General features: G+C 38.4%; 1 protein-coding gene across 2 annotated transcripts; it reads right to left on the bottom strand.

The window, feature by feature from the left end:
• Positions 1–36,495: 36,495 nt before the first annotated feature.
• Positions 36,496–117,342, bottom strand: NEK7 (NIMA related kinase 7). Of its 2 annotated transcripts, none has more exons than XM_081946407.1 (10): positions 117,043–117,342; positions 111,034–111,119; positions 105,694–105,834; positions 87,905–87,967; positions 85,829–85,939; positions 72,331–72,439; positions 68,320–68,427; positions 65,202–65,296; positions 59,320–59,433; positions 36,496–41,501 (listed from the first exon to the last, which is right to left on the bottom strand). In XM_081946407.1, the coding sequence occupies exons 2-10, from the start codon at positions 111,088–111,090 to the stop codon at positions 41,391–41,393; spliced, it is 909 nt and encodes a 302-aa protein (XP_081802533.1). In that variant the 5' UTR covers positions 111,091–111,119; positions 117,043–117,342; the 3' UTR covers positions 36,496–41,390. The 2 variants fall into 2 exon arrangements, with proteins under 2 accessions (XP_081802533.1, XP_081802534.1); XM_081946408.1 differs by having other exon boundaries at positions 116,962–117,059.
• Positions 117,343–144,179: the final 26,837 nt, after the last annotated feature.

The following is a 144,179-nucleotide window of genomic DNA, read 5'->3' as shown; positions in this document are numbered from 1 at the left end:
AAGAAGCAATGGGTGGAAACTAATTAAGGAGAGAAGAAGCTAGAACTGAGGAGAAATTTCCTAATAATTGTTGGAACAATTAATCAGTGAAACAACTTGTTTCCAGAAGTTATGGGTACTCCATCAATGGAAGTTTTTAGAGATTAGACAATTATTTGTCTGAAATGGTAAGGTTTTCTGCTTGAGCAGGGGATTGAAGTAGAAAACCTCCAAGATCCCTTCCAACTCTATTACTCTGTTATTCTGTTACCAAAATAAGAAAGTGTCAAAACCAGAAGACTTCCAAAAGAGGAAGATTAAAATTTCCAACTGTTCATCCTATGTGTCTTAGCCTGTCTTTAGAAAAGCCCAAAGCCTACCCTCTCAGGACCCTGCTAAGGAAGAAACTGCATCAAGGTGACAAGGTTGTGGATGAAAAAAGCAAGAGTTAGCAAGACTGGCACATAAGAAACACAATGCTTTTAGGTTCCACTTTATTTGCATTTTTGCCTTTTTTTAATCATCCAAAAGATAGATGCTACATTCTGATCACAATTAGAGCTTTCAATCACAGCTCCTATATGGGCCTTTTGAGTGAATAACAATCACCTCTCAAGGACTCTGTAACATTCAGTCTTGCTTTTTGAGAACCCTTCTTAACACTACTCAGTTGTGTAACAAATGCCATATTTCTTTTAGCAATAGGATAAAGCTCAGTAGAAGCAGGACAAAGTGAACTACAGCTAAAGTCTGGATCAAAATGTACATGTTCCAATACATTACAGAATTATTTTTTTATCCTATTGACAAGCCATTTATTAATTCCTGGTTTAAAATTACATCTCAGAAAATTAGTCACATTAACTTCTCTCCACATCACCGACTTCAGTTTTTTTCTTCTTGTTGTTTTGTTGTTAAACAGGCTGGGATATACACTGGCAGAAGCTGATTAATAAAGCTAACTTATTCTGTTCTTCAATTCTTTTTTAAAAAAAATATTATTATGTGCCATCACATCATTTTCAGCTCATAGTGACTATACAGATTTTCTCCATGATAATCTAGCCTTAACCTGTTCTTTCAAGCCTCCCAGTGTTGTACTCATTGCCACAGTAACCGAGTTCATTCACCTTACTACTGGTCATCCTCTTCTTCTCTTTCCCTCCATGTTTCCCAATATTAGAGCATTTTCTTGAGATATGAATCGTCACATTCAGATATGAATGTTCCTGCCCAAAGCTGGATAATTTGAGCCTAGTGATTTGTGCCTCAAGTGAAAACTCTAGGTTGATTTGTTTGATGATCCATTAGTGTTTTTTTGGATGGCCATTGTTACACCTTCGGGAGTTTTTTTTTTTCCGAACAGGAAAAGTCTAAATTTCACTTCCAGGGTGTCACAGGGAATACTATTGCTTATGCAATTCTGATTTTAGTAGGAATAGACACATCACAGTATTTGAATATATTTTCCAATACCTTCATGGCTGCTCCGCTCACCTTAGTGTACACAAACCTTAGTGTGTTCCAACAATTGCCTGGAGATCTGGTTAACAAACAACATTTGCTTTAATTGAGTGTATAAGGAAGTGTTTTTCAGGTGCATGGGAGTTGACAAACAAAAACACCCCAGGATTTTAAAATCTGTTGATTCTTATTTACATGCTTATCCATGAAGCAGTGGTCCTGTAAAATTTCAACAGTAATTTCCCTTTTCCTATAGTTTTTTTCCAGTTAGTCACTACATCAGGGGTGTTAAACCCATGGCCCTTGGGACAGATGCATCATGTTCTGGCCATGCTCACCCCCAGTTTAGCCAAGGGGGGGGAGGAGTTGTGATACATCACATGATGATGTGACACCACGAGTTTGACACCCCTGCACTCCCAAATTTACAAGGCCTTAGAATATGAGGCAAGAATCTCCTGAAACTTACCAACCCTAACAATTTGCTCCCAGTTTCTAATTTTTCATTTACTCTACCTTCCAAGAAGAGACAACGGTTACAGCAAAAGCTGCTGGGATATAAAGACCAAGGTTTCAGACTCATTACATATCAAATGATTAACAGAAACCACAAGTTTTGTGATCCCTGCCACATTGCCACTGGTTAGATTTGCAGGTCATTTTTTGTTCACTGTAACCCAACATTCTTTGTTGTCACCAATTGTGTATTGCAAATGACTTTGGGAGCTTGTTACTACTACCTGAATAGCTATAAAAAGTGAGATGAGACATGATGAGTGGTCAGTCTCATCTCAAAGAAACAAAACATTGGGGAAATGTATTGAAATATGTGTCCCAAATACAATGTGAAAGTTTATGGGCAGGGGGGAGCTGGAATGTTTGCAATTGAAAGCAAAACACCCAGTAGCCGATGTTTTGGCTTGGGGAGAGGTTGTAAGAATCCTTGTGTGAATGTTTTGTCACCTAATTCTGCGGCACGCAACCTTGCCTTTCACCTGGACATGGTTCACCCAAGGTTAGCACTTCTCAGGTGTCAGATATGAAATAATCAGTCAGCCAACCCTCACAGGAATAAAATAAAACCAGAGGCCTAAGAATTGAAATCCCTTGATATGGTACCCGGAGAACTGAAATTTTTACAAGTAATTGACATCCCACATTTGGATACTCAATCTTGAATGGAACATTTTATCTTAAAATTCAAGGAGCTTCAGATCCATTGTCCTTGCTTTTAGAGTTTAGCACTTATCAAACATGAGATGTTGTTAACTGTCTGTGTCAATTACTAATAGGCTTATATTTTATATCACACATCAGTGACGTACTAATACTGTTAGGTGCCTAATATCGAGCACAAAATCCTGTTGTGATGATAGTTCAATAATGCATTTGTATTTTCCCCCAACTAACTGAAAGTTTAATAATTGGCAAGTAATATTCAATATTTGTGTTTAATACTTATCATTGTCTACAGAAAATATTATGTCGGGTAAGATAGAAGCATCACATATATGGAAGGTCTAGAGAATGATCAGCGCTAGACTGACACAGAACAAGTAACAAAGAATTCGGCGGCTTCTTAACAAGCAGAATTTTTTTATCATGTTACTACATTTAGCATCTTAAGTTTTTGCCCCAGCCACCCAGAATCACCTTGTAGGGGAGATTAGTTGCAATAAATAAATAAATAAATAAATAAATAAATAAATAATAGATAGATGATAGATAGATAGATAGATAGATAGATAGATAGATAGATAGATAGATAGATAGATAGATAAGATACATACATACATACATACATACATACATACATACATACATACATACATACATACATACAAACCAGGGTTGGGTTCTGGCTTCTGTTACTGCCTGTTCACTCAGGGATGTACTTCGGGGGGGGGGTGTTGTTTTCTAATGCGCGTATGCGCAGAAGTAAAAAAAATGATGGAAGAAGAAAAAAAGATGGCAGCGCCATAGAACCGGTTTAGGCACGTGCCTGGCTGAGTTACTACCTACTAGTCTGAACCAAAAGGAACCCACCTCTGATGCATACATACATACATACATACATACATACATACATACATACATACCATATTTTTCGGAGTATAAGACGCACCTTTTTTCCTCAAAAAAGAGTCTGAAAATCTGGGTGTGTCTTATACACCAAATACAACATTTTTTGCCTCCTGAAGCCCCGCCCCTTCACAAAAATGGCTGTGCATACTGTTATGGAGGCTTTCAGAGAGCTCCTGGGGGCTGGGGAGGGCAGGAATGAGCAAATAACGGGCCATTTTTGCCCCCCCAGCCCCCAGCAGCACTCTACAAGCCTCCATAAGGCTATGCATGCAATTTCTTTTGACAAAAAACGGGCCCGTTTTCACAAAAAATGGGCTGTTTTTTGCTCATTTTTTGCCCCCCAACCCCCAGGAGCACTGTGCAAGCCCCCCCACATTCATGCCTTTTTTTGGAGAAAAAGAAAGGTCCGTTTTTGTGGAAAACAGGCCGTTTTTGGGAGGTTTGCAGAGTGCAAAAACTTTTTTTTTTCATTTTGGGAAGCTCTTTAACTGATTGATGAGAATTACATTGATCAAGTGCTGTGCCAGCAGAAACACCTACCTATCTACTGTATTTCTCTCTATATCTATTTCTTTCTCTCTATCCCTCTACCTGCCTACCTACACACTCTCTCTCTCCCTACCTACCTACTGTATTTCTCTCTCTCTCGCTATTTCTCTCTCTCTATCCCTTTATCTATCTACCTACCTACCTAACTACTCCCTCTCTCCCTACCTATCTACTGTATTTCTCTATATATATATCCCTTTATCTACCTACCTACCTACCTAACCTCTCTCTCTCTCCCTCTCTATTGTATTTCACACTCTCTATTTCTCTCTCTCTATCCCTCTACCTACCAACCTACCTACTCTCTCTCCCTACCTATCTACTGTATTTCTCTCGCTCTATCTCTTTCTATTTCTCTCTCTCTATCCCTCTACCTACTTACCTACCTTCTCTCTCTCTCCCTCTCCCTTTATCTACCTTCCTACCTAACTGCTCTCTCTCTCCCTCCCTACCTACTGTATTTCTCTCTCTTTCTCTCCCTGTCTATCTCTCTACCTACCTACATACTTTTTTAAAAATTTGCCTCTTCAAAACCTTGGTGCGTCTTACATTCCAGTGCATCTTATACTCCAAAAAATATGGTACATACATACCCTATGGCAGTGATGGTAACGTTTTTGGATTCGGCATGTCAACAATTATATATAACTTGACTCTGCTTCTCTATTCAAAATTCAGAATGATGTAACTATTTCAGACCTGCACTACAACTAATAAATATATAACCCATGTCTCTTCAATTACAGCCATCTTTATTGTTTCAAAAAGGTTAGACAATAACATTGTTTTGTATAATTTACATGGGTAAATTAATTTGCATTGATGCTCAGTGCAATGTCCTAAAACCAGCATCAGCGCTAAGCCTTTCAGTAAACCAGGTTCCTTTGAAGAGCACATCCTGAATCATGCTTGTGACATCAATGCATAGCTGACTGCAAGCCCACTTTAATAGTTGCTTAATAAATCAGCATAGCCCACCAAGACTCAAGAACTAAGGGCAAATATTTCCAGCTGTTATTTATGAGGGTTTCTTTCTCCGTTTGTATTTGTTGGTTTAGAATAGTGTTTCTCAGTGTGCTGTCCCACTCATGCACACACAATAGGTGTAAGTAGTCTTTATTAAAGCTTCCAAGCCTGAATTGATATTCCCCAGCAATTCTCTATGGCAGCATCAGCTCAACCCCAATGAGTTCCACAGGCTACTTGAATGAAGCCTAGCACTAGTCCTCAAGGCAAAGGCAAGATAATCCACTAGTCAAAAGCAAATTCCCAAAGCAATGGCCAGGCAAGGCAAAGCAAAGCTGAAGAAACACAATCCGAAGTTGAGGCAAGAACACACAGCAAGGAAACAAACATGCTGTTCCTAGCATCATTTCCATCTGTCTCTGTGCTAAATTGCCAGCTTCTGGTGCAGTCCATTAAGAGGAGCAAGGCTGCTTCCTCACAAGTAATCAGGCTGACCTTAGCTGCTCCTGCCTTTTTTCTGCCCTACCTGTTCTTGGAGAAGGCAGTTCCTCTTCCTTATCACTGATCACCTGTAGCTGCATGCTTTCTTCACCTGAAGCCTCAGGGCTGTCCTGCTGCAGCTGTGTTTCATCCAATCCCTCTCTGATGGCTGCTTGGAGCCATTGACCAACTCCTCACCCATGCCTGGAATTGGTTCATCCTCCTCCAAGCTGACATCTGGAGAAGTATCTAGGGAATTGTCCCGAGTAGTCATCACACTCAGGTTTGGTACCTCAAAGTTTTGTGGACTACAACTCCTAAATTCCCCAGCCAACATGCAAGGAGAAGAGGTTATTCTGGAAGTTGAAGAGGTGTTCTTGACATATCTTTAAACTACCAAGTTTGAGAAACTGATTTTAGAGTCTGAGATTAGAGTCTGCAAACTATTAGTTTAAAGCAAAGACTGGGGACACTTTACAGTGTGTCTAAGAGCACACTGATGAGGAGAAGCAAAACAAGAAGGGTTGTAGTGCTTTGTTGTTAAAGATTGTCAGGGGAAAAACACCCTGTTAGAGATCGATGAACCGTGGCTGATTCCCTTCTGCATATCTTTTGAGATATTTAGAAAAGAAATACTCTTTAAGAAAATATTCTAATTAATAAACAAACTTTAATAATAAAATAATAAAAGTAAATGAAAACAGAAAATAACTAATTGGTTACATTTTGATAATGAAAGCTTCGTCAGCCAAAAGTTGGCTGCCGAACAAAGAAGAGAGGAATTTGGAATGTGTAACGCGTGCGCAATAAATCACTTTCAGATAAGAACCTTTTTTTGTTTTATGACCTGCGCAATAAAGCTTTCTTAGTTTAACTCTTGAATGTCAATTCAGGCAGTTCAGGCCTAGCAAACTTTTTAACATCGTGACACCCCTTCTTTTGCTAGTCTGGGCTGACGTCATCAAATCATCAATTAAGGCACATCTTCTTTCGCAGATACTCGTGTTGATTTGCGGCGAGTGGTTTGTTAAGCATGTCTGCGATCTGATCATGTGTAGAAACATATTGCAATTTAACAAAACCTTGCTTAACTAATTGCTTTGTGTTTTGATAACGAATGTCAATGTGTCTGGACCTAGAACCTGTAAAATGTGACTCAGAAATATAAACAACAGATACATTATCTTCCATCACGGTGATTGGTCGAATCGGACGTGTCCAGATATCTGTGATCAAAGCATCAAACCACGTTAGAGAATTACAAGCATCTGAAACACAAGCATATTCAGCTTCAGTAGATGAACATGAAACAAAACTCTGTTTTCTCACTTGCCAGTAAACAGGACAACCATTTAGGAACATCATGTAACCAGAAGTGCTTTTGCGTGACTTCTTGTCGCTCGCCCAGTCGGAATCGGCAAAACAAATCAGCTTTGGTTGATCAGTGTGTGTTGGTTCTAGCAATAACTTCATGTGCTTAGTGTGTTTTAGGTATTTCAACAACTTCTTAATGCATGACCAATGAAATTGTGTTGCCTTACCTACGTGTCGTGATAAAAGATTAACACTAAGTGCGATGTCAGGTCTGGTCCAACTACTAATGTATAATAGTGAACCAATGACTGAACGATAAAGTGTTTGATCCTCGAACTCAGGACTTGGTTCATGTGTTAAGTTGTGAAAATCTGTTTGCATGGGTGTCTTTGTTGTGCTAGCATCTTTCATGTTGCAATGATGTAGAATGTGGTCAATTTTCTCTTCTTGTGAAAGACTAAACCCCTTCTGTGTCTTTTCAATTTGAACACCTAAATAAGTGCTAATGTGTCCTAAAGATTTTAGTGTGAAGTATCTCTGCAAACTTTTAGCAAAAATCTCACTCATTTTCTTATTTGGACCAATATAAACAATATCATCAACATAAACAAGAATTATCTCATATGCATTGTTAGATCTTTTTGTGAACACGCATTCATCAGTTTCGGACTTAATAAAGCCCATTGAATTTAGTTTGTCAGTAAGACATAAATACCACATTAAACCTGACTGTTTCAGACCATAAAGACTTTTGTTCAGGAACCAGGTATCCCCTTCTTGCTTTCGGAATCCTGGAGGGCTTCTCACGTAGATCTCTTCATCTAGGTCTGCATGTAGATAAGCTGTGTCCACATCAAATTGGAAAACTTCTAAACCAAGAATAGTTGCAGTGGTTAAAGCAATTTTTACACTTTCAGTTCTGACTGTTGGTGAGTAAGTGTTTGTGTAGTCCTCAGGATAACGTTGAGCGAAACCCTGAGCTACAAGTCTGGCTTTGTATAAAGACTCACCATTTGGTTTCTTCTTGATTCTGTAGACCCATCGGGTGCCAATGACTTTCTTGTTTGCTGGAGGTTTTGCAGGTGTGAATACATTAAGTTTCTTTAAACTGTCCATTTCATCCTGCATTGCATCATACCATTTGTCTTGTTCTGAATCAGGAAGCTGTTTGATTTGTGTGAATGTCTCTGGAGGAAGAGTAACGTTGCAAATCAAAGGTACTGGTGTTTTTGTCAGTTGCCATGAATAACGTTGTGGAGGGATTCCTTTTGTGGCCCTCTTGGAGCGTCTAGGAACAACAGACCAGTCTTCTTCTTCTTCTTCATCATCATCCTCGTCCTCACGTTCGTCGCTAGCATCAGCATCCGCGGCTTGAGAAGACGGAACATCAGGTTGTGAAGAACTGGTAGAAGGAATATCTGCCTGCGAATTGTCATCAGGCTGCGTGGCATCTGGAACACCATCTCTAGGAAAATAAACTTCAGGATCATTGGAATGAATCCTGGACCAGTCAATGTCTTCCTCAAAATTAGCAGATTGTGAAATGACAATCACATGTTTAGTATCAATGAATTTGTACCATTTTGAATTATCATCAATACCCATAAATCTCAGTCTCTTTGCTACTGTACCTCCCTTTCTTCTTTGACTTAAGGGAGTGTTCACCATAGCATATGAACCAAAAATGTGGAGGTTCTTGAGATCAGGCTTGTAGCCATACAGCATGTAGAAAGGAGTTTGATTGATTACACTGCTCCAAGTACGGTTGACAATGTAATTTGCATATTTGATTGCTTCACCCCAGTATGCGTTACTGAGATTGGCATCTTCTAGAAGACAACGCATCATGGTTTGTAGAACCCCTTGTCTTCTTTCTACGACTCCGTTATGAGCCGGTGTATATGGAGCAGATGTCTGATGAAGAATTCCATTCTTACGCATCCAGTCCTGGAAACGCTGAGACATGAATTCTGCACCACGGTCACTCTGGATTCTGGCGATGCGAACTTGGTATTGTGTAGAAACAAACGCTGCAAAGTCTTTAAAGATCTGAAAGGTCTCAGATTTCTCTCTCATAGGATATACAAATCCATATCTAGAATGATTATCTACAATTGTTAAAAAATACTTTCTGCCACCAAGTGTTGGTGGGAAAGGACCCACTATGTCAGTGTGTACCAAATCAAAAATGCGTGTTGACCGGCGTGTAGCGTGTTTGGGAATTGCAGCCGCCTTGGATTTAGCCTTTTTGCAAACCGCACAATCCAAAAACACCTTACACCCCTTTAGATCCAAACCTTTTGCGAACTCCGGCATCTTTCTAAGAACACGGAAACTGGCATGCCCCAATCTTCTGTGCCACTTGTGAATACACCTGGAATGCAAAGGTTTACCAGTTAGTGAATTCTCAACATTAACAGTTTCATGAGGACCCTCAGGCTTGCTTTGAGCAATCTGTTTCTGTTTTCTTTGTTTGTTGGCTTTAGGAGCCTTTGGCACAGTAACGCTTTCTCTCTCTGGGACAACTCTCTCTGGGTTTGCGTTGTGCCTTTTTGGAGTTTGCATACTTGCCTGTGCTTGCCCTTTAGGCTTTGGCTTTAAGTAATAAACACCACCAATCAGCATGGTTTCAGCAACAATATCACCATCTTTAACTAAGTAACTTGCTTTTTCGAGGTGGTGAACCTGGAACTTTAACTCTCTAGACAAGTGACTTTGACTAAGCAAATTACTGGTTGCTGAAGGTATGTAATAAACATCAGGGATGTGTGTATCGAGCTCTTCAATGTAAACAGTTCCTTTTCCCATAACCTTGCAAGTGTGGTTGGTGAAGGAATACAGTTCTCGATACTCGGGCTCTGGTTCGCCCATCTCTGTGAAAAGTTCCCTTCTGTGGGTAACGTGCACAGCTGCTCCACTATCTAAAGTCCACAAAAGACGTCTGTCGAACTTTGGATCAGGTTGTGGAACGTTGGTTATGGCCAGTGTTGCAAGCGGAGCTTGTGGATCACGCCTTGGACCACGACGACCTTGTCTTCCGCCTCTACCTCTGCCTCTGGAATCTGTTCCTCTGGGCTGGTACGTGGCGGGAGCTGGAACTCGTTGGGGACAATCCCGGGTGTCATGTCCCACACGGTTGCAGGTGTAGCATTTTGGCATCCTTGGAGCGTAGCCTCTTCCTCGGAAGGGACGTCTGGCTGGAGCCTTTGGTGCTGGAGGCCGTTGCAGATGTGGGGTAGCTAACCTGATAGCTTCGTCTTCCACTAAAAGTCTGCAAACGTGGTTAACTGTGCGTTGAGCAATAGGCACGTAGTTAATCTTTGCAACAGCATCTTTCCATTCATAATTCAATGAGTTAATGATGATGCTAATCATTTGGATATCATCGATTACATGGCCATTTTGTCTCAATTCACTTCTCATTCTTTTCAGTTTGGTCAAATGTCCACCAATTCGTTCACCAGGTTTCAACTTCGAACCATGGAACTCAGACATGAGCAAACATGAGGATTCAATTGAAACGGGCCTGTAGCAATCTTCCAAAATAGCCCATATTTCTTGGGCAGTTGCATCAGGTGGAAAGATACCTTGGATCTCAATTTCCATTGACATGAGTAAAGTCGTGATAGCTCTGTTTTCGAGGTTTCTTATTGCAGGTGTCCAGGGTTGACGGGGAGGATCAAAAACCATGGAATATGTGCCTTCTCTTCGAAGCAAGAGCGCAATTTCACTGACCCAGGCTTTATAATTCTCTCCTGACTCCTTTAATTTGGACTCACCAGTCAAGGGGGTGACTGTGAATACCTGCTGAGGAACAATTTGTTGCTCTGGTTGCAAATCTGGTTGTTGAACCAGGGGATGCTGGGGTTGCATCATTGGCCTTTGCGTGGCAACATCAAATTGGCTTCCTCGAATTCGCCTTTGGCTTTGCCTTTTTCCATCTAGGGAGAATTCCACACCGCCAGGGGGTGTTGAAGACTTAACCTTTGGAGACAAAGTTTTGGCTTCTAAAGGACTCATAGACATATCTCTGAAAATCTGGTCCAATTGCTTAATCTTTTGCTGTAATAATTTTTCTCCGCCAGCAGATGGCAGTGCAGTTTCACTTCTTGACTGCAGCCCTCTATACATGGCCTGAAGTTCAATTGACTCAAAGGGACCACGTGACCTCGGTGACGTGTACATGTCTCTTTGTTCTAATTGACCAGTGAACTCTGTGGGGTGTGTCTTAGGCTGTTGTTTTGAAGAAGACAAGATGGCGTCCTCAGACATTTTGGGAGTGGGGGAGCTTCTTCTACTTTGCCTTATCTCCTCAAAACACACTCTCGCCTCCCTAGCATATTTTTCTAAATGTTCTATTTGATATAGATAGCTTTGCATTTCTTGCTCATCATCTGGGGAGATGTTATAAAATCTGCTTTCTGCGTGGGAGGATATTTTCTGTGCCGGCAGTTGCCATTCATCAATCGTTTGATAATCTGCGAGGGTCTGGGAATGGAGTGGCTCTGGCAGAGTGGGAAGTTTTGGCTTGGCCCCCAAAAATTCATAATCTCCTGGAGATATTTTAGAAGGAGGAACCACTGACCTCGTTTCGTGGATGTCGCGTCCTGTAGCTCCTTCTCCCATATTTGGCTCGGCACCTGAAGGAATTTGTTGTTCCTGAAGCACGTTTTGATCTTGCTTCTCTGTGTCCGAGGGAGCCTCCTTGTCAGAGGAAGCTGATCCATCTGTGCTCGCCCCATCTTTCTTTTTCTTTTTTTTCTTTTTCTCCGACATTGCTAATTAGGCTTAGTCGGTTATCTTTAGATAGCATGAAGGGAAAATACAGCCATAAATTGTAGTCATCTCAGCTTGTATCATCAAAAGCCAAACTCTGCTACCAAGTTGTCAGGGGAAAAACACCCTGTTAGAGATCGATGAACCGTGGCTGATTCCCTTCTGCATATCTTTTGAGATATTTAGAAAAGAAATACTCTTTAAGAAAATATTCTAATTAATAAACAAACTTTAATAATAAAATAATAAAAGTAAATGAAAACAGAAAATAACTAATTGGTTACATTTTGATAATGAAAGCTTCGTCAGCCAAAAGTTGGCTGCCGAACAAAGAAGAGAGGAATTTGGAATGTGTAACGCGTGCGCAATAAATCACTTTCAGATAAGAACCTTTTTTTGTTTTATGACCTGCGCAATAAAGCTTTCTTAGTTTAACTCTTGAATGTCAATTCAGGCAGTTCAGGCCTAGCAAACTTTTTAACATCGTGACAAAGATAACTTTAAAAACAACTTGTTATCTTGAGGTTATATAGAGGAAATATCCAACCTGAACCTACATAGGGAGAAGTGATAGAACAAAACGAAGCAGAGAAAGAGGAGAGAAACACCATCATTATATCCTTTCTACAAAGTATTCTCCAGATCCATTTCCAACAGCTACAGCAGCTCTTAAGGGATATTATGATCAGCAAGAGCAAGCAAGGACATCGGTGTATTACTTGGAACCTTGACAATTGGTACCTTTTCTTCATCATATTGCAAAAATAATTCCTACACATCACACAACACTTAACAAATTGTCCTGTTTTTGTGAGATCTCTATTTTTAAGGCCAATTGCAGGACGAATAACAAAAGGACTTGAAACTTTCTTCCAATTGTGGCAAAGGTAACAAGAAATAAGATGTATATCTTGCAAGAATCTAATCCAATTTTCTGAATAGCCGTGAGGAAAGTTGGTCAAAACCTGATATACTGGTGGTCAATCATTTTTTTTTTCTTCTGGAGTAGTCAGAAGGCTCCACCTAATCATATAATTTAATTGTACCACTTATCACTCCAAGAAGGGTTCTTGAGAAGTATGCAGAGAAACAATGTATTTACTGCAACTTGAGACAATTACGTGAGCTGGCTTCATTTAGCGTTGCCAGGTAAGTTGCTAGACTTCATGGACATATCTAAGAAACTGCAATAAGTTACTGAAAGGGGGCATTATCAGTTGGGAACGTTTATTTCCCTCTTGGCCTTCCAAAATACCCAGCTAATCATATTTCCATTCATTCAGTTAATGAATGGAATTTTCATTCAATATTGTTGGAAGAAATATCCATCTGCTTATGTTCCAAGCCAGGAGAAAGACACTGGAAACATGGAGGCTGATTGGAAAGATGGTTTAATGATGAAGCAGAACCACCTGGGTTCTGGGCAGCTGACCACATGGAGTTGAGAGTGGGGGGTATTTATACCTTTTCTTGGGTTTTGCACTTGAACCTCCTGTTCCTGTGCAAGAACATGTATTCTATTGACTGTTGTCAGACTCCCATGGGGCCATGTACAAATGTCAGCGTTCCAAATATCATGCAGAATTAAATCAGAATCAAAGACAAAACTTTCCTTAAAGTTCCAATTTAATAAGACAGACATGTTGGCATTGTGCTATGAAATCCCAAATCTGATTTGCTTCCTGGGATTCCACCTAGTTGAAAGTTCATGATCTTATCCCCACACTCACAATCCATCACATGGTCCAATCTTCATCTTCCACGCTGGCATCTACACCCCTCTGCTTCCGGTCAGGTGTCGAGGTGCGGAGACAAAAGATGACCTTGGCTTCTATAAAAGAATGATAACAATACATTCCACAATCCTATTCCTTTCTATTCCCCCCTCCCAACTACTACACTAATGAAACAGCATAGGAAATTAATAAAAAGTGTGGCAGGCCAAAGATCCTAATAAGAACATAACTACATGCCTGACAAAGAGTTTGTCTGAGCTACATTTGGTTAAAGTTTGCTGGGGGTGATGCAATGTTCTTAGGACAAGAGTCTCCAAACTCAGCAATTTTAAGTCTTGTGCACTTCAACTCCCAGAATTCCCAAGCAAGCCATGATGGCCAAGGAATTATAGGAGTTGAACTCCACAAGTCTTAAAGTTACCAAGTTAGGAGACCTCTGCCTTAGGAGATTGTGTAATGTAGTGTTGAAAGAAATGTCCTTCTGGGTTCGGCTCCAAGTGGAGAAAAAGACACTGGAAACATGGTGGCTGCTTGGAAAGATGGTTTAATAGTGGACAGGACTACATGGCTTGTGTCCTGAACAGAAAAGGTGATCACATGCTTCAATGTTGGGGAGAAAAAAAGAAGGAAGGACTGAGATGCTGAGTCCCTGGTATTATGCCCTCTTTGGCCTTTGATCTTGAGCTTGTATTCTGATTGGTTGTCAGACTCCCATGGGGCCATGCAGGGGCAACTCTCTAGGCTGCGTTTTGAATCCAGGTTTGGTTGAGTTCTCAGATGCCATGTGGTGAATTGGGTAAAGGTCCAATATTATCATGCCTTAATCCCATCCCCCTGGAGCTGAAGGGGAGAACTCTTTATTATGTAAAGGGACTGGCTTGGCCTTCTTAATGGCCCATTGACAAGGTGGAGGCAGGAAGCTACAGGGAGCTATTCTCAATTTAAAACATGTTTCTTCCTTTTCAGATCCACAGAAATATAATATTCTGCCTTTTCAATATTTCCTAGGATATTTCATTTTCCTGGGAGAAGGCTGGGTGATAACTTTCCACAATAGTGAGCTCTGTGTCTTAGTGGGTTAATCCTATTATGTCCTGAAGGGTCATGTCTTAATCCCTTCATCCAGGAGTTGAAAGTCTTTTGTTTTATAGATAGGCTGGCCTAGTCTTTCTTAATGGGTACAAAATATCTATTAAGAAAGGTGAGGGGATGCTTTCCAAGAGCATGTTTCTCCATTTCTCATCCAAGGAAATATAATATTCTGCCTTTTTAATATTTCTCAAAATATTTTATTCTTCTAGGAGAGGGATGGGTGCTAACTTTCTACAATGATTAGTACATATGTTCATCTTGAAAAATTCGGTCATTGAGTTCAAACTCCCATTTGCAGACTGAACAAGTGAACAGCTTTAAGTCATCAATTTCATTTCATTTTGCAAATCCATTCTTAGCGCCTTGATGGGATCCAAATTTTCTATGACAACCCCAAAAAAGCATTGGAGACATCTTGTGAATTAGCTTAATTAAGCCCATTTCCTCTGAATTCAGGAAGACCAGCTTCTCAGTAAACATGACTCTGATAAGTTTGTCTGTTTTTGTATGGGTGTATAGAAAGAAAGAATTAAAGATTAAGAGGCCAGTCCTATAAAGGGTTGATACAACTATGTTGATACAACAACTTCAATATTCTACAAGTGAAAAAGAACAAAAATGGGAAACACAACATCAGAAAAACAAGCATTATTTTTTAAAAGTCTGCAACTTTTCTTTGAAGATACATCTGTGCAGCTTAGCTGGCCTAATCAATAGTACTAAAAGGAGCTTTTCAGTTATATACGCACATTGGATTTTATTTTTTAAAAAAGCATTTGCAGATGATTGAAGTGTTATTTTCTCAATTTTGGGAGAGAAGTTGAACCTTTGTCCTGCTTTTGTCATTCATCTCAAGAAAAGATGTCATGGAAGAAAAAGGAAACTGGACTGGGGAAAACTGAACAAAAATTATAGCGGTAAGAATATTGAATCACATTCTTTTTTTCTGAACCCCTCAAAGCTATATTAGTAGTTGGGTAGTCTAAGAATTGGACAAATGAAGAAATAAACTCCCATAGAGTACCTTTCTGGTAGGTAAACATAAATTACTCAAAATTTTAAGATAGCTAAGGAGTGGCACAGTGGCTAAGACACTGAGCTTGTCGATCAGAAAGGCTGGCAGTTTGGCGGTTCAAATCCCTAATGCTGCATAACAGAGTGAGCTCCCGTTACTTGTCCCAGCTTCTGCCAACCTAGCAGTTCAAAAGCACGTAAAAATGCAACTAGAAAAAAAGGGACCACTTTGGTGGGAAGGTAACAGCGTTCCGTGTGCCTTTGCTATTTAGTCATGCTGGCCACATGACCACAGAGACGTCTTCAGACAGCGCTGGCTCTTCGACTTAGAAATGGAGATGAGCAGCGCCCCCTAGTATTGGGAATGACTAGCACATATGTGTGAGGGGAACCTTTACCTTAAGGAAGGGCAGATAGAGATTGTATGATTATATATGACCTGAGAAGAGGGCCTTCTCCATTCTATACCCACTTGCATTTCTCTCACCACACTCTACTTTTCCAATCTGCTACCTAGGTTGGAAAACATACCTCCCAGAATTGCCTTTCCTTTAACAGCTTTGACTATTCAACAATATCTAAAATGGGATAACAAGCTGAGCATTCTGTAAACACATTCTCCTTTGTTCATCCCTTTTCATATACCTGGATATCAGGACACATCCTCCATCTCAATGTGGCTGACTCTTTTTTTTTAGAGCTTGGCTCTGATGATTTATCAGGACTGTTCCAAACGTGGTTGTTTGTTTGTTTTTCCCAGGAGGCAACTGGACTTTCTTGTTTTTTCTTTTGAAGACATTTCACTTCTCATCCGAGAAGCTTCTTCAGCTCTGACAGGATAGTGTGGAATGGAAGGATTTATATTCCTTGCAGACAGCTGGGATGAATTTGGGGTGAACACCCTTCGAATAGTAGGGGAGTAAGTGCATTTCCAGAAAAAAAAATTGCAGACTACAGGAGCCAGGAACACTACTCAGGTGACCCTGAAGACACAGATAAACCTCCAAGTGCTTCAACGACCCTCTAAAAGGATGCAGATTACCAGCTGTCTGCAAGGAATATAAATCCTTCCCTTCCCCACTATCCTGTCCTTGCTGGTATTGGCGGTATGGAGCCGGCAAAATGGCTGTAGTGAAATGGATACTACTACTACAGTAACCGTGTCAGGGGTGCCGAAGTGCTTCCGGGTTGAACATATTAGCCAGTGATACCACCATTGCTCTGGGAATGCCCATTGGGGGGTGTCTTTTCATGTCCTCATTAAGCTGCCCACCAAAGTGGTACTCATCTATGTACTTATGGTTGCCCATTTTCAAACTTCTGAGTCAGCAGGAGCTGAAACAAGTGATGGGTGCTCACCCCATCCTGTGGTAGCAGCCTGATCTTGAGCCTGCTGATTGTCAGCCCAGCATCCTAACCACATGAACCACTGTTCTCCTAATAAAATGGATTGTGTTCTCCCACACATTCTAGGATTTTAATGGTTTTAATAGTTTTTATTGTGTTAATGTTTTAACATCTTTTGCTATCATTTTGGCTGTGTGTGTGTCTGTGTGTGTGTGTGTGCGCGCGTTCTCCAAGGCTCCCAGCATCACATATGTGAGATGAGTGACTATATAAATTGAGTAAATAAATAAGTAGACTCCAACATCCCTCCAACAATTTAAAAACACCAACTTTCCCCCCCAATATTTTCTGTCTTTTTGTTTTCTCTAGGTTCCAGCTTATATGTATATCTGTTAGAAACAAAACATATGGGACACACACACACACACACACACACACACACACAACTCCTTTGTGGGAAACAAAAATCAAGGCGATTATGCAGAAAAACATGTCCTTTTGTTTATTTATCATAGCATTTAGAAAGACATTCTAAATATGGTTCAGTTTCTGTAGACTTATTTTTATCAAGCCGTCAACGGGGTTCTGGGGTCATAATTATGCACTGCTCTGGGTGATAAAAAAAAGAAAGTTGATTTTCAGAGGTGAGCATCACATGTTTGTTTGCCATCAGTGTGGTCAGGATTTACAGATTTCTCTCAGCACATTTTCTCTTCCCTTCCTTTTCCTGGGATTTTAATTATCCAGCTTGGAATTAACTCATTCACTCCCTGTTACAAAGAGAAGGTGCATCGCCTATCAAACTCTCTCCCTGTTCCTTACGGAGACCAGGCTGGGTGCTCCGCTGGGTAGAGTCTGTGTCAAGAAATCAGCAGCTGCTCATATATCACGTTAGTCATTAGTGGAAGATCATTCTGGACCTTTGCCCACAGCACCTTGCTGTGGCAGGAAAAGGGCTATAAAACCCTAGGCCCTGTCAGCTGTTGTCATCTAGGTGAGAATTTATCTGGTCTTGGGGTGCCCTCTGACTGGATTATTATGAATAATGAATGAAGCTCAATGCCACATTGAAGCATTAATAAGACTGGGAGAAATTCTACACGGGGAGGAAATAGCACCCGGGCTGGTCAAGTCAGAGGCAGTGGCAATGTTTCCCAGGATTCCAATTTAGGGAAGAAAGGGAGCCCCCTCTTTATCATAAAATTTGGTAGTATTAGTGTACTTTGATTGGTAGTCACTATCAAATCATTTATATTGCATGGATTTTATTTTGTAAACAGGAATTCTAGTTCACTCTGTTAGAGACATTACTGTAGTTCATAGGGAAACAGGATAGCAAAGTTCCAATATTTGAGGAGCTGCCATAGAGAGGAGGGGGTCAAGCTACTTTCCAAAGCACCTGAAGGCCAGACAAGAAATAATGGATGGAAAATAAACAAGGAGAGATTCAACCTGGAAATAAGGAGAAATTTTCTGACAGTGAGAACAATCATGCGGGCCCTGCGCTTACCTGGCATTGAAAACAGGCCGCGTGGAGGCTCCTGGGAGTGGCGGGGCAGGGTGGGAGGGGTGGGATTTGCGGGTTTGGCAAACTGGGTAGATCCTTAGCTAGAGGATCACCCAAACCTGCAGCAGCCCACCCCTGGCTTGACTTCAAATCTCTAGGTTTTTAGACAGAAGTTTCTCTAACAGGATAAACACATACTAAATACCTTAAAATGCACACAACTCAGCTCACCCTGCCTCAACTCAGTCTCAATAACCCAATTTCAACATTGGTATTCCAGGAAAAGCATGGAATAGGGGACCTGTTTTGCTTTTAAATTATTACCACTTACAGGTTGTCCTCTACTTACATCAGTACATTTAGTGACCGTTCAAAGTTACAACGGCAGTGGAAAAAGTGACCGATGACCAATTTTCACAATTTAAACCTTTGCAGCATCCCTGGTCATGTGACAAAAATTTAGATTCTTGGCAACTGATTCGTATATTACCTTTGCTGTGTCCCAGGATCATGTAATCACCTTTTGCAATCCTCTGACAAGCAAAATCCATGGAGAAGCCAGTTTCACTTAACAAGCGGGATACTAATTTAACAACTGCAATGACTCACTTAACATCTGTCGCTTGAAAGGTTGTAAAATGGGGCAAAATTCACTGAACAAATGTTTCACTTAGCCACAGAAATTTTGGGGGCCAATTGTGGTCGTAAGTCGAGAACTGCCTGTATTATATTTATGTTTCAAGAGCAGCAGACAAACAGCTCCTCTCCCATTTTTTTGTCATAATCTTCACAATAATCCTGTCCTAAACAAAAATGTCATTCATGAATATTGGTGAATTGAGATTTGAAGCCAGGTCTCCTTGATTTTGCTTACGGTATAATCTAACTGTTGCCTTCCAGTCATTTTACATTACAATTCAATCAGCTTAAATACAAGTTAATATTTCAAGCATTCCTATTTCAACCATAGCATAAGACAACCTGTTTTAATTGGTTATATCCTTAATATCCATTTTGAGATTATTATTTTTGAAGAAAAGGCATAATACTTCTTACCCAGTGAGGTAAAAATGTTTTCTGTGCAGAAACAATGGAGAACATCAGATCTCATGAGCAAAGGTAGGCAGCTCATCCTCTGTGAGTCACACACTGTATATTGTTGCAATCAGGTTTGGTGGCGGTAAGGATGTCTACAGGTAAAATCTGACACCAAAATAGCTATTTGTCATGGCATAATCATTGCCCTCTTTGTGGTAAATTAAGCCAATAATGGATAAATCACCCCAAACCTCAACAAAGAAAATAGAGGTGAACATTTCATCCTCCTCACCACTTCCACACCTCACAAGGCTAAATCAGAAACCATTAAAATGAAGAGTCCTCTTCCATGAGGGAAAAATATGTTCTCTCTTCCCCCAGGTCCAGCTGCCTAAGGAGGATGAATAAGAATCCTAATGAAACGGATTCTCTCGTTACTGCTCAAACCTAACATTCCTCAGAATTTAGAATCATTAACAACATTTAATATTTGGATTTATGACTTCTAAGAAGGAGGGGAAATGAGTATTTTACATGTTTTAATTCACAGGTCTTTTTAAAACCATCCAACCCCTCCCCCCCCCAAAATGGATTTATTTCCAGCTACTTTCCTTGAGGGACCTTTGAAATGCTATATTGCTACTTTTCATGTTTTTTATTTGCCCTTTGGAACAATAAAAGCTCAAAGGTTCATAAATATGCATTCTGTAAATGTATTATGCTGACAAAGTGTTGCTCAGATAGCTGTTCTCGCCTTCAGGGAATGAATAAGTTTACAGCATGCTTAAACAACAGAGGAAAGGGGAATGGGAAGAGAGCTGCGTCAGCGCAGGGGTAGAAAAATGGAACAAAAAGACTTCTAGGATGCTCACAGAAGAACCAGAAATAAAGTAGGAACGTTGATGTCAAGGTGCAATAATGAGAAAAGGGAGCAAAAAGCATTAACTACTAATGGGCCAGGTGCTGTCATCGTTATTTTTACTTTGCTATCAATTATTCTTCTCCCCAAAAGCCCTGCATAACTTAACATTAAAAAAAAAAACCTCTAATTTTTATTCAGCAAGCTTCCAAGGGAACTTTCGTTCTCTCAGTTCAGCCTTTATTAGCACCAATCCCCTATGAACCCAAATACAGTTTACTGCTCTCTTTTTTTCTGATTTGGCCCTCAGGAATTTGGTTGACTGATTATCAATAGAGGAGACATTTGAATGGATGAGAAGAAAATATTTTCTCCCCACCCTCTTCTCCCATCGTTTTATATCCACTCTTAAAAAACCCCACCGAGAAAATATACAGCAAAACCTCCAATGTTCCTTGGTTGCAAATGTCTGAATAATAGAACATTTTAATTGCCTAATTGCAAACAGCCAGAGTATTAAATATATCCACTCAAATTCATTGCAATCAGATGATTTGGATATGTTATGCCATGGACTAAATGCTGTTTCCATCCTAACCAGAGCTTGTTGAAGCAGAGAACAAACAGTACTAATGATTAGCATTATTATGGGAACTATGAGGACCCGGCTATGCTAATCTTTTATATTAAAATAAGGCAATTAAATTGGTTGGGAAAAGAAAAGAGAATACGTATCTATTATTTGTACTTCTTCATGATTGGTATTTTTTGATCTGCTGTCCCCTAATTCTTTATTTATTTATCACTTATTTTATTTTTATGTTAGCCTTTTATAAGGCTAAATCCTGGATATGCTCCTGAACCTGTGGCACTGAATGCACCAAGGGCCCCATTTTCTGGCCATATTGCTAATGGATTAAATATCTTGCTCTTGTGTATCTTGAATTGGATGCTTTAATGTTTTCTACTGGTTCTATTGTTTTTTAATTGTTTTAAAATGTTTTTAATTTATAAGTGCAATATGTATTCTGAATTGTAAACTGCCCAGTCATTTACTGAGATGGGCAGCTACAGAAATTGAAGTAAGTAAGTAAGTAAGTTTTTTTTACTTTCTTACAAATCTTCCTTCCTATTCAATTGAACAAACATTTGGCATATCATTACAGCACTATAATACCATTGGCAAAATCATGTAACTCACAACATCTGCTAGAATTCCAGAGTAGAGGGAAAAGAAGAAAAGTTGCCCCCAAAAAGTTGCTGATCAAGAAAAAAAGAAGAAAGTGAATGTATCTTTGCTAGCATGTCACTGAAAAAGATGCACATTTTCAAAGTCCTTCATCCTCCCAGTTCTGCAAGTTGCATGTGTCAAAGAACAATGTGCTTGGGGCAAACCCCAATCAGACCACACTTATGGAAACATTAGCCAGTCTTCCTCCTACTCACTCCCCAGAGCTTTATTTCACCTTAAAAGGAAATGCTGGGACATTCCGTACTTCAAATAAGAGTAGAAGAGTAGAAACAACTATTGAATCAAAATCAAACCATGGGCAATTTATTTAAGGCACACAGAAAAAACGAGACTAGGACTGAGTCTTGCCTTTGTGCAGTTGGTGTAAAATTGGAATATCTGGCATAAACTGGTGTAACAACTGCCAGAGAAAACATCTGGTGGCTCTCTGCAACCCTACTATTCCTTTTCCTTCTTCCTGGAGAATAAGATGAAGAACCCATCTCTGGGCTTCACAAGCTCAGACTGTGAGGGCTTTCAAATGGTTTTTCCATGTATGTACACATACATGCACATACTTGTGTATCACCACAGGAAAAGGCGAAAAGTACTATCCTGAGCTTTCACATGACATTATAGAATAACAGAGTTGGAAGGGACCTTGGAGGTCTTCTAATCCAAACCCCTGCTTAGGGAGGAAATCCTACACCAGACAAATGGTTATCCAACATCTCTTAAAAACTTCCAGTGTTGGAGCATTCACAACCTCTGGAGGCAAGTTGTTCCCCTGATTAATTGTTCTAACTGTCAGAAAATTTCTCCTTACTTCTAAGTTGCTTCTCTCCTTGATTTGTTTCCACCCATTGCTTCTTGTTCTGCCCTCAGGTGCTTTGGAGAATAGCTTGACTCTCTCTTCTTTATGGCAGCACCTGAGATATTGGAACACTGCTATCATGTCTCCCCTAGTCCTTCTTTTTATTAAATTAGACCCAGTTTCTGCAACTGTTCTTCATATGTTTTAGACTCCAGTCCCCTAATCATCTTTGTTGCTCTTCTCTGCACTCTTTCTAGAGTCTCAACGTCTTTTTTACATAGTAGCGACCAAAGCTGAATGCAGTATTCCAAGGCATTATACAGTGGTATTAACACTTCACGTGATCTTGAGTCTATCCTCTGTTTATTCAGCCTAGAACTGTGTTGGCTTTTTTGGGAGCTGCTACATACTGCTGACTCATATTTAAATGGTTGTCCACTAGAACTCCAAGATCCCTTTCACAGTTACTACTATTGAGCAAGGTACCACATATACTGTACCTGTTCAGTTTGTTTTTCTTGCCTAAATGTAGAGACTTACTTTTTTCACCATTGAATTTCATTTTGTTGGATAGTGCCCAATGTTCCAGCCTGTCAAGCTCCTTCTGTATCTTAAGCCTATCTTCTAGAGCAGTGACTATTCCTGCCAGCTTGATGTCATCTGCAAATTTGATGAGTTCCCATCTATCCCCTCGTCCAAGTCATTAATGAAGATGTTGAAGAGTACTGGGCCTAAAACAGAGCCTTGGGGTACTCCACTGCATACCTCCCTCCATGTAGATGCAGTTCCATTGAGGACTACACATTGAGTGTTGTTGGTCAGCCAGTTACGAATCCATCTGGTGGTGATGCTGTCTAACTCACATTCTTCTACATTATCTAGTAGTAGGTTATGGTCTACTTTATCAAATCCCTTACTGAAATCCAAGTAAATTATATTGACAGTATTCCTCTGGTCCACTAATTTTGTCACTTTGCCAAAGAATGCAATAAGATTAGTCTGGCATGATCTGTTTTTGACAAACCCATGTTGGCTTTTGGTTATTACTTTGTTTGCTTCTAGGTGTTGTATAATATTATATTACTATAGGATTTATGGGAACAAATGAAAGAAGTATGGTCCACACACTGTTTTACTTCCTCAATCCCTCTTTGCAAAGTTTGCTTTGAGTAATGTTCTTTTTTGTTCATTTTCCCCCTCCCCCCCAAAAAAATAAATCTGGCAGTGGAAAAGAGGTTAGCATTGGGATCTTGGTCCACATGGAAATCACCCTCTCCCCATCAAAGCCATTGTTAGCTTCAACAGGAAAGAACTGCCAATAGATGTAGTTCAGATTGTAAAATTCTGACAATATTGCTTCCATTGGGAAGAATTAAATACATCATCACTACCACCACCCCCATCATCACTATCTTCATCAATATAATAGAACATTGCCATGCAGAAGCAGATGGAGGTAACATATACACAAGCATCTATGGTCTCTCTTCTGCCAATCTTGTCAAGCAAAGCTCTGCTGACAATCATTTTCCTCTCTTGTTATCCATTGATAGGAGTTTTTTCATCTATGTAAGTGTTTCTTAATCAAAAGAAAGATTTCCACACTGCTCCAGACATCAAAAGAGTACTTTCCCCCCCTTTACTATACTTTTCCCTTTTTTGAAAGCTATTACGGTATCAAAGACTTATTCTGTGTGGAATCTAAGGTGAATCTCTAAAATAATCCTTCTGGGATACAGATGAAAAATGGAGCATACGTGTTGGCCAGAAATATCTAATGCAATCAATTTCAAGAGGGGGAAGGGAGGGGAAAAGAGGGGGGAAGCTCTAATACTTCCCTGATGCAGAAACTGGCCGCTATCACATGCAGTTTTCTAAGCTGGTTGACTTTATGGATTGACAAATTTGCTTCTGCAGAAAAGTTTCTGATGAATGCAACATAATAATATCATCTTAAAATCTTGTCACAGCTGATTAGCAAGACTTAGATGGAAGCGATCCCTCATTGCTCAAAAGATTTTAGAGCCAAACCACAGCAAGAGATAGAAAGGGTGCCAGAAGAAAACAGCAGAATTATAATAACAATGATCAGGACCAGTTTGTCTGATAAAGATACATGGAAATGTTTCTGCTGGACACAAATGTGTCCAAACTAGTTACTTGAGCCTTCATTCCAAATTCTTGAAATCCATTACTTAATGTTGGACAACAGAGTGGTTCTCCTCTCAGTGATATTTGGGACTCCTCTGGATATTTCCTTCATTAGCACATTTTGAATAATTGGCGGATTCCCTGCCTAGCTGCCCAGAGTCATTGGGAATCAGGCAGCATACCAATTAAATAATAAATAAATAAATATAAAACAGAGCCCCTTTGTACAAATTGAGAAAGAACAGAGGGGTGTATGTATGCTTCTATCAATATGGGACTGATAGCATTGATTTGGGAGTAGAATGGGTTTGGGAGAGATGTGCAGAAGAAGGAAAAGCAGCTATTCAAACAGGAAGGCTACATCTATTCCAGATGTTGGAATAGTTACTTGAACCTGTTATATAGCTTTATCTTCTGCAAAATAAAGGTGGGAAATGTTGATCAGGTATGCAGGAATTATTTCATAATTCTCTACAGTATGGAGAAGAGCTGTGCCTTTTGCAATGGTGGTTAGTTTTGAGTCATACACAATGTTCTAATTTGCACATGGCACCTGAATTTATATTAGTACAAGGGCCAGGAGGAACATTTGGAATTTTAAGAACACACTTGAAACTTTCACAAAGTGACTGCGATGGAGAATGTGGTGACCCATAAAATATCCTCTACAGAGTCTGAAGGTGGTGAGGAAGGATCCAATGGGCTCATGACAAAAAGAATTGTCATATAAACATTGAGCAAGTCTTCACTATCCCCTATTCTTTATCTGTTACTGATGTTTTCTGCACATCCTGAGCAATTAAAGACCAGAGTAGTATTAATTGTAAATGGGCAATCACAAAGAAAACCACCTTGCAGAATTAAAGGCATCTCTTACATCTGCTGTGATTTTTGTTCCAAGCTACAAGTGACATTTGTTTCTTTGACCTCTTAGGCCACAGGTATCAAACTCACCTTGTTATGTTGGCGTCACGTGACATTTCACAAAATTTTTCCCCTTCGCTGAACTGGGATGGATTTGGCCTGCACTTGGTGTATCCGGCCTGCGAGCTGCCAGTTTGACACCCCTGCCTTAGGCTAAATTCAAAATGATGGATGTTGAAAAATAGGGTAATCTTTTCAAGGTTTTCCATCATTTTCTTTGTATTTCTTGTTTTTTTTTTCCAGTCTTATGCTATTCTGTGATGGAAGCCTTAGACCATGGATGTCAAACTCAATTTCATTGAGGGCCGCATCACAGTTGTCTTCATTCTTGGGGGGCCGGGATGGGCATGGCCAGCTTGATGTCATTCATTTTGGGGGTGCCTATGACAGCCTGAGCACTCTACACGTGTGCTCAGGGTCACAAACCCAGAAGGGAAGCTGCCCAGGGGGCATGCACATGCTGGAAAATGAACTTTTGGTTTCCAGTGCCTGCATGCACACCACCCAGTTAATCTTCTGGTTACTGGCATGCATGCACATGCAACGATCAGCTGGCTGACACACATGCTCATGCTGGAAAACGGAAGACCAGCTCTTCCAGTTTCCAGCACTGCCACATGCACGAAACCCAGAAGAGGACTGGGCAACACTGCGTGTGCTGGGCAACATGACTCCGTGTGCCACTTTGGGCATGCATGCCATAGATTCTCCATCATGGATCTAGGCATTGCACAGATTTTTGCAAACCAGAGATGATAGCTGTAAATTACTGTGTTACATTTCATGGTTTAAGGAAGCAGAGTCATTATATCAAAGTTGGGGTTTTGGTCACTCATAATGTATGCAAATAATGTTCACATCTTAAAACTGGATGTGGAACTCAGGACTACTAATGTCTAAATTAGATCTGTAAACCATTTAGTTTTACTGCTACTGACAGTAAATACAAACAAACATGTAAAATAAAACTTCACTCCAATCTGGTCCAGCCATTTAAACAAACCCTTAGCTGACTGCTGCAAGAACTAAATGTTTACTAGGGGAGTCTTTACTAGGATTGGCTGTACAAGGGATTTCTTAATCCTTTGCTTAAAGTTATAATTAGGAAAAGAACAATCTGAACAGATGGTGTTGTTCAATATACTCATTAATGATGTGGAAACAGAGGGTGAACAATTTGCAAGTGACATAATTATTTAGGATAGATATAATTAGAGGCAAATGGGCCTTTAAGGCCAAATAAATGGTTGAATTCATAACAGCCAATCATAGGGGATGGAAGAATCTGTATGGATCGGTTCAAGATGGTATACATAATAATATGGAGTTGAACCACTTTCATACAGGGAATGATAGGCCCAAAGTGACTGTACTAAAATCAAAGTAGAAATGTTAGCATGTGGCACTTGATTCTGGAGAGAGTGTATTTGTTTTGCTTTGAGTGATTTATTTTGTTTTTTGAAAGCAAAGTTTATGTCTTGGCATAATAACATTGTGTAACAACAACCAGTTTAAACATGAGATGAACGTTGAAAAGATACAATGTCAAATTTTAACAGACCAACTTCAGACCTCTAGGTACAATGTAGTGGAAATCAAAGAATAAACACATCTTGGAGATAGATTACCATATTTTTCGCTCCATAAGATGCACCGGATCATAAGACGCACCTAGGTTTCGAGGAGGAAAAGAAGGAAAAATAATATGTAAATAGAGTGCCGTCTCACTGTGAATATGGAGTGTCAAATATGGAGCAGCAGTATAGTGAGGGCAGGAGGCCGAGCCTGAGAGGACTACAGATAGGTGCCAGCTCTGCCTATTGACTCCTGCACTGCGGAAAAGAGAAAGAAGGGGCGGGGTTCAGCACTGTAAAAGGACCCCGTCACTGCAGGCCAGCTGCTTTCACCATATTCGTTCCATAAGACGCACAGTCATTTCCACCCACGTTGGGAAGTGTGTCTTATGGAGTGAAAAATATGATATTTAGAGATGAAAATCAAGGCAGGGAATTTTTGTAGCTGTAGGTTTGTAAATGTGAATAAGGATCTGTCAGAAAGATTTACAATGAGATTAGCATTCTTGGAGTTCATTAAGGAGATCTACAGACTTATAATTGGAATAAAATCAATGTAAGTCAGTTGCAAGTAAATATATTTCTCAGAAGGACCTGTATGTCAGCTGATACTTGTGGCTGGATAAATACTATTTTATCAACTTGAAAAAACGGATTGTTTGAATGATTTCAGAAGTTTACACCAGGAAAGGATAGCCTATTTACAGTTGAAGGCCTGGCTCCATCACAACTAATCAGAAGATGGTTAAGCCTTAAACAAGGAGTAGGTTGGGCAGAATCAGAAAAAGATGAAAACTGAGCCTCTTTTTAGAGGGATAGCTGTCACATGTGGAGAGTCCAGTGCCAAAATATGGTTCCATTTTTTATTACTGTAAATTTATTGACATCCTGAATTCAAAACACTAAACTGCGGAATTAAAATATAATCCTCAGAATTACCACACATGTATCCATTTATTGGATCATTGTTTTTAAATAATTAAGAAAGTATTATATTGACAAAGGAGATTCATTTCTCTAATACTAACTTTGCTTCCCTCTCTCCTTCTTTCTTTCTTTCTTTCTTTCTTTTCTTTTCTTTTTACTTTCTCCCGCCTTTCCTTCCTTCCTTTTTCTTATTGACATTTTCTTAGGCCTACAAAAAAAATCTGAATTGTCTGCATTGCTTTGCTGCCATTTAGTGGATGTACTGATTTTGCAGCCTAAGTACTATAAGACCTATGCCTTCTTCCCCTCCCCCTCTCTCTCTCTCTCCCTCCCTCCCTCCCTCCCTCCTTCAGACATACCCAAGTAAAGCTCCATGCTACAAGGTATCATGTTAACCAGTGATCTGAACTGATCTCTTGCGAATGGCTTTTGAAATTAAAGGAAATTAAAATGAGAGTCACATAAGTCCCTAAAGCACTACAGGCTATTTCCATCTGTAATAATAAGGCCAGTTGATCAGCTGACTGGAGAATTCTCAAGAAAACTCTGATCCATTGAGGCAGCTGTTACCGAAATAGCAAAAATCCACTTGGCAAGACTCTTGTGTCTGTAAAAGTGATCTGAAAAAAATTCATTGGGTACAGACATTTGAAACATTTTTCCCTTCTGACATCCTATTTTTATGGGGAATAAAGAAGAAAATTATTGAAGATGGTTCTGCATTCGCACATATGGTAACTTTCATTCAGACATTCCTATATTCACATGAACATCTCTCAAGGGTAAAGAACACATCCAATAATGAGGTGGGATATTGTCTTGCTCATCAGTCATCTAGTCCAGTCTTTAAAAATAAACATCAATAGCTAAGTCATTCCTATTAAATTGTTGTTTAGCTTGATTAGTAAGTATATGACGTAGATAGAATAAATCATGATAAGGATTAAAGAACAATATTAGGCTATGCTTGAAGACCTTGAGCCTTGGAACTGAAGATAGAACTGGATGCTACCAAAAAGCTGCTTTTAGAATCAAAGAACCACATGAGATATATGCCAAAAGTTATGATGTTGGATTGAAACTCACCACTATTTGGCATAACTTCAAATAATATGAAATATTTGAGCTGGTATATAAACTGTGCACAATGCCCCAGGCACTTGATAATTTAAATCCTACCTGTAGGATGTATTTGTACATGTATTGTGCCTCTCTATTTAACAATTACTTGGGAATGTTTTAGAATAGAACACAATGAAGAGGGAGTTTTTTTAATATCCTGTTACGGAGTAAAATAATGCCAAGATGTTTTCTAAAAGGAATAGTCATCCTATCATATACATAATTTTAAATGCATCTCCAAGGACTCTTTAATAGATTAAATGTCAAGAACTAAAGACTGTATTTTGACTTTGACAATGTATGAAATTATACTGAATATAAAAAGGGAATAATTGTGATCTCTGAAAAGTGTAATTTTACTGCCCTTTCAAAAGGTCTAATGTTCTACTGAAAGAACTGTACACAGTATTAAAAGTAAACATATGAGTATACACATTGCATACTCAGAAATATGTAGAAGTACTGGAAATGAACTGTCTAATTTGATTTTAGGATGTGAGTTTGAAATAAATCTGTATGTAGAATTCTTGGATAATTGTAAGGAATCTTGCTGTCTTTCAGATCACCGAGACCGATCCCTCTTCACTTGTGCCACACAGTAACTGAATTTGAAAACTATACAATATGCATTAAACAGATGGCATTGGAGAATGCAATTCCATAAGCAAGATTCATTACATTGAAGAACATTTCCCCATTAGTCTTCTGCCACAAGTCAAAGGTTATGGGCACGTGTTATAATCATTATAGATACTGAAGCTGTTCTTGCTTCAAACATAATGTGGGAAAAGTGCTTCAGCACTTCTCTCCTAATTAAAGCAGTCACATCTTTTTCTCTTTATTTCTGCATGAAAACATACTATTGCTTTAAGGAAGCTGCTCATGCAGAAATCTGATACAGATATGCTTTAGTGAATAACACAGAGATGCTTATGATATAAAACTTCTTTTCCAATCATTTTGAAGCTAGCAAACCTTATAGCCATGTCCAGTTCCTTTCCCACATTTTCAGTTCACTCACTGTTTTTTAATGTGTACCTAAAAGGGAGTTACGCTCATAGAGATATTCCACATGCAACATTTTGCCTTCACCTATTTTAGAAGGGCTTCAGTGTGTTTATAAAGAAGAGGTAAGGTAAGAAAATAGCTGAATCCCTCTCAAAGCCATTAGCAGGCCACTATATAGATCTAAAATGTGAAAAACAGGTGGATATACAGGTTTAGGTTTAGGTTTATTGGACTTATATGCCGCCCTTCTCCCAAAGGACTCAGGGCAGCATACAATATAAAAGCACATATTACAAAAGTTAAAAGAAAGATTAAATAGAATATCCAAAAAACCCAATAGACATTTACAATGAGATTTAGAAATTAAATTAAAATTAACAATTAATAATTTATTTTATTCAGGCCAGGCCGGCTTGCTGGAAAAGCCAACTTTTTAGGACGCACCGGAAGGATCGGAGGTCGGGAATTATGTGAACCTCCGGGGGCAGCTCAGTCCAAAGGGAAGGCACTTCCACAGAGAAGGTGCAGAGAAGGCTCTCCCCCTGGGGAGTCGCCAGCCGACACTGCCTGGCCGACGGCACCCTGAGGAGCCCAACTCTGTGGGATCGTACTGGATGGTGGGAGACTACCGGTGGCAGTAGGTACCCTGGGCCTAAGCCATGGAGCGCTTTAAAGATCATAATTAACACCTTGAATTGCACCCGGAAAACAACCGGCAACCAGTGCAGGCCACCTAAAAGGGGTGTAACATGGGAGCACCTAGGTACTCCCATCACAACCCGTGCGGCCATTAGCCTCATCTCCACATGTCTTTTTGTCTGAATAGGCTTCAACGAACTGAAAAGTAAAACCTTGATGATACAGCTTAAGTGTACTTTCCCATTTTTGGTATCGTGTTTTACTGGACTCAGTAGAACATAGTTCTGTATAGAAATATATTTCATTTGGGTCCTTCCGGCTCTACGTAATCAGACATGCATAACAATAAATGCTTGTTTTGAAATATGTTATTTTTTAAAATTTGATTTAATTTTGAGAAAAAATTAATTGAAAAACCATGTATTTCCCAAGGCACCTGAAGGCCAGACAAGGAATAATGGATGGAAACTCTTCAAGGAAAGATTCAACCTAGAAATAAGGAGAAATTTTCGGACAGTGAGAACAATCAACCAATGGAACAGCTTGCCTTTGGAAGTTGTGGGAACTTCATCACTGGAGGCTTTCAAGAAGAGATTGAACTGCCATTTGTCAGAAATGGTGTAGAGTCTCCTGCTTGGGCAGGGGGTTGGACTAGATGACCTATAAGATCCCTTCCAACTCTGTTAATCTGTAATCTGTATTTTTCACAGTCATTCTAAATCACAATGTTTTGGAGATCACATGGAGCATTCCTTATTTCTACAGCAGATGGGGCAGAGACAGGATATTTGCAGATGAATGTTTGACTTATTTAGTATTAGCGATGTTGCAGTTGCTAATTAGGCCACCTTTCCTATTAGTTATATGTAACAAAGAACTGCAGAAACGGCAATCCTTGCAGAATTGAGATTTGATTTACAAGGTAGCAATCAGACTGACAATTGAAATCAAACTGCACATTAGTTTCTCCACATTCTGGGCAAGCAGGTCAATTCCTCCGATTGGTTATCCCTAGAGGAAAATAAAGCATAGTGGAAGAAGAACATATTATAGCATAGTACACCTGTGCTAGCTATTGGATCAATAGCCTCTATCAGCAGGACTCTACTTAATGAAGCATAGGCTGGGTCATAAGTCTGTTAACAGCTGCAAGTTAACACCAATTCCAATAGAAACAACGGTTGAATCCAAGTAATTGCTTCATTTTTTTCCCCTACCAAAGAGATTTATGAAGAAATCGCATGATGTGCATAAGACAATCGGGCATCAAACCTGCAGCAGGGAGGAACTCTCAGGTCATCTGAAGGACAGCAAACTAAAATGCAAGACAAGAGTTGATATAGCTGCTTATTTTACTTTCCATAGGCAGTAATTTTATAATCTATTGATTTTGACTCATATAATACAGCCCATTTACACTCAGTTTAAGTCTTATATATGAAGTTGGAAGGTGGCAGACTCTGTGTGTGTGTGTGTGTGTGTGTGTTTATGGGTGACAGTTGTTATCTAGAACTTTTGTTTATTCTATAGGAATAGTGATGATTAAAAGACCCCAAGTTAATTAGCACTGCAAGATATTTCTGAATACAGGTAATGCTCTTAAGTGAGTTTTTCAGTGACACTGTAACTTTGAATGATCACTCAATGAACTGAAAGTAAGTTGTGGACTACCTGTGTTTTAATACTGATAGCAATAGCAATAGCACTTATAATGCTTTACAGCCCTCTCTAAGCAGTTTATAATGTTAAGTATATTGCCCCCAACAATCTGGGCCTTCATTTTACCAACCTCAGAAGGATGGAAGGCTGAGTCAACCTCTAAAACTTCATTTTACCAACCTCTCAACCTGTCAAGATCGAACTCCATACTGTGGGCAGTTTGCCTGCAATACTGTGCTTTAACCACTGCTCATATTACATGTTAAAAATATTTTTTAAAAAATTAAATCTCTATTGCTGTTTACTTTAAAAAAAACTATTTGATGGAATTCTCACTGATTAAAGTAATATTATACCCCTCCCAGAGTGCCTCTTTGAATACACACACACACACACACACACACAAACGAAAGCCAAATGGTATGTTTATTTGCAAATGGTGAAGAGTTAGGAAATGAATGTAAATGAGCTGTATATTAGAAACTAGTATGATGCTGTTGCTTTTAGAACAGTTTTGTTTCTTTATAATTAGATGTGATGAAACCTCTCCATAAGTCCTGACTGGGTTTTGGAAGGCCCATTCAGGAAGGTTTCCAAACTAAGACAAAGGAATTAATTATAAAATGTAAATCCAAAACATAATCTGGAAATAATCTGTTCTATGTAAAAAAGTCCCTACTTAAAACTTTTAATTACTATACAATACAATAGTAGAGTTGGAAGGGACCTTGGAGGTCTTCTAGTCCAACCCCCTGCCCAGGCAGGTAACCCTATACCGTTTCAGACAGATGGCTATCCAACATCTTCTTAAAGACTTCCAGTGTTGGGGCATTCACAACTTCTACCAGCCTTTATTTTTGCTCTGATCTTACTGGTTCTTGTTACATAACTCTAAACTTAATTTGACCTCATTTGAATGTCTTTTTTTATAATTTACCTAATTAGCTTCCCACCCTCTCATAAACTAGAAGATTCTAAATTATTTTGCCCTATATACCTTTTCCAGTAAAAAAAGTTATAAGCGAATAATAAGCGGGATCAGGATAACCCAAAAGAGAGTAGTAAAGGACTCAACTCTGACCCAACAGTAAATTAAAATTATTTGGGTTTAAAAAACATACCCTTAGCTGGCAAATATTTTATACAAAGTTATTGGGGAGAAATAATTGAACATCATCACATGCAAAGTTAAATAGGATTCTAGAAAAAAGTGCATGTAGAACTATGCCCATTTTTAAAAATAGTAGTGTGATACAGCAAACTTCACTTGAAAATAAAGATGTGAAGTTCTTGTATTGGAGCAATATGTGTAGTTTGCCAAATTGATAGGAAAGTTTTTTCTGGAGCCATGCTGTTCTTCTGAAGTTTTGCTGATAAGGCCATAGGAAGATATTTTTTTAAATCAATACCTACATTTTTCTTAGCCAAATCCACTGAAATTTGCAACCAGTATTCATTGAACACCTTTTAGATCCCAGAATGTTGGAAGGGGCAGTTCTCTATTTCATCCTTTGAAACTAATTTTCCTGGAATCCTACACAACAACCAACTTAAAAATTGTATAAAGCTGTAAAGTTGCATAAGGGAAGTATCTGAAAATCTACTTAAACAGGGAAACAATTGGAAGACTGTGTACAGGTTTACTCAGCAAATGGAGCAAATACTATTTTCATTTATTACTTCCTTTGGCACAGCTCCTCTAATAAGGATTGAAGCTCCTCCAAGAGCGTGCAGCCTTACATTATAGGTTTTCCCTCACCTCGCCTTCAGTTCAGATGGAAGCCAATGTGTTTCATTGTATCCTGTTGAAATCACTAGCATGGAATGTATAAAAGTAGTAGTAGTAGTAATAATAGTAGTAGTAGCAGCAGCGGCGGCGGCAGCAATGTTGACAGGAAGGTGTGTAATGTGGAACTTTTCTAATGTGGCAAGAAACCAATAATCGTTTATAAATAACATTGTTGTATAAAGGTAAAGGTTTCCCCTCTCCAGTTATGTCTGATTCTAGGTGATGCTCATCTGTATTTCAGGGGTCATGTGGCCAGCATGACTATACTCTGAGGAGCATGGAAAGCTGTTCCCACCGAAGTGGTACCTATTAATCTACTTGCATTTGCATGTTTTCTAACTGCTAGGAGCTGGGCAAACAACAGGAGCTCATCTGGGTTCAAGATCCCACTCACCCCGCACAGGTCTTGAACCCAGGCTGTCAGCTTTCCAGCTGTCAGGCAGTATCATTAATCATTGAGCCATAGCATCTCTTCGTAAGACTGTATAATAAATCAAAAATATATTGATGTAGTTTACAATGCTGAATGATTAATTTACAGCACAAACAAGAACACAAATCCATAGACTAGGATAATGTAGATTGTAAATGACAGCATGAGGTGAAACTCGAAAAATTAGAATATCGTGCAAAAGTTCATTTATTTCAGTAATGCAACTTAAAAAGTGAAACTAATATATGAGATAAGACTCATTACATGCAAAGCAAGATAGTTCAAGCCGTGATTTGTCATAATTGTGATGATTATGGCTTACAGCTCATGAAAACCCCAAATCCACAATCTCAGAAAATTAGAATATTGTGAAAAGGGGAAATATTCTAGGCTCAAAGTGTCCCACTCTAATCAGCTAATTAAGCCATAACACCTGCAAAGGGTTCCTGAGCCTTTAAATGGTCTTTCAGTCTGGTTCAGTAGGAATCACAATCATGGGAAAGACTCCAGACCTGACAGTTGTGCAGAAAACCATCATTGACACCCTCCATGAGGGAAAGCCTCAAAAGGTAATTGCCAAAGAAGTTGGATGTTCCCAAAGTGCTGTATCAAAGCACGTTAATAGAAAGTTATGTGGAAGGGAAAAGTGTGGAAGAAAAAGGTGCACAAGCAGCAGGGATGACCGCAGCCTGGAGAGGATTGTCAGGAAAAGGCCATTCAAAAGTGTTGGGGACTTTCACAAGGAATGGACTGAGGCTGAAGTCAGTGCATCCAGAGCCACCACACACAGATGGATCCTGGACATGGGCTTCAAATGTCATATTCCTTTTGTCGAGCCGCTCCTGAACAACAAACAACATCAGAAGCGTCTTACCTGGGCTAAAGAAAAACAGAACAGGTCTGTTGCTCAGTGGTCCAAAGTCCTCTTTTCTGATGAGAGCAACTTTTGCATCTCATTTGGAAATCAAGGACCCAGAGTATGGAGGAAGAATGGAGAGGCACACGCTGCAAGATGCTTGAAGTCCAGTGTGAAGTTTCCATAGTCTGTATTGATTTGGGGATCCATGTCATCTGCTGGTGTTGGTCCACTGTGCTTCATTAAGTCCAGGGTCAACGTAGCCATCTACAGGAGATTTTGGAGCACTTCATGCTTCCTTCCGCAGATGAGCTTTATGGGGATGCTGACTTCATTTTCCAGCAGGACATGGCACCTGCCCACACTGCGAAAAGCACCAAAACCTGGTTCAATGACCGTGGGATTACTGTGCTTGATTGGCCAGCAAACTTGCCTGCCCTGAACCCCATAGAGAATCTATGGGGCATTGCAAAGAGAATGCAGAAGAGCTGAAGGCCGCTATTGAAGCATCCTGGTCTTCCATAACACCTCAGCAGTGCCACAGGCTGAGAGCTTCCATGCCAAGCCGCATTGAGGCAGTAATTGCTGCAAAAGGGGCCCAAACCAAGTACTGAGTACATATGCATGCTTATACTTTTCAGAGGGCCGATATTGTTCTATGTACAATCCTTGTTTTATTGATTGCATGTAATATTCTAATTTTCTGAGATTGTGGATTTGGGGTTTTCATTAGCTGTAAACCATAATCATCACAATTATGACAAATCACGGCTTGAACTATCTTGCTTTGCATGTAATGAGTCTATCTCATATATTAGTTTCACCTTTTAATTGCATTACTGAAATAAATGATAGTCTAATTTTTTGAGTTTCACCTGCATGATGCATAAGGCAGCCTTTGCTTTCCTGTTTTACTATATGTATTTTTCAGTGTACAGAACCACACGCAAAAAACGTTTTCTTGTGCTAGAGAGATGTTTAGTAACTCTTATTATTATAGAAACAGAAATTTAAACATGCAAGGGGTTGGTATATTACATTCTGGTTAAGGGTGAACCTTAGGAGAACATAACCTATTATCTATAAACTGCAAATAAAAATGCTAAATTTTCACATCTTCATCACATCAACATTCTAATAAATAGGCAGATTCAACAGAAAATAAATTTAGGTGAGTTTATTTTACCATATATTTTATGTATGTGTTCTTTATATAAGATATTGTACAACATAAAATTCTGAACACTGAGTACAATCATTGTGCAAGAGTATATTTAGAAATCAAACACAACACAAATATTCATAAAGCCAGAAATATTACAATATTACTGAATATAAAACTATGCATATTACATTCAGTTTTGTTTAGTATATAGAATAGTTTTATTTCAAAGAAGCAAAGAGCATGGTTAAAATAAATACAGCAAACGTATTAACAGTACCCATACATGAAATCTAAAAATATATGTATTTTCTTATAGTGCAGAAGAAAAATTAAGGCATTTGTTACCTAGCAATTGCTAAGTATGTAAAACAGTTTAGTGTGGACAGAGTTGGACTACCTAATTTCCGCTCTAAAAATCCACAGACAATAGCTGAACAATACAGAAACATACTCTTTGCTGCTCCTCGTAATTTCCAAATATATGCAACCCAAAATTAATTTTTTTTCCTGAGTCTTGATAGAGAGCCTTGTTGGTCTTGAACTAGAACTAGATCTGCCTAAAATGAATGTTCAGAGGCAGAAATGGCCCAGCTGCCATCCTCCTATCTTATACTGTCAGTAACTTGAGTTTTTTTTTTTTGGACTCTTATGCACATTACCACTTTCCTTTATTTGGGTGAGATCAAACAGGTGGTTGCCATACACACACACCCAACACCTACCCTGCTAGTCAAATCAAGATATTAAGAAATGTATTTTATATTCCATGTGCTGGAGAAGGAAATCACTGACCATCTGCAGCACCTAAGTCTTTGTTTCTGCTGGCACAGCACTTGATCAATGTAATTCTCAGCAATCACTCTAACTAAAGAGCTTTCCGAAAGGAGGGGGAGTTTTTTCACTCTGCAAACCTGCCCAAAACGGCCCGTTTTTCATGGCATGAATAGCCTTGGGGCGCTTGTAGAGTGCTCCTGGGGGGGGGGGCTGAGGAGCTAAAAAAGAGAAAAAAACGGCCTGTTTTTTTGCAAAAACAGGCTTGTTTTTTGTCAAACAAATTGCACGCATATCCTTATAGAGGCTTATAGTGTTGCTGGGGGCTGGGGGCAAAAACGGCCCATTTTTTGCTCATTTCTGTCTCCCCAGCTCCCAGGAGCTCTCTGAAAGCCTCCATAAGGGTTTGCACGGCCATTTTGCTGACGGAGGAAGGACTTCAGGAGGCAAAAAAATGCTGTATTCGATGTATAAGACGCACCCAGATTTTCAGCCTCTTTTTTGATGAAAAAAGGTGCGTCTTATACTCCAAAAATACGGTAACTATGCTAACTATGTACAATGGGAGTTGTAGTCCCACATTTGGAGAACTCTTCTCAGTATCAATGTTCTGGAAGGAACTTCACTATTTATTGCAATGCATGAATGAAATTTTTGTGTCAACACACAGTGACCTGATTCTTGAGAAAGGGATAGTACTAGGGAGGAGAAAGAATTATCCTGATCACAATTTAAGGATAATTTAAGGATTATCCTGATCTTGGTTTTGCTGGTATGTAGTGGGATTTGAGCAAGCTTGTTCTTTTTAACAAAGCTTAAAATCCGCTATGTCTGATGCTAACAGCAGATACAGTATATGAGTATATGTTAACTTTTTCATACTTATGTAATTAATTTACATACTTAATCCACATATTTTTATCAATATCAGATAGTTTTACAAATATGTCTTTGGTTTACATTGGAATTAATGTCATGATTATTCCCAACATTTATTGTTAGAAACAACTGTCCAAAGTATTTTGTGTAAGATAGTCATGCACACATACATAGTGATACATACTTGGAGTGAATTCAGTAAACCTCTTTTTCAAATATGCATGACAGAAGGCCACATGAAGATTACGGTATTTTAAATGATACAGCTTCTTCTCTTCAGTGGAGAAAAAAAATACAGAACTTGGAAGTATTTTTGCATAGGAAAGCATGAATGTTGTGGTGGGAACAAGGGACTAGGATATTATTTTATTCAATGTTTTAACAAATATTATGTTAGTTTTATCCCTAGAAAAAAAAGAGGAAAGAATCTTACAGACAGTAGCATTTTTCATTTTTTATGAATTTTCCTACGAAGTCAAACATGTGCTAAGGGAAAAGCAAAATTTCAAGTTTCTCCCTCATGGGTTCTATGAATAGATGTTGTACTAAAGTTTTAAATATATGCCAAATATTACTGGACGTAGAATTTAAAATCACATTAACATAAACTGATGCATGTGTTTCATACCTGTCCAATTAGTGGCCATCAGACCTCATTATTCCCACTAATCTTGTATAAAAAATCATCTTTCTTAAAAAATCAGTTATCTAGCTAGAATAGAACAACAGGAAATGGACAGTACTGCTACACATTTAAGAGACAGCTGGGCATGTCTCTTATGTTTTACCTAGTTCATTGCAAAGAGGGACAGACTAAGGCTGGCTGTAATCATGAAATGACACATAATTTTATAGCCATGTATGTGACTGAAATGATAAATTGGTACTGATCTGTTAAGATTAATATTCACAAAGAAAGATTGAAAAGTTTCCTTTTTCATTACCTTTTCTTATGATATTATGGATTTCAACTTTATATATTCCTTTAATTTCAAAAAGTCTGCAATTAGCTGCAGATTTTGAGATCTGCAGTGTAACAACTGGGAGACACTATCTTAGGGAAGCCTTGTTTATGAACTTCAACATTTTAAACAATCAGACCTTTATCTACATAATTTCTTGCAGTTATAAATTAATATTCTTTCATGATAGCATAATATTTATTGCTTTATTGATCTATTTCATTTCAGGTCATTCTAAAGGCTAATAAAAACTCCACCAATTTAAAACATTTTTTTAAAAAATTCCAGCCATTATTGTCTTTTAAATTAATAAAGGATTTTCAAAGCAGATCTGTAATAGATAATTCATATCAAACCCTGCCCAGCAGTGGATTATTATCTATTGCCATGAGTCTTAACTACAGTCATAATTTAACCATAATTTATCATTAGTAGGCTCTACTCATATGTAGGTTAATTACATAAACAAACATACACAATGGCCTCCATTCAGCATTACGCTGTTTCCCCGAACTAAGACATCCCCGGATAATAAGCCCAATTGGGGTTTTGAGCGCATGCACTAAAATAAGCCCTCCCCTGAAAATAAGCCCTTCCAGAAAATATTGCAACACAGCAGCAGCCATGAGGTGATCATGCTCACCACCTCCTGCACTTCAAAAATAATAAGACCTCCCCAAGCGCTTATTTCAGGGGTCAAAAGAAAATAAGACCCTGTCCTATTTTCAGGGAAACATATTATGAATCACAGCATATGGAGACATTACTCTATGTAAACAATTTGAAGGAACTTCCAAATGACAGTCATTTATTTTAAGTGTCCCTCACATTTCAAATATCTTGGGATTATTTTCCTACACATAACTACTTATGTAACTTCTGTAATATTTTCTATAGTCATCCAAGCATCAGAGTGCCAAAGTAATAGTAATGAGGACAGCTTTGTATTATTTCAGCAGTGGCTGGATGTTGCTATGAAGAAACTACATTGCATAGCTCAGGAAGTGGCCTTGGTTCATCCAAGATCCAATGGGTACATGTTGTAGAAAATACTGTTCTTCAAAGCAATTTTCTTTTAAACCCCAATCTCTTAGGTTCTTGGAGTCATCTCTGCCAATGCAATTAACATACATAACCATCCAGCTCAAAGTTAATTAATCTACTAGTCCACTAATTTTTATGTGTTAAGCAATATAATACTGACACGAAAACTAATTTATAACTGGAGCTTACCCTTAGTAGCCACAGATTTGGAGAATGATTACACTATAGCTACAAGCTTGAACCTTAAGGCAATGGAACAAGCTGATTTTTGAGTTGTTATGTTCCTTTCTATGTAAGCTATGGGTGTCAAACTCAATCGTGTCATGTGACATATCTCAACTTTTTTTGCCTTGGAGGAGCCAGGTGGCCTGTGCATGACACATCCAGCCTTATGGGCTGCCAGTTTGACACCCCTGATTTAAGCCATCTGTTAGTGAGATAGCAGAGAGAACCTGTGGTACAAATGAAGCAGCGAACTGGACCAGATAATCCTCAACATCCCTTCTAACCTGATGTCCAATTCTAACTCCTAGACATTGTACAAATTCTCTCAGTTCTTGAAATCAAAATTAGGAATTAGGGTTATAATATAGTATAAGACTAGATAACAAACAATTTGACCAGATTTCTTCTTCTTTGTTTCCCAGTGTGGAACAATATGCCGCCAAAAAAAACCCCAGTTGAAAAAGCCACATTTTCACATTCAAAAACTGCCTTAAAGCTCAATGTCAAATAAATACACATTTTTGTCAAGCAAAACTATACATCATTTTTTAAAAAAAATATTTTTAAAAAATTCCTGGGAGAGGGGTAGAAAGAAAACCAGCAATAAATTTACTAATGAATAATAAATTCAGTAGTTATGCTTTCATCATATTCATATCCATTTTGCTCAGAGGAATTAAACAGTTATCTTCCTAAGAAAACTTGCAACTCAGACACGTTAGACAAAAGTTAAAACTATATAAAAATGTTTCCCCTTTATTCAATAATTGTATATTATATGATTGACGTGCAATTACTCTAAGTTGTAACAACAATTTACCTATGTTTAAAATCTTATACTTAAAATTTTAAAAGTAGCCTTTACTTATAAATTATGTAACAAAGGTGTTAATATAACTTTGACACATGAGTAAATTTAAAGCAATAGACAATAAAAAAAAATTGGGGAGAAAGCATATCAATGGTTAAATGTTCACAACTTGTTTTTGTTCCTCCTATGGGGGAAATCTCTTAGCTGGTAGCTGTGTGGGCGTGCATGCGTTTTGCTACGTCATAAACATAGGTTATATCTGGTCGTTTCTCTGGATCTGGGTTGATGCAGATGTTAACTAATTGCCGGAGCTAGAAAAAAAAAGAAAAAAAAGCATATAAAGAACAAAGAATTAAAAAGAAAAGAAAAATACTCCTGCAGGCAAAATTATGAGAATCCTTTTCTACTACAAGTTCAATGCAAGTTCTAAATGGTGGAAAAGCAAAAAAAAAGAAAAAGCAAGGGAGTAATTTTTAAAAATATGCTTTCTTATAAAAACAGTATTGTTTAAATCACTGCATTTTCTTTTATAGAATTCTCTACATAGTCACAGTAGTATTAACAATAGTTTTGCAGGACTCCAGCCTGTATTTAATAGTATTAAATATCTGAGTACAAAATTTGTACAAGGGCCACAATGAATAGCAGGGTGCTTAATGATGTTTCCATGATGGAATTTTCACTAATCCTAAAATTGTTCCAAACTATCATGGAAATATAAACTGAGTTCTCTTTTCAATGACACTGCAAAGAGCTGGGGAATGGCTACATGGAATGGGAAAATTGTCATGGTTTCTGAGACTTGCTAAGCAAAAAGGAAAACACCTATGATTTTAGATGAACATCATGAGTACTTTAGGTTACAAATCTATTTACCCCAAACCACAGAAATCAACACAACACTGTTAGCTCTTTGGTCTAATATGTGATGATAGTATCTAATCTTGAGTTTTATTTTAGATATGCAGAATTAGTACAAAATATTTCCACAAAATAGACTCTTCCCACCTTTTCTGTTTTCAGTATAATAAAGAAGCAATGAAAATATGCGATTTGTAATTAGAAAACATATTCGGTAAATTAAAAACAACTTTAAGAGATAGCATTGTTAAAACAAATTATATAGAACTAGGAGCATTCATTCTTCTAATTGTTCATCTGCTAGGATCTCCAGGCTACTGCAATCCTAGACCATAGGAGGGTACAATATAATGATGTTAGTAAAATATTTATATTTTAATCTAATAATAAAACAATCTATTCAGCAACATCAATAAATTACCAAATAGCCCAGGAGCATTTAATAATATTATTGAATATCAATAGAAGACAGTGATCCTAATTTTAGGCTGATTTCAGAGCTGGGAAGCCATTCGCTTCTGGTACCCACCCTGTATCTTTCAGAGAGTAAATACAGCAGCATACCAGCCCAGCCAGTCTATACCTCGAAAGGATGGAAGGCTGAGTCAATCTTGAGCCTGGTGAGATCCGAACTGCCAAACTGCTGGCAGCCAGTGATGTAGAAGTAGTATTCTGCAGTACTGCCTTCTAACCACTGCGCCACTGCAGCTCATTTACCTAGGACCCAAGACCTGTACAGTTTACAAACAATAACCAATGTCATCATTTCAAATGCTGCCCAATTCCTTTGACTTGTACCTGGAAAACAAATTGCAACCAATGTATTTCCAGAATCAAGATATTATCCAGACTTAAAGGCATTTTACCCATTAACACAAAGACAACTGCACTGTGCAGCTGCAGCTTTTGAGTGGCTTTCGATTACAACTCTATGTAGATTAAATTACAGTAGTTCCAAGCATGAAAAGTGACAAGGGCATGAACAACTGTTGCCAGTGCATCAAGAACAAATATGCATAGCACAACACCATTCCTATTAAACGGGTCCACAAAGTTCTTAGCAGTAACTCTTCAAGCACTGCAAAGATAGGATATATTTCTGAAAGTCTAACATGCCTAACATAAATGTCTGCTTTTCATTTACTTCTCAAAGTCAAGCAAGCAAAGGGAACAACTTATTGCTTAGGTTGTTACAGAAAAATGTGACTCCCTTAATTAGTTCAGCTAGCTCCAGCAATCCAGTTATGCTTTCTGCATTTCCATAGGACTTTGTTTAAAGAAACAGGATATATACTGTGGACCTCCTCAAGCATCCATATCTAAGAAGAATGTGAATGCACGCAAGAGAGAAAATATATAATTAAAGCAAACGTTATTACTTTAATTAAATCTAATGAAGATGCTTGCACTCTATGTCATATCTCCTGTACTGTAGTCAAACTTTCAGTTAAAATTGAAGGGAAGGAATGTGTATGCAGACACATATTCTTAATACTGTATTCTGATCAAAATATGATCTGTGCTGATTAACTGAAACAGAAGGCAGAGAAGAGAAATGATATAATCCAATTTTGTTTCTGTTCTGAATATTGATCCTGGATTTGAAAACAAAAGGCTGATGGGTTTCTTTAAAATTGAACTAGAATGAGGCAGATATCAGGCATTTTAATAGCTGTGATTGGGAAGAAGTGCCAGTAGATTTGATTTCAATCTTTCTAAGTAATATCTCTGAAAACTTGTCAGAATATGATCATTTGCAATGTACTCTTTGAACTCATTATGACCTTGATAAGAAGACATATTGAAAGACTATGACTTGTTGCCAGTAGCAAGTAACACGTACTGGGCAGTTACAAGTACTTTCCAGTACTACACCGCCTATAAGCCTACACCGCTAAGAAGGTATTCTATTAACATGGAGCTAATGGCATCATTTGTATCTGGCTGACTTCAAAAACGGTAATTTGAATTGGGCTGAGTTAGAGAAGTCAGGGTGGCTACTTATTTCCCTTAACCTGTTCTGCGAACTTTGCTCAGTGACAGTATTTTGCCTGAAGCTTAACCTGTTGGAGTGACAACTTTCTTTTTGGCATTAACAGGTTTATCAGTCTCCAAGAGAGAGAGAGAGAAGGGGATGCAGAGTGAGAAAATGTCCCCAAGATCACAAAGGAGGACTAAAGTACTCCGGCCATGACACCAGCCAACAAGATATGGAGAGTCTCCAGTTAAAGTACCAAATAAAACAAGCAAACATGCATGCTCATTCTGGTGAGGATGCAGGAGGGGTTCTCAATGTATTACTCACTATAAAATAGTGATTAAAGCATAATGAAAGGTGTTATGTACTAGAAGCACTGTCAAGTGAAAGATATGGGAAAACCCACATATACTGGAAGAGTTGACAGGAGCCTCTCAGAAAGGGTGGACAGTTTGGAGTATCAGCCCTGTGCACGAAAGCAGTAAATATATCTAAGTCCTGTCATTTCTTTTCCTGAATATTAAATTTTTAACGAAAATCCTAAGGTTATACATTTTTTACTTTTCCAAAAAAGCCCAACTGAACTTTTCTAATTCCCACATGGCTTCATTGCCCTTTGCTGTGGAATTTGTTTGAAACTTTTAGTGAGTGCTGTTAGGAAGTAGGATTTCTGGCTTGACACATGCAGGAAAGAGGCATAATTTGTTGGTGATACCTTGGTTTAACTAGTCTGAATCACACAGTGATGGTTTGGAGGTCTTTAGGTGTGGTCGCGAGCGGAAGGAGTGGAAGGGAGGAGGAGGGGGAGGATACCGTTCCTATACAGGGCTCTTTGATTCCAACGGTCGTAGGGAGGGGCAAATGTGAGGACAGAAGAACACGCAGTCGGTTGGGAGACTGTGGGTGCTGGTTACACCCGGTCGCTTGTACCAACCCCCGCGTTCTAGGTGGTCAGGAGTTGCAGACCCAGGGCCTGAGGCTGTTGTTATGCAATGCGAGGTCCGTTGTTAATAAGGCCCCCCTCATTCACGACCTAATTGCCGAGGGGGAGCCGGACCTCGCGGGAATAACAGAGACCTGGTTGGGCCACGAGGGAGGTTTACCCCTCGTGGAAATGTGCCCACCAGGCTACCGAGCATTTCACCAGCCTAGGGCCCAGGGAAGGGGTGGGGTGGCAGCAATTATTCGGGAGGATTTAGAGCCGAGGGAGTCTACTGTGCCACAGACGTCCGGATGTGAATCCCTTGTTGTGAAATGGGGCCCTGGGAGACAGTTGGGCCTGCTGATAGTATACCTGGCTCCTCGCTATACATCAGCGGCCCTGCCTGAACTCCTCGAGCTGATCGCATCGGTGGCGGTTGAGACCCCCAAACTTTTAGTGATGGGGGATTTTAACCTACCATCGATGGGAGAAGCATCAGAGGGGGTTCGGGAGTTCATGGCTTCCATGACAGCCATGGACCTGACTCAATTGATTCAGGGCCCGACACATGAGGGAGGTCACACCCTGGACCTTGTTTTTGTCTCTGGCCAGTGGTTGAGTGATCTGGGAGGAGGGGATTTAACCATCACTCCCCTGTCATGGTCAGATCACTCACTCCTTCGTCTTGACTTCCCTGGTGCTACCTCCTGTTGCGGGGAGGCGGAACCGGAAAGCATTAGATGGTTCCGCCCCAGGCGCCTGATGGAACCGGATAGGTTCCAGACGGAGCTTGGGCCACCACCTGTAACCTTGACCCGCCCCCGGGTAGAGGACCTGGTGGTCGCGTGGAATAATGCGACTACCGGGGCCTTGAACCGGGTGGCGCCTTTGCGGCCTCTCCGGCGGCAACGATCCACCCTGGCCCCTTGGTTTACCAAGGATCTAAGGGTGATGAAATGCCGCAAGAGACGCCTAGAGAGTCGTTGGAGATCCTCCCGTTCCCAATTTGATCGAACACAGGCACGAGCCCATTTAAGGACGTACCTTGTGGCATTGAGAGTGGCCAAACGCCAATATTGTGCCACTCTCATTGCATCCGCAGAGAACCGCCCTGCCGCCCTGTTTCGGGTGTCCCGCTCCCTCTTGTTTCAGAGGCCGCGGGAGGCCCCTCTACAGGGCAGAGCAGAGGAATTTGGGAAATATCTGCAGGATAAAATCGCTCAAATCCGGAAGGATTGGGTCCCTGTCAGTGGTTCAATGGAGACGTCCGTGGCGAGTCTTGAGGAATCGACCTGGGAGGAGTTTGACTTGGTTGCCATCGAGGATTTGGACAGAATGCGTGGACGACTGCAACCCACCACATGTTTATTGGACCCGTGCCCCTCCTGGCTTGTACTGGCATCCTGGGAGGTTACACGAGACTGGCTCCTGGGCCTAGTGAACGCTTCGTTGAGCGAGGGGTCTCTCCCGGCCGCCTTGAAAGAGGCGGTGGTGAGACCCTTGCTCAAGAAGCCTTCCCTGGACCCTCTGGAGCTGGCCAATTATCGTCCTGTCTCCAACCTTCCCTTTTTGGCGAAGGTTGTAGAGAGTGTGGTGGCTTACCAGTTTCCACGACATCTGGAGGAAAATGATTATCTAGACCCGCGCCAGTTCGGCTTCCGCCCCGGTCACAGCACGGAGACGGCCTTGGTCGCGTTGGTGGATGATCTCTGGAGGGCCAGAGATAGAGGTTGCTCCTCTATCCTGGTCCTATTAGACCTCTCGGCGGCTTTTGATACCATCGACCATGGTATCCTGCTGCGCCGGCTGGAGGGGTTGGGGGGTCCGAGGCACCGTTTTGCGGTGGTTCGGCTCCTACCTTTCTGGCCGGACGCAGCGTGTGTTGGCAGGGGAGGAGAGGTCTGTCAGGGGAAAAAACACCCTGTTGGAGATCGATGGACCGTGGCTGATTCCCTTCCACATATCTTTTGAGATATTTAGAAAAGAAATAGTCTTTAAGAAAATATTCTAATTAATAAACAAACTTTAATAATAAAATAATAAAAGTAAATGAAAACAGAAATAACTAATTGGTTACATTTTGATCATGAAAGCTACGTTTGCCAAAGTTGGCTGCCGAACAAAGAAGAGAGGAATTTGGAATGTGTAACGCGTGCGCAATAAATCACTTTCAGATAAGAACCCTTTTTTGTTTTATGACCTGCGCAATAAAGCTTTCTTAGTTTAACACTTGAGTGTCAATTCAGGCAGTTCAGGCCTAGCAAACTTTTTAACATCGTGACACCCCTTCTTTTGCTAGTCTGGGCTGACGTCATCAAATCATCAATTAAGGCACATCTTCTTTCGCAGATACTCGTGTTGATTTGCGGCAAGTGGTTTGTTAAGCATGTCTGCGATCTGATCATGTGTAGAAACATATTGCAATTTAACAAAACCTTGCTTAACTAATTGCTTTGTGTTTTGATAACGAATGTCAATGTGTCTGGACCTAGAACCTGTGAAATGTGACTCAGAAATATAGACAACAGATACATTATCTTCCATCACGGTGATTGGTCGAATCGGACGTGTCCAGATATCTGTGATCAAAGCATCAAACCACGTTAGAGAATTACAAGCATCTGAAACACAAGCATATTCAGCTTCAGTAGATGAACATGAAACAAAACTCTGTTTTCTCACTTGCCAGTAAACAGGACAACCATTTAGGAACATCATGTAACCAGAAGTGCTTTTGCGTGACTTCTTGTCGCTCGCCCAGTCGGAATCGGCAAAACAAATCAGCTTTGGTTGATCAGTGTGTGTTGGTTCTAGCAATAACTTCATGTGCTTAGTGTGTTTCAGGTATTTCAACAACTTCTTAATGCATGACCAATGAAATTGTGTTGCCTTACCTACGTGTCGTGATAAAAGATTAACACTAAGTGCGATGTCAGGTCTGGTCCAACTACTAATGTATAATAGTGAACCAATGACTGAACGATAGAGTGTTTGATCCTCGAACTCAGGACTTGGTTCATGTGTTAAGTTGTGAAAATCTGTTTGCATGGGTGTCTTTGTTGTGCTAGCATCTTTCATGTTGCAATGATGTAGAATGTGGTCAATTTTCTCTTCTTGTGAAAGACTAAACCCCTTCTGTGTCTTTTCAATTTGAACACCTAAATAAGTGCTAATGTGTCCTAAAGATTTTAGTGTGAAGTATCTCTGCAAACTTTTAGCAAAAATCTCACTCATTTTCTTATTTGGACCAATATAAACAATATCATCAACATAAACAAGAATTATCTCATATGCATTGTTAGATCTTTTTGTGAACACGCATTCATCAGTTTCGGACTTAATAAAGCCCATTGAATTTAGTTTGTCAGTAAGACATAAATACCACATTAAACCTGACTGTTTCAGACCATAAAGACTTTTGTTCAGGAACCAGGTATCCCCTTCTTGCTTTCGGAATCCTGGAGGGCTTCTCACGTAGATCTCTTCATCTAGGTCTGCATGTAGATAAGCTGTGTCCACATCAAATTGGAAAACTTCTAAACCAAGAATAGTTGCAGTGGTTAAAGCAATTTTTACACTTTCAGTTCTGACTGTTGGTGAGTAAGTGTTTGTGTAGTCCTCAGGATAACGTTGAGCGAAACCCTGAGCTACCAGTCTGGCTTTGTATAAAGACTCACCATTTGGTTTCTTCTTGATTCTGTAGACCCATCGGGTGCCAATGACTTTCTTGTTTGCTGGAGGTTTTGCAGGTGTGAATACATTAAGTTTCTTCAAACTGTCCATTTCATCCTGCATTGCATCATACCATTTGTCTTGTTCTGAATCAGGAAGCTGTTTGATTTGTGTGAATGTCTCTGGAGGAAGAGTAACGTTGCAAATCAAAGGTAATGGTGATTTTGTCAGTTGCCATGAATAACGTTGTGGAGGGATTCCTTTTGTGGCCCTCTTGGAGCGTCTAGGAACAACAGACCAGTCTTCTTCTTCATCATCATCATCATCCTCGTCCTCATGTTCGTCGCTAGCATCAGCATCCGCGGGTTGCGAAGACGGAACATCAGGTTGTGAAGAACTGGTAGAAGGAATATCTGCCTGCGAATTATCATCAGGCTGCGTGGCATCTGGAACACCATCTCTAGGAAAATAAACTTCAGGATCATTGGAATGAATCCTGGACCAGTCAATGTCTTCCTCAAAATTAGCAGATTGTGAAATGACAATCACATGTTTAGTATCAATGAATTTGTACCATTTTGAATTATCATCAATACCCATAAATCTCAGTCTCTTTGCTACTGTACCTCCCTTTCTTCTTTGACTTAAGGGAGTGTTCACCATAGCATATGAACCAAAAATATGGAGGTTCTTGAGATCAGGCTTGTAGCCATACAGCATGTAGAAAGGAGTTTGATTGATTACACTGCTCCAAGTACGGTTGACAATGTAATTTGCATATTTGATTGCTTCACCCCAGTATGCGTTACTGAGATTGGCATCTTCTAGAAGACAACGCATCATGGTTTGTAGAACCCCTTGTCTTCTTTCTACGACTCCATTATGAGCCGGTGTATATGGAGCAGATGTCTGATGAAGAATTCCATTCTTACGCATCCAGTCCTGGAAACGCTGAGACATGAATTCTGCACCACGGTCACTCTGGATTCTGGCGATGCGAACTTGGTATTGTGTAGAAACAAACGCTGCAAAGTCTTTAAAGATCTGAAAGGTCTCAGATTTCTCTCTCATAGGATATACAAATCCATATCTAGAATGATTATCTACAATTGTTAAAAAATACTTTCTGCCACCAAGTGTTGGTGGGAAAGGACCCACTATGTCAGTGTGTACCAAATCAAAAATGCGTGTTGACCGGCATGTAGCGTGTTTGGGAATTGCAGCTGCCTTGGATTTAGCCTTTTTGCAAACCGCACAATCCAAAAACACCTTACACCCCTTTAGATCCAAACCTTTTGCGAACTCCGGCATCTTTCTAAGAACACGGAAACTGGCATGCCCCAATCTTCTGTGCCACTTGTGAATACACCTGGAATGCAAAGGTTTACCAGTTAGTGAATTCTCAACATTAACAGTTTCATGAGGACCCTCAGGCTTACTCTGAGCAATCTGTTTCTGTTTTCTTTGTTTGTTGGCTTTAGGAGCCTTTGGCACAGTAACGCTTTCTCTCTCTGGGACAACTCTCTCTGGGTCTGCGTTGTGCCTTTTTGGAGTTTGCATACTTGCCTGTGATTGCCCTTTAGGCTTTGGCTTTAAGTAATAAACACCACCAATCAGCATGGTTTCAGCAACAATATCACCATCTTTAACTAAGTAACTTGCTTTTTCGAGGTGGTGAACCTGGAACTTTAACTCTCTAGGCAAGTGACTTTGACTAAGCAAGTTACTGGTTGCTGAAGGTATGTAATAAACATCAGGGATGTGTGTATCGAGTTCTTCAATGTAAACAGTTCCTTTTCCCATGACCTTGCAAGTGTGGTTGGTGAAGGAATACAGTTCTCGATACTCGGGCTCTGGTTCGCCCATCTCTGTGAAAAGTTCCCTTCTGTGGGTAACGTGCACAGCTGCTCCACTATCTAAAGTCCACAAAAGACGTCTGTCGAACTTTGGATCAGGTTGTGGAACGTTGGTTATGGCCAATGTTGCAAGCGGAGCTTGTGGATCACGCCTTGGACCACGACGACCTTGTCTTCCGCCTCTACCTCTGCCTCTGGAATCTGTTCCTCTGGGCTGGTACGTGGCGGGAGCTGGAACTCGTTGGGGACAATCCCGGGTGTCATGTCCCACACGGTTGCAGGTGTAGCACTTTGGCATCCTTGGAGCGTAGCCTCTTCCTCGGAAGGGACGTCTGGCTGGAGCCTTTGACGTTGGAGGTCGTTGCAGATGTGGGGTAGCTAACCTGATAGCTTCGTCTTCCACTAAAAGTCTGCAAACGTGGTTAACTGTGCGTTGAGCAATAGGCACGTAGTTAATCTTTGCAACAGCATCTTTCCATTCATAATTCAATGAGTTAATGATGATGCTAATCATTTGGATATCATCGATTACATGGCCATTTTGTCTCAATTCACTTCTCATTCTTTTCAGTTTGGTCAAATGTCCACCAATTCGTTCACCAGGTTTCAACTTCGAACCATGGAACTCAGACATGAGCAAACATGAAGATTCAATTGAAACGGGCCTGTAGCAATCTTCCAAAATAGCCCATATTTCTTGGGCAGTTGCATCAGGTGGAAAGATACCTTGGATCTCAATTTCCATTGACATGAGTAAAGTCGTGATTGCTCTGTTTTCGAGGTCTCTTATTGCAGGTGTCCAGGGTTGACGGGGAGGATCAAAAACCATGGAATGTGTGCCTTCTCTTCGAAGCAAGAGCGCAATTTCACTGACCCAGGCTTTATAATTCTCTCCTGACTCCTTTAATTTGGACTCACCAGTCAAGGGGGTGACTGTGAATACCTGCTGAGGAACAATTTGTTGCTCTGGTTGCAAAGCTGGTTGTTGAACCAGGGGATGCTGGGGTTGCATCATTGGCCTTTGCGTGGCAACATCAAATTGGCTTCCTCGAATTCGCCTTTGGCTTTGCCTTTTTCCATCTAGGGAGAATTCCGCACCGCCAGGGGGTGTTGAAGACTTAACCTTTGGGGGCAAAGTTTGGGCTTCTGTAAAACTCATAGACAGATCTGTAAAAATCTGGTCCAATTGCTTAATCTTTTGCTGTAATAATTTTTCTCCGCCAGCAGATGGCAGTGCAGCTTCACTTTTTGGCTGCCTCTCCTTTCTATACGTATGCGGAAGTTCAGTTGACTCAAAGGGACCACGTGACCTCGGTGACGTGTACATGTCTCTTTGTTCTAATTGACCAATGAACTCTGTGGGGTGTGTCTTAGGCTGTTGTTTTGAAGAAGACAAGATGGCGTCCTCAGACATTTTGGGAGTGGGGGAGCTTCTTTTACTTCGCCTTATCTCTTCAAAACACACTCTCGCCTCCCTAGCATATTTTTCAAACAGTTCTATTTGATCTAGATAGCTTTGCATTTCTTGCTCATCTGGGGAGATTTCATAAAATCTGCTTTCTGCGTGGGAGGATTTTTTTTGTGCCGGCAGTTGCCATTCATCAATCGTTTGATAATCTGCGAGGGTCTGGGAATGGAGTGGCTCTGGCAGAGTGGGAAGTTTTGGCTTGGCCCCCAAAAATTCATAATCTCCTGGAGATATTTTAGAAGGAGGAACCACTGACCTCGTTTCGTGGATGTCGCGTCCTGTGGCTCCTTCTCCCATATTTGGCTCGACACCTGAAGGAATTTGTTGTTCCTGAAGCACGTTTTGATCTTGCTTCTCTGTGTCCGAGGGAGCCTCCTTGTCAGAGGAAGCTGATCCATCTGTGCTCGCCCCGTCTTTCTTTTTCTTTTTTTTCTTTTTCTCCGACATTGCTAATTAGGCTTAGTCGGTTATCTTAAGATAGCACGAAGAGAAAATACAGGCATAAATTGTAGCCATCTCAGCTGGTATCATCAAAACCATCCTCTGCTACCAAGTTGTCAGGGGAAAAAACACCCTGTTGGAGATCGATGGACCGTGGCTGATTCCCTTCCGCATATCTTTTGAGATATTTAGAAAAGAAATAGTCTTTAAGAAAATATTCTAATTAATAAACAAACTTTAATAATAAAATAATAAAAGTAAATGAAAACAGAAATAACTAATTGGTTACATTTTGATCATGAAAGCTACGTTTGCCAAAGTTGGCTGCCGAATAAAGAAGAGAGGAATTTGGAATGTGTAACGCGTGCGCAATAAATCACTTTCAGATAAGAACCCTTTTTTGTTTTATGACCTGCGCAATAAAGCTTTCTTAGTTTAACTCTTGAGTGTCAATTCAGGCAGTTCAGGCCTAGCAAACTTTTTAACATCGTGACAAGGTCGACCCTACAACCCCTTACTTGTGGGGTACCACAGGGGTCGGTCCTCTCGCCACTCCTGTTCAACACATATATGAAGCCGCTGGGTGAGATCATCCGTGGTTTCGGGGTGGGATATCATCTGTACGCTGATGATACTCAGCTGTACTTTTCCACCCCGAACCACCCCAACGAGGCCGTCGAAGTGATGTCCCGGTGTGTGGAAGCCGTACGGGTCTGGATGGATGACAACCGACTCAAACTCAACCCCTCCAAGACGGAGTGGCTGTGGGTACCGGCTCCCCGGTTCAGCCAATTAATTCCATCATTGGCCATCGGGGGCATTCAACTCGCCCCCGTGGAACGGGCGCGCAATTTGGGCGTCCTCCTGGATGCCCGGCTGTCCATGGATGACCATGTGACAGCCGTGGCAAAGGGGGCGTTCCACCAGGTTCGCCTGGTGCGCCAATTGCGCCCCCTACTGGACCGGGACGCCTTACGCACGGTCACTCATGCGCTGGTGACGTCTCGCTTGGACTACTGTAACGCTCACTACATGGGGCTTCCCTTGAAATGCACCCGGAGGCTACAGTTGGTCCAGAACGCAGCCGCGCGGGTAATTATGGGGAGTACTAGGTACTCCCATGTGACACCGTTCCTGCGCGAGCTGCACTGGCTTCCTGTGGTCTATTGGGTGCGTTTCAAGGTTTTGATAACGATCTTCAAAGCGCTCCATGGCTCAGGACCTAGTTACTTGCGGGATCGTATTCTGCCCCATACATCCCTGCGACCAATCCGCTCGCACAGAGAGGGTCTCCTCCAGGTGCCGTCCACCAGGCAGTGCCGGGGGGCGGCGCCTAGGAGTAGAGCCTTCTCTGTGGCGGGCCCAGCCCTGTGGAATGACCTCCCCCCGGATATTAGGAATACCTCTGACCTCCGCTCCTTTCGTGTAAAGCTCAAGACCCACCTATTTCAAGTAGCTGGCCTGGCTCAACTTTGATCCAACTATATAGCTCCTGACGGGTTTTTTATTTGGGGTATTTTAATTGTATTCAATTATTTAGGGGTTTTTAAACATTGTGTTTTTAATTGTTTTTATTCATCAGCTCACCTCCTCCTTGTATATGTCTTGGTATACATTTTTGTTATATGTATGTTTGTCTATATATTTATTTCCTATGTTTTATTGTACGCCGCCCCGAGTCCTTCGGGAGAGAGTGCGGCTAAGAAATAAATATTTATTATTATCATTATTATTTATATTAGAAATCAGCATAACTCTGAACTGATGCCTTACTGATGTTACTGCTTTGTCAAAATCAGATTTTTTTGCTATAGTTTTAATGGCATCCAGGGGCAGTATGAAAGTACTTAAAAATATATCTCTGATTATATAAACTGTATTTAAAATTTAAAAATACTATCAATAGATTTGGACAGATTTACATATAAGGAGCCTTACTGAAATGGAACAATTGAAGTGAAATTATAGTTTTAAAGTGAATGTTTTGCAACAGATATTTTATAACATACTTTATATTAGAGTTTTTTTTTTAATTGACATACTATTTTGGAGGCTTATTTAAAAATATCTCTCTCATTTCTTACTTTATTTGAATAAATATTTTGCCTCCACAATTTCTATTCCACAGTCTATTTAAAAATACTGTAGGGACTACATATACTTATTTATGACAGCCAAGAAAACTGCAGAGTATTATAGTCTAGGCAGACACCAGTGTTGAACACTGACTCAAAGGTACCAACCCACCAACTTAGAATTTTAATTTCCAATTGTCTTACTGTTAAAATTAATTTAACTATTAATACTTTAGTTGCATAATATTACAAGATTCATTATCTAAATATTTTAGTTAATAAAAAGATGGAATTGTAGTAAGCATTAGATATCTTGAAGAACCTTATTTTATATATTTATATAGATTCACATTAAGTATATTCCAATTTGATTCATATTTCATAGCGTATAATATTTTGTTTTGAAAATTGAGCACTCTAGTTCATTCGGCCAATGCTGAAGAGGGACACTATATACTAAAAAAGGAACTGAAAATAAAAGGGATTGAAAATAAAATTGATAGTACTTAATTCCACTTAAAACTGGAAGAGCTATAAATATATGTAGTTTTGACTGACATATGTTCAGACATTTTGGAGTTGGAAATGATATCACAAAAAAGCAATTCTCCAGATTTTATTTTATTGATCTTTTTATAGAGAGAAAGCATATTATTCACCTATCATAATACCATAATTCTTGACCAATGGATCTTAATTGAGGGAATTCTGGAACAATGAAAACACAGACCAAGATTTTTCATTTATGGGCAACTACACATTTGCAAGAAGGTGAAATAAATGTAAATACAATTGAAAGAAACAGAAATGTTTCCTTTCTATGAACTTCCCTTCCTCTCCCTGAAGATGTATCTTGTGGCCCATTTCCCAAAAGGATCCCCTATCTCAAGACAACACACATCTCTACAACTTGATCTGTCCCCAACTTGTTGGATATTTAATTAATTCCAAGTCTAACCTATGACCTATAAACATGGATAGAAAATAAAAATAATGGGCAGTTAGAATTCATGCTTTAACTTCTGCATGCCCAGAAAAAGGACGAAGATAACCTAGGTTGCAAACACATGCTACAAGAAGACCAGAGTAAGGAGCCTTTATAGTAACAGCCTAAGAAGCATAAAGGAAAAATATGAAGTTTTAGGGAATCAAACTTACTATCATCTTTTTATTTCTATATCATCATTAATGTAAAACTAAAAAAGGTTCCAAAGACAAGGCTGTCAGATTTTTCTGCTAGTCAAATTCTCATTAATGAGCTGACCTTGAAATCTAGCACATATCCCTATACTAGTTTTAGGACGGTATCTATTCATTTGCAGTCAAAGCCCGCCTTAGATAGAGTTAGTGAGCTTACTAGAATTATAGAGACACAAATCGTATATATAAAATTACTGCTCAGGACACACATTTGTAAAACATTGGTTTGTCAATTTCCTTTCTTCCTCCTCCAATCACGTATTTTTAACAACAAAAAATGAAAAACAACATTGCAGTCTTTGAAACCAATACAGTAATTAGGTAGTTTCAGAATACTGAGACTTCCCTTTTCATCAATTAGAAGCACTCTAACTGTTCAGACATTAAAAGAAAAATGGAAATTAAATGCAGTTGTCAGCCTAAGGGTCTAAGGAAGCGATGGAACTATTCACAGAAAGGGCTTCAGATAAGGAAAGAAGTAGCATTATCACATCATATTGTGTTGGCATGTGAAATGAGGAGTGTTACATGAGACTAAGAAACAAAAATGGAGTTTTATCCAGTAGATTCTCACTTAGGAAGTTTAAATTGATTTAAATGCTGGGAACGAACTTATACAGTGGTTCAAATGCTGAAAACTATCAAATGGAATAAATCTGCACTGTAACTACCTATCAAAAATGGAAGTATATTAAAATAAATTTTGATTTAAAAATTATTTTTTTATCTAAAAGGCTTGTGTCAAAAATAGGCAGAGGTTGATGCAAAAACCCATCTTTGTATATATTTCTTTGTTCTGTGATCCCTTAATTCTTCTGTTCAACTTTCAATCTACAGGAAAGTTTAGCCTACGTTTTTTAGAAGTCTTTTGGATGCTGTGGTTGATACATTACAGCATTTATCTTCTTCTGTAATACAGAGTCTGTGCAAAACATAGAACATTAAAATGTACAGTTAACAGGGATCATAACTATACTCTTTATTTAAAAAAAACAGTTTTGTTCTAAGTACAATTTTGGAACAATGAACTATTCACAGTAATAGTACATCTTCTATTACTGAATCTTTCACTTTGTCAGGAAATTATTTCCATATCTGTAATAGATCGGGCTTTCCTTCTTTCAAATGTTATTGTATAGAAAAAGGTTTTTAAAACAAAGGCTGTGAAAATAAAGTCCTTGTTTCTGAATGAGGGGAAAGTATAGCATGTTATTTTTAAAATCCCCCTTCTCCTATCTACATAATAATAATTATTGTTATTATTATTATTTCCATTTCTGAATACCAAGGCTTCCATCAGGCCTGGACTTTGATATCTGCCCCTTGGCTGAGAATCTATATATCCAACTTCACACTTAGCTGCAGTGAAGTAGCCCTCCAGGCAGGCCGACTTCAACGAACCACTAGTGGTATCATCATTAAAATCCTGCTGAAGGTCACCATGGCAACCGCCTGCTGAGGCTTCACTGCTGCACGCGGCATCTCCTAATCAGCTACCATGTGAAATGCAAATTCAGACAGTCTGAAAATTAGTCAAGAAGAATAGAGGATGAGGATGCAGGTACGTGAAATATTCATGCGCTTCATGGAAAAAGGAAGACAGCATGAATGACACAACAAAGAACGGCCCCTGACATTCTTGCTATCATTTTGCATTATTGTTCACACCCTACTGTATTTCTAGGCCTCCGGTTCTGAAATTGCGTATATGAAATGCCATATTTATAGTCTGCACAATTGTCATAATTAAAAATGGCCACTGGAAAAAAAAACCAGTTAATTGGAAAAGCTACATTAAGTCAATGCTGCACACGCCAGCAAAGACCATCAGATCCACTTCATCATCTTCCTAGTCATCTTTAAAAGCATACACAGAAAATTTCATAGTCAAATTCTCCATGTAATAAAAGTGCAAATATTATACAATTATTTTAATGAGACCCATACTAAATGAACCACAGTTTTTAATTAATAAATAAAATCTTTAAAAGTAATAAGATTTGGGAGTTTGGAATTATATTATTCCCCAATTCCATAAAGACAGTGAGTTTTTACTGTTTACAAAATATGAGGATTTTATATGCATTTCTATACAGTGTAATTTATTTTTTCTGCTATTTTATGTGTTCTAAATTTTAAAAAAAATGTCAATACATGGTAAAGGAGTCACACAAACACATGTCATCTTGGTATTAGTTACAAGAGACATTAACATATCCATCCTTAGCAGAAATATTAAGTTTTCTTCGCTGTGTGTAAAGTATCTTAAGTTTTTATCCTATGCCTTTGGGAGCATAACTGCTCCTAGCCAGGGCACTGGATGCTGATGGATAAGCATATTACAGTATCTGTAAATAATGTAAGCATATTTTCCTCTCCTTTGCAGTTACGTATGGATATACAAATATGTATTGCATAAATTATCACAGAAAATGAAAGCATTTCCATTCAATGCCACCTTTGTCCAAACAACCAAAATTGCTTGAGAGGAAATGGAAAGTATACATTGGTGCCCATTTTGTTGCAGCATGTTATGATATTTCTATGTACATCTCTGAATGCACACTCAAAAACCTCCCAAAAACAGAATAGTAAACAGGTTTATGGTGGTTTCTCTATATATAAGTCCACGAAGAAGCATATCATATTGGAAATACACCTTGCATTTGGAATACATTTTGTGATATTAATGTTTCCAAGGTCTTTTCATATGTGTGCTTTTTGTGGGTTACAAAAAGCGCACACACAACATAGAACACACATATTGCAAAATTGTTATTAGGGTTACACAAGGCATTTCAAAAGGTTGGTTTGCAGAGCCTTTAAACAGCCAATGTATTTCAAAACAGTCAGTATCTTCAATTGTCTTCCCATGCCTCTGCGTGCACAGCCATACTGCTTTGTTCATTGTCCCACTGAGACAACCAAGGTAAGTTTTTGGAACAGCCATGCTGAGCTTTTCAGATGACACAGTTGCTTTAATGCTTCAAGGCATTTTTGCTTGCAACAATGCACTTAATGGTGCTCATAAAGCACCCCCCTCAAATACTATGCACAGTTCTAGTCATTACTCCTGAACAGAGCATAACTACTTTTTCATCACATCCATGTAGGCACTTAGATCACAGTAAACTGAGGGAAGAGTTTCATTCTTTCACAATGTTTTCAAAAGGGTAAATAAGAACACCACAGGATATATCATTCAGAAGATATTCTATATCGCTGAAAATCAGAAATTCATGTTATTCACTGTGGTGTAACCAATCTAAGCAAAGAGGATTTCAGGGTTAACTGCACTCAGTTTAAGCAATTTTCCCCTTATAGCTTGAATTTTAATGCCTTGCAAAGAGTTGCAATTATAAAGAAAGCACAAGTAGAAGATATAAAAAGTACTATGTAGAACATTACAAGGGCCTTTCAAAGCCATGGCCCATTTAAGGTTCACATTTGCAGCCATATTTAAGCAGCAGACAATATTTTTTTTAAAAGAAAGTTCAGCTTCCAGGAAGAAACCAAGTCCTCTCACACTAAAATTAATGAGAGCCGTGCAAGAACAACTCAGCTGTGGAAAACTGCATACCAGATCCCAGGAGAAATAGGATGCTTTTAAAAAGTAAAGCAAGTTCAAACAGCCCACCAAAAAGGAAGTTACTTACTTCTTCTGAGTAGTGGTCTGACGGAAGGGGTGGATAATCACACTGTTCTATCTTTTTACATAAAGAATACAAGTTCATTTTGTCACCATAGAAGGGGCTTTGCAATGCAGCCATCTGTGTGGAGTAATAAAAAAAGATATACTTTTAAGTCAGTGGTTCTCAACCTTCCTAATGCCATGAGCCTTTAATACAGTTCCTCAAGTTATGATGACCCCCAACCATAAAATTATTTTCGTTGCTACTCTATAATGTAATTTTGCTACTGTTATGAATCGTAATGTAAATATCTGATATGCAGGATGTATTTTTATTGTTATAAATTGAACACAATTAAAGCATAGCGATTAATCACAAAAAACATAATTATAACTCAGTAAAAAATGAAAATGCCCACATCCCCAAGCAAAACCGGTAATAATAATTTTAAAAATATCTTTGTCCAAAGAACTCATAATTAGAGGGATCAAAAGTTTTTTCTATGATTGTTCAGCGGTTGCCAGGGACTTAGCCAGGGGTAAAAAGCCCCGCTCGTGCAACCGAGTAGCATTAATAACCAGGTGTCTTCCCAATAGGAAAAACAGTGACTGGTGCAGTAAATGTATAGAGTCCCATCTTGCTCGCCTGTAGATGCACAGCCCCACCCAAAAGGAAAGAGACATGTACAAACAGGGACTACAGACTTGGCTTCTTCCCCCGCCCCACTACATACACTTTCTCTTGCTGCAGCTTAGAGCGGCGCTCAATTCCACCTCGTGCGGCTTTATCCTTCCTCAGCTCTTTTCTAAGCCAATCATAGGCTATATCCATGTTCTGTCAGAGCCCCACCCCTCGGCTCTGATTGGTTTGGAATCCAATAACCGTGTGCAATGAGAAGCTCCAAATCTGACCTCATTCCAATTTACACAAACGTTTTAAAAGGGTCAGAAGTGCAACTGAGATTTCTCCCCACCACCACCACCACATATAGACTCCCTATTTTTTTTTACATTTGTGTTTCTCCTCCTACTTCCATGCATGTGCGCTTGCATGTGTATTTGTGGGTGTGTGCGTGCCTGGGTATGTGTGCGCGTGAGAATTCAACACAGCACGCTTTAGAGTCTAAAGATTTAATAGTTCCGATTTTCTTAGGCGATCCCTGTGAAAAGGTCGTTCGACCCCCAACCCACAGGTTGAGAACCACTGTTTTAACTGGTGTGGCAGAGAAACTCAAATACAGAGACTTGGGTTTATTTTTTAAAAATCCTAGTTTTAATTGGAGGCAAATACTTATTTTCTCTCTACACTATTGGTTTGAGTCCCTTACTTCTAACATCTGACCTTCAGTATATTGGATTAGAACGTTTCTATAGCATTACACTCAGCTAACATTCCTGTTGCATAAATTAAATAAAATTTATTATGTATCCAGAACACTATTCAGAAATTTTGATTAATATAATATTTTCTCTATATAAAAACCAAAAGCCATTTACAAACACCTATACCATGAATTTTTAATTGGGAATCAGAGGAGCTTTGGTAGAATTCACCTAGCTCACAAAGGCTCTGATTTTGTTTTTCTCTGATAAATTTTATGCTCCCTGTGACACCCCTTGTAGCCAGAAAACTATGATTATTCTACATTACAAATTTTCAATCAGGAGATAGAATTATATTCAAAACCAAAAGATGTTTTCTGCATTGCGCTTGTATTTGTTCCAAATTTCATTTAAACATCCTTCTTTAAAAGTTATGGGAACTATGAATAAATATAATCCAAGATATAACCAATAATAAGCAATAAAATGAATGAAAATGATATTATTTAAAATGAGAGTGGGGATAAATATAAATATTTCTACATGCTCAACTTGCTTCTGTTTGACTATTTTTTGCCTATAGTCTTGGTCACCTTTTAACTGGTACGGCAGTAAAAACCATAAACTAATATGTACTCAGATATATTAAAAATATATCTAATCATTCATTAATTTAAGACTTAATTTTCTGCAAGTAGCAAGAAGAAGCTGAAAGTACCATGAATCTGATAAATAAATTATATATTAAGTCCTCTTTTTTGGACACCTTACCAAGTTTTTTATGTTATTGGGAAAAGATAACATTTAACTTTAAGGCAGAAGGAAATTTTCTATTTAGAAAGCACTTTGCTGTCCACCGAATACAAGGAACGCCCCTACAAAGAACAGTTTGTTTTACATCCCTCTGAAATTAAACATATGCGCTGTAAGTTTGTTTAAATTATATTTCTAGTATTTTTCTTACAAACTATTTAATCTATTGGAGCAGCTCATTTTGCAACCATGATCCAAGTTTTACCCCCAAACTCCATATATTTTGGTACAATTATTTTTAAAATGTTGGAACTATTATCATTAGTGTCTCCACTGCTTATTTTAAATGTTATTGCTTGTCTTTTCAAAAGCAAACAAAAAGTGCAACATATTGTTAAGCTTCAAGAGACTTGTACAGAAATGTTCACATTGCCTCTGAAAGCCTTTAAATCTCTGAACCACAGCAGCATGAGCATTGCTCAGAGTGCAGTGCTGCCCCAAAGTCAGTCACCCTTTTCTATATGTGCTAATAAGTTTGATTTTGGAAGGACAATGTGTACATTCCCCAGACAGGCAAAGCGTGTGTGAAACACGCTAGTCCATGCTGAGCTACTCAGTGAGCTTCAGCAGGGACAGGACAAGCTGAAAATGGCTCTCATCTGTCTTCTGGTCTTTGAGACAGAGCGTTAACTCCTTCACGACCAAAAAAGGCTTCTCATTTTGATAGTGGTGCATATAGGAATAAAGAAAAAAAAACAAAGAAAAAAGAATTAATTGAATTATTAACAAGATCAAAATTGCATACATTAATTGGATATCATAACTGCTGAAAACGAAAGGTTTGAGGCTATCAAGGAAAACAATTATTTCCAATTGTATTACTACCATAATATTAAATCTTGAAACCACCTAATTCACGCAGTGTATTTTCATTTCAGTGCAATTTAAATACAAAATTACAAAGATTCACCACCCAATCAGCATGCATGCACAATTGCAAAATAAACACAGAGATACTCAGCATGGTACAAAACACATTCATTAAAAAGTAGCCCTGTTTCACTTGCTTTAAAAGAGAGAGAGAGAGAGAAAATGAAGGGAGGGGGGGAGAGAATAAGCTGAATGTCCCCTAAGGAGTTAAAACAGGACTACTATATTTTCATGCATCTCCTGCTTTGACAGATGAAAAATGTCAACTGTCCTGTTTTTATTTTCAAGCTTTTGCACTATTCATCTGGTTCATTAGTGCATCTTGCTGCTGCCCCTGACAGCTGCTCGCCCTCTCCTCCCAGCAGCTGAATTTTTCAGGCTAATTTGATCCTCCACACTGAGACGATCGCTAGAATGATTGACTTGCTCTCTGACCTCCAGGGTCTGACTTTCCTGATTAGTATTCTAGGGGTGTCTGAGGGACGAAAGCCCACTGTCTGTCTTCAGGGCTGGTGGCAATGCTCTCCCCCACCACCTTGCTAGCTCATTCTCTTTTGGGGGGGGGGGGTGTATCTGTAAGCCACCACCCTACGACCCTGTAAGGATGCAATTACTGTGCTGAACAATAAAGGAAATGTGTAATATCTACTTTTTCATGTAAAGGTCCATGTAGTGGAAGCATGGCATGTTGATTTTAATTAGTAAAGTCTACCTTGTTGCATATCAATTAAAACAGGGTGATTAGAGTATTTTAAATTGTTTTTATTTAAGCATTTCCAGAATATTTAAAAGCCTAATTTTCTGACTGTAAAATTAACCTTCAACAACAACAACAACAAAGGTAAACAGTTAAGGAAAGAGGGCAATTTTTAACAAACTGTAAAACCAGTCTTCTCCAACCTGGTGTCTTCCAGATATGTTGTAACTTCAACTTCTAGAATTCCCAAGCAGCAACTCTGGGAGTTGCATACTGAACGCATCTGGAAGGCAGCAGGTTGAGGAAATGATATCCCATAGAACAGCAGTGAATAGAAAGCACACTTAATTTTAGATTCAGCTAAAGCCCAACCAAACTGTCAGCTATTAATATTAATATTCAAATAAAATATTAGCTGAAGAATTATTTACTGGGAAACTATATAATCTAGGAAAATCTCATGCACATGCAAGCATTTTTCTTATTGCTCATTTGAAAAATAATATAAACCAATGGAACTAATATAAGAAATCCTTAAATGCATTTTATGTTGAATATAATGAGCAAGTCAAGAATAAATTTAAATATTAAATTTGTACCATAATTAAGTTACAATAGTCATGCATTTCAATCCTATTATTGGAACTATATTGAATAAAATAATACTGTTCTGTAAACTGACTTACAATTATTTAATTTTTATTATAAAACTAATGGTCCACAAATTCCTGTTTTTTACAGAAACAATGGCTGAATGGATTTTGAGTGGGTGAAAACTGAGGGAGAGAAATAAAATTATGGCCACTTATAGTGTAACACAACATTTCTTTATTATTTTGCTGTACAATATGCCATTAATGTGTCCCAATCCTCTGTTTGCTAATTTTTAAGGAAGATAGAAAAATTAAATTCTTTAAAACATAATCTTATTATATAACAATAATTATCTGTCAAAAAATTAGGTAACATGGCAATTGCGAAAAAGGAATAATGTAAATACAAATCCTAGTTATTAATTTCACAAATAGCACAATTATACAAATAGCAGCATCACAGAAAAAGTATTTTTTTTAAAAAAAAACTAAGTTTTTTTAAAATCCCAGTTTAAGATATAATTACTAATAAATCTCCAAAAGAATGCTCTCATTAAATGTTTATTTCTTTTATAATTTAGTCATCAAGTGGTAGTCGAGGTAAGCAATTATATATAGCACTAATCTAGACCAAATAGTGCTGTCTGTATACATGAGTCTGAGAGAAAATAATTATTTTAGCACTGAATTGTTTTGTTTTGTTTAAAGAAAACCTTGTTGTAGTACTCAGAAAATCCTAATATTGTAGGGTTTACCCCCTTGATAGAGAGCTTTGGTGAATTCTGCTGAACTTCAATAAAAGTGGTTTGCCACTTCACCTTGCATCAGTATGATAGAAAGTTTTGTAGAGAGCATTCTAGACAGTGAAAGACTGCAAGCCAATGGGTAAAATGTTTAGAGCTTGTTAATAAACATCCAGAAGGTTTTGGTTGAATTTGGTTATCTTGCTGATCTCATTATAATTAACATTTTACAAGCTAGAATTACGACTAGTATAAACAAACCAAATGAAAGAATATATTTTCCTGATATTATTTTTCTATAGATCCTTTACTTCTGTATTAAAGTATTAATGGTCTTGTGTTTAGTCAGTTATATACAAATAGACAGCCTCTGATATACCATATAAAAAGGGCAGAATATTAGTTTCCCAAGTGATAATCTGATTTAACAAAGTTTAAAGATAATGTTTAAGATTCAGAAAACAAAAGTTTAATAATTAAAGAAATAATAGATGATACTACAAGTGATGACTGGCATATGCCCTTGACAAATCCATTTCATGTGAAGATAATGTTTTCAATTTCAAATTGCCACCTTGATACTGTTGTTAACCTTGATACTGAAAGATGAAGACCTTGAAAGAGATTATTTTGAGAAGTATATGCCCCAAATTTTACAAACATTTGTATTACATTCTCTTTATATTTTGAGCTAAAGCAAATGTTCAAATTTCACCACATATTATCTGTAAAATGCCAGAATTCTTTGCTTTCAGCTAGTACTGATATATGGAATTAATATTCAATAGAATCATAACACAAGTAGAAAAACACTTTGATTTACAAAACATATCAACAAACTATGCTCATTAAAATTTGTCAGTATTACCTCATATAACAGACATCCTAGAGACCAGATATCTGATTTGAAGTTATATCCATTTTCATGGATTCTTTCTGGAGACATATAATAAGGTGTTCCCACTACAAAAAATATATAAATACATAATAAACAAAAATAAATAAATCAACTTCAAGCAATGTATATTCCAACATTTGTCTTGAAGAATTACTATTCAATATTTAAATACAAAAGAGTAAACTTCTGTAACTGAAAAATTATTCCAAATAATTCATGAAATTAATTTCATCATAACCTATTTAAAAAGTAGCAGTCCCCCATAATTATCAATAAGCCAAAAGTTTAGCAATTCAATAATTTAATATTATATTAACATTACTAAAACCTGCTTCACCAAAACAAAACAAATGAAGTCAACATTTTTGCCTCTGCATTCTTAAATACACTCTTAATTATACAACACCTCATCATATTCAGGTGAAGGATCAATAAGCCAACCACACCAACATAGAAGAACCTTTTATTTAAATGCATTTTTTAAAAAAATACAAAAATATACTTTGAATATAAATTGCAAATACACCAAATCAATTAGTCTATTATTTGCATTAAGAACTTATTATCTACACTTTCAACATTAGCAGCACTCTGTGAAGCATGATACTATAGATATAAACTTTTGCATTTACCTAATGGTTATTTAAGTGGATTTCAGGTAAGCAAGAAGTTGCAACTAAAGTAATTTCCTTATGTCTGGACAGGAAACTGCTATCCAGAAAAATTTCCAAGTTAATATTATCTGTGTAGTAAGACTAGTCTCAGAGCAGTCTCAGGTCCAATACACTCTGCTTAATCCAGGTGAATCAATGACTGCTGGTAGTTAATGAAGGGACATGCATTTTTAGAAGAAGGGACCACAGATAGATGGATAAGGCACATAGAGAGCAGCTCCTGAATGGTTTTGTGACTGAAAACCTAACCTGATTCCTAGACTGAGACTTCTAGTGTCCCGGTGGATATCACTCAAATGTTGTGAAGTAGAAATTATGCCTGAATCACTCAGGAAGGGAAAGTATTGTTTATGATTTATCCAACTTTGCTAGTATTTGCAACTCTAGACAGAGGGGAGGTGGCTGCCAAAGATTTGGAGGACAAGGTAAGAGAGTAGCCTTCAACTGGTTTTCAATGGTCAGGCTCAGGTAGTGCAGGCAGAACAGATTCATCTGAGGAAGATGAATTAACCATCAAGTCAACTTCAAGCTGTGGGAAGAGTGACAACATATCAGGTGCTCAGAAAGGAGAACCCTCTCTTCGCAGGAATACCGATTGGTGGGCAAGATACGTATACTTATCCATAAAACTGTTTGTATAAATCAGGTCTACCTGCATGTCTTTTCTGGTTCACCAACATAGTACAAAATTCTTCTCTGAGCTACAACTAAGCAGACAATATCTTTTTTCTCCTGAGCAAGGTCTGATATATAGAGGTACTCAAACAGGAGTCAATATGCTTATGTTCACCAATACTAAAATCAGGGCTCTGACTTAAAACTGATTCACTAAATGACAAGAACCTACCACATTCAGCAGATCAAAGAGGTATAGGCCTCCTGGCTATTTCAAATCCTTTCATATTTTTGATGCTGTGTCAAAAATTCTCCAACAAAGGAGCTCAGAAATTTAAACAATCTGCTGGAATTTAGCATTTAGCATTTTGAAATCTAACACATCTCTACTGATGAATTGTCCAACGACGCAGTTGTGTTCTGATTATACTCTAATCATGCATATTTCATAAGAAAAAACAAGCAATTCTGATTTCAGTTTAAGAGAATGGCTGAGAAAAAACCTTGGCAAAGCTCAGCCTAATAATGAGGTTTAAAGGGTCATATTTTATCAAAAACAAAAACACCTTTTAGCCAATCATTCTCCAAAACCTATTATTCCATTAAAGGAGTGAAGATATTGATAATATGCAAAGAAGATTTTACAGAATTTAACTCAAAAGTGCTCCATCAGCGCTCAAACACTTTTTGCCTGAAGACTGGAAGGTTCATTTTCATGTCAATGGGACGCTTTGAGGAGGTGAAATGGAGCCGCCTCAAAGTACCCTACCAGCACTCAAACACTTTTCACTTGGAAGCTTCTAGGGGTCATGATCTCATGCGACTTCAGGCACCCATCCACTTTTGCCGAGAATGGGTGCCTGAAGTCCTGTGAGATCAGGACATCCAGAAGCTTCAAGTCTGTGTGTGAAAAGTGTTTGCATGCCAACAGGAGGCTTGAAGCAAAGCGATTTCACTGCCCCTAAGCCTTCCATCAGCACCCAAACACTTTTTTGCTCTGAGACTGGAAGCCTTTGGCGGAGACTCACCGAAGCTGCCTTCTGCTCCAGAAGTGGCAGGTAGCCTCAGTGAGTCAGAGAAGCTCCTCCTGCTCTCTCTCTGCTCTCAATGCTCCACTTTTGGAGCACCAGAAACAGGCAAAAAAAACCCGGCAGAGAGTCTGGAGAGGAGACAGCTCACGAGATCTTCACAAGTTAAGTGAGAATAGGCAGGGTGAATTTTGCCATGCCTCTGGTTGTTTGTAAGGATGACTGCTGTGGTGCTGCAACATTTGTAACTCGGGACTGTGCCATAAGTATTTGGGGGGATTATGTCGCAACTTCAAACAGTTGTTAAGTGAACTGTCATAACTCGGGGATTACCTGTATATAGGATAATAGCAGGAAATCTTGACAAAAGAAGATATTCTCTTGCTTTGAATCTCACTGCACCAATAAATACATTTCTTGTAGAAATAATACGTTTCTACCATAGGCTGCATTAATCAAGCATTCAAACCAAAAACAAAGACTGACACACTTCAAAAACTATATTTTTTTTGTAAAGTAATCTATTAAAATCCCATTCAACAAGTGTCATCAAAATCAGACATAACAAAAACAGCTTAATTTTGAATGAGCAATTTTCAATCCATAGAAATGAAATTTATTTAACAATTATACATATTTTAATCTATATCGACAGACAGCTGTAATTCTTTTAATTAAAAATACATCAAATTAAAGGTTTTCTGCCTGTACAGTACTCTAGATGTATAACATTAACTTCCACTTTTAATTATACAAAGAATTTTTTCTCACCTAGAGAATGGGCAGCTGTGGTTTTAGAGCTGAAAAATCTTCCCAATCCAAGATCTCCAAGTTTTACTACTCCTGTAGCAGTAATGAATACGTTTGCTGGCTTGATGTCTATAAGAAAAAGCAAAGTACTGTATCATACTATACTTTTAGTAGAAAAAAAGTCCATTATTAAATATTATATGAAGCATTATTGTTTGATCAATGTTTGTTTCCTTTTTAAAAAATACAACAAAATATTTTAAATTATTTGTTTCATCTGGTGGTTAAGACACCAAGCTAGAAAACCAGGAATGTGAATTCTAGTCCCACCTTAGGTATAAAAAGTCAGGTGGGTAAAAGTCACTCTCTCTCAACCCAAACCATTACACAGGATTGTTGTTGTGGAGAAAATAGGAGGAGGAAGAACTATTAGAAGATATGTTCACTGCCTTGCGTTATTTATAAAAACCATAAAGATGGGATAAAAGTATCTAAAAATTATGAGCATTTATATATCTAAATTATATCTGTGACAAGTAATATTCAAACTTTAAGTACAGTTGAATTTAACATGAAAGTTACTAATTAAAATAAATGCATTTATCCCTGCACTAATTTTAGGCTGAAATTCTTTATCCACTTTTTAGGGAATAAATGCTATGAATTCAAGAAGACTTGCTTCTGTAAAGAAATAGTTGAATTCCATAGTTATGTTTAGTTTTATAGATAGTGAAAAAATGATGCTCTATGGGTGGTAACAATGACTTTACTAACTACGTATCAGTTTCATAATGATTATAAGAATAGTCATAATACCGTATTTTCTTTTACCCGACGAAATATGGCCTTGGGCTTATTATAGGGGAGGGCTTATTATTTCTGGGGCAGGAGAGAAGCAAGGCGCACCTTTACCTTTCCAGCTCCGTCGCTTTCCTCGCCATTGTGCTCAGTGAAGCAGCTGGTTAAAAAAAAAAGTTCTCGCGAGTTCAATCAAACATCTTGAAATCGCGAGGTTTTTATTTTACCCGGGGCTTCCCTGAATACAATGGCGAGGAACGCGACGGAGCTGGAAAGGTAAGAGGCGCGCCTCGCAGCCTGCCTGTTTCCCTTTCCCACCATCCCTTTAATGAGGGGTGGCAGCAGGTGTGGGGGGGAGAAGCGAGGCGTGCCTCTTACCTTTCCAGCTCCATTGCATTCCCCGCCCTTTCGCCGATTGAATCCCTTGTAAAAAAACCTCATGAGTTCAACTCGAGAGATATTTTTTACAAGGGGATTCAGTGAGCGAAAGGGCGAGGAATGCGACGGAGCTGTCAGTCTCTGGTAGCGCTAGGACACACGTCTCTCTTCTCCCCCACACACCTCCCACCCCTCACTAAAGAGATGGCGGGGAAGGGAACCAGGCAGGCTGCCTTTATCATTGGGGCGAGGTGGGCGGTTTTGGGCTGTGAGGTATGCCTCTTATCTTTCCAGCTTCGTTGCGTTCCTCACCCTTTCGCCCATTGAATCCCTTGTAAAAAAACCTAGCGAGTTGAACTAATGAGGTTTTTTTTACAAGGGGATTCAATGGACGAAAGGGCGAGGTACGTGATGAAGCTGGAAAGGTAAGAGGCGCACCTCGCAGCCCCACACCGCCCACCTCACCCCAATGGTAAAGGCAGCCTGCCTGGTTCCCTTCCCCGCCGTCCCTTAGTGAGGGGTGGGAGGGGTGGGGGGGAGAAGCGAGATGCGTGTCCTAGCGCTACCAGAGACTAACAGCTCCGTCGCGTTCCTCGCCCTTTCGCTCATTGAATCCCCTTGTAAAAAAAATCTCACGAGTTGAATTCATGAGGTTTATTTACAAGGGGATTCAATGGGTGAAAGGGCGAGGAACGCGGCGGAGTTGGAAAGGTAGGAGGCGCGCCTCGCTTCTCCCCCCCACCTGCCACCCCTCGTTAAAGGGACGGCGGGGAAGGGAAACAGGCAGGCTGCCTTTACCATTGGGGCAAAGTGGGCGGTGTTGGGCCACGAGGCGTGCCTCTTACCTTTCCAGCTTCGTTGCATTCCTCGCCATTGTATTCAGGGAAGCCCCTAGTAAAAAAAAGCCTCGCGATTTCAAGATGTTTGATTGAACTCGCGAGAAGTTTTTTTTTTCACCAGCCGCTTCCCTGAGCACAATGGTGAGGAACGCGAGGAAGGGAACCAGGCAGGCTGCCTTTGCCATTGGGGTGGGTGGTGTTTTTTTGCGCGAGAAGGAACAGGCGGGAGGCGGTGATCACATTGCTGGCCTGCCGCTGTTTTTGCAGCGAGCCCTCTTTTTGCTCCGGAAGCTGTACCAGTACGTGGTACAGTGTTAATGGCGGGGACCGGTTGCGCATGTGCTTAAATATTTGGGGGCGGGCTTATTTTCAGGGGAGGGCTTATTATGGTGCATGCTCTGAAAAGCCCGATTAGGCTTATTAGCAGGGCATGTCTTATTTTCGGGGAAACACAGTACACCTAGTAACATAATTCATTTCCTGAATGTTTTGGGACATTTCCAATTTTATTTGGACAAATATTTAATTATTAATGAAAGCTATGCTTCTAAATGTTCAAATAAAAAGTTTATGCGAGAGCTGATATAACAGCTTAACCCATTTTGAGACCAGATTATGCAACTGCATGGTCTTGTCTATTATTTAACTGTCCACTCAAACTACCTTTGACCTTTCTGTCATGTTCTGAACAGTAGTTTATGTCCAAATATGGAACTCTTCTCTTGAAACCATGTCTGAAAGCTACCTTAGTTATAAAACAGTATTCAGACTAAGTTGGTTTAATTTAGTTTCTATACAATCTTAAATCATAATGTGGTCATCTTATTAATGTCAGAGGCAAATACATTTAACTAACCTACTCTGAATACACCTCACAGTGACTTTCAAACTCACCAGTATGTACACCTCCTGCTGTCAGAAATTATTTGCTCTTATGTGTACACAATTTTATAAATAAACCTTAATGGCAAAGGGTGAAATATGCATATTTAATACATATTCATTACAAGACACTCTTATTTCATTGCTGGACTTCATATCCTTCTAGTTATCCAAGAAACAGAAAGAACTTAAATTAAAAAATGGTGAAAAATTTCAAACAAATTCTACAAAATATAGTTTATTTTGTAGAATTTGTTTGATATTTTTCACCATTTGAAGCCCTATTCTAGGATGAAGAGGAAATCTTACTTATTCAATCATATGATTATATCGCACTTTCCAGATATGTTAATAAGTTATTATGACTTGACTCTCTTGACTACCAATGGATAAAACTGCTCACAACCATGCTGATTTAGCTGAATTTTTTATACAATAGCAATCCATAAGAAATTATAAGATAAATAATAATAATGAATTTTCTGCCACCATCGAGGCCACCAATGAGAAGGAAAAGGCAATCTTTGCTGCATCTATGACCAGTGATGGAGCCATTACAGGAAATATGCTTCCCTTCTTCCTGCCAGAAAGAAAAGTTTAATCTAAATGCAGGCTATTGGTTTAAGAGATATAATCTGGCCTCCATCCACTAGCCACAGATACCATCAAAGGGGCTTTTGGAATTTGTAGGCGTACATACATTTGTATAGAAATGACCGAAATGTTTCAGTTTTGGAAGTATTACCTGTTTGGTATGGACCACCCCATGTAATCAAGAGGCAGAGTACAAATCTTCAAGATACATAAAAATAAGAATCTACCATACATAAAACAGCATGCATATGAATGTAGATTACTTATTTTAAATTAAATGATATTATATACACATAGACATAACTGATTGGGGCAGCCAATAAATCTTATTAAAAAATAAACAAAATATAACTAGAGAATAGAAAATATGTTAATGGTTTTTTAAACAATTACATACATAAAAATGTCTTTTAGTTGTCTATTTTAACAAATAAGAACAACTGGAAGGGGCCATTACTTCTCTTTGTAGCTCATGTAATATATACTGCAGTTCCTACATTTGTACAACATACCGTAGTTGGGATGAAATGCAATTTATTACCTCGATGCATGACACGCCGGGAATGCATATGTTCCAAGGCACTGCACAGCTGAACAAAATATTTCCAAACTGTCCTTTCCGGGATCAGTCTCTTCTGCTTCTTAAAATGCTTTGAAATAATAAAATAATACTACAATCTAGATTTGATATTCAGTAATGATGCATTATTAAAATGAACAAGCCTTCAGCTTTTCAATCGAGAAAGCATTAACACAACTGACGAGGGAGGACCATGAGAGAGAGATTGTTCCTCAGGGATATGTTCTGGATGAAAAGAACAAATACTCAAGAAAACAGCTTGGACGAAAGGAAAAGTCTGATAGGTCAAGATGAGACTGGGAACTTATGTGTAACTTAAGGTGAACCCTTACTTTCACAGGTGATAAGACCTAATTTGGCTATGACTATCTTATCCCCAATTCTAATGAATATAATTAGATATCAGATCATGGCTTAGAATAATATAAACACGTAGGCTCACACTGTCTTCTCCTGCATTCTTCAGAACAACAGCATGTAAAAAATAAGTTTCAGTTTCAATTGTTTAATTAGTCATAATTTAACACTGTTTCTGAAATTTAAATTGCAGTTAATCTTAATAATCATTGGTTGAAAATACATATCATAAATCATGATTTAATCTATACTGTGATTTAAGTCTAGACAGTGTTATCCCAATTCTTTTTTGGTTTATATATATTTAAAATATATATTGCTCTTCCTCCAAGAAATATACATGAGTTTGCTCCAGTATTTTCCCCTCAACATCCCTAGAGAAACAGCTTAGACTGAAAGAAAAATGCAGTTGAGTCTGTCCATATACAAATACCAAAATGATTCTTATTAGATAATACTTAAAGTGCACCTACTTTGGCCACATGTATGTTCATTTACATATGTACAGGATATGTATACATATGTACAAATATATTAAGGAAGTGAATGAGAGACACTAAATGGTGAAACATCCACTTAACTCAAAAAAGTTAAACTAAAGTTGGACTATTTAGGAAGACCATCTGAAACTGAAACTAAAGAGGTTTTGCAATTCAGAATTCAGAAGGACACAGAATAGTATCTGAGAAATATTTTCCTCAAATTTTACATTACGAAAGTGCCAACAGAGAAAAATCTGAAAGTGGAAGAATGGGAGTTGAGACTGTCTGATCATAACTTAGCTTTACTAAGGATCTTCAGTAACAGCATTTCAGCAAAGATTATTCCAGTATTGAGTGATTTATTCCAGAAACTTTTGTAAGAATCTATAAGAATCATGAGGATACTGGACTGCTTGGAACTGCTGGATGTTCATGCCTTTTCATTGCTCTCAATCCATCATTTAAACTAGGGGTGTCAATCTTGCGTCATCATAGCGTCGTCACGTGACGGATTGGCACTTCCCCTCCTTTGCTAAACTGGGCAGGGGCGGAGCCAGCATGTGAGTTGCCACGGGCCGAAAGTTTGACACCCCTGATTTAAGTCATTTTACTCTGCTTTCTATGACTTCAATATTTACTATGAGAGCAATAAACAACCTTGAATTGTTTTGATTCATTGTAGTTTCTTTTTCCCTGCACTTCGTACAGACCAGAGCATGATAAATAAGCAATCTAAGGATTGTATTTTGCCCTCTCTTGCTTCACTACTCAGTTTGGTTTAATGGTTGAGGCACCAGGCTAGAAACCAGGACACTGTGAGTTCAGATCCCGCCTTAGGTATGAAAGCCAGCTGGGTGAGTTTGAGCCACACATTCTCTCTCAGCTCAATTTACCTCATAGGGTTGTTGTTGTAAGGAAAGTAGGAGAAAGGAGTATTGTGTATGTTTGCCACTTTATTTATAAAAATAACAAAGCAAAAAATAAAATAAAATCTTAAAAAATACACCCCCAAGGAATTTTCACTCAGGCCCATCATTTTTTTTCTTAACCAATTGATCATAATCCAGATCTAAATACAGGTATTACTGATTGTTTGGTTAAAATTAGCTATTGAAGGGAATCTCGTTAGCCTGGCTTGTGGCAAATGCAACATTAGTGGCTAAAAGAAAGAGTAGTAGGGAGAAAGTTTCATGCAATAGAAAACAGGAAGGAGGAAGGTTTAATCCCATAACTTGTTTTTTACCCTCAATTGCCATTTGAGAAAGCAAGAGAGTGATATTATGGCTGCACTTTCTTTAAGACAAGCAGCAGCATAAATATTTAAAAGTATTTTATATTTATTTTAATATCATTTTCTTTTACAATTTTAAAAGCTCAAATGAGGCAATTAAATGCCAGTTCCCTGAATGGTGCCGTTGCCGAGACCTGGATTGAATCCAAACAAATTCTGTGAACTGTTGTCCCTATAGCTGAAATTTGCATATCAGAGAATTGTTTGATGTTGACAAGAAGACAGAGACCAGAATTCTTTTTATATACAAGTGAATACACAGCTTCAAGAATATGAATATAAAGCATACTTCTTTGTTTTTAAAATTATCCCTGAAGATTTTAGCATGTACATCTAAACAAACATCCCTAAAAATGACAACCCCTTACAAAATGCTTACCTATCTCGATACCCCATCCCATCTTTAATAGTATAATATGCACTTCTGCATTTGTATATGTATTCTGCTTTGTGTTTGTGTTGAGATACATAGAACACAATCACTATTGCAACCACTCAAAATTGTCTACGGTAAATTCCCATTGTGGTAAATTTAGTCACATAGAAACACAACATCAAATATAAATTTGTTAACTAAACTTCTGAATCTTTATTTTCCTGACCTGAATGGAAAATATTTAAAAAAGAAGTTCATGGCTACTTCTTTAACCTGCAAAGAAGAGCTGTTGGATCAGGAGACAAACTTAATTTGAGCCGAAGGAGGCAATTGCATCTGCCTTGAAAGCATGATGAGGAAGGGTTCATTTCCTAACCTGAATGAGAGGCTAGAATTTGGGCAGCTTAGTGACACAAACTAACTTTGGACATTAGTGCACACAAACGTAGCATTTGTAGATAGTTCTCACTTAGCTATCATTTGTTCAGTAAATGTTTGAAGTGATGCTGCTGCTGAATTAAGAGATTTATAGCCAGTCCTAGAAGCTGTGCCTGTTGCAGTCCCCCTCCCCCCCCCAGTTACCTGGTCACAATTTGGGAGCTTGGCAACCAGTATACATTTATAAAGTCACAGTATCCCCTGGTCATGTGATTACCATTTGCAACATTCACTGTCAGCTTCTGATAGGCAAAATCAGTGGGAAAGATGGCAGGAAATTGCAAGTCATACTCACATGACTACGACTTGCAATTTCACATGACTATTCACATAGTCACATATGACTTGCATTTTAAGTACATTTTGCTTAATGACTACATGAAATTTGCTTAATGATAGGAACTGCCGGAAGTGACATCATAAATTGTCAGTTTTCTTTCTCGCTTTACACCTGTGTTGCCTAGCAACAGAGTCTGCAGTTCCAATTATTGTTGTCAATGGAGAACTATTCATACTTCCATCTTTGTACTTGAGTGGTTACTAGCAATACAGCTAAGAGGAATTCAAAACTGACTCAGCAGAGACAACAACAAAAAACTGGCTTCACTGACTGCGGCAATCCAACATTTGAATGACTATGCCATTTACAACAAACTAACCATCTTCGTTTGTTTTAAAGATAAAATCAACCGCATCCAATAAAAACAACTAAACATAGAACATTGCAACAGAAAAATCCAAAGCCTAATCTCATGTAGTATATACAGCAGGCCTGTCAAACTGGCAGCCCATAGGCTGGATGGGTCATAGCAGGCCACGCCCACCCCGGCTCTGCAAAGGCCCAAAAGTCACAATACATCACGATAAGTCACATGATTTGATCGAGTTTGGCAGCCGTGGCATAGAGTTTAGTAGAAGTTTTAACAACGAGGGCATACTTTGTATGGCTTTATATTTAAGCATCATGGAAGGAACATGCATTTTTAATCCTACAAGACTGCTCTTAAAATCCTTCAAAGTTTCAATTTTTAGAAAGGTTTAAAAAAAACCAATCAACCACAGCATTATGAACAGTGGTAATGACTGGTGAATCAATGAAAATCTTGTTATCAGTGAAAGTAATGTAATACGATTTGTTAAATAGCTCCATTGTAATAGTAGGATCTGGAAACTAAGTGGTCAGAGATTTAGGATAGATGGTGGTAGATTATTGCCTGATCTAGCATATCATTGGATAACACTATTTTCATAAATTGTAGTGCTGACCTTTGCATGAAGGGCACATATTTTGAGATACCGATAGTCCTTGGCTTACGACCATTCATTTAATAATTGTTGGAACAGCACTGAAAAAAGTGAAATTACAAGTGGTCCTCACACTTATGACCATTGCAGTGTCCTCGTGGTCATATGATCGGAATTCAGATGCTTGGCAAATGGCATGTATTTATGATGGTTACAGCATCCTGGGGTCATATGATTGCCATTCATAACCTTCCCAAAATAATAACACTAAATATAACTCACCATGACTGAATCACTTAATGATAGAAGTTCTGGTCCCAATTGTGGTCGTAAATTGAGGACTACCTACATTATCTATCTGAATCATTTTGGGTTGCAAAATAGGAAAATGGAATAATTTGCCTGGGTAAGGATTTTCTTATTCAATGCCCTTCTGTTTAGTTGAAAATAGACTTATAAATAGAATATGGTTTCGTCTCATAATCGTGTGTAGTAGGTATGTGTGTATATGTATACACACACACACACACACACATTGTATTTGTAACTTACATGCTTGCCAGAGTCATTTTGGAATTGGATAGCTAGAACAAATCCAACAAATAAAATTTAAAAATGTTACCTTTGATTGAAGCTAACATTTTTGAAAGAAGAAAGCAGCCTAATGGCACTTGGCCATCAAGTACTGTAAACCATTCCTGCAAAAAGCAAGAATATCTCAGTGAGTACACGCCATCTGTCACAGCTTTGAGACACAAACTGGAAAACCAATAACATTATGAGGTATTTAAGGGGACTTCTCTAACCTGACACCCTGCAGATGTGTTGATGCTTCCTATCTGGAAAATACCAGGTCACATAATGTTGATTTAGCAAGACAAAGGAAAGCAGGCAACTTAGAGAAGCCAAGTAAGTAATAATATGCTGAGAGTTCTAAACAACTTAAAGAGGATAATTACTTAAGAAAGCGGAAAATGTGGCATTTTTGATATAAATTAACTGGGTTTTGTTGAGTTGGAACTCAACAACATGTGTAGGGAAGACAAGGAGGTCATAATGAGAGAAGTATTGATTCATGAGCCCCTCCTTTTTTTGTGTGTTCTTTGAAACACTGCACAAATGCCACCAAATGAGTGAAACTGGAAATCGCAGCACCGCTGTCGTCATTCTGAACAAAACAGGAAGATCATTATATTAAGAGCAGACAAACAGGTTGGCAAATATTCCTTTTAGCATGTAAGTTAAGAACTGGCATTCAAGTAAACAGAAATGGTGTATTATCTGATGTGCCCACTAATCTCTTTGAAAGAATGGCTATTTAAAACAAAACAAAACCCCAAAAGCTGGCCTAATAAAGACACAAAAATCAACATCAAACAATAATTAGAGATAGCTTCAGAGCTTTTAGCAACAAATACACAAGCAAACAATTCAAGGAGTTATTTTTATCTTCCTTAGGAAAATCATCACCATCTTGAGGACTTGTGATCTCGTTTTATAGCTACTTCATGCAGTACAAGAAATATTATTTTAAAAAGAAGATCAGAGAGTGAATCTGGAGGGGTGTGGGGCTTGTATAAATTGTGATTTGAGGAGTATTGTGGAATTGTTTCCGGATGCAGAGGAGAATGTAAAGTTAAGGATGTGTGAGTTTATAGTAGTCTTCAGCTTGCACTCACAATTGAGCTCAAAATTTATGTTGCTAAGCAAGACAGTTGTTATGTGATTTTTTCCCCATTTTACGACCTTTCTTGCCATAGTTGTTAGGTAAAAGACTGCAGTTGTTAAGTTAGTGACGTGGTTGTTAAGTGAATCTGGGTTCTCCATTGACTTTGCTTCTCAGAAGGTCACAAAGCTCATACATGACTCCAGGGACACTGCAACCATCATAAATATGAGTCAGTTGACAAGCATCTGAATTTCTTTCACCTGACCATGGGGGTGCTACAATGGTCATAAGTGTAAAAAACAGTCATAATCATTTGTTCAATGCTCTTGTAATTTTGAATGTTGACTAAATGAACTGTTGTTAAGTCAAGGACTATGTGTATAGGAATTGAAAGGAATGTAATTTCCTTCTGTAACCCTAGTAGACAACATTGAGGCAGGGACTGAGAGTTGGAACAGCAGGAATCAGAGTAGGCAGAGGAAGATATGGTGGCCTATGGTGCCACAAATAGGGAAGGGGTTACTTATTTGAGACAATTCCCACTTTCAGCCCCTCTGTCTTCCTCCTATTTTGCCAGATTCTCAGAAGCTCTAGCGGTGTATTTTGAGCTATTGTGATATCTGTCATAACTTACCACCAACTGAAACATTTTTCTCTACATTGTATTAAAACTAGATGATGATGCAATTTCCTTTTAGTGCATCAGAAATTGGTATGCAAGGTATGAAAGGTACAAAATACAATAGGTACAACCTACACCTGTCCAGAAACTCTCTTTATAAATTTCCCATGTACTGGAAGTATCTCCAATGAAATATCAAGTAGGTCAGGTGTCGAGGCTGGCTTTAGAATTTCTCCTCCAGGTGTTTCCAAACTCTAAGGCATTTAAGTGATTTATGGCAATCACTTCAAAGTGAAATATGCCTTACTTTAGTTTGGTGCTAGATAAAGCTGCTTTCCAAGTTGAATTGTTTAAATAGTTTGAAGAGGGAGTCAAACTATTCTCCAAGGCACCTGAGGATAGAACAAGAAGCAATGGGTGGAAACTAATCAAAGAGAGAAGCAACTTAGAACTGAGGAGAAATTTCCTGACAGTTAGAACAATTAATCAGTGGAACAGCTTGCCTCCAGAAGTTGTGAATGCCCCAACACTGGAAGTCTTTAAAAAGATGTTGGATAGCCATTTGTCTGAAACGGTATAGGGTTTCCTGCCTGGGCAGGGGGTTGGACTAGAAGACCTCCAAGGTCCCTTCCAACTCTGCTATTGTATTGTATTGTATTGTATTGTATTGTATTAAATAAATTATTTTATTTGTGCAATAAGGTTACAGATTCTAATAAGGTTTTCTTTTTCATTTTTCTTCTTCTTTTTTTTTAACAATTATCTGGAAATGCTGCCAAAGAGCAATATGTATTAGAAGAGGAAGGAAAGGGAGCTGGTTTTAGTTTGACAGTGGGAGCCACAATATAGCTATAGCAGCAGTACCTTTCACTCTCACATCACTCTCACATCAGTAAAATCGTTCAGATATCAAGATGGATTTACACAAAAAGGTAATTCAAATATATGCCTACTCTTTCTGGTTTCTCTTACAGCCTCAAATCTACTCAGGCTTTTCAAGGATTAAAGTTTACCTAGACTTCACTGTAAAGAAAGAAAAGAATTACTTTTTTATCCTATTATTGTGATGGGTATGAGTAATTTTACTCTGAAGGTGTTTTGCAAATATTCACAGTGAGCATTGGAGGTTCTCTAAAATAACCCATGGGATCAAATTAAAGGAACCCCTTAAACACTCAAGACAGTTTACTGGACTGGGCTGTGCCAATGCAATAGCACTGGAAAAATATTTCTTCTTTGTATTGACACAGAAATAAGGTAAGCTCTTAAGCTATGTTTCCTCACAATTGGCTGGAGTTTTCCCACATCTGTATTCTGAGTATTATCTTACTAAAGGTATTCCTCGACTTATGACCACAACTGGGGACAGAATTTCTGTTGTTCAATAGATCAAGCCCTATGTCATCACCTTTTTGCCATGGTGGTTAAGCAAATCACTATAATTGTTAAGTAAAACATGCGGTCATTAAGCGAATTCAGTTTTCCCCATTAACTTTGCTTATCAAAAACTGGATGGAAGGCCGCAAATGGTGATTACATGGCCCCAGGATACTGCAACAGTTGTAAACACATGGCAGTTGCCAAGCACCCAAATTTGATCATGTAACTGAGAGGAATGTTGCAATGGTCATAACGCAAGGACTGGTCATAAGTCACTTTTTTTCAATGCCATTGGAAAGGCAAACGTTGCTGAACAAATGGTAGTACTTTGAGGAGTACCTTTTACATCACCACACACCCAAACCTCTTGCTACATAAAAAAGCCAAATGAATTCTATTTAGTGACAGTAATTGCATCAAACTGATCATATATATTGCTCTGAGTCATTTCTGAATTCCATTTATTAATTTATTTATTAATTAGATTTCTAGACCGCCCCCTCTCCCCGGATGGACTCGGGGCGGTGTACAGGTATAAATTTAAAAAACCCATCCAAACAATACTATACATCGTTAAAATTAAATTAAATAACCCCTGTACAATTTATAAAAATTAAAACTAACCCATAAAACCAATCATAAAATTTAAAAACCAAAACTGAGGTGGGAAAGCTGGAATTAGGCCAGGCCGGCTAGCTGGAACAGGTGGGTTTTGAGTTTCTGACGGAAGGAGCGGAGATCAGTAGTCATTCTAATGTCAGGGGGAAGGTCATTCCAGAGGGTCGGGCCCATCACAGAGAAGGCTCTTCCCCTAGGCGTCGCCCGCTGGCACAGCCTAGTGGATGGCACCCGGAGGAGTCCCTCTCTGTGTGAGCGGATAGGCCGAAGGGATGTGTGGGGCAGGATATGATCCCGCAAATAACTAGGTCCTGTGCCATGGAGCGCCTTGAAAATGATGGTCAACACCTTGAAACGCACCCGAAAAGCCACAGGCAGCCAGTGTAGCCCGCGCAGGAGAGGTGTTACATGGGAGTAGCCAAAGACTCCCGAAATTGCCCGCGCGGCCGCATTCTGAACCAGCTGCAGCCTTCGGGTGCATCTCAAGGGGAGCCCCATGTAGAGAGTGTTGCAGTAGTCTAGCCGGGACGTCACAAGCACATGACTGACTGTGCGAAGGGCGCTCCGGTGTAATAGGGGATGCAATTGGCACACCAGGCGAACCTGGTGGAACGCCCCCCTGGCCACGGCTGTCACATGGTTGTCATAATGAAATCAGAACTCTGTTGGGAAAGTCAAGTATGTGGACAGGGAACTTTCAAAGTTTTCTCATACTCAGGATCCATCAAGGATTCATCGAGTGGTGGGATTCAAATAATTAACAACCGTTCTCTGCCCTAATGACCAGCTGGGTAAGCATGGCTAGGTAGTCATGTGACTGGGTGGGCGTGGCCAATTCAACATCACTCACATCGATAGGCGCTTTGACTTAGCTATTACAATGCAATGAGGGTTAACCGGAGAGGCAGTTTCTGTAAGAAGGGCAATAAAGATTAGGCTAGAAAACAACACCAGAATGTTTCCTTCCTGCCTTCCTTGCAGGATTAGCCCTGTAAAGTGGAAAAAACAAAAGGAGATTTCTTCCAACAACCGGTTCTCCAAACTGCTTAGAAAGCTAACAACCTGTTCTCCCAAATAGGTGCGAATTGGCTGAATCCCCCCACTGGATCCATCTTTTTAGGCCATTATGCTCTTAAGAAGGAGAACTGCCATAGTAAATCCACATTTCATTGATATTTTACAACTAGAATATGAGACTGGATACAAATCCTTTGCACCATTGATACCTATGTTACTATATTGTACTGGTTAATTAAGTGACAAACATAAAAATCCAGAGATGCACCAGAAAAAAATATATCTTACGTTATTACTCTATCTCTGTCACAAAAGCTATTGTCTGAATGCTCTATTTGTATACTGGTGCGTACCACCAACATTTTCCCTGGTATTATGCATGCGCACACATACAAAGAAAACCAGGGTACAACATCCAAAGCAGCCATGTGCTTTGTTTTAATACTTCAAAAAAAATGTTTCATTCATATAATGCACCTTGCAAGACATCTCTTTTATACATTTTTCATATCCCTATTCAATAGTATAATAATAGCATACAGTCACAAGCATATTCTGTTTTGCTCATTAAGATAAGATGCTTCGTATATGAGGGCTGTGAATATTTAAAAACCAATAGGAAGACATACCTGAATAGCCTGATTTCTACACTTTTCTCCTTTTCCTCTAATATAGACTGTTTCTAAGTTTTGTTTGCTTAATGGATTTTCCCTCCCAAATATTTTATTTGCTTATTCTCCCTTAGGTAGCCAAGTGCAAAGTTTCTTTTTTTTTTTAAGCCATACAGTTATAACTTAGAAGATTTTCTTGGAAACTATCGTGCAAATTATATAAGCTTATTGATGTTAATAGAGTTAGTAAAATAGACATATGCATTACATAATAAATATTTATTACAATGTTTTTAAAGCACTTTGTTCCTATGTCTATTTTTAAAGGAACTTTCTGATCTTAAGGAAGCATAGCACTTTCCAGCTGATCATTTTTAAAAAAATGAAAGCCTGAAAAAAAGATGGCACTGATTTAAGAAATCCACTCATTACGGTTCAGGCAAGTCTTAAAACAGTACCTTTTTTTTCAGATCTGCCCAGCAGCCTAACAGAGATTGGACTCTTTAATGAATAGCCAAGAGGTGTGATGCCTGCAGTCAGCAGGGCCTCCAACTGTTTTCAAAGAATGTGCAGTGCTCCTGGATAGCAACAATTCCATGCTAAATATACACCAAAAGAATCTAATGAAAGTAGGGACAGAAGCCCATTAATACCTTGAGTTTAATTACTGCATCTTGAGTTTAATTATTGATTCTCTCTATTCACATAATAAGCAACGTACATTTAGTGGCATTATTGTTTTTCTATTGTGTTATATATCCTTTCTCCTCGAATTGTCAACTAAAAATAGCTGGAAATGCATTTACTGCACTTCCCTCCCTCCCTCCCTCCCTCCTATATTTCTAACATACATTCATAGTACAAGAACTAGGAAAATGTTACTATACCATGACACCTTATGCATATTTAAACATAGCCAGATAAGCTGTCATTAACTTCAAATGGAAATCTGAATTCACTACATAAAACATGATGTGTATGTTACGAGGCAACTGAAAATACCATGGAACAGATTTTTTTTTGGGGGGGGGGGGGTGGAATCAAATCTGACCATGAACAAAACCTGAATTAAAATAGTGGGGGGGGGATTAATAGAATTGAGTACTGTAACATTAACTGGTAAATTTACTAACCATAGATTCAAACTTGTGATTTACACAAGGACATGATTACATTACTGTCTTCACTGAAGAACTATCTAAGAGGTAACCGTACTATAAGTAAATCAGCATTCCAATTCTGATACTGTCTAAAAATTGGAAATCCCTATTGTGGAATATTATGGAAAATTCCTGTAATATGTAATTCTGTAAATGTGTAAAACTATATCAAATTATTTTTAGTTTATAATTTTACAAAAGAAACTATTAACTATTTCACCGGAATCCAAATAAAAGAATAATATTAAAACAAGGTAATTAAAAGCAAGGCAACTATTTAGTATCTTGTTTTTGCCAAATAAAAAGGCCAAAATTAAAAACAGGTAGACAGATTATATTAATATGCATAACATATTTATTTAAAAGAGAAAAACATACAGTATAACTTAAGCGAATGCATTCAGTTTGGTTAATTTACCAAAACATTATCCATCTGCATCCTATTATTAATTAGCTTAACTTAAAACTATCATTTTGACAAGAAACATTATTCAGACTAAAAATAAATAAATGTATTGTATTCTCTTCCAAGAACATACAAAATAAATTTCTATTTACAAAGTATAGTAGCGAAATAAAATTGTACTTCAACAAACACGAGACACTGTATTTCATTGTTAACCAATGTACTCTGAAGAACAATGCTATTGTGGTAGAAGAAAAATAGGATGAAATGAAATAAAGAAATTGTATAGTTGTAAAATATATATATATAGATATATGTATGTATGTATGTATGTATGTATGTATGTATGTATGTATGTGTTGTATTTGTACTGATAAATAAATAAAGGGAGACTAGTATAGATCTATTTCGAGCTAATTAGCTCTCATCAGCTAGCCATACCCTTACTGGGATTTGAACCTGGGCTGTATTATATCTTAGGCAGGAATCTTAGCCACTAAGCCACAGGCTCGCCTCCTTATCAGTTGAGCCAGGGAGATAGGTATGTATTTGTGTTACAACCCCTGGTATGCCTAAATATGGGAGGAAGGTCACTACTCCCTCTTTCTGTCCTTCGGCTCATCAAAGAAGAAGTTTCTGCCTGCATGGTCTTCTGTGATGTGTGTGTATGTATGTATGTATGTATGTATGTATGTATGTATGTATGTATGTATGTATGTGTATATATATATATATATATATATATATATATATATATATATATATATATATATATATATATATATATATATATATATATATATATACATACATACATACATACATACATACATACACACACACACACACACACACACACACACATCACAGAAGACCATGCAGGCAGAAACTTAAATATACAAATTGGAAAAATGAATTTTAGACTTCATTTTTTAAAAAGCAAGAGGCAACTGGACTTTCTGGTTTTTCTTTGATGACGTTTCACTTCTCATCCAAAAGCTTCTTCAGTTCTGATTTCTTTGCAGACTCATCCATTCTTCTTGGATGAAAAGTGAAATGTCTTCAAAGAAAAACCAGAAAGTCCAGTTGCCTCTTTGGTACAACCATGGCCTGGATGGCTAAGAATCTCCATAGACATTGAGGGGATAAGAAAGGTGAAGAAAGAAGAGATCACAATGGGCTGCTTGCCTAAGTATTGATTCCAGTTCTGCTTTAGAGAATCCAAAAATAACTTTAAAAACCTCTATCAATTGCCATACTGATTCCTAATTCATCTTTTCCCCACTTCCAAACAATAGAAAGAGAATCTTATAGAATTTTTGTAAGCAACACCTTCCAAATAATAAACTGGAGATTGACTGCTGGAAAGTATCTACATGTCTTTTGGGAGGCAACATGTGTTATTCCTAGGACACAACTTTTCCCAAATACAAATATGTCTGGTGGAACCATTCTTATTTATCACATGTTCATGTTCTAATTAGCTTTTATAATTGAATTCTGGGTAAAAACTGAAGGGAACGGGAATCCAATTATACTATTAATGTGTCCAATTTGGGGAATATTTATGTTTTTCCCTTATTTATATTTTCTTGTATAATTTATTTGACATTAAGATATAATGTTTGGAAGCTGGTTATATTCTAAAAGTCTAAATTCACTAGAGAAGGTGTACATATACCTGTTATATGGAATACAACATTAGCTATTATTTTTATTTTTTAGACTGAATGAAATTTACTCCTTATCATTATGTGTAACTCTTCCTAACAAGAAAAAAATTGTACCTTGATCATCCTAGAAAGGTCTCCAGCATCGGCTAATTCCAGCACAATGTTTAGTTCATTATCTTCAATAAATGATGCATAATATTTGATTACATTGGGGTGGTTCAGTTGCTAAGAAGACAAACATATTTCAGTCTACAGACTACTATTCACAAATACAATAAGCCAGTAGTAAAAATGATAACATATATGCTCTGCCATTTAAAACTCCCCTAGTCGGAAAAGAACTTTTCCGATTTTATAATTAAAACATTACTCTCATATTCATTCTTTCCATACTCACCAGATTTAAAAAGAACAAAACACTTGAAGAACCCCAATTTACAAGTCAGTGCAATCCTTGTTAAGGGAGCCAAAGTAAACCAAACTCACGTTTTCAGGATCTTATCCTCTTTTATTATAAAATTAAATATATTTTCTGTTTAAATTTTAATTATATGTATAGTATTTATTATAATATATAAACTGCATTTTGTTTTAAAAAGTAATACAATTATAATTAAATGTTAGGTTTTATTTATAGAGCCAGCTTAACATAGTGGTTAAAGGTACTGGGCTGGAAACCAGGAGAGTGAGTTTTAGTCTTGCTTTAAGCACGAAGCCACTTCATGAGTTTGGCCCATTCATTTTCTCTTAGATCTAGGAAGAAGGCAATGGCAAAGCACTTTTGAAAGCCTTAAGAAACCCGCAGGGTCTGTATTCATGTAGTCACTAGGATTCAAGATTTGCCTATACAATAGAATACAAATAACTTTTTAGTGACAATTAGGAAATAGGTTTTCTCTATGCTGAAACCTGTTCTGTGCAAGGATCTACCCTTTGCCAATGCCGAATGTTAGCATTTTTTTTAAAAAATGGCCAATTCCAATACGAATTCTAGCAAATGCTGTTGTTTTCAATGTTAGCATTATAAGTAAAACAATACATAAAATAATTTAAAACCTAAAGATGTTAGCTTTTCCAATGCAAAGGTTTGATGCATCATCTCAAGCACGCTGCAGAATAAACTTTGGAAAAGATAAAATTATGAACAGGTTAATGTACACCTATACAGACAGACTTATGACTATAATTTATCCCAGAATTATGGATATAAGTCACGCTGATTTTACAATCTTTTTTGTGGTGGGTTGTTAAACACACATTCATTGTCTGAAAATTGGTATTTTTGGTTAAAAACTGAAGTAAATGCCAGTTTTTGGCAAAAAAGAAAGAAAGGATTGTGAATTGTGAACACATGACCATGGAACGCTGCAAATAGTCATGAATGTGGTCAATTGCTGAGTATCCAAAATGTGATCATGTGACCTTGGGGAAGTGACCTAGCCACCAAAATTTCAATGAGCCATGAGTAGCCCGGGGGAAGTATGTCGTAACTTGCATGGTCAGTAAATGACCAGACATAGGTTAAGGGCTATCTGCATGAATAAAAGTTGCAAATATAATAACTAAAACATAGGTTACATATCTAATTTTTAAAATCATATGTTACAATAAAGATTTTTAAAACAAGCAAAATATATTTCCCTCCGGCAAACACTATCTGCTATTAGGCAGATTTTAAAAACATTTTAAAAATAAAGCAAAATGGAAACCTATTACTCTGCAAGGTTTGACAACAAAAAATAAAGTAATTGAATCAAGAGTAATACAATATATACAAATATTCTCTGCTATGTATAGCCAAATTAGTCTATAGAGAAAAATAACAAAAATTCATATAAGATCTTTGAATTAAAGGTTGGATCATTATGGATTTATTATTGGATAAAGACCTGTTTAGTCAGAGTTTTAAGTAGCTGGAAGGCCTTTGGTGCTTTTTCATTCATTTGATTCATTCTCCTTTCCCCAGGAAAAAAGTCACTAGGCCAGTTTTAGTCTGCTTCAAATTCCACAGATTAATATGAATCTGACATAAACTTTTAATTCAAACTGACCTATTGACTATTCAGTGAAGCTCTAAGCTAAAATAGCTTGCTACTCATACGTAACAACATGCACAAAATTACCTATATTCTTATTATCAAAATTATAATGCCAGAATATATTCATTCCAGAAAAGAAAGACAAAATTACCTTAAGAAGATCAATTTCCTTAATACAGTCAGCACGTGCCTTTGCATCCATTAAATCAAATATCTTTTAAAGAAAATAAAGGGGAAAATTACTAAGTGGTAATACATTTACAAGAAATAATGTGTTCAATGCTTTTACTTTAACTGAAATATGCAAGATAAGAGCAACCCATTCCAATAAGAACAAATTCTCAAATAGTGAGCCATGAGATATACATTACACAAATTAAATTAAAGCCTCATGAAAGCCCAAGATACAAATTCGTGAGACAGCACAAATCTTTGCAGCACCTCAGCATGAATTGCTGTTCCAGCTCTGCCTCCTTCACAGCAGGAGGGGTGAATAATTCTGCCCAGCATTTCTGAATGAATGGATCATTCAACCACAGTGATGCAGCAAAAACACGTGTTCTTAAAAGGAAAATCCTGGAGTCAGTGCTCTATGATCTCTTCCCATTCATGAGAGATGTTCAGAAACTCACATTACATTATATCACAAGAAGTTCTATATACCGTCAGTGTAAACTTTCCAAAATCATTAAGGGAAGTGCCTTGAATTTTAATTCAGAAAATGAGCATATCTCAGTTGCCTGACATTTCAGAAACACTGTCAGGTACAAATTATGAAATGTCACATTCGTGTTCTAAAAGCATTTGGGATTATAAAATGGTGACATAATTCTGCAGCTGGTTTTCAATTATCCTATTTCATGTAAGGAATTTTTTAAAGATTGACTCCAAGGCCTTACTTGGTGGCCCCTGTAAATAAGGGTCAAAGGCAGTGGTGGCATCTACAGACTTTGGGCAAAGCAAGAGATACTATACACATGATAATGTGTACAGACTTTAGGCAAAACAAGAGACACTAAACACTTGTAAAAAGTCAATTTTGGTACATCTGTATGGAGTCATAATTTTTCTACTTCTAAGGTTTGTTTTTAAACTACATTAAGGGTACCTAGTGCTTATACTGCTTTTTTACGTGTTTTTATCCAAAATCACAGAAATTATGCTGCCAATTATGATATTAAGCAGCTCTGAGGGTAATTTATCCACCCCTGGTCTAAAACTAACTTTCATGGTAATCATTAGAAATGTATTTTCTTTATATAAATGTAAAGCAACCAGGAAAAAACCTAGAAATGGGAGGAAATGCAAAATATGCAACTCGTTTTCAGCATTATTGTAACTTCACTTAATTAACTACATTGGTTTGTTCATAAAAGTATGTTCACTTTAAACATTAAAAATCACTCTTTCCTAAGATAATAATTATAAACCTGTTTGAATTTACTTTGAGTATTTTTAATTTTTGTTATAAATGAATTTATTTAAAAATGATATTGTTTCATTTTTCCTATTTTAGGAAAAGCAAGCAGACAAAAATGTAATGTTAAAACATCAGTAAACAACACCACATTAAAACAAAGAAACATATTTTTAAGAAATATAGGGAGCACTAATTGACAGAGGTGGGTTAAAACAAAGCTTAAAATGCTCATTTTACCACATGAAGCACTTCATAATCAATTTTAATTTCTGATTCTATTATTTTCTACTTCTTTCCTAAAATATAACTATACAATATTAAGAAGAACCTTTGTAACCTTTCCCTTGTTAATTTGATTTAGTGTGAAAATTCCAAATATAGACCAACTTCCTTCTCATCTTAATTATCTCATATAGTATTTTTAAAAATTAGGAAATATTCATAATATTTTTTTCATTTGATAGAACAAACAAAAAAGACCCTGTAGCTTTTCTTTAAAAAATCCAAATATTTCCTTTTCTCTCCCTATTGCTTTAATCAAGAGTCTAGAAAGCCAAACATCTTCATAATTAGTTTCTGCACAGGACCATCTAATTCATTTTACTATTTTAGCGTATGAATAAATTATAAAATTGCGCAGAACATTTACTGATATAAGGATCCTTAAGTTCTTTTTAAAAATAGCAATGACACATTTAGTGTTCTCCTTACATCGTAATTTTTCTTGACAAAGATTCTTGTCAGGTTCCATCAACAATCAAGAAAGACACATAGTAACACTTCCAAGCAGATTTGTTTATTATTCCACATCTATAAATAGAATCTTGCCAAATTAAAGCAGACTATTATCTCCAGGAAGCATATTCTTGGAACTATTAGGGAGGGTTACCTCTTTGTGTCACACAAACCTATCTAAAGAATTCCCTCTTCTTCCTCTGGAGTACACCCTCTCCTTTCTAGGAATCCAGATTATATTCCATCATAGATTCCTCCTGAGCCATAAAAAATCAAGGACACTATTATTCCAACTGTTCTCTCCTTCTGACTCCATTCCAATTTCTTCTATTCTTAACAAGTGTATATTTTATTTCATTTTCTAACTGTTACAAAATCAGGAATATTATGTGTACATATTTCATTCTTAAAACTAAAGGAGTAAAACAGAAAGAATACAAATTCAAAAGACAAGAGTAACTGCATTCAGTACTGAGCAATCATTAACTTTCAAGTGTAACAAACCTATACATGTATTTTAAGCTTTTTAATGTATTGCTTGCAATTTTCACCTCATGTTAAGCATACATCAAAATGTGTCAGTAAGAATGTTCCTTTTAATTTCCAGAAATCTTAAACAAATTGTATTTCAGAAATAGGAAATTTCTGATTACTGAAAAGGCACTAAGGCCATGATGGCAAACCTATGGCACGCGTGCCACAAGCTGCATGCAGAGCCATTTGTTAGGGCATGTGAGTCGTTGCCCTGTCAGCTCCAGCGTGCTTGCGAGCGCTGGCCAGATGACTTCAGCCTTCTTTTAAGGCAGTTTTTTGCCCTCCGGAGGCTTCCCTGAAGCCTCCGGAGGGCGAAAAACAACCCAACACGCAAACTGGAAGTTCGGGAACAGTGACTTACAGTTTGCCCATAGGCCTCCAGGGGGGCGTTGGAGGCTGTTTTTGCCCTCTTCAGGCTCCTACAAAGCCTCTGGAGCCTCGGGAGGGCAAAAATTGGGTCCATTGTATGCCAAAAGCTGGGGGGTGGGGGTCACGTGCGCATGCACACATGGATTTGTGCACATAGCATTATGGGTGTGGGACACTCGCGCATGACTCCTCTGTGCTCCCCCCACTTTTGGCACATGATGGGGAAAAGGTTAGCCATCACTGCATTAGGGTAATGTAGGACTCATAATCATCTTTTAATATTCAACTGTCCTACTTATTTTTTCCCTTGAAAAACCTGGTGCATCTAACAGAAAGTATTACAAATATATATAAGCCATTCTAATTGTTAAAAAAATGAATTTTATTTATCACTTTCATACATTACGAAGTCTATTATGGTAGAAAGCACCACCTCTAATTTGGACGTTATGACTCAGAAAGGAGACTGAGTAATATTGCAGTGCAATAGTAGGATATGTCAGCCAAATGGAATGTGAAGATTAAAGCTTGACAAATGGAAAGGGGGTGTATATTCAGGGTGTTTTTTTTTTTATGCATACTGTAAAGGAGGTTAATGTAGATGAAAAACATAGAAGTATAGATATAAATTCCAGGTTTACAAGTGAGCACATACAGTACCTGTAGTTACTGTAGGCCTTTAGACTACAAAAGAATGCAAAATACTTTGTCTTAGAACACTTTGGCACCAAAATTCCAAGATTTGGCACATATGGCCAGATTTCAAAGTTCTGACTGGCTCTGAGAAGACCTAATGGGCACACATTGCTATTATTTGCCAAGAAGAAATCTCTATTGAGCACTTCGCATCTGATCCTCGCTTTTTCAAATTTATTTGTACACAATTTTCTCTCTAGCTTCTTGATCCATCTCTTTAAAAAACATGGGAAGTCAGATTTGTTCAAACAAAGTCAATGAATACTGAATAGGTGGAAGCATCTAAGAGAAGATTCCAACAGCTTTTTGAAGTTGAAATTTTATTTTCTTTGTTACGCAACTTCTGAACAACCCCAATGACAAACTAAGTAATAAAAGGTCTGAAGTTCCTGAGAACTCTCAGTAGCTTTGGTAGGAAAATGCCACTGATGAGATATAAAACTACTCTCTTCTACCCCATAATCTTGAACAGTTACTCTCATTCTTATTTTGGTTAAGAAAACAGAAGTGGCAAATCCTAATTCATTTTGAACTAGTATCCACAATATAATGTATCACTTTACCTAAAATCCAAAAATCAATTAGGCACAGGACAGCCTTTTAAAGGAAGGACACCCAAGTACTCAATTCATAATCATAATGTCCAAAGAGTCAAAGAAAGTTAGAAAGAAACAGTAATCTGCTTTGCAATATTAAATAATGTTTAACAGATTAGTGCTTAATTATATAAAGCATTAAAGTAAAACAAGAGATCAATGAATATTTGATTATCATCTATTAATACATATATGATTTCTAAGAGGTCTTGTATTTACTCCAGTAGAAGCTTTCTCCCTTTCAAAAGGGAGAAACTGAACAAATTATTTTATTTGGTTTAACATCTAAATCTTATACAACATGGATTTTACAAATAGAGTAGGGGGGGGGGGGGGATGACCCTGAAAAAGGAACTTTTCTTTGCAAAGTACAACAATCTTAATTTCATCTTCCCAACTTGAAAGCTATAGCTATGCACAATCGGTTCATAAAAGGTAAATTACTAAAAAGGCAAAAGCATCTTGCAGAATGCCCACAATAACTTGCCAAATGATGCTACGAAAACTGCAGGCATCTGTGCTACCCATCTCTCTTATTTGAACCTTCTCCTCAGCATGGCAGAATTGCTTATAAAAGCTACAGCCTTGAAACAAATGTTGGAGGAGATATTGCATGGTTTGCAAGTTCTGCACCGGCACGCAGAGAAAGCAGGTAAAAGGAGTTTATTTTATTTATTTCTTAAATTTATATGGCCGCCCAACTCACATACAGGTGACTGAAAGGTTTAGAGGAAAATAAAGAGGTGCAGCCAAGCCAAACCCAACATTGGGAAGATGCCAGTCCTTTACCTACTGCCCATTAGTAAAGAAGAAAAACAGAAGACATTAGGGAAATTAAGACAAACCAGGGTTTGTAAGAGTTAAAACACTGTTGTACACTGATTAATAGTAGCAGTATAATAGAAATTGTATATATAGCACAGAATTACAAGTTAGAGTGTAATAATAAAATAAAGAATGGAGAACAATGTATAGTTGAAATAGAGTATAGAAAACAATAGACATGGAAAGATTTTGCAAAGTATGTTTGTGTGTTTCGATTTTGTACCTTGAATATTTTTCCAAAATAAGACATCATCCCATTCCTTATAGGGAGATATAAAAACCAAGTTGTCCAGGGTTAAGTACTTTTGATGAATCTTTTGAGCTTGCAATTAATCAAATTTGGGTATAGTTTAAAAAGAGTGAATTTTTTTAGTGATTTTTCCCCATTTAGATAGCATGAATATTAGATCCTATCGGTATCTGAATTATCATTACTAAATGATGTTTCCATTCAGACTGATGTACATTGGGTTCTTATTAGCCCATTACAATTCTTTTGTTCTAATGATTGTACATAAATCTGTTAGACAGAAAAAATGTTTACTTTACAATAATTCTTTGATTATCCGAGTTTTCCATAGTGGTGGAAAAGGGACATGCTAAGGACACTCTAGTCTAATTGGAAAAGTCTGTGAATTGCTTCCATGCATGCAATTCTCTTTTCACAGCAAGACATATGCTCTGCTGCATACAAATTTGCTATTTATGTACTACATGTACTAAGGTTCCTATCAATTGGAATAGTTCCTGCATAAACACCTTAGCTTTTAGTGCCTATAATCTATTGGGATAAGCAACAGAGGAAGTGACACTAAATGAACAGAGAAGCCAAAGAGAGCAGAGACAGACTTGCTTGCTCTTGGGATGAGAGTCAGCAAATTGGATGGTAAGAATAGACAGGAGGCTCTCACACCCCACCCACCCACCTAAATGGCTGAGAGTCAGCTCAATGGGGGAAGAGATGAATGATGGATTTGGGAAGATTATTGTATTGGTAGCAGGTGGGATAGTCAGATTTGGTTTTTTAGCTGCAGCTGAACCTTAGTTGGGTGTTGTATCTGACACTGTTGGATTATGATGGAGGCTAGGGAGACAGGGAGTGAGGATAATGGAAACAATGGAAAAGGAGAAGTATAGTAGAAGATGGGGGTGAGCCAGTCCAAGGTAGGAGAGGTTAGAAAGTTGGCATTGTTCTATACTTCAGGTCACCTACACTGTCTTATTTTTTTGAATCAGATATCCAAAATACTGAATGTTCTCGGCTCATATCGATGCTTTTGATCGCCTAGTCTCTTTGTAGTAAGTCTAATTTCATCTGCAATGAAGTTGAACACAAGAGGGCAGCCTTGGTGTGTTCACCAAAATCTGGCAAGCTAATGAGAAAGCAGTATTCACTGAGCTCTGTTTGGCTAGGTTTTAAGTGGTACTTTAAAAAGTCATGACCTTGGGGGTTGGTTGCTTAAAAATCATGACCCTAAGACAGGAGTAGAAATTGCAAGCTGTGAGTCCAAGAGTTGGAAGGACTACTATTCTGCAAGTTGTTGAATGTTGAGGCCATACTTCTGAGATTGGATCGGGGACTGAACAAGTTAGGGTTGCTGCTATTGTGCATTCCCCCATATTTACAACACCTTCTCCTTGCAATTGCTTGATCTCATTAGAGATCACATAAGCTATGGAATCACATAAGCTATTTATCTGTCCTGGCTGAGTTTAATGTCTTCTTTGTGAAATTATTCATCAATCCATTCTTGTTAAACCCTTAAGGAAATGTTGGGTGGAAAGATCTGATTTGTGTAACTTGACTACTTTGTGGGAAAAAATAGTAAAAAGCCAGGTAGATAGAATTTGATAAAGTGACAGAGGCATCTTCCAGTGTTTGGGGGGGGGGAGATTTTGAATTTGAGGAGACGGACAGGCCTCTTTGTGAGTGGGCTCTGTCACAGGTAGATTAAACTCCTGTTAAGGTGATAAATATAGGCACAGGTAGCTGAAGCCAGGTGATAGGCAACATGACTTTGAGGGAGGAGACAGTTTCAGCAGGTTTGAAGGAGGCATTTGCTACTCTACCTGCTGTTCAAGAGACCTGCCTAAATCCATTTTGACTTGTGAGCTACCATCCTATCTTCAACCTTCCCTTTGTGGGAAGGTTTTTGAGGATAAAAGTGATACAATTGCAAGGAGACACTAGGATTCAGGCATAAGTTTAGGGTTATAGTTATAGTTATAGTTTATTTAATTTATAGACCGCCCCCTCTCCCTGTAGGGACTCGGGGCAGTGTACAGACCATTCATAATCAAAACAACAGAAAATAACATAAGACATAGAGCAGAAACAACACACACACACTGTCTGTATATAAAATCCCAAAACCAATTTAAATAATTAAAAATAATTTTAAAACCCGTTTAAAACCCCAATATAAAATTTAAAAAGCCATCCAGGAAAGTTAGCAATAGATGTTAAATACAGTTACGATTATAATTATAATTAGGCCAGACCAGCTACTCGAAACAGGTGGGTCTTGAGTTTCTTGCGGAAGGAGCGGAGATCAGAGGTGGTTCTAATATCGGGGGGGGGGGGGAGGTCGTTCCAGAGGGTTGGGCCCATCACAGAGAAGGCCCTACTCCTAGGCACCGCCCGCCCGCACTGTTTAGCGGATGGTACCCGGAGGAGGCCCTCTCTGTGAGAGCGGATTGGTCGCAGGGATGTATGGGGTAGAATGCGATCCCGCAAATAACTAGGTCCCGAGCCATGGAGCGCTTTGAAGATGACGATCAACACCTTGAAACGCACCCAAAAGGCCACAGGTAGCCAGTGCAGCTCGCGCAGGAAATGTGTTTATTTATTATTTATTTTATTATTCGTATTTATAGACCGCCCCCTCTCCCGAAAGGGACTCGGGGCGGTGTACAGTCACTAAAATGCGTTATAAAATACATACATAAAACAGTTAAATAATTAAATACGTAGGTGGAGGAGGTTGCAAGACTGTATATAGAATAATAAATATAGTACATTAAAAACTCTAATAACCCAGGAGTTATTACCCAAAATTACCCATTAAAATATATCCACCGGGAGGTAAAAACTAAGAATGTGCCAGGCCAGCTAATCGAAACAGGTGAGTCTTTAATTTTTGACGGAAGGAACGGAAGTCAGTGGTAGTTCTAATGTCGGGGGGGAGGTCATTCCAGAGGGTTGGGCCCATCACAGAGAAGGTCCTACCCCTAGGCGTCGCCCGCTGGCACTGCCTAGTGGACGGCACCAGTAGTAGTCCCTCCCTGTGAGAGCGAATTGGTCGTAGGGATGTGTGCGGGAGGATACGATCCCGCAGGTAACTGGGTCCTGTACCTAATACTCCCCATAATAACCCACGCGGCTGCATTCTGGACCAGCTGGAGCCTTCGGGTGCATCTCAGGGTGATAGAAATGGCACTGGTTGTTTTCATGGACAACTTGAGATTTGGATGAAGGAATCTGTGTGGAAAGAGCATGCCTATACTTGTCTTGTTGTCTCAGTGTTCTTTAAAGGTTTTGACCATGATATTCTAGACCAGTGGGTCTCAACCTTCCTAATGCCGCGACCCTTTAATACAGTTCCTCATGTTGTGGTGACCCCAACCATAAAATTATTTTTTGTTTTCCGTATTTTTCCCAAATATATGTGTTTTCCGATGGTCTTAGGCAACCCCTGTGAAAGGGTCGTTAGACCCCCAAAGGGGTCCCGACCCACAGGTTGAGAACCACTGTTCTAGACCCACGTGACAGTACTGGGAGTTAGGAGCACTATTTTATGGTTCTGCTGCTATCTGAATGGACAAGTCTAATCATTGGTAGTATTATTATCATCCTGTGCTTGGTTCTCTCCCCACTCTATAAAATTACAAAGTCAAGATGAGGTTTTATTCATATATTGATTACATACATTTGATATGAAGGATACAAGAATCTCTTTATTAGAGAGAAATTCTAGTCCTTTTTCTAGTCATAGCTGATTGATTTTGAGCCAATTATTCTCTCTGAATACAAGCTATATCACAGGGTTGTTGTGAGAAAAATAGGAAAAGGAAGTATTGAATATGGTCTAATTCAGGAGTGTCCAAACTTGGGAACTTTAAGACTTGTGGACTTCAACTCCCAGAATTCTCCAGCCAGCCATGCTGGCTGGGGAATTCTGGGAGTTGAAGTCCACAAGTCTTAAAGTTCCCAAGTTTGGACACCCCTGGTCTAATTGATCAAACCAAGGCAGAATAAAAATTAAATAAAAATGTCATTAAGAAAATAAGCACAAAAAGAGGGTGTTTGTCCCCCTCTTCTCGCTCTTCTCTTTTTCTAGTCCTCAGGCAGCACAGAAAAGTGCAAAACATAAAATTCAAATGTCATTTTTCATGCAATTGATTACTAAGGCAAAGGGACTCAGCATTTCCTGGGATCAACAACTGGAAAGATTTGGGCTGAAGAACTAAACTCAAATTGCTTTCTAAATAGGTTTACCTTCTCTGATTATTTGAATCGTTTGGGGGGATAGGAAGCTTGGTGGTGCAATGGTTAGAATGCAGTATTGCAGGCTAATTCTGCTGACTGCCACCAGTTTGATCATGAGTGATTCAAGGTTGACTCGGCCTTCCAGCTTTCCAAGATTGGGTAAAATGAGGACCCAGTTGTTGGGGCAATATGCTGACTCTGTAAATCATTTAGAGAGGGCTGTAAAGCACTCTGAAGTGGTATATAAGTCTAAGTGCTATTGCACTTATTATAGAAGACTGTTCCTATAGACCAGTGGGTCTCAACCTTCCTAATGCTGCGACCCTTTAATACAGTTCCTCATGTTGTGGTGACCCCCAACCATCAAATTGGTGTCTCGGTTCATAAGACCATCGAAAATATGTGTTTTCTGATGGTCTTAGGCGACCGCTGTGAAAGGGTCGTTCGACCCCTAAAGGGGTCCCGACCCACAGGTTGAGAACCGCTGCTATAGACAAAGCTATTACTGTATCGTTCATCCATCATTCTACAAAAACAACTGCATTGCGAACAGTATTGTTGTATGAATGAAGGCAAATATACGTGTCCCAGGATAATGTTGCAGGACCCAATCTGAGTATTACAGGTAGTTCTTGATTTATAACAGTTTGTTTAGTGACCATTTGAAGTTACAATGGCACTGAAAAAAGTGACCTATGGTCATTTTTCACACTTATGACCAGTGATGTGCAGTCAAGGGAGGCAGAGCCTCACTGCTCTCATCATGAAAATCAAAAAAAAATTACTCCGGGAAGCCGCGAAAGTGGCTGGGAAAGGCGCACGGCTTGGTTTAGCCTCCCTGGACATCGCAGCAGCAGCCCCAAGTGCGCCGATCTCACCATTTTTTGCATTGGGCGAGCCCAGGATCCTTGCAAGGGGAATGGGATCACGTGTGCAGGAGTCTCCTCAATGCCAGCCTCAGATCAGCGCAGCCGCGGTCCCCTTCATGTTGGCTCAGGAAGGAGGGGAATGGGACATGTGCAGGGGAAGGGGACAGCGGCTCGCGCTGATCTGAGGCAGGCGCTGAGGAGCCTCCTGCACACGTGGTCCCATTCCCCTTGCAAGGATCCTGGGCTCGCCCGATGCAAAAATGCCTAGGTAACATCATCAGTGCTAGAAGGGGGGGGGGGAGGAGAAGAAAGGAGAAGTTTCTCTTCTCAGAAATGTCTTCTTAGTGGAGCTGTGGCAGCCTGCCTGTCCCTTTCTGACATTTCTGAGAAGAGAAACTTCTCCTTTCTCCTCCTACCCCCCCCCTCCCAATTCCCTTCTAGCACTGATGATGTTACCTAGGCATTTTTTGCATCGGGCGAGCCCGGGATCCTTGCAAGGGGAATGGGACCATGTGTGCAGGAGGCTCCTCAGCGCCAGCCTCAGATCAGCGCAGCCATGGTCCCCTTCATGTTGGCTCAGGAGGGAGGGGAATGGGACCAAGTGTGCAGGGGAAGGGGACCGCGGCTCACGCTGATCTGAGGCTGGCGCTGAGGAGCCTCCTGCACACATGATCCCATTTCCCTTACAAGGATCCCGGGCTCGCCCGATGCAAAAAATGCCTAGGTAACATCATCAGTGCTAGAAGGGAGGTGGGGGAGGGGGAGAAAGGAGAAGTTTCTTTTCTCAGAAATGTCTTCTCAGTGGAGCTGTGGCAGCCTGCCTGTCCCTTTCTGACATTTCTGAGAAGAGAAACTTCTCCAGTCGGGCTGTGCCCGTGCGATCAGAGCAACCACGCGGTTTGATGACGTCACCAGCCATAAACCTCACCGCACATCACTGCTTATGACCATTGCAGCATCCCCATGGTGATGCAATTTACACTTGGCTGCTTGACAACTGGTTCACATTTATGACAGTTGCAGCGTTCCAGGGTCGTGTGATCTCCTTTTGTGACTTCTGAGAAGCAAAGTCTAGGGAAAAGCCAGATTCACTTAACAACAGTGTTACTAATTTAACAACTACAGTGATTCAGTTAACAAATATGGCCATAAAAGTCGTACACAAAAGAAAAACAAAAACTCACTTAACCAATTTCCCACGTAGCAACATAAATTTTGGGCTCAGCTGTGTAAGTCAAGGACTACCTGTATTGCATTTCTCTTCTAAAAACTTACCAAAACTAATAAATGAAAAAAACAACATTCCTGTATAAATATACATTTCCTTATCATTAAAATGTTTTATTTGTATCTTAATGGGACCCTAGAAGGGCCCATATGATTTGTAATAATTTAATATTAAAAGCTGAGAATCACTGCCCTAGTGAAACCTCAGCAGCAGAGCAAGAACCACTTTGTGGGGCTTTAAATCTTGTCTACTCAGCACTTTCATCTGCCTCATAACAGCAGAATTGTCAGAAAATAATGGGGTTACCTTGTCTTTGCTACACGCATGGGAGTTTTATGCCTCAGTTGAGCAGCCTGGGGTGCAGGAAAGGTTTGGAAACTTCTCCTGAAGATCTATTTCCCAGTGCCTTCTCTAGAGGTTGCACAATGACTATATTCAGCCTGTCACTTCAATTATGACTTTAGGCTATCGCTCTGGCCTCTGGACTTGCTCTTCATCGCTTTCAGGTCACTTCTGACTTTTCCAGCAGCTTCAACATCTTACCAGATTCCAGCTTTGTGAACCTGAGAGATCTTACTTCTGCGGCTGAGTTTGTTCACACTAAGTTGGAGAAACTTCCCTATCCTTTAGGATTCCTAATACAAATCAGCCGCAAACCAAGCATGGGTAGAAGCTATTTAAAAGCAATTAAGAGCACAAATGAATGCTTATACTGTTATACTACAAGCAGCTAGGGGAGAGAGAGGTATTGTTTTTGGCAAAACCACAAATCATTTTTAATTAATCTCCAAGCCACCGTGGCTTTATTTGTGATGATGAAAAATAGATAAATTACTTTCATGTGCTTAAATGCAATTTGTTTAGCCTCACAGAGAGAACACTCCTATTTATGATGAAGAACTTATGATTTGTTCAGTTGCTGGGATATTAGGATTTTGATCAAAGTGAACAGACTGTTTGAAGAATGTAAGCCAGTGATGACTAATGCCAATAAACTGTGTCTTATGCATTAAGAGATGCTCATAAAAAATGAGAAGCAGAAGAATATTATTTTTCAAAAACCAAGCATATTTTTTTTAAATGTTATTTTTCAGAAACTGAAGCCATATTCAATTGCTGCCTCCCTTATGCTATTTTCAGCATTTTTGACTGATCAGATTTAAAGGAGGGGACCCTTGTGATAGAAGTAAGAAATGGGTACATGTCAGCAGTAGTAGACTGAATAATAAAACTAAAATGATCATATTGGACATGTGGAAATTAAAAGAATTTTGAGCAGAATATTTTTTCAGGTTTGTCCAAGCAACACACAGCATCTTGGACCGATTAAATTGATTGCCTTGGGATAATTCCAAAGGTCAGATTACTATTTTAAGAGAAGTTGATTGATTTACTGTAAAAGATCCCGTTAAACATTATTAATAAGACTACATTCCTAGTTTCACCAGAGATTCTAATTATCCCAACCTATTGACCAGCCAAATGCATCTACTTTTCTTGCCTCTTCATCAGCTAAAAACGAGTTTTAAATACTTTGAAGTTAATCTTGACAACTTTAAAATAAGTATCATTCTTTGTTATAATTTTCTGCATCAGTTTAAAAGCCAAACTTAAAACTTTCTAAAAATCTTAAAGAGGGCAAAGGACGGAGAACTTGTAAAAATCAACACAATTTCATGTAAGAATATAATCTGATGATTGAATATTTGTTTCATTATCTCTCCAGTGTGGAATAACAGTTCCTAGGTCCATAAAACATTAATGACAAGATCCTTGAGTAATGTGACTATGGGAATTTGTGAAAAATAGAAAGTTAATTCTTATTACATTCCTGAATGTAAGTGATTCAGAGAAGAAAACTATTTTAGTATAGGTTTGTATGGAAAAATAGCTAATGAACTAGAGGAAACAAAGAAAAAAATGGAAATTTATCATGAGGAATGGCTTAGTCAGAATGAAATACTTTTTGCAGTGAAAAGTAAAGAGAGTCGACAGCGGATTTATTTGGGTTCTGTGACAATCTTGTGTTGTTGGATGAACAACAGATATCCACCTCTATACAATGCATAAGGAAACAAATATATAGTTTAAAAGCGGAAGTTTTGAGTTACTAGATTATATGTTTAGTTTGGAGTCTAATCTTTTGTAGGATATAAACTTTAATTGGCTCTAAACCTAGCCCAGTTCCATATATAGTTTCAGTATAGCTTTTGTCTACATATTACTCTAAGCATTACAAATACAGTAGAAAAAATAACAATTACAAAGCAATATTACTAAACATGTGTAGTTACTGGGATGAGAAGGATAAGTGTCAACATCTAGAGTCTTTCAGTAATGGTCCAATATAAAGATAGACAAATTTTGAATCAGACAAGCATTTAAGTCAAGTAGCTGTGACTTCTATCTTTTTTTTTAATTACTAGCATTATTGTCCCACTTTCCAGCTTAATACTGATTACCGTATTTTTGGAGTATAAAATGCACCAGAGTATAAGATGCACTTAGATTTTGAAGAAGCAAATTTTTAAAAAAAGTTTTTGCATTCTGCAGACCTCCCCAAAACAGCCCATTTTGTCAAAAAAAGGGCATACATAGCCTTTAGGATGCTTATAGAGTGCTCCTGGGAGTTTGGGGGGGGGGCAAAATTGAGCAAAAAACAGCCCGTTTTTTACTCATTTCTGCCCTCCCCAGTACCCAGGAGCACTCTGGAAGCCTCCTAATGCACAGCCATTTTGGTGAGGGGGCTAGGGTTTCAGGAGGCCAAAAATGCTGTATTCAGTGTATAAGACGCACCCAGATTTTCACCCTCTTTTTTGAGGGGAAAAAGGTGCTTCTTATACTCCAAAAGATACAGTAGTTGATTTTTTTAAAAAAATCAAAAATTAAAAAACTAAAACTTGTGTTTAATCATTTAATCAATTCATAATTTAAAAAGGCTTAGGGTTACATTATTTGAGATGCAAAAATCCAGACAACCACTGCAGACTGCTGCAAAGAGAGTTTTCTGTATATCTTTATTGTCATTTAGTAGTCAATTTGGATTTTTATAACCTACGTACATATGGTAGAGTTCTATTTTTAAGATGAATTGCAAATGAGGTCTCTCAGGATTTGAAACAGTATATTTTTCCTTATCCCGAACATTTTTCAAACTTTTAATTAGTGGTTACTATTAATTTATTTAACATGAGCTTCCACAATTAAAAAGCTTTAAGGTTGCTACAGAAATCCTAGTTATGTTGGAAATGTTAGGAACTACAGTCACAGTATTAGTAGAGGCAACCCACCATTGAAATGTCCTTACTTTGGCACCTTAAAAGGTCTTAATAAGAAATAATCAGAATATATAATAATTCAAGCAATTCAAAACAAATAAAGTAGCAATAACCCTTAGACTTATATACCCCTTCTTAGTGCTTTACAGTCCTCTCTAATGAGTTTACTGCATTCTATGTAATAAATAATAAAACTACACAGATATTTTCTTGTTTGAGGTAATTGTTGTGCATATTTTACCATGCAAGTTTCTTAAAAGCAAAACTCCAGAGAAAATGTTGCTAGAGCTACTGATTATTATATACCTTCATATTTTTTTAAAAATGAAAACAATTAAATCGACCAAGCTAGAAGCAAATGAGATAGCCATTTCACCAACACATATTCATAATAACATTAGGTAGATGTTTCCAGATTTTAGTGTCTGCATAAACCTCTGCAAAGACCCCCAAACAGTCTAATGCACTGAGGAAAGAGCATAACAGAAGTTAATTGGCAATCTCTATAGAAAAAAAAGTGAGAGTGAGCATATGAGGACAATAGCCAAACAAGATATCTAGAAGCTTCATATTGCAAAGTAACACGGTAGTATTTCAGGGAATGAAAAGATAACTCCTTGCTATTTACATATTAGGTATACAGTAAATTAATTAGGCAAAAAAGCAAAACATTATGCTGTAGTTAGACGTAGTTCTAAAGAGGCTAAAATGCACAGTCAACTTGATTTTCAAATCCAGAATTTCTCTTAATCCATTGAGCTCATTTAAATCTCAACTATTGAAGACATAGAATGTACATCAATTTATCTATAGATACATGGTTTGGAAACACTTACATGGAAGCAATTATAACACTCCTGTAAAGTCACAGGTATTTAATTTCAAAGAGCAATGGCATTTTTATTAGAATGTACAGGTTACAATCCAATCTTTAACAATGTAAGTATTAGAATCTTAAAATTAAACAATATTAATTAGGTTTTTTAAGGAAGGTGGCACATAGGAATATAAAATGATGTAGCAAACCCCTTGGAATTGCTAGAAATACATAAACCATAACATAGTTGCATTAAAATGAAATGGTGAGGCATTAACTTTATGAAATTATGATTATCTTTCTTAAGATCAATGCAATCCTCAAAAGGCAATTCCCTGACAACATAAAATAAATAATTAATCTTTCTCCAGGATAAAAGCAACCCTTAGTTTGCACCTTCTGAGAAAAACGTGGAATTAAATGGAAGAAAACACTTAATTCCCTTGGATATAAAATACAAGGCAGTTTCTGGCAAAGTTCCTGGGTAGACCAAGCATACTAAAAATTGCCGCAGTATACAGAGAGCAACACATCTTTAAAAAAATTTTTTTGCTGTTGCTGCTGCTGTTACTGGGCAATTCACAATCCTGCTAAGCTCCTAAACTTAAAAATAGTTTAGTAAACATACAACACTGAGTTGACTTTGGCAGTTCTGTTGTTGACTCATTTATGGGATGATTTAACACGATTGTACCTTGCTTTCTCCATTTTCTGTTACACCTCAGTAAAAGGGTTTATTTAACTTGGTCAGACAACTTTAAAAAAGAAAGGGAGGGGAGAAAGAGACTTTGAAACATGACCTACCCAAAAACGATTAAGAATGAAGCTTTAAGAACACTATGGATCTACAGACTTCCTGATGAACATTGGGTGAACAATTCCCTTTAAGAAGTGAATAGCCTTTGTTAAATAAACTGGCCTAGAAAAACAGTGAGATTAAGCTATATAACCATCCTGTCCAAATTCTATCATGATCTGTCATCATGACAGCACAGGGGGCTTAGAAAAAAATTAGTAAAAAGAAAACAAAGAAACACTGACAATACTTTGTAAATATTAAATAGAAAGGGTGGAAAAAGCAACCTAAAAATTGGAAAAGGGAGTGGGAATCATTGTGCTTTTGTTCTCTCTCTTAACCTACATTTCCACGTAATCTTCTTATCTAGGAGAAAAGGTTTAATTCCTGACATCTTTATATACCTATTTGGTAGTGCAAGAACCTGTTCTAACAATCTTAGGCTTGATTCTCTACAAATCTTGCCTCATTCGCTTTAGTCCGCAACTGCAAATGTGTTGGAAACATTTTTATTGACGCCAATGCCTTAGCACCACAAACCACACCATGCGTATCAGCAGAAAGTCAGACAAGAGTGTGGAAGGGTCAATTTCTTATTTGAGTCCATAGCCTGGCTTTATGGTAAGAAGATTTTAGAACTCTTATCCCTGTTTTCTATTCATTTCACAGCAATAGCTAGTAATACTATTCATTGCCAGTCATTATCAGCTACCAGCATCAATTAGATCTCATTTTCTAAGCAATGTTAGTGAGAATTAAAGCAAGTTTACTAGACAGCTCCAGCCTCACAATGAACAGAGGAGTAATAACATGTTCTCATTGCAGGTAGAATTTCTCACAACAGTTGTACATAATGTTGAGTTGAGATATAATTTCTAGGCATCTCTAATGCTTCAGATTCTTGCTTTGAACAAGCAGGAGCACAGACATGGATTTTAAAGCAGCTGTATCTATTTATTTTGTGGCAGCATGAGCCTGGAAAAGTTCCATAGTACAGTGCGATTTTAATTACTTCCATTATAAAATGTGATGAATGTTAGATGGGACATATTTAATGCTGAGAACCTAAGTGCTTCTTAAAAATGGAAGGCCTTTGCTGATATCACTGTTTCAGCAACCTAAAATTTATTTATTTATTTTACAGTTATGAAGCATTTGTAGTTCTTGAATCAGAACTGATTCTAAGTGATAACGTTTGGAAAGAATAATTAAATTTATACATGAAATAAGATTTAAGCAACTATATCAGAATTGACACAGATGTTTTTCACTTCCTAAAGATGCTTACCTGCACTTTTTTTAAAGCTACTGGCACACCATCCAACAAGCATGTAGCTCTGTAGACTTCACTAAACTGTCCACGGCCAATCTTCTTTTCTATCCGAAAATTGGCTAAAGTATTGTAGCCCATGTCAGGTCGTAAGGCTTTCTGCAGTCCAAGAAACAAAAACAAACAATTAAATAAAAAAAAATTTATCTCCAGTGGAGCCAGGTTTTCTGAATATTAACTCCAGAAAAATAAATGTGAGAGGAGATATTCATGAAAAAATAAAGTTGCATATAGTGGTAGGAACAAAGAAATACTCTTTATTGGCAGCTATACTGAAGTGGGTGCTTGAAAAACTCTAAGCAGTGTTTGTTCTGAGTTTGAAATGCTCACTTGAGAAATGGGAATATTATACAAACTTGAGATAATTTATCTGATTTTAAAAATGGATTCTAAGTGTCAGTAATTTTCCACTTAAAGATCTACAATTCCCGCTATATTTTTAAAACTGACAAACATGTCTGTGTTAACAATGGAAGGTTTGATAGTTACAACAGATTTCCCGGTTCAATTTAAGAAACTAGCTTTGGTCTTCAAAGTCCTAAGAGCCCAGGATTATGGTTCTAAACAGGGAATCAGGGAAAGGGAGTGCAAGTTCCAAATCAATCATGGAGTTCACTGAATAACCTCAATTTAGTCTTTTTCAGCCCATTTATGTTACAAGGCTGCTCAAGTATTTGGTAAAAATGTTAGCCAATACAATAAGGTGCGATATGAAGTATAAGTTCTCATTAATTGCGGGGGGGGCTATGCCATCATTCTAAATGAAAGCTATGCCATCATTCTAGTGGTTCGTGCAGTAAGCAAGGGGTTTGATTAGATGCCTCTGAAGTCCTTTCCAACTATATGATTTGATGAAAATGTATCTTGCTACACATTACACTTAAGGACAACATGGAAGGTAAAGGTGCTTCTTGATCTTTTCAGTTACCATTCTTTGCTATTTACCATGCTAGTGAAAACTGAACTTCTAAATATCTGAGGATATTTACACATACATACATACATACACGGACACACATGTGCAAATTGAGAGGAACACATATATGTGTTCTATGGTCGTCTATTGGTCAGTTTAATATTGTTCATATAGGTGTTACATTCAGAGGACAAGTTTCCTTTGGGCTATAGCAGATGAATAAGAAAATATGAAGGAGACATAAAACTCAGCATAGTGTTTCACTACTCGAGAGAAAAAGTAAAATTTTAACTCATTACTGATATAAATATATGGAAGAATATGTACTGAACCAAAATCAAAACCTGTGTGAAAACATTACAAAGGAGATCAATTTAGTAATCCTTACCATTCTGCTTTAAACAAAATCAAGAACATAAGCACAATATTAGAATCTACAGTTTTCCTCCATTTCCAGTCTTGATGCTATTTTGCAATTTACTATTTAAACAGATAGACACTTGATTAATACACAGCTGACATTTTATATCTACAAGGCAGGACAATCAGTAAGGTACTCTGTTCTGTTATACTGTATAATGTTTGCACATTGAAGTTTTACAGATTTCTGCATTAAATACAGTAGGCCAAATTGAAATAACAACAACAAAGATCTGGAGGAGAATAACAACTTTCTCATTTCTAGAGTTCATATTGATTCCCCCCCCCCCCCAAAAAAAATGTACCAATTCAAAATGATTTGGGAACAAAAATACGCACTTTAAAATTTCAATGGCTACTAAAAAATCAACTTAGACTTTTGACTCATCGGTTACTCAGCCCCACAATCAAAAATATTCAGAGGAGGCAGAGTCCAAACATGGAGCTGCTTTGATAGGAAAAGTAGTGTACTAATTCAGGAAATATATATATTTCAAGTGCCTATGCAGGTTTAATGAGTTCAGCCTCAGCAGTTAGAGAAAAACATTCAAAGTTGGGAAGCTCTCTCTTATTATTCAAATGCTCAGGCTACAGAGATACGGGATGTAGCTTCATTAAGTTTGGAGTATTTCTGTGGCTGTTTAACCAGCATATATTTCAAAATTGGAATAGCGAATTGCATCCTCTGTCTGCACAGCAACTTGACAAACATTAGCATGAACTACTAAGGCAGTGTGACAGCCGCATGCTGAGAGCAAAGTCTCCCTAATGTGTTTTGGCATGCAGGTTTGTAATCACACATTTACATATGCAATGACCTACATTTGCATGTCAGATCACACACTGTCTGGCTTTATTAAGACCGGGCACCTCTCTGTGTTTGGCGGCCAGAGTGGCGAGAGAGGGCCAGAGGGTGGTAGGTTTTTTTGGCAGTTGAGAGATGAACTGCCACTGAGAATTAGACTGAGATAGCCTGAGCATTAGACACTTCATTAGAGGTAATCTGTTTAACAGTGGGCACTGTATGTAAACTTCACAGCCCATTTGCAGCATCTTCTCTGCCCACCCAACCCCAGTGGTCTTCCTTCAAAGGGCAGTGTGGCTGACTGACAGCTTGTCTCATCTGCTCCCTTGTTCTGTCATACAATTCAGACACAGAGACCTGACATGAGAAGCAACATAGCTGCACATCTCCAACTATATAGCAGGACTCCCTCCCAGACATAAAGGAATTTGGAAAGGGAATAAACTCATGGATAATAATAGGGCCATCAGATGGTCAGAGAACATATTATGTAGCAATGACTAGACTGCATTGCAACCAGGGATATTTTTTTAATGGCAGTATCTTCTATAATATCCAATAAGGGGATTTTGATATTTTCTCCCAAATATAACAGAAATTTATATACTGAACTAAAATGACCTATTTTAACTCATTCCTGTGTTCAGAATAAATCCATAGTTTTTGAGGTAAGAGTTACAAGAACAGACTCTCATTCTCCTTGCCTCTTTTGACATCAATTCTGCCCTCCTTTCCTTTGTCAGAATACAGTATGATTTGCCTGGCACTACATACAAAGTCCATAAAAGAGACGAACATTTGCAAAATGCCATCCGAAGTGTAATCAAACAAGCACCCATCGCACAACAAGCAGCACATATTTTCATACTATACTTATAGGGAGGAAAACATAACCACTGTGTAAAATGTATTTCCAGTCCAAATTCTACTACTTCGTTGAATTTGGTGCCTGTCAACAGCCTCCTTACTAAAGAACTGCAGCTATGGACCAGGTTTCGACATTTTAATTAAATGGTTGCATTCCACTACAATGGAGGTCCATTCTTCCAATAATAGCAGGGCCAAACACTTTTATGAATCCTGGAAAATGGTGCTTGCAAAAAAGAAGCACATTCTTGCTAATGATTTCCAAAATCCAAGAGGCCACTTTGCTTTGTTAACTATTACTTTCAATTATTTATAGCCGCACTATTTTGTACTAACTTAACGTTCTGTGGACCTAACATAGTACAATATTCTCTTCTAGGACAATAGAAAAGAGTTTCCCTTGGGACTATGAAAAAATGCTGAAGGGATACCAGTTATATTAGCACATTATCTAAAAATCCCCTTGCACACTATCTTTCTCCTCATTATACTATTTTTGCTGCTCTGATTCTTTATATTCCAGAGTCTTTATTTTTTATCTCTGGTATTATTCAACCACGATACAGGTCTCTTTTTCAGTCAGCTAAGGTACCAACATCAGTCTGACGCAAACCCTGTCACAAATCAGAGAACAAGGGCAGTCTTCAAATTTATGATTTAACGTTCTACTCTGCAGCAAAAGCCACAAGGCCACACCATCCCTTGCAGATGTTTAATCATACTCTCCCCCTCCAGAGATTATGATTGCAACTGTATATTAAGCTAGATTTTTCTATCATTGCATTTATCTTCACCAGTCATGAAGCACTTTAAAACATTGTCCTGTTCAAAACAGAAGATATGCTCTTGAAGCTTAGATGGTTGAAAAATAAAATTTCTATGTCACTTTCAATAGGAGAGGTAGAGTGTGGGGTGCTTGCAGAAATACTTGCAAGCAGAACCTGAAGGTAAAAATATTTTTTTACATTACGTTGAGTAACTTCAACCCATTTGCACATTTCTATTCTTCTCAAAACACAACAATAATCCCGAAGATTTGAAGCAATTATGGGGCCTGGCTGAATACTAACATGGGAACATATCACTAGAAACCAAAATATTTTTGGAAAAAATACACATAACAAAATCTATTCCTATCCACTTTAGTAGATAGGCAATAGACAATAGGTTTAGCTATAGGAATATGTTGAAGAATTTTTTCCTTTAAAAAAAAAATGAAGTAGAGAGGATGGACAAATAATAAAATTGGGTTATATAAATTGTGATTTAAGGTTTTTCCTTGGAAACACCATTGTGGCAAAAATTCATTTTCTCCATAACCTGGTTCTTCCAGGGATAAACAGTTAGCTTTACAGATTGAGCTGACAATCATCAATCTCCAGCTGTGTAATCTTACAACAATTTATTAGTTTAATTTGGTAGAATACTCACAGACAATGCTCAGCTAGATGAGAATCTTCACTGCAGACAAGAATGAATTCTCACCAACACATAGAAAGCCCATTGTAATGTAAAGGTATCAGGGACTTGTGTATTTTCTCAACTGACTTTTTCCTACTGCCCTTCCAAATAAACTTAATATTAATTTAAAAGATTTGTGTGGCCACCTATCTTAGAACACAAATCTGTGCAGCCCACAACAACAATGTATTTGTCACCCCCCTTAATGGCCTTGGACAACTGTGATATATTTACAGAATGCTCCTCTCTTGCCTGAGAACCATCAATTCCCACCTCATGAGCCTCAGATCTCACATTATGTACATTTTTGCTGGAGCTGCATTATAGACACTACATCCAAAGAAATTAATTGCAATTACACACTTAAGTTTTCATCCTAAACAAAAAATTAAGAATGTAGCATCAGAGATGTATTTTTAAGGCAAGGAAATATTTCTTGAAAATGTAAAATTTGTGTAATTTCTGTTAAGGTGATTGCTAGTTTTTTAATATTTTTACTGTGATCAGTTTTAGTTATATCATTCTTCCAGGGATCTCTGTATTGGATGAATTACAATTTTGATATAAGGCTTCAATTTTGCAGTTCTCTTTTCTTTTCTTTCCATTTATTATTATTAATTGTTTTTGTTCTTCATTACCCCATTTCAACTCTGTGCATGTTCCTCCATTCATGTTTTCACTGATTCCAGAAAGGGGAATCAGAATCAGATTCTGTAATAGATAATAGTATTGGTATTCAAAACACCTTTTAGTGTATACGATAACAGTTCTTTTAATATTAATGTACTCCTGACTATCTGCTTGTACTAGATTTTCTAGATTAGCTTACCTGTGGTTGAAACTGAGACCCAGGAGGACATGGCAGACCCTGTGATTGTTCATCCATTATTTCAAATCGCAATCCTTTTGAATAACCTGTATTAAAACAGAATACAATGAAAACAGATGTTTACTTGCATTTTTATGAGACACTTTACAGGGTTAACATGAGCAATCTTAGTACTGATAAAAGAAGAACCACAGAAAAAATAGTGAAGTCAATGTGTTTACATACAGGAAGAGCAAGTTCAGTCAGCCAAAGAAACATCAAGTGATATTTTGCATGTAACCTTTAGCCCAAGCTTCTATTTAAATATCTGTGCCCTTTTCTTTTCATTTCATTTTCTACAGATGAAAGTTGGTGGCTTACAATGTCATCTATGTAATCGTTTTGGAACTACAGAGACATCTGCAGGATCCAAGGCATTCATTACAATGCTTAAACCAACACTGTGCTATACATACATTATTTTAACATAAATACAGTGCATTCAGAATGCACTCAGACCCCCCCTTACTTTTGTCAATTTTGTTATGGAATACTTTTCAGACCCTTCCTTCAATACTTTGTTGAAGCACCTCTAGCAGCAATTACAGCCTTTAAAGTCTTTTGGGGTATGATGCCACAAGCTTTTCACACCTGGATTGGGAGATTTTCTGCCATTCTTCCATGCAAATCCTCTCAAGCTCAGTCAGGTTGGATGGCAACCGTCAGTGGACAGCCATTTTCAGGTCCCTCCAGAGATGTTCAATAGGGTTCAGGTCTGGGCTCTGGCTGAGCCACTCTAGGACATTCACAGAGTTGTTCCTAAGCCACTCCTGTGTTGTCTTGGTTGTGTGCTTAGGATCTCTGTAATGTTGGAAAGTGAATCTTCGGCCCAGTCTGAGATTCTGAGCGCTATAGAACAGGTTTTCACTGAGGATATGTACTTTGCTCCATTCAGTTTTCCCTCAACCCTGACCATTCTCCCAGTCTCTGTTGCTGAATAATACCTGCACAGCATGATGCTGCCACCACACATCGTTAGGATGATATTGGGCAGGTGATGAGCAGTGCCTGGTTTCCTCCAGACATAATGTTTAAAATTGAGGCCAAACAGTTCAATCTTGATTTCATCAGACCAGAGAATCTTGTTCCTCACAGTCTGAGAGTCCTTCAGGTGCTTTTTTGCAAACTCCAAGCAGGCTTTCATGTGTTTTGCACTGAGAAGAGGCTTCTGTCTAGCCACTCTGCCATGAAGCCCAGATCATTCGAGGGCTGCAATGATGGTTGTCCTTCTGGAATTCTTTGGTTTTTTTCAAAAAAAAATATTGGTTTTTATACATATATGGGGAAAGGTAAGAGGATATACAAAAAATTTTGGCAGCTCCCACACTAGTGATAGAAAAAGATAAGCAGCAAATAAGGTCTTATTCTACATTGTCAACCATGTGTTCATCATTTTCCTTTGTCACTTTCTAGAATATCACCAATTGCTATTATTTCAAATACTTTTATTTTTGTGATCCGCCAGCTGCCGCTGATTCCGGGGGGCTGCAGCAAGCCACCCTTCGGCAGGGGACACCTCCAGGGCCCCAGTGCTCCTTACAGAGCCAACCGGGGAGACGAGCAGCGGACAACACGTCCGTCGCCAGCAGGAACCGGACGTCGTCTCCCGTCCTTCTGGAATTCTGTCCCACCTCCACACAGGAAGTCTGGAACTCAGTCAGAGTGACTATCAGGTTCTTGGTCACCTCTCTTACTAAAGCCCTTCTTCCCCTATTGTTCAGTTTGACTGGGTGACCGCTTGTAGAAGAGTCCTGGTTGTGCCAAATTTCTTCCATTTGAGAATTATGGAGGCCACTGTGCTCTCAGTGCATCAGAAATTTTATTGTAGCCTTCCCCATGTAGCCTTGGAATAATCCTGTCTCTGAGCTCTGCAGGCAGTTCCTTTAACCTCATGGCTTTTGCTCTACTACAGTATGCAATGCATTGTCAGCTATAAGGCCTTCTATGGAGAGGCGTGTCTCTTTCCAAATCATGTTCAATCAATTTAATGTACCACAGGTTGACTCAAGGTGTAGAAACCTGTCAGCAACTATCAAGAGGAAAATGGGAAGCACCTGAGCCAGATTTCAAGTGTTATTGCAAAGGGTCTGAATACTTATGCCAATGTGATTTTTCCTTTTTTTTCTTTTTAATAAATTTACAGATGTTTCTAAAATTCTGTTTTTACTTTGTCATTACAGGATACTGAATGTAGATTAATGACAGAAAAAGTTCCAGAGAACATTTTTATTGTTAGAGAAGCCCTGTAAACATACTAAAAATAAGAGTTCAAGTCTATTCATTCTTATTCATAAATAAATGAGATCCTCTCAAAAGTAAGCAGACATGTAATTCTGTTTAACAAACTTTCTGAGGGAAATCCAGTGTAATCTGTAAATCCTAGAAGGCCGAGTTAGTACTGCCAATGATATACTTCTAAGTAAGTGTACATAGGCTTGTAGATTTGGATGCAATTTTTCCTGAGACATGTGACTATAAAATAATAAAAGGTTAAGTATATATACAGATTTGCCCAGATTTAAATCATGTGGACGGGTTCCCAGAGGAGCAGGATTTCTTCAGTTTCTCCTACTTCCAGAACCCCCAAAGGCATTAAACATTTAGATCAGCTTGACAGTTGGTCCAAATATATTTCTTCCCATTGGAAACAGTAAGAGGAAATATTTTTCCCAAATAAGAAAAAAGGCAGTGACAATGTTTTTATCCTGCCAGTCTTGTTACCAAATGGGCATCTGAAGCTTTTGGAGAAGGATTTGAGAGTTCTGTTCAAACAATAAGAACATTCTGCCAGTAGCAGCATGAAATGACAATTTTTAAAAAGCACATTTTAAAAACCATAAAGATAATTCCTTATTATCCGTTTGTTCAAGAAGAACCTAAGATTGAATGTCAGCACTGAGTAAAATGAAAAAAAAAATGAGTACGTTTTACTAGCTATGATTTTTTTTCTCAATATTACCTCAGATCATAAAAATCTGAAGTAACTTTAAATGTAAAACACTATGGAGGATATAAGATATAAAAAACATGTTGCAAAGAATGGTAACAACAGAAACACATTTCTACAATTCCTTGTTAAAGCCAAGCCAGAAATACAAATATATTGAATGCAGAACAAGTCTATCCAACAGAACAATATCACATAGCAGAATTACTGACATAATAGCTGCACTTTTAAGACTGAAAGCTTCTTTTTAAAGTGTTATAAATAATGTAAGTTAAACTACAGTACAAATAATCTTTCCTAGACATGTTTTCACCAACATCTCTATTTTCACCTTTTAAATCTTAAACTAGCTGGTTCTCAACACAATGGTCCCTAAGCCTTTGCATTGTGCTTGAAACGTTACCAGAAAACTGTTCCACAGTAGTTATTTCCTTCTGCTTTTAATCTCAAAAATAATCGTAACTGATACTAGCTGCACACATCTTAAAAACAACCTCTACACATAAGGTGTGTGTGTGTGTGTGTGTGTGTGTGTGTGTTGTGAGAGAGAGAGAGAGAGAGAGAGATGGAGAGAAGATAGAAATATGAACTCTTTATGAGCCATAACATTTTCTTTGAAGGCCCTATCCATCTTCCTTGCACTATGTTCAATAGAGGTGCTTTAAAAAAAACATTCATTTTCACTAATTTAGACCAATGTGTGTTCTGGAGAGAGTGGAGGGGGGGGAGTGTCTTGCTTGAACTTGATGTGCTAAAAGCAACTCTTAGAACACATTTCAGAATGTTCTACAATCTAAAAGCCGCGGTAAACCCTGGTGAGCCTCAATGAGCCCCGGTGGCGCAGTGGTTAAGAGTGCAGTACTGTAGACTATTTCTGCTGACTGCTTGCAATTTGGCAGTTCAAATCTCACCAGGCTCAAGGTTGCTTCAGCCTTCCATCCTTCCGGGGTGGGTAAAATGAAGACCCAGATTGTTGGGGGCAATATGCTGACTCTGTAAACCGCTTAAGAGAGGGCTGTAAAGCATTGTGAAGTGGTATATAAGTCTAAGTGCTATTGCTATTGCTAAAAGAATTCCATTATTAATATGAACTTTTAGAGGCAGAGAAACTTTTATTAAAATATATGGTTATACACCAAACAGAAGTTAAAAATACATTATATTTCATCCAACTTTAAAAAGGAAAAACTATTCATGCCTGCACAAGCTATACCAATTAGGTCCAGAAATTTCTAATAGACATAATGATCAGCATTTATTCTACAGATTTCCCAATTCTACTAAGTACCATACAACTGTCATATGAGAGCAGCCTGGATAGTTGTAATTAGAGGGAGATTAACTCTGCCCTCCAAAAATGATAGATATGGTATTTCAGAAGCAGGTGTACTACTGTCTCAATTTCAAAGTCTGAGCAGAGATACCAATGGTTTTCATAAGGAATACTATTGTATCTTTCTATCACCTCCACCCAGTTAAGAGCATCCAAATGTGACAATATATGTTAAACAAAACCAATAAATGAGACAGATACTGGGGGGATTGTAAAATGGGACTCTGTTAACATTGTAACAGAGGTGAAAAATGATTTATTTTTTGTAAAACAACATCTAAAATTCTCTGTTTTACTTCTTTCCAGGTTTCAACCAAGCGTAGCATGACTTGGGGGGAGAGTCTACTACAGTGAACTATGTCATCCATTATTTATTTCTTCCAACAAGACTGGTATCTGTCAGGACTTGTTGGGATAGTAATTCATCTCCCAAAAATTTGTTTAAGCTAATAATTCAATTAGCTCAGACAAGAGAAAGGCAGAGATTGGATAAACTCTACAGTGTTAATGAGCCAGAAGTCAGCAAAATACTGGCTTTGGCAAATAAGTCTCTTCGCTTACTTGCTCCAAACAGAAGCAGTTTCAAGCAATGCTAGTGTACTTTCCTCCAGCCATTTACTAAGAGATAATATCTCAATCCAAAATGAATAAAGTATATATTTGTAAGGGAGGTGGGGGGAGATGAGTAGCAGCCTCTGCTAAGTGGCCTGAAAACTTAACTCTCCCTTGAAAATGCCTTTAGAAGTAAAGGTTTCCCCAAACACAGTTCAGCCGGTTTACACCTACACATCAATTTAATACTCTAGAAAATCTGATCACAAATGTCATCTCCTTTTAATACCTTTAGTAAAGGGACTGAGAATTTTGTAAGAGGTCTAAGGAACAAAGGGAAGTTTTCTCCTCCTCTGTCTCCCCCACACCCTATTTTTGACAAAACACAAACTATTTTGGATTTGTTAGCAATTCTCCACAAGATGCAATGTGCATTTTTTTTATCAGTGCAACGCTTCCAAAACTGCATGGAGCTAAGAAATCAAATTCCCATAGACTTCAGCAGGGTTAGTTCCTGGGTAAAAGAAACTAAGCTTGCAAAATCTGGCATCATACCCATCGGAAAAAGAACCCATCTCTCTGCTAGCCTCAGCCTCATAAGGCTGGGTTCCATACCGAAACCGGTCTGCGTAACCCTAAGGCCTACGCTTTGCCTTAAAACCCAGGATGGGGAGCAAGAACCAAATTCGGGGCTGGGACGCATTCCCACGAAGAGACTCCGCTTCCAGCAAGACAGTCGCGGATACCGCCTCCAGCAAATCTGGGGAGGATACCCTTTCGCGTGCTTTCTTAACTACTTTATTTACTAGCTACTTACTACTTAAAAATAATTCTTATTAATCGGCTGCCAGTTCTCGTTTTCTTGTAAAACCCAAAACCAACCCCAGCCCGGCACTCTTTCTCGCTTTTCAAACTACCGTCCCACCCGGTAGACCTTTCTGAAAAGTGCTGCCGATTGGCGACACTAGGGGCTTGGAAGAAGGAAGAGAGAAGAGAGAAAGTCAAGGAGAGCCGCTTTCCACCTCTTTCCAGCCCGAAAGAAAAGGAGCCCACAGACCCTTCCCGCCGGCCACCACGTGAGCCAGAAAAGACAGGCCACCGTCTCAGACAACGGCAAGCGAGGAGAACGACTACCTACCGCCCGAAGAGCGGCGAAGGGCGCCAGTGGGGACGAGTCGCAGAGGGAGGAGTCGCGGAAGCTCAGCAAGAGCGCACGCGTCACGGGATGCCCGGGACTCGCGCGCTGGATCGGTCCGGAGTGGCGTTTGGGGAGGGGCAATGGGGGAGGGCGGGGTGCTAAAAATTCTCCGGCTCCGGGTTGGCAGCTACGGTAGCAGAAGCGTTTTCGAGGCCCGGAAAGTTCTTCGTGTGAAGAACTGAACTTTGGTTTTTGCTCTGAAAGAGACGCGCTCATAGATTGTAGCCGCCCGGCCGTGCGCTTTTTTTTTTCCTCTTCCGGATATCCCCTCTTAAGGGACGGCCGTGGTGTTGATTTCTTTTTCGGAGCCTGAAATGTGTAGGCGTCGTTACGTAATTCGGAATTTCTGGCGAATGCTTATCCGGGAAGACGGCGGGGTTCCGCTTGCGGAGCTTTAACTGAGATGATTGGATTTGGAAGCTTCCACCCAGCGGGAACTTGGGCTGGGTGACCTAATACGACCTTCCAGTTTTTGATTGTATACAAATGAAAATTGGAAAGGTCTTCAGTAAAACCTGGACCTTCCACAATTATGTTTCACATTTAGAAACGATTGATAGCAAGGGACAGATAGGCTAAGCACACAGCCCTTTGCAAACATATCGCAAAGCCCTTTGCAAACATATCGTTTGTATATTGTTTACACATAAATTTTGCTCATTGATTGCTATTATGCAATCAAATATCCTATTGCTATTATGTATCAAATATCCTTACATAAGTTACGTTCTAACAAAAAAATCCTTATCTACGGCATATCTCAGCCTGGTAAAATGGTTCAAAGGATTTCTAAGCATGGTGACAACTACTTCCTTATGACTAGTTTTCTGTAAATTTTACGTCTTGATTTGTTTTGCTTCAGAAATGTTATCTGCTTTCTTAATATAATGTGTAAGGGACGGGAAGATACCACAACTGTCCTTAAGGTACTTGCAACGCAGTAATTGCTTAAAATGTAAATGGATTATTAAGAAAGCCTAGCTTTGCTTAAAATGTAAATGAACTACTAAGAAAGCCGTTCTTAACTGAAGACCAATCTCAGGATAAAGGAGTTGTCCTTCCTGTCTTACTTTCTTGAATACTTTCTTGAAGCATCATCTTTCAACAATCCTGCAGTGGGCTTTACCAAAGGATGCTGTCATTTCTGCAGCCATTGACACCCATATCTTTCCAACTAACATATATGTCAAATTAATATGCTTTCTATTATTTGTGTAGCATGTGTTGGAAGAAATGTCCTTCTGAGTTCAGTTCCAAGTGGGGGAAAAGACGCTGGATTCATGGAAGTTACTTGGAAAGAGAGTTTTAATGGACCAGGCCACATGGTTGAGGTCCTGAGGAAAAGGGGAATCACATGACTCGAAGATGTTGAAGAAGAAGAAAAGGGGCAGAAATGCTGAGAGTGCCCTGGTTTTATGCCCTCTCTGGGCCTCATCCCAGAGCTTCCTGTTCCTGTGTAAGAAATGCATTTTGATTGGTGGTCAGACTTCCCGAGGACACTGCAGAGGCAACTCTGTAGGCTGTCTCCCAGGCTTGCTTGACTTGCTGGGTGATGATGTAATCTTCCCAGGTGCCATGTGGTGAGATGGGTAAAGGGCTAATACTATCATGTCCTGAGACCCATGCTTTAACCCTGGAGCTGAAGGGAGTAGATCTTTGTTATGTAGAATAGACTAGCTCAAGCCTTAATGGCTATTCAGAAAGGTTGGGGCTGCTGAGTTTCTGCCTCTTTTGAGTTTCTACTTCTCTTTTTAGGGGAAATATTCTGCCTTTTGAATATTTCCTAGGATATTTCATTTTTCTAGTAGAGAGGTGGGTGCTAACTTCCTTCACAAAGTATGTGTAACATCCTGCATAAGCAGTGCTGGCTATTGCTTATGCAAATGTGCATTATTGGAAGCTTTATCCAAATACTGTCCAGGGTGCTGTATATCAAACCGAATACTTGGGACCCTTGAAGTAGATAAATGACTTGCAAACTTCCTTTTGCAACATTCTGGAGACTGCCTGCCCACATTTACTGGAAGCCTTCTCCCAGCACTTTGTAATATGGGCAAATATAGGGAACTCTTTACGTACCTCTGCATTATTATAACTTTATTTCTCCAGGTTCTAAATAGTAAAGGGATATACAGAATTCTGAAGTACAGGACTGGGTAATTAGATCCTACCCTGTTCCTTCCAACTCGCTACCTGTGGAAAACCGGGGCTCAATCTTCCCGGTTGGGCCAGAGGCCTTCTCCGGGGGCCGATTTCATGAGATGGAGAGTGAAAACACCACACAGGATTCCTCGGGATGAAGCCGTGCCCAGAGTTGCCTCTGGGGACCTCTTTTGTTGGTAAACAAGGAAGGGCGGAGTAAGGGGTACATACTACAATTACACATAGGTTTAACACTACCATATTTGGTCATACAAGCATTCTATTGGTTCCTGGTGTCATGTTTACATTGGCTGCTCATCCTGGCATTGTGGTGATGAGATCCTTTTTGTCTCCTTTGTTCTTCCTCCTAGCGTGGTTCAGCCTCCTTCCAGAGGCCTACACGTAGTGGAAAATTACCAGAGATAGTTCTTCTGAGCACATGTTTTTTGTTTAGCCCTTAATGGTGGATCAGATACTACTGCAACAGCTACCCATATGAGCACTAACTCCAGCAACCTTACTTCTTCTTGTGCCATATCCGTCATCGGAAGTTGGCGATCATGTTGGCAATCCTATTTTTGTCAACAGCCGCATGAAAAAGTGCTGCTGAGTTTTGTGCAAACCAGCCCCTTAGGTTTTGAAGCCTTCAATTTTTTCCCTGGAGGTTTAAGTGAACTTAGGAATCACTTTAGGGGTGGGTTGCTCCCGGCATTACCGCCGGTTCAGTGCATGCAAAAATTTTGCTTGCACATTTGCACAAAAGTAGGTCTGCATGCGCAAAACGTTAAAAAAAGAAATTAAATTAAATGTGTGCAATTACAATTGTTCTGCACATGCACAGAACTGAAAATCAAGATGGTGGCCCCGTAGGGAAACCGGTTTGGGGATGTGGCAGGCTTGGGTTGCTGCCGCTTCCAGTGACCTAGGCCGCCAAACCACTACCAGTTCAGCCAAACCGGTAGGAACACACCTCTGGTTCACTTAGGGTTCACTAAGGGTGCTCAAACAACCTTTGGGGTGTGGCAAAGGGGCAGAATAAACTACTACATCTCTATGGATCTGACATCTAATTATGCAACATTATATTTATTTGCCCTCAACTGTTAAGAGTGTTTGATTTAAATTCATACAAATACATAAAATCTCTTTCCTCTTCAAACTTTTGTGAAACACCTTGTGTGAGGAGTTCATGGATACAAAATGACCTAGAAAAGCACCTCTGTTTCTGTGTGTATTGGAGGACTTCAAATACTTTTGAAAACTCTGTATATCTATGAATTTAATGTGCCCTTTATGTTAATACTTCAATTCAGAAAACTCAATAATGGCAACTTGGCCATAATTTTAAGAGATGGGCTAATGCTGCATTTCCCCTGCCAAACAGGAATACTAATATTAAACACCTATGAAAGGGCAACTGTCACAATTTAGCTTTATTAGTAATAAAGAAATATATATTAAAACAAGCATCTCTCATTTGCTGTATTTATTTTGCTGAAATAAATATAATAAATAAGAGGTGTATGTTTTAAATTCCTTCTGGCTAATTGGAGAACTTACTTTATTAATGTAATGCTCATGTTACATAAAAAGAAAATTAGCTTTATTTGCTTTTGGCCCATCTGTGAGGAACTGTCATAGAGGATCCAAAGACGTTCCTGCCTGATGTGTACATTTTATGGCCAAGCCTGTTGAATTTTACTTCTATAAGCCAATAAAAATCACAGATCCATTTTTCCCTCCTTTCTCAAATGAGAGATCTGAGGCTCTCTTAGTACTGAATTCCATTTTCCATTAGATGTCTCAACCAATTATAAGAGTTTCTGAGACGTTTTTCAAGGAAATCTGCAGTTCCCCAAACCCCTTACTAAGATTTTATAGATAGTCCTTGACTTAAACCACAATTGAGTCCAAAATTTCTGTTGCTAAGTGAGACATTTGTTAAGTGAATTTTGCCCCCAATTTTATGACTTTTCCTGCCACAGTTGTTAAGTGAATCACTGCAGTTAAATTAGTAACAGGGTCATTAAGTGAATCTGGCTTCCCCATTGACTTTGTTTGTGAGAAGAAATTGCCAAAGGTGATCACGTGACTCTGGGACACTGCAAGCGTCATAAATATGAGTCAGTTGCCAAGGGTCTGAATTTTGATCACATGTGGGGATTGTTGAAACAATGTGGGAATGCTGCAACAGTCATAAATGTGAAAAAATGGTCATGTCACTTTTTTCAGCGTCATAACTTTGGTCACTAAATGAACTGCTGTAAGTCGAGAACCATCCAGAAAGACGGCTGCTTCCTTGCTGAAAATCACATTGTTGGAACAAAGAGAGTGGTAAGGACAGTTGAGAAGATTATGGGAAGCTGGCTTCTTGTTATTCAGGATACTGCTTATAAGCGCTGTGAGCTTAGAGCTCAAAGCATTGTTAGAAACCCCACACAGCTACTTTATGGTCTGTTTCTGTTGCTCCCCTCTTGGAGAAGGTTTCAAAGTATGTATAGCAGGATTACTATATTCTGTAACAGCTTTGGTCCTTATGCCATTCCTCTTGTAAACTTGCAGGATTCTTCCCCCACCCCCCATGTACAGTATATTATACATTTAAACTAGATGTTTCTCTGTATGTGTGTGGGGGTTTCTAACAATGCTTTGTGCATAATGGTTATCTTTTGAGAGCTGAATGCAACAAAATGTCATTTTAATGTATGCTGATTGGTGTACATTTAAAGTTTTTGTTCTATTCCAGGGGTGTCAAACTTGCGGCCTGCATGCCAGATGCATCATCCGCTGGCCACGCCCACCCATTTTAGCCAAGTTGGGGGAAGTCGCAATATGTCACGTGGCGACAATGTGACGACGTGAGTTTGACACCCCTGTTCTATTCTAATGTTTGTTCCCAGCATTAATAAAAGTTCCCAACATTCATCAAAATGATATAAACAATGTCCCCTTGCACTGTAAGCTTCTCCCATTTCATATGTATGAAAAGCATCACTCTATCTACACTGTTTTGGTATTCTGCCCCTCCCTTGCCTGTCCTTCCCATAGATACTGCTGGCCTTAAGGTGATTAGTCATTACAAGAAACAAAATGCTGAACTAAGATGACCCTTGATTTGATCCAGCAAGGCTATTATTATGTACTTATTTCTGGACTCATCCCTGTTGTCTCAGCGACTGTGAGTGTTTATGTACCAGTTTAGACTGATACATCAGCCACAACTCCACCTGGAGAGAGACTTACTTGCAAAACACTTCAATGACTTCTAACTGGATTATTGTAATATGCTGAACTGGGATTGTGACTGCAAATGGTTTCAAAAACCTCAATTACTTCAAAACAGAGCAGATGAACTACTAGCAGAGTTGGCCAGTGCAATCAAATGCCACTGCATTGCAGCCCACCAGTTTCCACTACATTTCCAGGGCCTGTCCAAAGTACTTATACTAGACCTAAAGACTTAAGTGGCTTAGGATCAGATTAATTAAAAGGGCATTTCCTCTCACCTGTTTCTACAGGTGAAGTGAGAAGTGAGATTTTTGTCACTTCTCCCTACACAGGAGTTCTAAATCTTTTTGTGTTGTGACTGTCTTTGAGAGTCTGGTGGAATCAGGGGTGAGTTCCTGCCAGTTCTAACCTCTTCCATAGAAGAGGTTCCACAAATCTACAGTGCCGTTTAGAACCAGTTCCAGCTTCTCCCCCCCCCGCCCGTCTGCACATCATCAAGATGAAGAATTCAAGATGAATTTCCCTCCCCCCATCCAAATGCATAGACCCCTTGAAATCTATCTAGTGTAAGGATCTCTTCCCTAGAGAATGTGGTAAAGCAGGACAGACGAAAGAACATCTTTAATAGGGATGCCCTATTTCAAAAGTTCACCTGCTGACTGCATTATGAACTTTTTGGCAGCAGGCAAATACCTTTCTATTTCTGTAATTCGTTTTACAGTAGTGATTGCTTAATCTCCTGTTATGTGACTGTTGTTATTATTAAGGATCTTATTGCTTTGCCGAAGGCTGTTGGTTTATTGTTTATAACATTTTAATATTACAATTCTGATTATATGAACCAAATGTCTTTTCAACTATAACAGAAAAAACAGTCAATAAATGCACACATTCTATAGGTTATTTTATTATATTTTAATATGTATGTGCTTCGCTCAAATAGTTATTGGTAATAGCTAGTTTATATAATATACTATACTATGCTATGCTGTTCTGACCCCCCCTTTTGTCACCAAGACACTCCAAGACACACAGTCTCTTCAAGATGTTTATTGATATACAGGTTCCACCTTGGCAGCAATCCAGCCTGCCAGGGTCAAGATAGCACTCTGGGCAGCAATCCAGCTACAGCGACACCCTTTGGCAGCAATCCAGCTACCAAGCTCCAGATAATCACCTTAGCAGCACTCCTGCCTGCCAAGGTCCAGGGAACAGATTGGCAGCAATCCAGGTAAATCCTTTGGCAGCAATCCAGCCTGCCAAAGTGCGACACAGATCTGAGCTTCTCCAACTCCAATGATCAGTTGATTCCTGCAAAGGGTGTGTCCACAAGCAGTCCCTTTATAGTCTGGAGAGGAGCAGCTGAGAGCAATTACCTCCTGTAATTGCCCAATTGCTCCTTTCACTGGGTAGCACGCCGGTAACGAGCATCTAATAGCTCACTGCTGATGTCTGACTCACTGTCCTGTGACTCCTCCCCACTGCTCCAAGGCATGACATCAGGAGCCCCCTTCCTTTGGCTTTCACCACTGCTCCATGCCTCAGGCGCCTCCTGGTGGCCAACCAGCCTCTCTGCGCCCTCCTAAGAGTTGGAACCCTGTCCAGGATCCTCCACATCCTTCTGAGCCGACTCAGAGGGACCCTCGCTGTCGGAGTCTGGTGGCAACTCCAACGGCTCCTGCTGGGCCACAACACTATGCTATGCTATGCTATGCTATGCTATGCTATGCTATGCTACGCTACGCTACGCTACGCTACGCTACACTACACTACACTACACTATAAGAATAGAATAGAATAGAATAGAATGGAATAGAATAGAATAATAGAATAGAATAGAATAGAATAAAATATAGTATAATATAATATAAAATATACTATACTATAATAATATAATATAATATAATATAATTAATATAATATAATATAATATATAATATATAATATAATATAATATAATATAATATAATATAATATAATAATATAATATAATAATATAATATAATATAATATAATATAATATAATATAATATAATATAATATAATATAATATAATATAATAATAATGCAATGCAATGCAATACAATATTAATAGAATAGAATAGAATAGAATAGAATAGAATAGAATAGAATAGAATAGAATAGAATAGAATAGAATAGAATAGAACAGAACAGAACAGAACAGAACAGACATTCTAAGTGGATACAGAACATGAAAGTAGTAGATAGCCCCTTTTGAACTTTCCAGTTACAGTCATTTATGCAAAATCACAGCAAGTGCCAATGGAAGAGTTTTATCTAACTTTTACTATAAAATACTTGTGAGTAATTTATAGCAGTTAAATATTTTTTCTCTACAGTAGTTTTGCATAGTAAGAAATCACAGTATCCGCCTTTTGCGGTTTAGAACCGAATCAGGAACTTAGCTTGAAGACATAATTTGTTTAGCCATGGTTAACAAAACCATAATTGACTGAACTTATAAACATGCAATTTCTGAACATAGAGTTTGCAAATCGCAATGGGTGAATTGATTAAGATGTTAAGCCAAAACAAAATGAGAAGCCTTATGCTTTAATGCAAGATATGAATGCAGTCACGAGTCCCTTTGTGGAAATTAAGCTATGAATACAGCTTTCCAGGGTAGAAATATCTTGGCCGCAAATATCCCAGCCATCTGTCTTAATTGTTATCCAAAGATGTATGAAAGTTGCACATTATTTACAGACCTAAAACAATAGGTAAAGTTGGGTAGCTTTTTCAATAGTCTCCAACATCTTTTTTTTTCAATGAGCAAAATATTGCTCTGTTTCTACTGAGATGTTTATAGCATTATAAACTGTTTAGTTGCCAGATAATTTCATTTCTCTATCTATTCAGTTACTATACATTTATTTGACCTTGACGTGGCTCAGAACCAAGATAATTAATCAGCAGAAGATACTATGTCTGTATGAAAATCATTGACTATTGTTTTTTTTTTTATTTTGTTAGATCTGCTGGTTCTGGTTCAATCTAGAAATTCAATATTCGCCATTTGTGCACTTTTATTAGCACCAATAAATGGAGTATAGCACTGGATTTTAAAGGATGCTGTCACTTGATGTATCATTCAATGTATCATCTGTTCTTTAACAGCATTATCTAACATTCTATTATTTTCATGGATCCTGTATCTCCAGTAGGTAATAATCACTATTAAATCTATGAAAACAAAGAAAGCTTCTGGCTCAGATGGTTTTCCCATCATTGCATAAGACTTTTGCCAAAAAAAATGTTCCAATGGTGTATTTGATAGAATGTTGGTTTGATTCAGCAAAGTAGGGAAGATAAGGTTGAGTTATTATTTTAAAAAGGGTATTTGAGTAGTGGGCAACTATAAAATGTGAGAAACTCCACACAACACTGCCTTAGAGCAATGCATTAGGTATAAGCTGAAGTAGAGAAGGGCTTCAACTGGCTTTCAAGATTTTCTTACAATATCCAACCACATTCAAGTGCATTCTAAGAGTACTAACAATATCTGTTCCCTGATTTTGCTACTTCAAAAGACTGACATTGTTTATAATGATGCCTTTTTGAACAAAGCTTCTCCAGGTTTCCTTGCTGAGACTTATCTAACCCCAACTTTAAAGGCAGGTAAAAATTCAGCTCATTATACAAACAATTTCCCAAACCCCTTGTTCAATGGGTTGATGCCAACATTTTGATAGCAGACAGCAGTGCACTAGCACACAGACAACAGACAATATCACCTTTGATTGTCCATCTTTCACAAATTGTTTTATAAAGGGATAATAAGCATATTGTAATAGATTATTAATTGATATTTTGGAAATTAATTTTTAAAAAATGGCAGCTGTGGTCACAGTTTGAAATAAATAAATGGTAAAAAAAAATTCCCAGGGAATTATGGAGGAAGGTAAATATTGTAAAAATTGATATAGTTTCAAGATTGATTATACTTAGAAGTATTCTGTTGTTAATAACCTGAAAGTATTTTAAGCAAATTGATGGATTATTAAGAGTAACATCTCCATCCAAGCTTTGTCCTTGATTCTTCTACAAATTCCTGGGTGCAGTTGAATATTGTAAAAATATTTATTCCTGCACACACTGGGTAAAGCTTTGATAATCCTGCTGCTGAATCTGAAACATGCGCAGAAACAGATATTTGATATGAACAATGGCAGAAAACTGAATGCAAAACATGTTTGCTTTTCTTCAGATAGGAAAACGCTGTTTCCATTCATCTCATAATCCTATTATTCTTGATGAGTCTGAATGTCCTGGCAGGTCATTCAGGGGGAACATTGTCTCTTGATTTGTCACATTCTTTTTTCCAATCTTTCTAATTATGTCAGCCTTGTATTAGGCAAGGTGGTGATCCTAAATATCAATCTCTTACTACAGGCAAGATGGTACAGTTGGCTTACAATGCAAGAGCCGCCCTTTTCTGTGCTTGCCTTGCAATATATACCCTCTTCTCTGTTGTAACACACAGAAAAACCATAGATGTTGTTGACCTTCTCCAACCTGATCCCACTAAATGTTTTGGAATTCTAGCTTTTTGGAAAAAGTTACTCTATAGTATGTCTTTCGGGGTTTTTTGGAACAAATTAGCATCAGGCAAAGGATGTTTTTTTCAGATATATGGGTATGAATATAGATATAAATCAGGTCTAGATTAAGATAATTTGCTTTAATTTCAAAATTCAACCATTTCTTCTAGATGCATGTCTTGTTCTACCCTTTTCTGACAAATACATCTCAAAGGAAGGGGGAAAACATTGTGCACAAGGCAAAACACAAGTAGACAATGATTTTATGTCATTCAGAGGTGTTAAAGCTACAGCCTACATGCTTTTTGAAGTTTGGACTCTTTTAGAAGAGAAAAGAGCCAGACAGATTACTTTTAGAAGGACTCTGTGAAAATGATGTTTTTATTCTATGCTTAGATAAGACTCTTAGTTAACCACATCAACTTCATTATTTTAAAAATTTATATATGAATGCTCATTTTAGAAAGCACAACTTTGGGCAGATCACAGCAGCAATAAAAAGCAAGAAACAGTCAAAACCAAACCACCAAAAACGGCATCCTCCTCTGATGCAGCCAACTCAGCCATTCTCAAGCTGCATCAAATCAAGGTTATAATCACCTTTTTTGTTGTTGTTGTTTTTAAAAAAGTCCTTAACTTTGTATATAAAATCTCATTCACCAAGGATTGAAAGAAGCTCACCCAGTGTTTTCAGACTTGTCAATCCAAAGGTTCTTAACAGTCAAAAGGCATTTAATGATCAATTCCCAAAATTCATTAGAAAAAGCAGGATGTGAACCCAGTATCCTTTTGAAGGCAGTGACTATGGTTTGAACAAGATGGCTATTCCCTGATCTCCTAGAGTTCCAAACCAATCAGAGACCACAATAGTCTCTGTAGCCTAGTAGTCTTCTCATGAGAAATAACTATCTGAAGCACTTGTGCAAGATCTCAAGAATTATGAAATACATGTCTGCTTATCAACTCTTCATTCTGCCACCATCATTGGCTTTGCTTTTAGCAGAGCCGTTTTCAATTCACCATTTCCTCCATGGAAGTCACCACTTTCAAGTTCCTTATCCCCCCCCCCCCAATCTCTCCTCTGCCTTTTCATTATTTCATGAAAACACACATACACATACACACACACTTGAAATGTACTGCAGTCAGTGCTTTGGTTTGCAAGAATATTGTGGTCTTTAACATCCTATTCTTCATTGCCTAAAATATTGATTTGTAGTTCCTTATTGGGATGATAGAGAACTTCATTTTGTGACAGCACTTTAGGGGGGGGTAGAATAAATGACAGGAAGGTCTGATATTGGTGAAAATTTGAATTTTCAAATTCTTGAACAACTTTTTATTATGCCTTGCCCTGTTTACCCCATTCACTATGTTTAAAAAAAAAGATTTAGAACTAAATATTCTTCATTTGCAGGCTTTCTTTGTTGTGTTATCTTCTTCCTTCCACAGAAAGTTATTTTAAGAAGGCAAAAATAATAATTGCACAACACATGTTTTGACAGTAGCACTTTGGGCAAGACTTCAGTTCAATATCAGATCATCTTAGTACAGATGTAATGAAAGAAGGTAAAAATCTTTAAAGATTTCTGGTGGAAAGGATTTTAATTAGAATTCTTTCTCATTACTAGGAGAAAAAGTTTGAATAAAAGAGAAGATTATTCTGGATATGCATTTTTAAATACATTCAGAACATTTATTCAGGAAGAAGTCTTTGGTAATAACATAAGGGAAAAAAGAGATATCTTGGTTTCCACAAATACCTGTAATAGTTTTAAAAGGCTTCATGGCTATTTACTTTTAATTAAAGTAATTATGAGTGTGTTAGTAAGCAGCATTTAGTGCACAGATCTCCAATAGTTGCAAACTCCTAAAAGTTGCTTTTCACAGTTATCTCTGCATGTATAATAAACTGTGAAGAATTTACTTTTATGTAAAGTCCCATTAAACATATTAGGATGTGAGTTGATACATAAGAGGACAGCAGAGAGAAGTAGAGAGTCCAACACAAAGTATGGAACATTTTTGTCAGCTTTTCCCCCCTGCCCAGTGGTGAAATTCAATTTTTTTTTACTACTGCTTCTGTGAGCGTAGCAGGGGAAGGTTACTGCAAAATCTCCATTCCCACCCCACTCTGGGGTCAGCCAGAGGTGGTATTTGTCGGTTTTCTGCTACCGGTTCTCCAGAACCTGTCAGAACCTGCTAAATTTCACCCCTGCTCCCGCTCACAGCTATGATCTAATGTAGGTGGGATTATCAATGAAGGAGAATATAATTACGCCTATAATTATGCCAATAATAATTGGTGTGGGATTAGTTTGAAATTTAAGACTTTGAATTTAGAGATTGGTATGTTGTATCAAAGCTTGCCATGTTATTTATATGCCATACTCTTTCAATTTCGATGTTAATATGTACATTATGATCTTCTCCAATTCTTGTCTTCTATTATCCCTTGGTATTACCAAATCAACTATCCATAGTTCCTTCTTTTCAGCCACAGTTAAATCTGCTGTGTTATGGGCCAAGACTTTATCAGTTTGTACTGAGAAATCCCCCAAGATTTTAGCTTATTCATTTTCTACTATTCTTTCTGCTATATTGTGCCATAGCTCCTGCCCTTAATCAACAACTTCTGCCATTGCTACTGCCTTTTAAAACACTGTGCCCCCCAAGATTCGATCTGCGCCCATTCTTTGGCCTTCTGAAAGGACCTGAAGAAATGGCTTTGCCAACTGGTGTGGGCCCCCAGGTAGTTAACAGACTAGATAAGACTCCATCTCCCCCCCCTCCCCAGCCCCATGTGCATCTTGCTCCCTTCCTACTCATCTTTTTAAATTTTAAACTAATTTAATGTTATTATTTATAAGTTTGGGCAAGCTGGACAGCATATAAATTGAATAAATAAATAATAATATATTTCCAACCAATTTTTCATTACCAGGACATGATAATTTATTACAGATGTTCCAGTGAATCATTTTGGTGACTGTGTTATTATTATCATCATTTTTTTCCTAAATAAGTAGTAATATTTTTTTTTGTTATGACTTTTGACTCATAGCTTTTCTCTCTTTGGGTATTATTAACTATCCCATACATTGAAGCACATACAAAACAAAACCCATCAGTTTGCAGAGTTAGCTTCTGTCTACTGTGTAATTTACTCACAGAATATCTTGATCCTCGGTAATCATTTCAAATGGAGACCGAAGAGAGGTATATAGCTAGCTTGGCTCTGATAATAGCACAGAAGGATATTACAAATTACATGGACTTTATTTAATCATTTAATATGTCTGATAAATAAAAATAAACATTGTTCTTCAACTAACTTCCCCAGAAAATGATATTTTCTAACTGCTCTATATATTGTTGATAATAATATTTTTTATAAATCCTCATTCATGTTACAGGTACAATGGAAATATCCCTGCAATGGAAGAGAAAGGATACAAATAATAGTAAGTAGAAAAATCATTAGCTACATTTTTTTAAAAAAATCTGAATTGTGCATTTGCCATGCATCAAACCTTTCTGAAGAACCCAAACTGAACATGCAACAAATAAGTAGAAAAACCCTGGAATAAAATTGGAAAAATAATTTAAATTTAAATTTTTAAATGACACCCATTCTGAAATACTTTAGCAGAGTAGTAAGAACCCATTAATAACTATCTTGTAAGCAAGCTACCTTTATTAATGAATTATTATCAGTTCTAGAAATAAGTTTCAGAGACATTACAGCATGCCGAGAATATATCAATTATCTTGTTAATTTAAACAAATAGTGTTTACCTACTACATCCACAATCCTAAGCAAACATAAGGTATATTTATTTCTGACATTCCATTGTTAGCTTTTTTAAAGATGTCTGAAACCTCTATATAATAAAACTACCATAGTAAGAAAAATATTTTCAGTTCTCAAAAGGCAATTATTGATGGGCTGATTAAAGATGATTAATGACCTTGTGCTTCAATGTTTTCCTATGTTTCCTTGTTTAAAAAAGCACACACAGAATGAAATATATTTATCATGTCAAAAGAATTAGTTTTATGGCGTGCAAATTTTATAATTGGATGAAAAATAACACCATTGCCACCCAAAGAAAGTTGTTTGCACATAAATCATTATAAGGAATCCAGCACTTAAACACATTAGAAGATCTCCATGACTGCATAATGATTTTAGTTTCTGGCTCTGACGTGTTTTGTCCTTTCAGTCAGACATTCAGATGAATCAAGAAGTGATCTGAAAGTAACATTAATAAAATTACATTTGGTATTCCTGGCCATTTCAGCAGCAACCGCAAACCTAGATATCAAGGGTGGATGAAGGTTGTACTGGTTTGCCAGTTTAATTGGGGGCAGGGGGCAGCCAAGAGCTAGCATAAATAAGGAAGCTGGTATGCAAGTATATATATGAAATTATATTTTGGGGTTTGGAGAGAAAGGTGTCTTTTTGGTGGTTTAAGATTAAAATAAGGCACTTCCGGTTCCGGCGGCTACGGCGACAGGCAAGCCTTTGCCTGCTCCCGCTCTCCCGGTGGGCTTCCCCCGCTTCTGGGGGGGGCACAGGACGCCCCGGAGAGGTGTCCTGCCGAGGGAACGGCTCGCGGAGGGTCCTGGCGTCGGCGGCGGCTGGCGGAGGCTTCTCCGCTTCGTTCTAGGCACCGGGGAGCAGTCTCGGAGGGCGCCCGTGTGCGCGCGCCTCGCCCCATGCCGATCGGAGAACGCGCTATTGAACGAAGCAGCGGCAATGTGGTGAGAGGCTTCCCTTCTCCATTCCCTCTATCTTGAATTTATGGACCTTTCAGCATTTTTTTTTTAAAAAAAAGTACTTTCGGACTTTTGCTAGAGGTGCGGCTAGAGGGAGGGGGATTTCCCCCCCTCCCTTGGACAAGCGGCTTGAGAAGATTTTGCTTTCGCCCCCAGGGGAAGGAGGAGGGGGGAGAGCCAACTAATGATGCCTCACCCTCATAAAAGTGACTTTCATTGGACTTAGCTCCAGAATCTATGGGTGAACTGAGAACTTTTTGAACTTTTAAAACTTTATTATGCCTCTGAGCCCAAAGCTGGCAGGGCAAGATGGCACACTTCCGTTGTCTTCATGAACTGTGAAACCTGACTCTACCTTTAAAATTCAGGCTTCCGGTCTTTGTCTCCGAGTCACCCAGAGGAATCTCTTGTGGATTGTTCTTTTCTGAACTCTTTGGGGAAAAAATCTTCATCTATTGCTAGACTGACTAAAGAAATCCCCATCTGTTTGGATCTTCTGCCTTCTGGATTCGCCTGCCTGCTCTACTTCTCCAGCTGCCCAGTCTCTATTTTGACTGATTTCCTTGCTTTAAAAACCATGTCTCCAAAAAGACCACCTCCTGGAAAGCCTGGATTTGCTACTTCTGCCCCAACGTCTGCAACGTCTAGCCCAGCTACACAGTCAAAGATAACAGAACTGATGCAACCCAAGACTACAGAGATAGACTTTCAACAAATGCTTCAACAAATTCTACAGGGCCAGGAGGAAATTAAGAAACAGTTAAGGGAAATGAAAGATGAAATTAAACAGAACCAAGCCCAAATCTTTAAGAACTCACAGAGACTGGACCTTGTGGAGGGTGGGGTGGCGGAGGCGAGGGGGGGGGTAGAGGCTTTACAGAAGGGGAACAAAGAACTTGACATCCAACAAATGAAAATAGAGTTTGAGAGAATGTCCTTTTATCTTAGATTTCAAAATGTAATAGAAGCGGATGGGGAAAATATAAGGGACATTATGACTAATATTTTAGCTGAATACATACACAAAGATAAACAGCAGATGGAATGGGAGATAGACCTAGCCTATAGAGTGAATTCAGCATATGCCAGAACACATAATGTACCCAGGGAGGTTCACATTAAATTCCTTAGGAAAACCACAAGAGATGAAATTCTGGGTGTGCAAAGGGGGCAAACATTGACATACTGTGACAGGGAGATAACCATTCTAAAGCAGATTCCCAAAAAAATTAGGGAAAAAAGGAAAAATTATTCGCAATTGGCGAATAAATTATACCAGAAGGGGGTGTGGTTTAGATGGTTGATGCCTGAAGGTATGCTGATATTCTGGGAGGAGACAAGAATCAGAATTAATACACCCATAGAGGCACAGGCCTTTATGGAAAAAAATAAAGCCAACCTAGAAAAAACAGAAGACACCACAACGGTCATACAGGACACGGGAGGGGCCGGAGCTCTGCCAGCGGGGGGTGAAGGGTCAACACCAAGAAAGCTCAGATCACAAAAATAAATAAGAAAATCACAATGTTATAAACAGACCGAAAGTAAAAATGAATTTATAACTAGACTATATATTATAATTATATAAACTGATTGAAAATTATTCTTTCTAGAATTAAGATGCTGACTTTTTATGATTATGTATTAAGATTTGATATTTTGATGTAACCTAGGAGTTTGGAGGGAGGGGGCGTCTGCCACATTTGCAACTGCCAAAATTTGTAATTCCACCTACCCTTTTCCACATAAATGTTTTTAAAAAAACCAATAAAACTTTTTGAAAAAAAAAAAAAGATTAAAATAAGGCATATACAGTACAACTTGTTAATCATTTTCCTGGTTCCCAAGGCAAAAAAGAAAAATTCCTCCATTGCTCAGGGTTTTTCACCCAAAGACATTACTTTAATTTCTTAGTACTTAGGGAAAGTCACACACAAACAAATTCAATAGTCATATTCATCCTCAGGACCATTGACTACCCTTCTCTACTTCTAAATTCTTTTATTTCAAGTATACATTTATGCTGAAAATTCAGGGATCTAATATTGAAAAGGATATGATCCTAAAAAGAGTAATTAGTAATTACTTTCACATACTCAAAAATGGTCAACAAATAATGGAGGGCTATGTCTCTTTACTCCAAAGGCCTGTAGTACTAAGGCTGAAGCCCTATGTATAGATACTTGAGAATAAACTCTATTATGATTTCTGGAATCTTGTTAAAATAAGAAATATTTTAAGACCCATACCTACATCAGAACTCTCTGGTATATCTAGTTTTCCCCTCTGCTTTCTTCAGTTAAAGAGGAACTTTTGGAAAGCTCATCTTTCAAGCTAGAAGTGAGAGCTGTATGTCACTGGAGTATCAGGTCACCAGGAAAAAAAAATTAAAAATGGAGTAAACAAGAGCCAAATATTGTTAATAAGAAGTAGAAATAATAAAGGAAAGAAGGGAAACTGCAGTGAAGGAAAGTGTAAGAATCTCACTTTCCCCCTAAGGTTAGTGAAGTTGACAGGCAAGATGGGTCCTAAAATGTCATCAAAGCCCAAAGTGACCTGCTCAGTGTATAAATGAAATACCTTGCTTTATAAAATCTAATGCTATTAATTGTAGTAGGATTTTATGTTATATAAAACTCATGGAGCAGGGATGTCCCATAGGCATACTGAAGCATGTCCCTCATTGCCTACACTAGCGGTTCTCAAATAGTGGGGGGCGCCCCCCAGGGGGTGCACGAGGCTCCGTAAAGGGGGGCGCGAAGGCTCCCTTTCCATCTGGGTGCAAACGAGGGGGCCGCGGCCGCCGGTGCACAAAGAGGTCTTTGTGGCCTCGCTCGCGTTTCCTCTGAGCTAACTGGCGGCGAAGGCGGCAACGGCGGGTCCCATCGGCTCCTCTTCCTCGCCGGGTCGGGGGGAGAGCACGAAAGCCGCCGGGAAACGGGGGTCCGCCCCTCCGCCTCCGCCCTGCTGGCCGAGCAAACAAGCCTCTCGGGGGCCGCCTGCTTGCCTGCCTGCCTCCGCCCCGGAGGAGCGCTCACTTCGGAGCTCGCAAATACAAACCCAGGAATCGCTCTGTCCGGAACATCGCGGCTGCCGCATTGGGATTTCCCTTGCCCCCCACACCCAAACCGGGAAGCTTTGTGGGCTGCGGGGAAGCTGGGCCAAGGAGGGCTTGGAGAGGAGGCCATTAGGAAAGGCCAACCTCTTTGCTAGGGCTGGCAAGAAATGGGAAATAAATATTTTTATAATGTTTTTGTTGGAATAGGGTAGAGTGGGGGAAGGAGACAGGAAGGTAAGAGAAAGGGACCTTTGAGGTCTTCTAGTCCAGCCCCCTGCTGGAACATAATACATCTAGTGCTCCTTGTTCAGCTTATTGTCCCTACAACAACCCTGTGAGGTGAGTTGGGTTGAGAGGGAAAATCACCCAGCTGGCTTCCATGCCTCAGCCACTGGACCAGCAAAGTGGATGTTCCACCTCCATCTCAGCTCTGCCAAGAATCTACTACAAGCAGCCTATGAGCTCCAATAAGGTGGTAGTATTTCCAGGGATATTGTAATAATCCTTCTTCAGCTCTCCATCCTTTTGATGGGTTGGCCTTCCTTTCTTCTGCGTAGCTTTCAAGCCCTAAAACCATATTTTCTCTTTGTAGTCCATTATCCACTTCGCAAAATATGGGAGTTTGGTGGCTGGACATCATCGCAAGGGGTAACCGTCCTTATTGGGATCCATCATGGATTGACAAGGATACAGTGTTATGCAGAGGTGTACTTATAACAATTTTATAGACAAATGATACTATTTACAGTCGCGCGGGGGGCGCGAAATGTTTTCTTCTTCCTAGGGGGGGCATGACAGAAAATAATTGAGAACCACTGGCCTACACCAAGGGAGTTTGGACCAGTTGTAACTTCCAAGGAATCTTCAAGGACAGTTTCCTTTATGGTGCATTGCAATAATCTAACCGTAAGATGACTAAGGCATGAGTGACTGTCTAAAGTTCCGAAAACTATTATTTCAAATGTAATCATATTTTTTCATTAAGAGGTAGCACCCAGACAGCAAACTAACTAATGGAGTGTGTTAGTGTGTGTGTGTGTGTGTGTGTGTATGCGTATGCGTATACATATGTGCTTATGTGTATGTGTATGTATAATTTAAATACTAATTGCTGATTTTATGCAAATTGTGATCATCATTTTTTTTGTAAAGCGTTTCTTAGTTTTGAAGATTACTTAAATGAACAATTTATCATTACATAATTCACCCTAACAAACTAAAAAGCAGGAAATTAATTCGGTATCAAAGTATGAAGGTAATGGACAGAATATTACTTTATGCAGCACCACATTGCTACCAGGAGATTGTACAAAATTCTTTGAATTATTTGTGGCTCTTGGCATTGTGGTCATTCATATTTAAATAAGTATTTACTGCAGCCTAGAAAACATACATCTCTAATATTAAATTTCACATGTTTCTATCATTTTTGGAATGCCATGAAAATAGTTTCTAACTATTTCAGAATGTTTAAACCCATATACAGGTGAGAAAGTTGTTCTATGATGCAAAGTGTTAGAAGTGAAAAATATGCATGGAATAGAGGTACGAACTTACTGAATGCTAACAAATTAAAAAGTGATAGAATACACAAAGAAATATACAATATTTCAGAGAGAAGTAAATATGTGCATGCACAGCCATGGGCTAAGTAAAAAAAGTGACATTTTCCTGCACTTAAGATTATCTAGCATAGGAATAATTTCCGCCACAATATGATTACACGTATCATTAGAGATTTATATTACTATGGTTTTAGATTAGCACAACATTTTATCAATAGGCTTGTGGCATTGAAACCTAAGAGCAAGTTATCCTTTCAAATCTAACTTGGGCCTTGAAGGGAAAATAAAATATTGGGACACGTTATACATGGAATATATGAAGGTATAGAAGATGTTGGATAGCTATTTGTCTGAAACGGTATAGGGTTTCCTGCCTAGGCAGGGGGTTGGACTAGAAGACCTCCAAGGTCCCTTCCAACTCTACTATTGTATTGTATTGTATTGAATAATGGTATGTTTCATTGCTACAGACATGACTACGGAAATGGAGATGAGTTGGATCTCAGGAAGAAAAGGCATCTAGACCATGTTTGACAAAACATTATAATCATCAACAGTATTAAAAGTTTTGGAATTTAGCCTTTGCCATCATTTCTCTCATACATACTTATATACATGTGTGTGTGTTGTCATTAGCAAAGTTAAAATGAAATGTATGGGTGTGAGAGAGGAGAAATAAGGTCAAGAACAAAACTGATGATGGACTTAGAAGAGAGAAGTAAGAAGTTTAAATAAAAGGCAAGGTATGACCTGGTGCATAGATGTGGAAGAGCAAAGATCGTTTGTAAGGGTAGAGAAAGGTATGAAAAGATACATCAAGTGAGCTATGTGTAAACAAGGTTAAGCTATATTTCCTTTCCTCTTTATTACCTCATGCCTTTAATTTCTTTTGCTTATTGTTTTTAGTCCTTTTCTGTGCTATGCCTAATGTTGCTTACCCCAAATATATATGTAAATATATCATTATCCACATATCTGCTAATAATAAAACAAGTGAATAAAAGCAATTAAAGTCTGAAAAGGTGAGCTCAATTTTCATTTTAACCACATATTCACAATAAAGAGGGGGGCGGAGTATATTTCTCTTGAGTTACCACTGGAAACAATCACTGACATGTTATCAAGCAAGCTAGCAGTGAGATGAATGAATTGGTATCCCTGTGTATTTAAATGAGATTTATCTCCTTCACTTATTCTCATGAAAATATCCCCACAGCAACCTCTTTTAGTTTTCAGATCAGCTATTTATGCAGTATAGGCAATGATATCTCTAACAAAGGCCCAGAGGAAATTAGTAAGTCAGTCAGCCTCCCTTCTCTAGAGTCACAGAATCATCAATAATTCAGCAAACGTTGTATTTAATATCACATTTAGGTAATTGGGCACATTCCGCTGAAAGGAACAGCCTTGATGTTGGAAAGGATTGCAGTTCTGGTAGTGGAAGTGCCGGTTTTGCAGCAGTGTTTTTAAAGTGGTGCTGCCTCAGCTAGTTTACTTATTTCTGGAAGGGCATCATTTTAAAATCGGTCATTGTGGCGAGGGAAAGCATGACCTATGTGCAGGATCCGATGATGTTTTCGCTAATAGTGTGGACACAGCTCAACAGAGTGCAGCAGCCCTTTGCTAGTTAGAGTATTTAGCAAGGAAAGCCAATTACTGGCTAACAAGATCACCATTTATTCATTACATTTGGACTCCAATCTCAAATACACATAAGAGATGCAGTGAAACTGAATTGAGATTTGTTTTCAGATGAACAAGCAAATTTTTGCCATTTTAGTTTCATGTAGAAGAAATGCAGTATATCCAGGCAGACGGACAATAACAAGTTTAAAGGCATTCCATAGTGTTCCCCTTCAAATCTTTGCATATATTTCATTATCATAGTGGTATTTTATTCTGATTTGGTTTTTTTACAGATGCAAACACACCTAAACCCCTTAGGGACTGAACAAGTTGCTTTATCTATCAACCTTCAACACTGGAATCCAAAACTAAGGTCTCTTATTGGATCATATGGTTCTCAGCAACCTCCTATTTAATTAAATTAATGACTATTCTGGAGGAAATTGACTGACAATTTTCTTTTACTATTTCAATGTATATATCATTTTTTTACTGAAAACACACCCGTGACAACTAAGAACCATAAACTAAATGCAAAAAAGAATATTGTGTAAGTGCAGATAAAACAACATAGTAGCCAATTAAAACCAAAAGCCTTATCAAAGACAGTGAAAAAGTATTAGTAATAATGATAAAAGAATGTGGTTCAATTGTTGCTTTCTAACAAGGGAACTAGCATAGGACACGTATGCTAGTATTTGTTGCTTTCATATTTTATATATTATACTGTATTTATACTTCAGAGATGGACAAACTTTCCCAAGCTCAGAAATGATCAGTGTTCTAAAACTAATGGGAAGAAGGGTGTTTTTTTTTTTTTTTCAAAAAAGAGGCCTCTGGTGACTAGCAAAAAATAATGCACGCTCTCTGGAAATCCTATTAGCATTCACTCATAGAATAGCAATACTGTATGTAATATTTGGGATGTGGTGACTCAGTGGCTAAGACACTGAGCTTGTTGATCAGAAAGGTCAGCAGTTCAGTGGTTTGAATCCATAGCATCGAGTAATGGAGGGAAGACCCATTACTTGTCCCAGCTTTTGCCAACCTAGCAGTTCCAAAGCACATTAAAAAATGCAAGTAGAAAAATAGGGATCACCTTGGTGGGAAGGTGTTCCATGCACCTTCAGCGTTTAGTCATGCCAGCCACATGACCACAGAGACATCTTCGGACAGTGCTGGCTCTTCGGCTTCGAAACGAAGATGAGCATCACCCCCTAGAGTTGGGAATGACTAGCACATATGTGTGAAGGGAACCTTTACCTTTACCTTATGTAATATTTGTATGCAATGCATATTGTAGTTTTTATATGCATTTCCCATTAGAAGACTACACAGAATCGTCCCATCCTAGACTTTTGAGCCAATTCTGGGGCCCCCAAAATATGACCTTTCCTAATTTTATGTGTGAGCACGCACGCGTAAAAGTTGCTTTCAGAGATTATAATGGAATCAAGGGGAGAGAAAAAACTGTAGAGGATTGGAGGAAGGAATTTTTCTCAATTCTCCTGCAGAACTATCAAACAATAACCTTTTATAGCAAGTGTCCTAAAACCAGTTGCTATTATGCTCTGGGCAAAAGGCCACAGTGGGAAAGTACGTGCTTTGCATGCAAACAATCCCAAATTTGATTCCTCCATCATTAAGTAGGGCTGAGAAAGTTTCCTATATGAAATCCAGGAGAACCAGCTCCAATCAATGGAGCAAGCAGGACAAAAACAGATAAATCCATTAGTCTGATTCAGGATAAGACAGCTGCTGCTTATGTCCCAAGAATCCTACAGTCACGATTGGCTGCTAAAGGCCACATAGTTCCTAGCAATAAACGTTTTGCTGCGATAGTAAAGTTCTCTCTCCTTGTGAGTCAACACTTTTCTCAGCCAAGGTATTATTTCTAGTGAATTCATAAAACATTTAAAGCACCTTTGTGTTTTAAGTAGAGAAATACATCAAATAAATGATAATAGGAATTAAAGTACAGCAACCAAATGCAGAATACATTCAGATTGCTGTATAGAATGCACTTAAAAAGACAGTACCAGGCAAGAATATTTCTATTTGAAACCAGTTAAACCCTAAACTGGCCTGAAGGAAAGATTTCATCACTTGGGTCTCTTAACTTTGGGGGAAAAAATATGGTAAATGGAAGTGTTTCTCCTTCCCAATGGTCCAGACCTTCAGGTCATCCACAAAGCCAAAGGTGGGCAGGTTCAAATCCAACAGAAGAAAATAATTTTTCAACCAATGGGTAGTCTGCAGAATTTACTGCCCAACCTGAAATAATGGCATGCAATTTGATCTGATTTAAGGGGTGAACTTGAGAGGTTCATGAAAGATCAGGCTATCAAGAGCTAATAATATTGGAGTTTCTTCACTGCTTTTATAGGCAAAGACTTTAAAATACTGGTTGCTTGTCAGCAGTAACAGAAGCTGTGATGATGCCCTGAAACCCTACATCAAAGGGCTTCAAACTTGGCAACTTTAAGACTTTAAGCTATGCTTACTGGAGAATTCTGGGAGTTGAAGTCCACAAGTCTTAAAGCTGCCAAGTTTGGTGACCCCTGCCCTACATATTTCTATGAGCTTTTTGAATGGTATTGGTAACTCTGTGGTAAGGATGCTGGAACTATGGCCTGATCCTGCCAGATTTTTCTTTGTTATGTTAAACACTTTTAAATGCGAATTAAAAATCTACAGGACCACACCTTCCTTTAAAATAGACTGTTATAATTCCCCCATCGTAAAAATACAAATAGTCCTCAAACAACTGTATCAGGTCCAGGAACTCCCCCACCCATGTTACACAGCAGTTTCACCTAAGAATCTTTTCAAGAGGTAACTGGAGTTTCTGGTTTTCCTTTGAAGACATTTCGCTTCTCATCCAAGAAGCTTCTTCAGCTCTGGATGGATAGTGGGGGATGGAAGGATTTATACTCCTTGCAGACAGCTGTAGAAATCCTTCCATTCCCCATCTTCCAGCCAGAGCTGAAGAAGCTTCTTGGATGAGAAGGAAAACGTCTTCAAAGAAAAATCAGAAACTACAGTTGCTTCTTGAAAAAGCACCTTTGAGACAACCATGACCTGGATGACTGAGAATCTCCATAGACAACACCATAAAGTACAACACCATAAAGTACGAGAGAGTGGAAATCCACAGAAATGGGGAGAGGGGGTCTTTGAATCCACAGCTATGCAGTCTTACAATAATTGAGACTAAGCCTGTGCTACTCCATCAACCCACAATAACCTCCAGATATCAGTGCAGAACTTTGGTAGAATCACCCAATTGCCTCAGGACAGAGATTTACAACTGGGTATCATTGGTGCATTGATTTATACTTGACCCTGTGCCATTGGATAAGAGGCCTCATATGCTAGTTAAGGAAGAGTTAAATAGAAGTTATGTTCAGACTCTGATGAATTTAAGAAGGATTAAGTGCAGGACTTATTTGGATGAGTCATAGTTGACTTTAAAGAAACAGTAAATATTTAGCAAGTTAAAATTATACTACCACAAAAATCATATTTAAGAGAGTTGGATTTTTCCAATCAGGAACATGAAACCTCCATATAACATCAAAATGAATCTATTCTATATATTTATGCTATCAGTTATAACGAATTGCATTTTAAAATAATGTAAAACTTAGTGTATCATAAAAACTAAACAACTAACTTTCAAACCCTTCATAGAAGGTTATATTTATCAAAGTGAATAACTACTTGGAAGATGCTGGATCTTTTCCTTATATGTTCCAATGCTTCTATTTTGCTTTTCCAGCCTCTGCAGAACTTATGACGACATTGCATTCCAAGCCTTATGTATAAACAGTTTAATCCCCAAGGAACTAAGACTAGTTTTGCTCTGTGGATTAACTGGCAAGCATGCTGAGGTTTGCACAGATACCCTCCACAGTGCTAAGCATATAACTTCCAGGATACAATAAGAAAAGGGAAAGCTTGAGGTGTTCTTAAAAGTTGCATTCTGTTTAGAGGAAAAATGCATGGAAAAAATAAGACCAAATTGCATTTTATGTTTGAAAAGAATATGCATTTTATGGAATAGCTCCAAACATCTTTAAAGCAGGGTTAGGCAGAATACATTTTGTTGTTGTTGTTGTTGTTGTAGCTTCCAAACATGATTGCTAAAAACCACATTTCCCATCATTTGGAAGAAGGGAATAGATTAAAACAAGAGGGGGTCTTCTAATCTAACCTGCTGTTCAAGCAGGAGACCCCATACCATTTCAGACAAATGGTTGTCCAGTTAAAAAGTCTCCCTACCAAAATCCAGTACTGTCTACATATATGAGCGCAATGTTGGGATATGATCTGGGATGAGTTTCAGCTGGTGACTCCTAAAGAAATGAACAGGATTCTCTGTATTGAAAGCTCAATCAATTGTTTACTGGATCTGGGCCCCTCCCAGGGCACAATACTGTCTGGAGAACTGAGACACAACTGGGTCAAGACCAAGGGTGAAATTCAGCAGGTTCTGGAGAACCAGTAGTGGAAATTTTGAGTAGTTCAGAGAACCGGCAAATACTACCTCTCACTCGCCCCAGAGTGGGGTGGAAATGGAGATTTTGCAGTAGCCTTCCCCTGCCATGCCCACCAAGCCATGCCCACAGAACCAGTAGTAAAAAAAATTGAATTTCACCACTGGTCAAGATTTTAGTGTCGGTCTCTCTGAAGAAGAGCCAGTCTGGTATAATGGGGAAGATGTTCTTAGAAATCAGGAAACTGAGTAATAGTAATTAGGTACTGTATGACAGCCAGCTGGGTGATTTTGGGCCAGTAATTCTCTCTCAGCCCAAGATTGCTGTTGTGGGGAAAATAGGAGGAAGGAGTAGTAGGTATGTCTCTCTTCTCAAGTTATAAATCAAAAAGAGTGGATAAAGGAGGAAGGAGGAAGGAGGGGGGGAATTCCCTGTCTTGAAAGGGACAGTGGTGCATTCTGTCCTTGACAGCTTGTCCTTTGACTCAGCAGTTTATAATAACTATCAATCTCTAACCTTCCCTTTTGGGAGAAGGTTGTTCAGAAGATGGTTGGTGGTCAGACTGCCGGTGAAGAGAAGAACCTGGAGAAAAGGAATGATCAAGATTTCAAATCAGGATTTTGTATTATTATGTGAGGATATCCACCAGTTTTGAATTTGATATCATCAGTATTCTGATGATACCCAATTATAGTTTTCGGCCCTGAACTAGCCAAAAAAGGCTGTCAGAGTTCTGTCCTTGTAGGTTTAGACAGAGAGGAGCCATCTCCAACTCAATCCTACCAAGACTAAGTAGCTGTGGATGTTTGAACCTCAAGATCTGGAGATATTCCATCCTTGACTTTGGATGTTGTAGAATCTGGGAGTCTTCCTTGGCTCACTGTACCTGTTTGAAGAGTAGGTGAAACTCTGGTCAGGAAGGCCTTTGCACCACTTCATATGGTGCACGTTTCTTAGATTATGGACCCCTTCTGTCAGCATTCCAAATATCATGCAGAATTAAATCAGAGTCCAAGGCAGAGCTATTCTTAAAGTTCCAATTTAATAAGACAGACACATTGGCATCGTGCTATGGAAATCCCAATTCTGAAAAGCTTCCTGGGATTCCACCCAGTTGAAAGTTCATGATCTTATCCCCACACCCATAAATCCATCACACGGCCCAATCTTCTTCGGCCACGCTGGCATTTCCACCCATCTAGTTCCGGTCAGATGCAGAAGTGTGGAGACAAAAGATAACCTTGATTTCTAGAAAAGAATGACAACAACACATTCTACAATTCTACTCCATTTTTTTATTCTCCCTCCCAATTACTACACTAATGAAACAGCATAATGAAATAATAGAGAGTGTGGCAGGCCAAAGATCCTAAAAAGGAATATAACTGCAGACCTGACAGACGGCCTCTCCTCAGAAGAAAAACGTTTCCTGAAAAGAGAATAACATAAAAGTTAACATAACAAAATTAACCCCCTATCCCCCCCCCCAGGGGGACCCTTTGGCTTATCGGGAAACTTCTCGTGGAATTGTTTTACTAACCTCTCCACTTTTAGGTTCCAACTTTTCACCCAAGTAGCTTCAGACAAAGGGTAACCTTTCCATTGCACTAAATAT

Source organism: Natrix helvetica (genome assembly GCF_964273705.1).
Source record: "Natrix helvetica genome assembly, chromosome: 3".
Taxonomy (NCBI): Eukaryota; Metazoa; Chordata; class Lepidosauria; order Squamata; family Natricidae; genus Natrix; species Natrix helvetica.
This window is presented reverse-complemented; position numbering and strand designations above follow the sequence as displayed.

Excerpts from the sequence above, each read along its gene's own strand:
- NEK7 (XM_081946407.1), bottom strand. The coding sequence starts at position 111,090 with ATGGATGAACAATCACAGGGTCTGCCATGTCCTCCTGGGTCTCAGTTT. Across the intron at positions 72,440-85,828 it reads ACCTTTCTAGGATGATCAAG|CATTTTAAGAAGCAGAAGAG; the intron begins GTACAATTTTTT and ends ATTATTTCAAAG. Across the intron at positions 65,297-68,319 it reads CACAGCTGCCCATTCTCTAG|TGGGAACACCTTATTATATG; the intron begins GTGAGAAAAAAT and ends TATTTTTTGTAG.